The sequence below is a fragment of the Hyla sarda genome, chromosome 4 (assembly GCF_029499605.1).
Source record: "Hyla sarda isolate aHylSar1 chromosome 4, aHylSar1.hap1, whole genome shotgun sequence".
NCBI classification, from domain to species: domain Eukaryota; kingdom Metazoa; phylum Chordata; class Amphibia; order Anura; family Hylidae; genus Hyla; species Hyla sarda.
Window position 1 is genome coordinate 269,157,286 of NC_079192.1, and position 123,234 is coordinate 269,280,519.

The following is a 123,234-nucleotide window of genomic DNA, read 5'->3' on the forward strand; positions in this document are numbered from 1 at the left end:
AAACCTTCTTTCCTCTAAACGTAGAGGATGCCCCCTTGTTATAGATACAGTCCTGGGTATAAACAGATCATGGGAGAGATCTCTGCAATGTCCCCTGATATATTTATATATAGTTTTTAGGTCACCCCTAAGCCTTCTTTTTTCTAAACTAAATAAACCCAATTCCGATAATCTTTCTGGGTACTGTAGTCCTCCCATTCCCCGTATTACCCTGGTTGCCCGTCTTTGAACCCTCTCCAGCTCCACTATATCTTTCTTTTACACTGGTGCCCATTACTGTACACAGTATTCTATGTGTGGTCTGACTTGTGATTTGTACAGCGGTAGAATTATTTCCATGTCATGGGCATCTATGCCCCTATTACGCTATAACATGACTGCAAATGTGTATGTAGTGATAGTGTGTAGGGAATGAATGTGTATGTAGTGATAGTGTGTGGGGGATGAATGTGTATGTAGTGATAGTGTGTAGGGGATGAATGTGTATGTAGTGATAGTGTGTGGGGGATGAATGTGTATGTAGTGATAGTGTGTAGGGGATGAATGTGTATGTAGTGATAGTGTGTGGGGGATGAATGTGTATGTAGTGATAGTGTGTAGGGGATGAATGTGTATGTAGTGATAGTGTGTGGGGGATGAATGTGTATGTAGTGATAGTGTGTAGGGAATGAATGTGTATGTAGTGATAGTGTGTGGGGGATGAATGTGTATGTAGTGATAGTGTGTGGGGGATGAATGTGTATGTAGTGATAGTGTGTGGGGGATGAATGTGTATGTAGTGATAGTGTGTATGTAGTGATAGTGTGTAGGGGATGAATGTGTATGTAGTGATAGTGTGTAGGGGATGAATGTGTATGTAGTGATAGTGTGTAGGGAATGAATGTGTATGTAGTGATAGTGTGTAGGGAATGAATGTGTATGTAGTGATAGTGTGTAGGGGATGAATGTGTATGTAGTGATAGTGTGTGGGGAATGAATGTGTATGTAGTGATAGTGTGTGGGGGATGAATGTGTATGTAGTGATAGTGTGTGGGGGATGAATGTGTATGTAGTGATAGTGTGTAGGGAATGAATGTGAATGTAGTGATAGTGTGTGGGGGATGAATGTGTATGTAGTGATAGTGTGTAGGGAATGAATGTGAATGTAGTGATAGTGTGTAGGGAATTAATGTGTATGTAGTGATAGTGTGTAGGGAATGAATGTGTATGTAGTGATAGTGTGTAGGGAATGAATGTGTATGTAGTGATAGTGTGTGGGGGATGAATGTGTATGTAGTGATAGTGTGTAGGGAATGAATGTGAATGTAGTGATAGTGTGTGGGGGATGAATGTGTATGTAGTGGCATGTAAGCAGAATATTTCACGCTGTGCAAGATCTGCAGCAGCAGTGGGAGATACGCTGCGTATCCCTCGCTCAACATACACACAAAGCTTTCGTGTCGCACACATAGGTGCAGTGAGTTTTGGAGGTGGGGCCCCGCCTCCAAAACTCACTGGGCACATAGGGCTGCCGCCGGAAAGCCTTGTGTGTATGGTGAGCGAGGGATACGCAGCGTATTTCCCGCTGCTTCTGCGGACTTTGCGCAGCGTGAAATACGCTACGTATACGCCAAGTGGGTACGCCATCTGGGGCGGCTTGGTCTTCATCCGTTCTGTTCTTCTTTCTTCGTCCTTCTTCGCTTGGTGTTCTCTTCCCCGGCACAAGGCTGCAGATCGGTGATACAGATGGAGCAGGCGGGAGGGATCCACCATGGGCCTCTTGGGATGTATTCTGCAGGATCCCTCCGGTACCAGCGTATGGCCCAGCCGTGATGTTCCTTCCGCTCTCTCTTCCATGCCCAGTACTCGGGGTCTTGTGCCATGATCTAGAATTAAATACAATATAAATTGTTATAATAAACAGACTTTCATTCCTAGTGTATAGTTTTTATTTTATGTCACTGACCCGATCACAGGTGTCCCTGGTCACCCAAGCGTGGAAACTCATCCGGAGGAGCAGCAGGTTCCGCAGGTGTAGCATCCAGGTCTTCATCGCCGTCCACATCGGTCCGAGGGCCCAGGGGTAGATCTCGCGTCGGAACATCTCATCCTCTTCAAACTGATTGGCAAGAAACCTAAAAGGAAGAAAAAATAAATAAATAAAAATTATACAACATTTCACAAGAGGAAGAGGAGAAGAACCATTGGTAGTAATATTACAATATAGAGTGCCTGGTACATATATATATATATATATATATATATATATATATTTATATTAATGTGTGTATATATATATATATATATGTATTTATATAGATGTGTGTATATATATATATATATATATATATATATATATATATATATATATATTGTGGGAAGTGTCAGGGATCGCCCTTTGCTGAGGGAAAGGGACACGTGTCTGTCTTTATCCAAATCAGGCAAACAGCAGCAAGTTCATGCAATCTGACTCTTGGTCAGGTTTATTAGAAAGGTTGCAAGCCAAATAAAAATAACAATACAGGAACAAAAGAAAAACCTTGCCTGTCCGGCACTAACTATACAAGTGATGACCCTCACTACCAGCTGGAGAGCTTCTCTCTGCCAGCTAACAAAAATACTTTCAGCAACCTTACTCACATGAGTCTCTCCACAGACAGGCGTTCTGTGTCCTCAGCCAGAGAGAGAGATCTGACCTCCTGGCTTCTCTTTTATATCCACCCTCTCATTCACCTTAATCAATCACCTGGCAGGTGAGAGGCTCTGGAGTTACCTCACATAGGAAAGGAACCTGGGAGAAATATACCTGCTTTCCACAACCAAACCTGCATGAGTGTCACAATATATATATATTTATGGTCAGGGCCTTTCAGTGCGTATGGAACGTACGCCTACCTGACCTAAAATACCATGATATAACTATAACACTACTTCCTATCCTGTAACAAGAATACCAGACATAACCTACCTTACCTAATCTGCGGCAGAGGTGTTCCCGGGCCGCCATCGGGGGTACACCTTAAGGGGGCATACCCTGAAAGAGGCTGAAGGAAGACCTGAAAAAAGAGGGAGGGCTGATGGGTGGGACAGCTTGACGTCCAACGTGCCCCTGAGCCTGCACGCACTGGTATTTATACCACCCAGGCCCCTCCCATAAACCCAGGTTGTCATTCAACCTTTAACTTATGGTCAGGGCCTTTCAGTGCGTATGGAACGTACGCCCACCTAACATACCATGATATAACTTTCACACTACTTCCTACCTGTAACAAGAATACCAGACATAAACTACCTTACCTAATCTGCGGCAGAGGTGTGCCCGGGCCGCCGTCGGCGGTACACCTTAAGGGGGCAAAAACAGCGTGCATAGGGAAGTAGTATATAATATGCCCTTAAGTGATACCAGAGCCTGAGCTGTCGACCCAGCCTTCAGGCCATGTTCCCAACCCCCTCAGCGAGTATCCAATGGTACTGCGGACATCCCTATAATGACACCTACTTAACCAAAAGCCATAGCTACCATCTAGACACCACGTGCATATTCGCCACCTGAACTTGCTGAATGGACTGACCAAACATTTCCCTATCCTACTGTACCTCATGACCCACTCTCAGTAAACCTAGTATGCAGTTTCCAGGATTATGGGCCAAACCTGACAAACTGTAGGGAACCCTAGAAAGAAACCCAAGTGTCATGAGATACAGAACATTACAGACGTATACTGCTAATACAACAAACTATTCCCTAAATCAACGACCATAACTATGGGAGAAAACAACTAACTGAACCATGTTACCATGTGTGAATATGTCACCTGTAAATGATCACTTTAATGCCAGTATGGCAGTCATATCCTGCAAACGTGTCAGAACATACGACTATGCAGTGCATCCCACCTGAGAACGTGACAGGCATGACGGGTATACAGCTGCCTATGTGTAGTGACGTTATTGCTCTGAAGACGTGTCAGCAACAATAACCAAGTAGTATATCCCACCTGAGAACGTGTCAGGCATGTCAGGTATATACTCCTCTATGTGTCCTGCTGCTATTGCTCAGGAAAACGTGTCCGAAACAATAGCCCAAACGATGTATTCCCCTGCAGACGTGGCAGGCAGTCTGAGAATATCCATAACCTGTATACATAACATAATCCAAAATGGTTGATGATGCGCCTATGTGCATGACGCGTATGACCATCACGTGTAAGATTCGTGCACTGTGAATAACTTGAAAATAAGCACTATGCCTAGCACGTAGTGTCAAACCCGCCACCATGACGTAAGCGTGTGACTACCGTATGCAAAGTAAGATAGCTTGAAGTAAAACCTATAACGGTATAGTAACGTAACCTGACCTATTCATAAACGTAGAATTAGTACTAAGGTAACCTGCTTAAAATAACATACATGTATGGAGACATTTACTGGGTACCCGAAATAAATGGGCAGATAAGCATCGCGTCATGCAAGTAATAACGTATACGTAGAATGCTCGAACTTACGTAGCGCATGTGCCGTAGTCTATTTTTGACAATAAGCGAAATGACGTAGGTATGCGTACCCATATTATGGCAACAGGACTCAGTTCACCTGTAAATTATTACTTTAATACCGGTATGGCAGTGGTGTCCTGCAAACGTGTCAGAACATACGATTATGCAGTGCATCCCACCTGAGAACGTGACAAGCATAACAGGTATACAGCTGCCTATGTGTAGTGATGTTATTGCTCTGAAAACGTGTCAGCAACAATAACCAAGCAGTATATCCCACCTGAGAACGTGTCAGGCATATCAGGTATATACTCCTATGTGTCCTGCTGCTATTGCTCAGGAAAACTTGTCCGAAACAATAGCCCAAATGATGTGTTCCCCTGCAGACGTGGCAGGCAGGCTCAGAACATCCACGACCTGTAAACGTGACATGATCCAAAATGGTTGATAATGCGACTCAGTGACACATGTCTAAACACAATTACCATAGACACCTATGCTTACCACAGTGTGAAAACATGATCCAGTCATACTATAGCCCGATAAGCGTGTAATACCGTATGGAAGCCTACGGGTGTGTGTAAGCTATATGGAATTTGATCGCATTATCACGTGGAACACCACGTGTTATGCCGCATAGACACATAAGAGTATAATGACGTGTGGAAACCTGAGCAGATACCACGCGTGGAACACAAGCGTGTTGTACCATATTGGGAACAATAGTATGACATGCCACATGGAAATATGAATGAAATATTGTAAGGAAACATCAACGTTTTGACCCATTTGGAAACTTAAGTGTGACACCATCATGAACATAATCGTGTTATCCTGTATGGAAACTGAGCGTGTAAACTGAATGGAACATACAATTATGTATACTGTTAATTCCCAGCATACCCACCGAATAGTAAAACACCAGCGTGCACCCCTTATGTCAACCACAGGCGGGCACACCGTACAGAAAATACAGGAATCCCCGCCGTACAGTAGACACCAGTGCGCGCACCCACAACAACCACCGGCATGCACACTGCATGGTAACCAGCAGCGTGCATACAGTATGGAAAATGCGATCGTGTACACTGTACGGAAATGCCATCGTGTATACCATACGGAAAATGCAATCATGCATACCGTACGGAAAATGCAATCATATACCGCACGGAGAACACAATCGTGCCCACCGTACAGCAGATACAATCACGTATACTCTGTGGAAAATGCAATCGTGTATACTGTACAGACAATACCATCGCGCATACCACACGGAAAAAACGATCGTGTATACTGTACAGAAAAGCAAGCGTGTATACTGTACTGGAAATACTAGCGTGTATACTGTATGAAAATATAAGCGTGCATACTGTACTGGAAATACAAGCATGTACACTGTACTGGAAATACGAGCATGTACACTGTACTGAAAGAGTAAGCATTTATGCTGTACGAAAATACGATGGTGTGTACCGTATGCAACACCGGCGTAAATATTGTATGAAAAAACACAAGCGTGTATATCGCAAGAAACCCAAGCGTGTAATTTATGGAAAATGCAAGCGTGCCTATCATGCGGAAAATACCAGCGTGTAAACTATGTGAAAAAATTACGAGCGCGTATACTGTGAGAATATACAGTCGCATATTTTGTATGCAAATACAATCACATTCTATATAAAACACAAGCATGTATACTGTATGCAAATACAAGTATATATACTGTATACAAGATAAGCGTGCATTCTACCTGGATGATACAAGCGCCTACACTTGTAGGAAAACACAGCGTATATACTGTATGGAAATCCAAGCGTGTTCTTGAAAAAACAAGCGTGTCAAACTGTATAAAAATACGAGCGTGTCCTACTGTATGAAAATCAAGCGTGTTCTATTGTATGAAAATACAAGCATGCTATACTGTGAGGACAATACGTGCGTGTATACTGTATGGACAATACAAGGATGTATACTGTATGGAAAATACAAGCGTGTATACTGTATGGGAAATACAAGCGTGGATACTGTGAGGACAATACGTGCGTGTATACTGTATGGGAAATACAAGCGTGTATACTGTATGGAAAATACAAGCGTGTATACTGTATGGGAAATACAAGCATGTATACTGTCTGGACAATACAAGCGTGTATATTGTATGGAAAATACAAGCGTGTATACTGTATGGGAAATACAAGCGTGTATACTGTATGGACAATACAAGCGTGTATACTGTATGGAAAATACAAGCGTGTATACTGTATGGGAAATACAAGCGTGTATACTGAATGGACAATACAAGCATGTATACTGTATGGAAAATACAAGCGTGTATACTGTATGGGAAATACAAGCGTGTATACTGTATGGACAATACAAGCGTGTATACTGTATGGAAAATACAAGCGTGTATACTGTATGGGAAATACAAGCGTGTGTACTGTATGGAAAATACAAGCGTGTATACTGTATGGGAAATACAAGCGTGTATACTGTATGGACAATACAAGCGTGTATACTGTATGGGAAATACAAGCGTGTATACTGTATGGACAATACAAGCGTGTATACTGTATGGGAAATACAAGCGTGTATACTGTATGGACAATACAAGCGTGTATACTGTATGGACAATACAAGCGTGTATACTGTATGGAAAATACAAGCGTGTATACTGTATGGGAAATACAAGCGTGTGTACTGTATGGAAAATACAAGCGTGTATACTGTATGGGAAATACAAGCGTGTATACTGTATGGGAAATACCAACGTATTCTACTGTATGGAGATGCAAGCTTGTAATGCTGTATGAATATACAAGCGAGTTCTACTGTATGAAAATACAAGTGTTCTACAGAATGGAACATACCAGCGTGTGATACTGTGTGGTAAATACTGGCGTGTATACTGCATGGTAAATACCAGCGTGAATATTGTCTAATAAAAGCCAGTGTGTATTCTGTATGGTAAATGCAAGCGTGTATGGTAAATGCAAGCGTGTATACTGAATGGTAAACACTAGTATGCGTACCACATGGTGAAACCAGCGCGTATACTGCATAGGAACACCAGCGTATACACTGTATGGTAAGAACCAGCGTGCATACTGTATGGCGGATACAAGCGTGTGTATTATAAAAGGGCACCGACGTGCATACTGTACGGCAAACACAAGCGTGCACACCGCACAGCAAACACAAGCGCACACACCGCACAGCAAACACGAGCGCGCACATCGTACCGTAAATACAAGCGTGCACACCGCCAGGAAAACACAAGCGTGCACACTGCACAGTAAATACAAGCGTGTACACCGTATGGTTAATACAAACATGTATACTGTATGGTAAATAGAAAAGTGAATACCGTATGGAAAATGCAAGTGTGTATACTATATGGTAAATGCAAGTGTGTATGCTGTCTGATAAATGCAAGTGTGTGTATACTGTATGGTAAATGCAAGTGTGTACCGTATGGAAAATACAAGTGTATACTGAAAGAAAATATATGCGTGTATACTGTATGGTAACATGTAGTGACTGCACGGTATGAAAGCTATGAGTGACTGCACGGTGTGAACGCTATGAGAGACCGGACAGCATGAACGCTGGCTGACCGCCAGGCATGAATGCCGAGTGACTGTATGAAATGAAATTTCTATGAGCGACTGTGCGTTATAAATGTTATGAGTGACTGTACGGCACAACGTTGTGAGCGGCTGCGTGACATAGCCGCTACGTGAACCGTCAGCCACCACAAAACGTGGTCCATGGTGACCCTGAGTCTGGCAGAGAAACCTGGGGTGTGAGAACTGGAGGAGGGGAATTGTACTGGAGACTCCCCCCTTGGCATACCCGCGGCCCGGTGGCCGCGGGGAGCCGAGCCCTTAGATGATATAGGGCTGCCGCCAGTCCCCCTTCTGGGAGGCCGGTGTGTTATCCCGGCCACCCGATTGTTTACAAGTTTTAGCTCCGCCCCCCGCACACCACCTGGCTCGGCGGCGCCGCCCCCGGCAACCGGGGAGGATGCCGATCCCGCCGCCCGGAACATATATATATATATATATATATATATATATATATGTGTATTTATATAGATGTGTATATATGCAATAACATTAATATAAACTCACAGCGCTGGAAAGAAGTAGGTGTTATATTCCTCCGTACGCAGGTTGGCTCTTCGGAAGTAGATGAGGACCATGGCCAGGAGATACTAGAGGGATGAGAAGAGTTAGAGGCTGGTAATACATTTCTTATCTAAATACATTCTATTATACAGTACCTGTATGTCTCCAGTATATCCCTGTATTTACTACTATCTGTACAACATCTATTCTTTCCCTTTATATACTACCTTGTCCGCGATCTTATAGCAGCTGTCCCTGCCTAGAAATAGCTGGATGTGTCCTTCGTCTACAAAAATAACAGAAATATCATTATTTTTATCTATTCAATCAATATCTTCTATACTATCTATAACAATTCTACATATAAATACATGTGTGTATACAGTCACTGACACATTATACACTATATTCCATACTATACATTGTACAGAAGCACCAGAGCAGGAGAGAGAAGGTTCTGTAGAGGGAACAGTATCTTTCCTGAAGAACATGGACCTCAGTATTAGGGCTATGATAATACTAATCTTTATTTACGATGTATATGTCTGTTTCATAGGGCCAAGATGGGGGGGTTGGCTGAGTAGGCACCTGCCTAGGGAACCACCATCTCCCTAGCCTTGCAGGGTGGCAGAACTGCTGGAGATTTCTAGAATTTTGGGTCTAGGGCACTTTCCCTGGTTGCAGGTTGGGAGAGGTGCAGGACCTCTGCCCACTGTCTCCGGCTCAGACACACACAGGGTAACATCACTCTGTGTGCACCAAGGGACGTCCATGTTGATATGCAGTAAAGAGAACGTAAACATGTATATATTTTTTTTTTTATTATATATGTATTTAATTTATTAAAAATTTTGGGTGACAGGGACATGTCTAAAATTGGGGCAACTATCTACCTCCTGGAGGGCACCTGTCTATACTGTGGGAAAAATGCCTACGTTTGGGAGAAACCTATCTGCACTGGGATCAACTACCTGCCTCCTGGAGGGTACCTGTCTACACTGGGAACAGCTATCTACCTCTGGGGGGGGGGGGGATCTATCTACACTGGAGACAACTACCTGCCTCCTGGAGGGCAGCTGTCTACACTGGGAACAGCTATCTACCTCTAGGGGGGAATCTATCTACACTGGAGACAACTACCTGCCTCCTGGAGGGCACCTGTCTACACTGGGAACAGCTATCTACCTCTGGGGGGGGGGGGGGGGGGATTTATCTACACTGGAGGCAACTATCTGCCTCCTGGAGGACATCTGTCTACACTGGGAACAGCTATCTACACTGGAGGCAACTTTCTACCTCCTGGAGGGCACCTGTCTACACTATGGGGCAACTGTGTACTAGTATTGAGAGCTAATATTCGAAATGCAAGCTTTTACCACGGATATCAGCACTTTGCGATTTTGCGAATATTTAGAATATAGTGATATATTTGTAATGTCAAATATTCGTTTTTTTATGCAAATGTATGTGAATATTTATGCAAATATTGCAAATATTTATGCAAATATCGGCACACTGGAGATATAATATGCAAATTTCATTACAAATTTTCGCATGAAAAAAACGAAAGAACGAACATAGTGAAATATTGTAAATTTGAATATGTCCCCTGCCGCTCATTACTACTGTCTACCTCTGGCGGAAACCTATCTACACTGGAAACTACTATCTACCTCCTGGAGGGCACCTGTCTACAATGGGAACCGCTATCTACCCCTTGGCAGAATCTATCTACACTGTGGGCAACTATCTACCTCCTGGGGGGGGGGGATAAGAACACTTTATTTTATCATGTGATAAAATATTATACTTTTTGTCACTGAAAGAAAAATGTATTGTTACCCAGGAGTCTGTAAAAAGCGGCCCGTTCCTCCGGCTGTAGGATGGCGTCATCAGTGGTCTCCCTCCGGTTGTCGTCTGTCTGCTCTCTCTTCTTCTTGGGCTCGCCGTCAGTCTCCTCCTCCTTTGGCTGGTCCTCCGGCTCCTCCTGGGTGGCAGATGCTGAACTGTGATAGAAGAGATAACATCTATAGTATTGGGCCTCATGCACCCGACCAAATAATGGGCCATCCCGGTTATAAGGAGCCATAATATGACACCATGGAAGTCTATGAGACCATACGGTACAACATTATATTTAGTGTTGAGCGGCATAGGCCATATTCGAATTCGCGAATATTCGCGAATATATGGACGAATATCCGTCATATATTCGCGAATATTCGCATATTCGTTATCTCCGTTTTATTTTCGCATATGCGAAAATTCGCGTATGCGAAAATTAACATATGTGAAAATTTACATATAGAAAATTGGCATACGCGAAAATTCGCATACACGAAAATTAGCATGTGCTAATTTTCGCATATGCGAATTTTTGCACGGCAGTCTCACACAGTAGTATTACAGCCTTCTTTACACCACACAAGCTGGAAGCAGAGAGGGATGATCACTGTGATGTGTATTGTGAAGAAAAAAAAAAAAAAAAAAAACGAATATTCGTAATTACGAATATATAGCGCTATATTCACGAAATTCGCGAATTCGCGAATATGCGATATTCGCGAATAATATTCGAATTGCGAATATTCGCGAGCAACACTAATTATATTCTCGTTACATCAAGCCACGCCCCCTCCATTCATGTCTAGGGGAGGGGGCGTGGCAGAATGCCATGTGTCTGCACAGATTAGCGGAGTACCCCTTTAAGAGTCCCTAGTCTTGCCCACCATATTTTCAGTGCTATCATAAGGCAATGCGGGTCTCCCGTGCAGGGATCAGTTTGATAGTCGGGCTCCTGCTGGAGCTACTAGGAGCAGAGGAACCTCTTCTAGTAGATTAACCCTTCATATACTTCAGTCAAATCATGACAGCTGCATGTGAGGAGTTTCCACACTGATCGCTTGTAGGGCTCTTAAAAATAAAATGTAAATAAAAAAAAACATCAACTCTTCTGAAAACAACATAAAAAAATGTAAAAAACATATTGAGTATCGCCACATCCATAATGACCCAAATAATAAAATAATTGAATTATTCATGCTGCACGTTGAGCGCTGTAAAAAAATTTAAAAAAAACAAAAAGAAAAAATGCCACATCCCCTCCATGCATGTCTATGGGAGCCGTCACACCCCCTCCCATAGACATCCATGGAGGGGGCGTGACGTCACTAGGGGGCATGGCGTGACATCACGACCACTGCCGCCAGAACTTGGCATTTGTTCAGAACACGGAGTACTGCGCGGAGGTCAGGGGTGTCCCAGCGATAGGGGATAGGGTGCCCATAGCAATCAATCAGCTTGTTTCTTTCATTTTTTACAAGGCCTCTGCAAAGTGAAAGAAGCGATCTGATTGGTTGCTGTGGGAAACTGGGAAACTTTTCCTCTGGACAGGTTTTGATAAATCTCCACCAAGATGCCTAGCGGTGGAGTACCCGTTTAAGTATTGCCGCATGCAGAAATGTCCAAACTATTAAAGTACAATGGTAACAAAACTGCCCGGTTAATGGCGTGGAAAAAAAATACCAGAATTACTGCATTTTGGTCACTGAAAAAAATGTATAAAAAGCGATCTAAAAGGCCTAAAAATAGTGGCATTATCAAAATAAAAATAGTGGCATTATCACATATAACACTGGGTGTCAGAAATCACAATTACCATTGAAGAGGCAGTTATCATATTTATTAAAGAGATTTTCCAGTGGTTTTCTGGGACATTTACATTTATGGTCTATCCACTACCGTCAAATCTTAGTTCCATTAAATTGAATGGGGGCTGTGCTGCAGTGTCCTGGCACCAGCATTTCACAATGACCCGAAATCTCTTCTCTATCTCCCGTCATTGGAGGAGATTTATCCAAACCTGTGCAGAGGAAGAGTGGTGCAGTTGCCCATAGCAACCAATCAGATTGCTTCTTTCATTTTTAAAAAGAAGCAATCTGATAGGTTGCTGTAGGCAACTGCCCTACTTTTCCTCTACACAGGTTTGGATAAATCTCCTCCAATGACGGGAGATAGAGAAGAGATTTCGGGTCATTTCCAGGTTTGGATACATCTCCTCCATTGTTTATATGTGAAAACCATCATGGGGGGAGATTTATCAAGACCTGTCCAGACAAAAAGTTGCTGTGTTGCCCATAGCAACCAATCAGATCGATTCTTTCATTTCTGAAAAGGCCTTTGCAAAATGAAAGAAGCAATCTGATTGGTTGCTATGGGCAACTCAGCAACTTTTTGTCTGGACAGGTTTTGAAAAATCTCCCCCCATGGCTCTGCCAAACAGCTGTAGGGCAGGGGTGAGGTGCCTGGTGTTGGTCCACCGCCAACAACACATTAATAGCCAGTCCTGAGGATGGACCATGAATGGAAAAGTCCCAGAAAACTTCTTAATCTAAATTCCTCTGGTGGTATGATACATATAGCTGCCGACTATAATAACATTGGGGGCAGTTATCACATATAACATTAGGGGGGCAGTTATCACATATAATATTAGGGGGGCAGTCATCACATATAACATTAGGGGGGCAGTCATCAAATATAACATTAGGGGGGCAGTTATCACATATAATATTAGGGGGGCAGTCATCACATATAACATTAGGGGGGCAGTTATCACATATAACATTAGAGGGCAGTTATCACATATAACATTAGGCGGGCAGTTATCACATATAACATTAGGGGGGCAGTTATCACATATAATATTAGGGGGGCAGTCATCACATATAACATTAGGGGGGCAGTCATCAAATATAACATTAGGGGGGCAGTTATCACATATAATATTAGGGGGGCAGTCATCACATATAACATTAGGGGGGCAGTTATCACATATAACATTAGGGGGGCAGTTATCACATATAATATTAGGGGGGCAGTCATCACATAATATTAGAGGGCAGTTATCACATATAACATTAGGGGGCAGTTATCACATATAACATTAGGGGGCAGTTATCACATATAACATTAGGGGCAGTTATCACATATAACATTAGGGGGGCAGTTATCACATATAACATTAGGGGGGCAGTTATCACATATAACATTAGAGGGCAGTTATCACATATAACATTAGGGGGGCAGTTATCACATATAACATTAGGGGGGCAGTTATCACATATAACATTAGGGGGGCAGTCATCACATATAACATTAGGGGGGCAGTTATCACATATAACATTAGGGGGGCAGTTATCACATATAACATTAGGGGGGCAGTCATCACATATAACATTAGGGGGGCAGTTATCACATATAACATTAGAGGGCAGTTATCACATATAACATTAGGGGGGCAGTTATCACATATAACATTAGGGGGGCAGTTATCACATATAATATTAGGGGGGCAGTCATCACATATAACATTAGGGGGGCAGTTATCACATATAACATTAGGGGGGCAGTTATCACATATAATATTAGAGGGCAGTTATCACATATAACATTAGGGGGCAGTTATCACATATAACATTAGGGGGCAGTTATCACATATAACATTAGGGGCAGTTATCACATATAACATTAGGGGGGCAGTTATCACATATAACATTAGGGGGGCAGTTATCACATATAACATTAGGGGGGCAGTTATCACATATAACATTAGAGGGCAGTTATCACATATAACATTAGGGGGGCAGTTATCACATATAACATTAGGGGGGCAGTTATCACATATAATATTAGGGGGGCAGTCATCACATATAACATTAGGGGGGCAGTTATCACATATAACATTAGGGGGGCAGTTATCACATATAATATTAGGGGGCAGTCATCACATATAACATTAGGGGGGCAGTCATCACATATAACATTAGGGGGGCAGTCATCACATAATATTAGAGGGCAGTTATCACATATAACATTAGGGGGCAGTTATCACATATAACATTAGGGGGGCAGTTATCACATATAACATTAGGGGGGCAGTTATCACATATAACATTAGGGGGGCAGTCATCACATATAACATTAGGGGGCAGTTATCACATATAACATTGGGGGGCAGTTATAACATATAGCATTTGGCGGGCAGTTATAACATATAGCATTTGGCGGGCAGTCATCACATATAACATTAGGGGGGCAGTTATCACATATAACATTGGGGGGCAGTTATAACATATAACATTAGGGGGGCAGTTATCACATATAACATTAGGGGGGCAGTTATCACATATAACATTAGGGGGGCAGTTATCACATATAACATTAGGTGGGGCAGTCATCACATATAACATTGGGGGGCAGTTATAACATATGACATTAGGGGGGCAGTTATCACATATAACATTAGGGCGGTATTCATCACATATAGCATTAGGACGGTAGTCATCACATATAACATTTGGGGGCAGTTATCACATATAACATTAGGGGGGCAGTTATCACATATAACATTAGGGGGGCAGTTATAACATATAACATTAGGGGGGCAGTTATCACATATAACATTAGGGGGGCAGTCATCACATATAACATTAGGGGGCAGTTATAACATATAACATTAGGGGGGCAGTTATCACATATAACATTAGGGGGGCAGTTATCACATATAACATTAGGTGGGGCAGTCATCACATATAACATTGGGGGGCAGTTATAACATATAACATTAGGGGGGCAGTTATCACATATAACATTAGGGCGGTATTCATCACATATAACATTAGGGCGGTAGTCATCACATATAACATTTGGGGGGCAGTTATCACATATAACATTGGGGGGCAGTTATAACATATAACATTAGGGGGGCAGTTATCACATATAACATTAGGGGGGCAATTATCACATATAACATTAGGGGGGCAGTTATCACATATAACATTGGGGGACAGTTATCACATATAACATTAGGGGGGCAGTTATCACATATAACATTAGGGGGGCAGTTATCACATATAACATTAGGGGGGCAGTTATCACATATAATATTAGGGGGGCAGTCATCACATATAACATTAGGGGGGCAGTTATCACATATAACATTAGGGGGGCAGTTATCACATATAATATTAGGGGGGCAGTCATCACATATAACATTAGGGGGGCAGTCATCACATATAACATTAGGGGGGCAGTCATCACATAATATTAGAGGGCAGTTATCACATATAACATTAGGGGGCAGTTATCACATATAACATTAGGGGGGCAGTTATCACATATAACATTAGGGGGGCAGTTATCACATATAACATTAGGGGGGCAGTTATCACATATAACATTAGGGGGGCAGTCATCACATATAACATTAGGGGGGCAGTTATCACATATAACATTGGGGGGCAGTTATAACATATAACATTTGGCGGGCAGTTATCACATATAACATTAGGGGCCCAGTCATCACATATAACATTAGGGGGGCAGTTATCACATATAATATTGGGGGGCAGTTATAACATATAACATTAGGGGGCAGTTATCACATATAACATTAGGGGGGCAGTTATCACATATAACATTAGGGGGGCAGTTATCACATATAACATTAGGTGGGGCAGTCATCACATATAACATTGGGGGGCAGTTATAACATATGACATTAGGGGGGCAGTTATCACATATAACATTAGGGCGGTATTCATCACATATAGCGTTAGGGCGGTAGTCATCACATATAACATTTGGGGGCAGTTATCACATATAACATTAGGGGGGCAGTTATCACATATAACATTAGGGGGGCAGTTATCACATATAACATTAGGGGGGCAGTTATAACATATAACATTAGGGGGGCAGTTATCACATATAACATTAGGGGGGCAGTTATCACATATAACATTAGGGGGGCAGTTATAACATATAACATTAGGGGGGCAGTTATCACATATAACATTAGGGGGGCAGTCATCACATATAACATTAGGGGGCAGTTATAACATATAACATTAGGGGGGCAGTTATCACATATAACATTAGGGGGCAGTTATCACATATAATATTAGGGGGGCAGTCATCACATATAACATTAGGGGGGCAGTTATCACATATAATATTAGAGGGCAGTTATCACATATAACATTAGGGGGCAGTTATCACATATAACATTAGGGGGGCAGTTATCACATATAACATTAGGGGGGCAGTTATCACATATAACATTAGGGGGGCAGTCATCACATATAACATTAGGGGGGCAGTTATCACATATAACATTGGGGGGCAGTTATAACATATAACATTAGGGGGGCAGTTATCACATAAAACATTAGGGGGGCAGTTATCACATATAACATTAGGTGGGGCAGTCATCACATATAACATTGGGGGGCAGTTATAACATATAACATTAGGGGGGCAGTTATCACATATAACATTAGGGCGGTATTCATCACATATAACATTAGGTGGGGCAGTTATCACATATAACATTGGGGGGCAGTTATAACATATAACATTAGGGGGGCAGTTATCACATATAACATTAGGGGGGCAATTATCAAATATAACATTAGGGGGGCAGTTATCACATATAACATTAGGGGGGCAGTCATCACATATAACATTAGGGGGGCAGTCATCACATATAACATTAGGGGAGCAGTTATCACATATAACATTAGGGGGCAGTTATCACATATAACATTAGGGGGGCAGTTATCACATATAACATTGGGGGGGGCAGTTATCACATATAATATTAGAGGGCAGTTATCACATATAATATTGGGGGGGCAGTTGTCACATACAACATTAGGGGGCAGTTGTCACATATAACATTAGGGGGGCAGTTATCACATACAACATTAGGGGGCAGTTATCACATACAACATTAGGGGGGCAGTTATCACATATAACATTAGGGGGGCAGTTATCATATATAACATTAGGGGGGCAGTTATCACATATAACATTAGGGGGGCAGTTATCACATATAACATTAGGGGGGCAGTTATCACATATAACATTAGGGGGGCAGTCATCACATATAACATTAGGGGGCAGTTATCACATATAACATTGGGGGGCAGTTATAACATATAACATTAGGGGGGCAGTTATCACATATAACATTAGGGGGGCAGTCATCACATATAACATTAGGGGGGCAGTTATCACATATAACATTGGGGGGCAGTTATAACATATAACATTAGGGGGCAGTTATCACATATAACATTAGGGGGGCAGTTATCACATATAACATTGGGGGGCAGTTATAACATATAACATTAGGGGGGCAGTTATAACATATAACATTAGGGGGGCAGTTATCACATATAACATTAGGGGGGCAGTCATCACATATAACATTAGGGGGGGCAGTTATCACATAAAACATTAGGGGGGCAGTTATCACATAAAACATTAGGGGGGCCGTTATCACATATAACATTAGGGGGGCCGTTATCACATATAACATTAGGGGGGCAGTTATCACATAACATTAGGGGGGCAGTTATCACATATAACATTAGGGGGGCAGTCATCACATATAACATTAGGGGGGCAGTTATCACATATAATATTAGAGGGCAGTAATCACATATAACATTAGGGGGGCAGTTATCACATATAACATTAGGGGGCAGTTATCACATATAACATTAGGGGGGCAGTTATCACATATAACATTAGGGGGGCAGTTATCACTTATAACATTAGGGGGCAGTCATCACATATAACAATAGGGGGCAGTCATCACATATAACATTAGGGCGGCAGTTATCACATAACATTGGGGGGCAGTTATCACATATAACATTAGGGGGGCAGTCATCACATATAACATTAGGGGCGCAGTCATCACATAGAACATTAGGGGCAGTTATCACATAAAACATTAGGTGGGGCAGTCATCACATATAACATTGGGGGGCAGTTATAACATATAACATTAGGGGGGCAGTTATCACATATAACATTAGGGCGGTATTCATCACATATAACATTAGGGCGGTAGTCATCACATATAACATTTGGGGGGCAGTTATCACATATAACATTGGGGGCAGTTATAACATATAACATTAGGGGCAGTTATCACATATAACATTAGGGGGGCAGTTATCACATATAACATTAGGGGGGGCAGTTATCACATATAACATTAGGGGGGCAGTCATCACATATAACATTAGGGGGGCAGTCATCACATATAACATTAGGGGAGCAGTTATCACATATAACATTAGGGGGGCAGTTATCACATATAACATTAGGGGGGCAGTTATCACATATAACATTGGGGGGGCAGTTATCACATATAATATTAGAGGGCAGTTATCACATATAATATTGGGGGGGCAGTTGTCACAAACAACATTAGGGGGCAGTTGTCACATATAACATTAGGGGGGCAGTTATCACATACAACATTAGGGGGCAGTTATCACATACAACATTAGGGGGCAGTTATCACATACAACATTAGGGGGGCAGTTATCACATATAACATTAGGGGGGCAGTTATCATATATAACATTAGGGGGGCAGTTATCACATATAACATTAGGGGGGCAGTTATCACATATAACATTAGGGGGGCAGTTATCACATATAACATTAGGGGGGCAGTCATCACATATAACATTAGGGGGCAGTTATCACATACAACATTGGGGGGCAGTTATAACATATAACATTTGGGGGGCAGTTATCACATATAACATTAGGGGGGCAGTCATCACATATAACATTAGGGGGGCAGTTATCACATATAACATTGGGGGGCAGTTATAACATATAACATTAGGGGGCAGTTATCACATATAACATTAGGGGGGCAGTTATCACATATAACATTGGGGGGCAGTTATAACATATAACATTAGGGGGGCAGTTATAACATATAACATTAGGGGGGCAGTTATCACATATAATATTAGGGGGGCAGTCATCACATATAACATTAGGGGGGGCAGTTATCACATAAAACATTAGGGGGGCAGTTATCACATAAAACATTAGGGGGGCCGTTATCACATATAACATTAGGGGGGCCGTTATCACATATAACATTAGGGGGGCAGTTATCACATATAACATTAGGGGGGCAGTTATCACATATAACATTAGGGGGGCAGTCATCACATATAACATTAGGGGGGCAGTCATCACATATAACATTAGGGGAGCAGTTATCACATATAACATTGGGGGGGCAGTTATCACATATAATATTAGAGGGCAGTTATCACATATAATATTGGGGGGGCAGTTGTCACAAACAACATTAGGGGGCAGTTGTCACATATAACATTAGGGGGGCAGTTATCACATACAACATTAGGGGGCAGTTATCACATACAACATTAGGGGGCAGTTATCACATATAACATTAGGGGGGCAGTTATCATATATAACATTAGGGGGGCAGTTATCACATATAACATTAGGGGGGCAGTTATCACATATAACATTAGGGGGGCAGTTATCACATATAACATTAGGGGGGCAGTCATCACATATAACATTGGGGGGCAGTTATAACATATAACATTAGGGGGGCAGTTATAACATATAACATTAGGGGGGCAGTTAACACATATAACATTAGGGGGGCAGTCATCACATATAACATTAGGGGGGCAGTTATCACATATAACATTGGGGGGCAGTTATAACATATAACATTAGGGGCAGTTATCACATATAACATTAGGGGGGCAGTTATCACATATAACATTGGGGGGCAGTTATAACATATAACATTAGGGGGGCAGTTATAACATATAACATTAGTGGGGCAGTTATCACATATAATATTAGGGGGGGCAGTCATCACATATAACATTAGGGGGGGCAGTTATCACATAAAACATTAGGGGGGCAGTTATCACATAAAACATTAGGGGGGCAGTTATCACATAAAACATTAGGGGGGCCGTTATCACATATAACATTAGGGGGCAGTTATCACATATAACATTAGGGGGGCAGTTATCACATATAACATTAGGGGGGCAGTTATCACATATAACATTAGGGGGCAGTCATCACATATAACAATAGGGGGCAGTCATCACATATAACATTAGGGCGGCAGTTATCACATAACATTGGGGGGCAGTTATCACATATAACATTAGGGGGGCAGTCATCACATATAACATTAGGGGCGCAGTCATCACATATAACATTAGGGGGCAGTTATCACATAAAACATTAGGGGGGCAGTTATCACATATAACATTAGGGGGGCAGTCATCACATATAACATTAGGGGGGCAGTTATTACATATAACATTAGGGGGGCAGTTATCACATATAACATTAGGGGGGCAGTTATCACACATAACATTAGGGGGGCAATTATCACATATAACATTAGGGGGGCAGTCATCACATATAACATTAGGGGGGCAGTCATCACATATAACATTAGGGGGCAGTTATCACATAAAACATTAGGGGGGCAGTTATCACATATAACATTAGGGGGGCAGTCATCACATATAACATTAGGGGGGGCAGTTATCACATAAAACATTGGGGGGGCAGTTATCACATAAAACATTAGGGGGGCCGTTATCACATATAACATTAGGGGGGCAGTTATCACATATAACATTAGGGGGGCAGTCATCACATATTACATTAGGGGGGCAGTCATGACATATAACATTAGGGGGCAGTTATCACATAAAACATTAGGCGGGCAGTTATCACATAAAACATTAGGGGGGCAGTTATCACATGTAACATTGGGGGGCAGTTATCACATATAACATTGGGGGCAGTTATCACATATAACATTAGGGGGGCAGTCATCACATATAACATTAGGGGGGCAGTCATCACATATAACATTAGGGGGCAGTTATCACATATAACATTAGGGGAGCAGTTATCACATATAACATTAGGGGGGCAGTTATCACATATAACATTAGGGGGCAGTCATCACATATAACAATAGGGGGCAGTCATCTCATATAACATTAGGGCGGCAGTTATCACATAACATTGGGGGGCAGTTATCACATATAACATTAGGGGGGCAGTCATCACATATAACATTAGGGGCGCAGTCATCACATAGAACATTAGGGGGCAGTTATCACATAAAACATTAGGGGGGGCAGTTATCACATAAAACATTAGGGGGGCAGTTATCACATATAACATTAGGGGGGCAGTTATCACATATAACATTGGGGGGCAGTTATAACATATAACATTAGGGGGCAGTTATCACATATAACATTAGGGGGGCAGTCATCACATATAACATTAGGGGGCAGTTATCACATATAACATTAGGGGGGCAGTTATCACATATAACATTAGGGGGCAATAATCACATATAACATTAGGGGGGCAGTTATCACATATAACATTAGGGGGGCAGTCATCACATATAACATTAGGGGGGCAGTTATCACATAAAACATTAGGGGGGCAGTTATCACATAAAACATTAGGGGGGCCGTTATCACATATAACATTAGGGGGGCAGTTATCACATATAACATTAGGGGGGCAGTTATCACATATAACATTAGGGGGGCAGTTATCACATATAACATTAGGGGGGCAGTTATCACACATAACATTAGGGGGGCAATTATCACATATAACATTAGGGGGGCAGTCATCACATATAACATTAGGGGGGCAGTCATCACATATAACATTAGGGGGCAGTTATCACATAAAACATTAGGGGGGCAGTTATCACATATAACATTAGGGGGGCAGTCATCACAAAGAACATTAGGGGGGCAGTTATCACATAAAACATTGGGGGGGCAGTTATCACATAAAACATTAGGGGGGCCGTTATCACATATAACATTAGGGGGGCAGTTATTACATATAACATTAGGGGGGCAGTTATCACATATAACATTAGGGGGGCAGTTATCACACATAACATTAGGGGGGCAATTATCACATATAACATTAGGGGGGCAGTCATCACATATAACATTAGGGGGGCAGTCATCACATATAACATTAGGGGGCAGTTATCACATAAAACATTAGGGGGGCAGTTATCACATATAACATTAGGGGGGCAGTCATCACATATAACATTAGGGGGGCAGTTATCACATAAAACATTGGGGGGGCAGTTATCACATAAAACATTAGGGGGGCCGTTATCACATATAACATTAGGGGGGCAGTTATCACATATAACATTAGGGGGGCAGTCATCACATATTACATTAGGGGGGCAGTCATGACATATAACATTAGGGGGCAGTTATCACATAAAACATTAGGCGGGCAGTTATCACATAAAACATTAGGGCGGCAGTTATCACATATAACATTAGGGGGGCAGTTATCACATATAACATTAGGGGGGAAGTCATCACATATAACATTAGGGGGGCAGTCATCACATATAAAATTAGGGGGCAGTTATCACATATAACATTAGGGGGGCAGTTATCACATATAACATTAGGGGGGCAGTTATCACATATAACATTAGGGGGCAGTCATCACATATAACATTAGGGGGCAGTCATCACATATAACAATAGGGGGCAGTCATCTCATATGACATTAGGGCGGCAGTTATCACATAACATTGGGGGGCAGTTATCACATATAACATTAGGGGGGCAGTCATCACATATAACATTAGGGGCGCAGTCATCACATAGAACATTAGGGGGGGCAGTTATCACATAAAACATTAGGGGGGCAGTTATCACATATAACATTAGCGGGGCAGTTATCACATATAACATTGGGGGGCAGTTATAACATATAACATTAGGGGGCAGTTATAACATATAACATTAGGGGGCAGTTATCACATATAACATTAGGGGGGCAGTCATCACATATAACATTATGGGGCAGTTATCACATATAACATTAGGGGGGCAGTTATCACATAACATTAGGGGGCAATAATCACATATAACATTAGGGGGGCAGTTATCACATATAACATTAGGGGGGCAGTCATCACATATAACATTAGGGGGGCAGTTATCACATAAAACATTAGGGGGGCAGTTATCACATAAAACATTAGGGGGGCCGTTATCACATATAACATTAGGGGGGCAGTTATCACATATAACATTAGGGGGGCAGTCATCACATATAACATTAGGGGGGCAGTTATCACATATAATATTAGAGGGCAGTTATCACATATAACGTTAGGGGGGCAGTTATCACATATAACATTAGGGGGGCAGTCATCACATATAACAATAAGGGGCAGTCATCACATATAACATTAGGGGGGCAGTTATCACATATAACATTGGGGGACAGTTATAACATATAACATTAGGGGGGCAGTTATCACACATAACATTAGGGGGGCAATTATCACATATAACATTAGGGGGGCAGTCATCACATATAACATTAGGGGGGCAGTCATCACATATAACATTAGGGGGGCAGTTATCACATATAACATTAGGGGGGCAGTTATCACACATAACATTAGGGGGGCAATTATCACATATAACATTAGGGGGGCAGTCATCACATATAACATTAGGGGGGCAGTCATCACATATAACATTAGGGGGGCAGTCATGACATATAACATTAGGGGGCAGTTATCACATAAAACATTAGGCGGGCAGTTATCACATAAAACATTAGGGGGGCAGTTATCACATATAACATTGGGGGGCAGTTATCACATATAACATTGGGGGCAGTTATCACATATAACATTAGGGGGGCAGTCATCACATATAACATTAGGGGGGCAGTCATCACATATAACATTAGGGGGCAGTTATCACATATAACATTAGGGGAGCAGTTATCACATATAACATTAGGGGGGCAGTTATCACATATAACATTAGGGGGCAGTCATCACATATAACAATAGGGGGCAGTCATCTCATATAACATTAGGGCGGCAGTTATCACATATAACATTAGGGGCAGTTATCACATATAACATTAGGGGGGCAGTTATCACATATAACATTAGGGGGGCAGTTATCACATATAACATTAGGGGGGCAGTTATCACATATAACATTAGAGGGCAGTTATCACATATAACATTAGGGGGGCAGTTATCACATATAACATTAGGGGGGCAGTTATCACATATAATATTAGGGGGGCAGTCATCACATATAACATTAGGGGGGCAGTTATCACATATAACATTAGGGGGGCAGTTATCACATATAATATTAGGGGGCAGTCATCACATATAACATTAGGGGGGCAGTCATCACATATAACATTAGGGGGGCAGTCATCACATAATATTAGAGGGCAGTTATCACATATAACATTAGGGGGCAGTTATCACATATAACATTAGGGGGGCAGTTATCACATATAACATTAGGGGGGCAGTTATCACATATAACATTAGGGGGGCAGTCATCACATATAACATTAGGGGGCAGTTATCACATATAACATTGGGGGGCAGTTATAACATATAGCATTTGGCGGGCAGTTATAACATATAGCATTTGGCGGGCAGTCATCACATATAACATTAGGGGGGCAGTTATCACATATAACATTGGGGGGCAGTTATAACATATAACATTAGGGGGGCAGTTATCACATATAACATTAGGGGGGCAGTTATCACATATAACATTAGGGGGGCAGTTATCACATATAACATTAGGTGGGGCAGTCATCACATATAACATTGGGGGGCAGTTATAACATATGACATTAGGGGGGCAGTTATCACATATAACATTAGGGCGGTATTCATCACATATAGCATTAGGACGGTAGTCATCACATATAACATTTGGGGGCAGTTATCACATATAACATTAGGGGGGCAGTTATCACATATAACATTAGGGGGGCAGTTATAACATATAACATTAGGGGGGCAGTTATCACATATAACATTAGGGGGGCAGTCATCACATATAACATTAGGGGGCAGTTATAACATATAACATTAGGGGGGCAGTTATCACATATAACATTAGGGGGGCAGTTATCACATATAACATTAGGTGGGGCAGTCATCACATATAACATTGGGGGGCAGTTATAACATATAACATTAGGGGGGCAGTTATCACATATAACATTAGGGCGGTATTCATCACATATAACATTAGGGCGGTAGTCATCACATATAACATTTGGGGGGCAGTTATCACATATAACATTGGGGGGCAGTTATAACATATAACATTAGGGGGGCAGTTATCACATATAACATTAGGGGGGCAATTATCACATATAACATTAGGGGGGCAGTTATCACATATAACATTGGGGGACAGTTATCACATATAACATTAGGGGGGCAGTTATCACATATAACATTAGGGGGGCAGTTATCACATATAACATTAGGGGGGCAGTTATCACATATAATATTAGGGGGGCAGTCATCACATATAACATTAGGGGGGCAGTTATCACATATAACATTAGGGGGGCAGTTATCACATATAATATTAGGGGGGCAGTCATCACATATAACATTAGGGGGGCAGTCATCACATATAACATTAGGGGGGCAGTCATCACATAATATTAGAGGGCAGTTATCACATATAACATTAGGGGGCAGTTATCACATATAACATTAGGGGGGCAGTTATCACATATAACATTAGGGGGGCAGTTATCACATATAACATTAGGGGGGCAGTTATCACATATAACATTAGGGGGGCAGTCATCACATATAACATTAGGGGGGCAGTTATCACATATAACATTGGGGGGCAGTTATAACATATAACATTTGGCGGGCAGTTATCACATATAACATTAGGGGCCCAGTCATCACATATAACATTAGGGGGGCAGTTATCACATATAATATTGGGGGGCAGTTATAACATATAACATTAGGGGGCAGTTATCACATATAACATTAGGGGGGCAGTTATCACATATAACATTAGGGGGGCAGTTATCACATATAACATTAGGTGGGGCAGTCATCACATATAACATTGGGGGGCAGTTATAACATATGACATTAGGGGGGCAGTTATCACATATAACATTAGGGCGGTATTCATCACATATAGCGTTAGGGCGGTAGTCATCACATATAACATTTGGGGGCAGTTATCACATATAACATTAGGGGGGCAGTTATCACATATAACATTAGGGGGGCAGTTATCACATATAACATTAGGGGGGCAGTTATAACATATAACATTAGGGGGGCAGTTATCACATATAACATTAGGGGGGCAGTCATCACATATAACATTAGGGGGCAGTTATAACATATAACATTAGGGGGGCAGTTATCACATATAACATTAGGGGGCAGTTATCACATATAACATTAGGGGGGCAGTCATCACATATAACATTAGGGGGGCAGTTATCACATATAATATTAGAGGGCAGTTATCACATATAACATTAGGGGGCAGTTATCACATATAACATTAGGGGGGCAGTTATCACATATAACATTAGGGGGGCAGTTATCACATATAACATTAGGGGGGCAGTCATCACATATAACATTAGGGGGGCAGTTATCACATATAACATTGGGGGGCAGTTATAACATATAACATTAGGGGGGCAGTTATCACATAAAACATTAGGGGGGCAGTTATCACATATAACATTAGGTGGGGCAGTCATCACATATAACATTGGGGGGCAGTTATAACATATAACATTAGGGGGGCAGTTATCACATATAACATTAGGGCGGTATTCATCACATATAACATTAGGTGGGGCAGTTATCACATATAACATTGGGGGGTAGTTATAACATATAACATTAGGGGGGCAGTTATCACATATAACATTAGGGGGGCAATTATCACATATAACATTAGGGGGGCAGTTATCACATATAACATTAGGGGGGCAGTCATCACATATAACATTAGGGGGGCAGTCATCACATATAACATTAGGGGAGCAGTTATCACATATAACATTAGGGGGCAGTTATCACATATAACATTAGGGGGGCAGTTATCACATATAACATTGGGGGGGGCAGTTATCACATATAATATTAGAGGGCAGTTATCACATATAATATTGGGGGGGCAGTTGTCACATACAACATTAGGGGGCAGTTGTCACATATAACATTAGGGGGGCAGTTATCACATACAACATTAGGGGGCAGTTATCACATACAACATTAGGGGGGCAGTTATCACATATAACATTAGGGGGGCAGTTATCATATATAACATTAGGGGGGCAGTTATCACATATAACATTAGGGGGGCAGTTATCACATATAACATTAGGGGGGCAGTTATCACATATAACATTAGGGGGGCAGTCATCACATATAACATTAGGGGGCAGTTATCACATATAACATTGGGGGGCAGTTATAACATATAACATTAGGGGGGCAGTTATCACATATAACATTAGGGGGGCAGTCATCACATATAACATTAGGGGGGCAGTTATCACATATAACATTGGGGGGCAGTTATAACATATAACATTAGGGGGCAGTTATCACATATAACATTAGGGGGGCAGTTATCACATATAACATTGGGGGGCAGTTATAACATATAACATTAGGGGGGCAGTTATAACATATAACATTAGGGGGGCAGTTATCACATATAACATTAGGGGGGCAGTCATCACATATAACATTAGGGGGGGCAGTTATCACATAAAACATTAGGGGGGCAGTTATCACATAAAACATTAGGGGGGCCGTTATCACATATAACATTAGGGGGGCCGTTATCACATATAACATTAGGGGGGCAGTTATCACATAACATTAGGGGGGCAGTTATCACATATAACATTAGGGGGGCAGTCATCACATATAACATTAGGGGGGCAGTTATCACATATAATATTAGAGGGCAGTAATCACATATAACATTAGGGGGGCAGTTATCACATATAACATTAGGGGGCAGTTATCACATATAACATTAGGGGGGCAGTTATCACATATAACATTAGGGGGGCAGTTATCACTTATAACATTAGGGGGCAGTCATCACATATAACAATAGGGGGCAGTCATCACATATAACATTAGGGCGGCAGTTATCACATAACATTGGGGGGCAGTTATCACATATAACATTAGGGGGGCAGTCATCACATATAACATTAGGGGCGCAGTCATCACATAGAACATTAGGGGGCAGTTATCACATAAAACATTAGGTGGGGCAGTCATCACATATAACATTGGGGGGCAGTTATAACATATAACATTAGGGGGGCAGTTATCACATATAACATTAGGGCGGTATTCATCACATATAACATTAGGGCGGTAGTCATCACATATAACATTTGGGGGGCAGTTATCACATATAACATTGGGGGCAGTTATAACATATAACATTAGGGGCAGTTATCACATATAACATTAGGGGGGCAGTTATCACATATAACATTAGGGGAGCAGTTATCACATATAACATTAGGGGGGCAGTTATCACATATAACATTAGGGGGGCAGTTATCACATATAACATTGGGGGGGCAGTTATCACATATAATATTAGAGGGCAGTTATCACATATAATATTGGGGGGGCAGTTGTCACAAACAACATTAGGGGGCAGTTGTCACATATAACATTAGGGGGGCAGTTATCACATACAACATTAGGGGGCAGTTATCACATACAACATTAGGGGGGCAGTTATCACATATAACATTAGGGGGGCAGTTATCATATATAACATTAGGGGGGCAGTTATCACATATAACATTAGGGGGGCAGTTATCACATATAACATTAGGGGGGCAGTTATCACATATAACATTAGGGGGGCAGTCATCACATATAACATTAGGGGGCAGTTATCACATACAACATTGGGGGGCAGTTATAACATATAACATTTGGGGGGCAGTTATCACATATAACATTAGGGGGGCAGTCATCACATATAACATTAGGGGGGCAGTTATCACATATAACATTGGGGGGCAGTTATAACATATAACATTAGGGGGCAGTTATCACATATAACATTAGGGGGGCAGTTATCACATATAACATTGGGGGGCAGTTATAACATATAACATTAGGGGGGCAGTTATAACATATAACATTAGGGGGGCAGTTATCACATATAATATTAGGGGGGCAGTCATCACATATAACATTAGGGGGGGCAGTTATCACATAAAACATTAGGGGGGCAGTTATCACATAAAACATTAGGGGGGCCGTTATCACATATAACATTAGGGGGGCCGTTATCACATATAACATTAGGGGGGCAGTTATCACATATAACATTAGGGGGGCAGTTATCACATATAACATTAGGGGGGCAGTCATCACATATAACATTAGGGGGGCAGTCATCACATATAACATTAGGGGAGCAGTTATCACATATAACATTAGGGGGGCAGTTATCACATATAACATTAGGGGGGCAGTTATCACATATAACATTGGGGGGGCAGTTATCACATATAATATTAGAGGGCAGTTATCACATATAATATTGGGGGGGCAGTTGTCACAAACAACATTAGGGGGCAGTTGTCACATATAACATTAGGGGGGCAGTTATCACATACAACATTAGGGGGCAGTTATCACATACAACATTAGGGGGCAGTTATCACATATAACATTAGGGGGGCAGTTATCATATATAACATTAGGGGGGCAGTTATCACATATAACATTAGGGGGGCAGTTATCACATATAACATTAGGGGGGCAGTTATCACATATAACATTAGGGGGGCAGTCATCACATATAACATTGGGGGGCAGTTATAACATATAACATTAGGGGGGCAGTTATAACATATAACATTAGGGGGGCAGTTAACACATATAACATTAGGGGGGCAGTCATCACATATAACATTAGGGGGGCAGTTATCACATATAACATTGGGGGGCAGTTATAACATATAACATTAGGGGGCAGTTATCACATATAACATTAGGGGGGCAGTTATCACATATAACATTGGGGGGCAGTTATAACATATAACATTAGGGGGGCAGTTATAACATATAACATTAGTGGGGCAGTTATCACATATAATATTGGGGGGGCAGTCATCACATATAACATTAGGGTGGGCAGTTATCACATAAAACATTAGGGGGGCAGTTATCACATAAAACATTAGGGGGGCAGTTATCACATAAAACATTAGGGGGGCCGTTATCACATATAACATTAGGGGGCAGTTATCACATATAACATTAGGGGGGCAGTTATCACATATAACATTAGGGGGGCAGTTATCACATATAACATTAGGGGGCAGTCATCACATATAACAATAGGGGGCAGTCATCACATATAACATTAGGGCGGCAGTTATCACATAACATTGGGGGGCAGTTATCACATATAACATTAGGGGGGCAGTCATCACATATAACATTAGGGGCGCAGTCATCACATATAACATTAGGGGGCAGTTATCACATAAAACATTAGGGGGGCAGTTATCACATATAACATTAGGGGGGCAGTCATCACATATAACATTAGGGGGGCAGTTATTACATATAACATTAGGGGGGCAGTTATCACATATAACATTAGGGGGGCAGTTATCACACATAACATTAGGGGGGCAATTATCACATATAACATTAGGGGGGCAGTCATCACATATAACATTAGGGGGGCAGTCATCACATATAACATTAGGGGGCAGTTATCACATAAAACATTAGGGGGGCAGTTATCACATATAACATTAGGGGGGCAGTCATCACATATAACATTAGGGGGGCAGTTATCACATAAAACATTGGGGGGGCAGTTATCACATAAAACATTAGGGGGGCCGTTATCACATATAACATTAGGGGGGCAGTTATCACATATAACATTAGGGGGGCAGTCATCACATATTACATTAGGGGGGCAGTCATGACATATAACATTAGGGGGCAGTTATCACATAAAACATTAGGCGGGCAGTTATCACATAAAACATTAGGGGGGCAGTTATCACATGTAACATTGGGGGGCAGTTATCACATATAACATTGGGGGCAGTTATCACATATAACATTAGGGGGGCAGTCATCACATATAACATTAGGGGGGCAGTCATCACATATAACATTAGGGGGCAGTTATCACATATAACATTAGGGGAGCAGTTATCACATATAACATTAGGGGGGCAGTTATCACATATAACATTAGGGGGCAGTCATCACATATAACAATAGGGGGCAGTCATCTCATATAACATTAGGGCGGCAGTTATCACATAACATTGGGGGGCAGTTATCACATATAACATTAGGGGGGCAGTCATCACATATAACATTAGGGGCGCAGTCATCACATAGAACATTAGGGGGCAGTTATCACATAAAACATTAGGGGGGGCAGTTATCACATAAAACATTAGGGGGGCAGTTATCACATATAACATTAGGGGGGCAGTTATCACATATAACATTGGGGGGCAGTTATAACATATAACATTAGGGGGCAGTTATCACATATAACATTAGGGGGGCAGTCATCACATATAACATTAGGGGGCAGTTATCACATATAACATTAGGGGGGCAGTTATCACATATAACATTAGGGGGCAATAATCACATATAACATTAGGGGGGCAGTTATCACATATAACATTAGGGGGGCAGTCATCACATATAACATTAGGGGGGCAGTTATCACATAAAACATTAGGGGGGCAGTTATCACATAAAACATTAGGGGGGCCGTTATCACATATAACATTAGGGGGGCAGTTATCACATATAACATTAGGGGGGCAGTTATCACATATAACATTAGGGGGGCAGTTATCACATATAACATTAGGGGGGCAGTTATCACACATAACATTAGGGGGGCAATTATCACATATAACATTAGGGGGGCAGTCATCACATATAACATTAGGGGGGCAGTCATCACATATAACATTAGGGGGCAGTTATCACATAAAACATTAGGGGGGCAGTTATCACATATAACATTAGGGGGGCAGTCATCACAAAGAACATTAGGGGGGCAGTTATCACATAAAACATTGGGGGGGCAGTTATCACATAAAACATTAGGGGGGCCGTTATCACATATAACATTAGGGGGGCAGTTATTACATATAACATTAGGGGGGCAGTTATCACATATAACATTAGGGGGGCAGTTATCACACATAACATTAGGGGGGCAATTATCACATATAACATTAGGGGGGCAGTCATCACATATAACATTAGGGGGGCAGTCATCACATATAACATTAGGGGGCAGTTATCACATAAAACATTAGGGGGGCAGTTATCACATATAACATTAGGGGGGCAGTCATCACAAAGAACATTAGGGGGGCAGTTATCACATAAAACATTGGGGGGGCAGTTATCACATAAAACATTAGGGGGGCCGTTATCACATATAACATTAGGGGGGCAGTTATTACATATAACATTAGGGGGGCAGTTATCACATATAACATTAGGGGGGCAGTTATCACACATAACATTAGGGGGGCAATTATCACATATAACATTAGGGGGGCAGTCATCACATATAACATTAGGGGGGCAGTCATCACATATAACATTAGGGGGCAGTTATCACATAAAACATTAGGGGGGCAGTTATCACATATAACATTAGGGGGGCAGTCATCACATATAACATTAGGGGGGCAGTTATCACATAAAACATTGGGGGGGCAGTTATCACATAAAACATTAGGGGGGCCGTTATCACATATAACATTAGGGGGGCAGTTATCACATATAACATTAGGGGGGCAGTCATCACATATTACATTAGGGGGGCAGTCATGACATATAACATTAGGGGGCAGTTATCACATAAAACATTAGGCGGGCAGTTATCACATAAAACATTAGGGCGGCAGTTATCACATATAACATTAGGGGGGCAGTTATCACATATAACATTAGGGGGGAAGTCATCACATATAACATTAGGGGGGCAGTCATCACATATAAAATTAGGGGGCAGTTATCACATATAACATTAGGGGGGCAGTTATCACATATAACATTAGGGGGGCAGTTATCACATATAACATTAGGGGGCAGTCATCACATATAACATTAGGGGGCAGTCATCACATATAACAATAGGGGGCAGTCATCTCATATGACATTAGGGCGGCAGTTATCACATAACATTGGGGGGCAGTTATCACATATAACATTAGGGGGGCAGTCATCACATATAACATTAGGGGCGCAGTCATCACATAGAACATTAGGAGGGGCAGTTATCACATAAAACATTAGGGGGGCAGTTATCACATATAACATTAGCGGGGCAGTTATCACATATAACATTGGGGGGCAGTTATAACATATAACATTAGGGGGCAGTTATAACATATAACATTAGGGGGCAGTTATCACATATAACATTAGGGGGGCAGTCATCACATATAACATTATGGGGCAGTTATCACATATAACATTAGGGGGGCAGTTATCACATAACATTAGGGGGCAATAATCACATATAACATTAGGGGGGCAGTTATCACATATAACATTAGGGGGGCAGTCATCACATATAACATTAGGGGGGCAGTTATCACATAAAACATTAGGGGGGCAGTTATCACATAAAACATTAGGGGGGCCGTTATCACATATAACATTAGGGGGGCAGTTATCACATATAACATTAGGGGGGCAGTCATCACATATAACATTAGGGGGGCAGTTATCACATATAATATTAGAGGGCAGTTATCACATATAACGTTAGGGGGGCAGTTATCACATATAACATTAGGGGGGCAGTCATCACATATAACAATAAGGGGCAGTCATCACATATAACATTAGGGGGGCAGTTATCACATATAACATTGGGGGACAGTTATAACATATAACATTAGGGGGGCAGTTATCACACATAACATTAGGGGGGCAATTATCACATATAACATTAGGGGGGCAGTCATCACATATAACATTAGGGGGGCAGTCATCACATATAACATTAGGGGGGCAGTTATCACATATAACATTAGGGGGGCAGTTATCACACATAACATTAGGGGGGCAATTATCACATATAACATTAGGGGGGCAGTCATCACATATAACATTAGGGGGGCAGTCATCACATATAACATTAGGGGGGCAGTCATGACATATAACATTAGGGGGCAGTTATCACATAAAACATTAGGCGGGCAGTTATCACATAAAACATTAGGGGGGCAGTTATCACATATAACATTGGGGGGCAGTTATCACATATAACATTGGGGGCAGTTATCACATATAACATTAGGGGGGCAGTCATCACATATAACATTAGGGGGGCAGTCATCACATATAACATTAGGGGGCAGTTATCACATATAACATTAGGGGAGCAGTTATCACATATAACATTAGGGGGGCAGTTATCACATATAACATTAGGGGGCAGTCATCACATATAACAATAGGGGGCAGTCATCTCATATAACATTAGGGCGGCAGTTATCACATATAACATTAGGGGCAGTTATCACATATAACATTAGGGGGGCAGTTATCACATATAACATTAGGGGGGCAGTTATCACATATAACATTAGGGGGGCAGTTATCACATATAACATTAGAGGGCAGTTATCACATATAACATTAGGGGGGCAGTTATCACATATAACATTAGGGGGGCAGTTATCACATATAATATTAGGGGGGCAGTCATCACATATAACATTAGGGGGGCAGTTATCACATATAACATTAGGGGGGCAGTTATCACATATAATATTAGGGGGCAGTCATCACATATAACATTAGGGGGGCAGTCATCACATATAACATTAGGGGGGCAGTCATCACATAATATTAGAGGGCAGTTATCACATATAACATTAGGGGGCAGTTATCACATATAACATTAGGGGGGCAGTTATCACATATAACATTAGGGGGGCAGTTATCACATATAACATTAGGGGGGCAGTCATCACATATAACATTAGGGGGCAGTTATCACATATAACATTGGGGGGCAGTTATAACATATAGCATTTGGCGGGCAGTTATAACATATAGCATTTGGCGGGCAGTCATCACATATAACATTAGGGGGGCAGTTATCACATATAACATTGGGGGGCAGTTATAACATATAACATTAGGGGGGCAGTTATCACATATAACATTAGGGGGGCAGTTATCACATATAACATTAGGGGGGCAGTTATCACATATAACATTAGGTGGGGCAGTCATCACATATAACATTGGGGGGCAGTTATAACATATGACATTAGGGGGGCAGTTATCACATATAACATTAGGGCGGTATTCATCACATATAGCATTAGGACGGTAGTCATCACATATAACATTTGGGGGCAGTTATCACATATAACATTAGGGGGGCAGTTATCACATATAACATTAGGGGGGCAGTTATAACATATAACATTAGGGGGGCAGTTATCACATATAACATTAGGGGGGCAGTCATCACATATAACATTAGGGGGCAGTTATAACATATAACATTAGGGGGGCAGTTATCACATATAACATTAGGGGGGCAGTTATCACATATAACATTAGGTGGGGCAGTCATCACATATAACATTGGGGGGCAGTTATAACATATAACATTAGGGGGGCAGTTATCACATATAACATTAGGGCGGTATTCATCACATATAACATTAGGGCGGTAGTCATCACATATAACATTTGGGGGGCAGTTATCACATATAACATTGGGGGGCAGTTATAACATATAACATTAGGGGGGCAGTTATCACATATAACATTAGGGGGGCAATTATCACATATAACATTAGGGGGGCAGTTATCACATATAACATTGGGGGACAGTTATCACATATAACATTAGGGGGGCAGTTATCACATAAAACATTAGGGGGGCAGTCATCACATATAACATTAGGGGCGCAGTCATCACATATAACATTAGGGGGCAGTTATCACATAAAACATTAGGGGGGCAGTTATCACATATAACATTAGGGGGGCAGTCATCACATATAACATTAGGGGCGCAGTCATCACATATAACATTAGGGGGCAGTTATCACATAAAACATTAGGGGGGCAGTTATCACATATAACATTAGGGGGGCAGTCATCACATATAACATTAGGGGGGCAGTTATTACATATAACATTAGGGGGGCAGTTATCACATATAACATTAGGGGGGCAGTTATCACACATAACATTAGGGGGGCAATTATCACATATAACATTAGGGGGGCAGTCATCACATATAACATTAGGGGGGCAGTCATCACATATAACATTAGGGGGCAGTTATCACATAAAACATTAGGGGGGCAGTTATCACATATAACATTAGGGGGGCAGTCATCACATATAACATTAGGGGGGCAGTTATCACATAAAACATTGGGGGGGCAGTTATCACATAAAACATTAGGGGGGCCGTTATCACATATAACATTAGGGGGGCAGTTATCACATATAACATTAGGGGGGCAGTCATCACATATTACATTAGGGGGGCAGTCATGACATATAACATTAGGGGGCAGTTATCACATAAAACATTAGGCGGGCAGTTATCACATAAAACATTAGGGGGGCAGTTATCACATGTAACATTGGGGGGCAGTTATCACATATAACATTGGGGGCAGTTATCACATATAACATTAGGGGGGCAGTCATCACATATAACATTAGGGGGGCAGTCATCACATATAACATTAGGGGGCAGTTATCACATATAACATTAGGGGAGCAGTTATCACATATAACATTAGGGGGGCAGTTATCACATATAACATTAGGGGGCAGTCATCACATATAACAATAGGGGGCAGTCATCTCATATAACATTAGGGCGGCAGTTATCACATAACATTGGGGGGCAGTTATCACATATAACATTAGGGGGGCAGTCATCACATATAACATTAGGGGCGCAGTCATCACATAGAACATTAGGGGGCAGTTATCACATAAAACATTAGGGGGGGCAGTTATCACATAAAACATTAGGGGGGCAGTTATCACATATAACATTAGGGGGGCAGTTATCACATATAACATTGGGGGGCAGTTATAACATATAACATTAGGGGGCAGTTATCACATATAACATTAGGGGGGCAGTCATCACATATAACATTAGGGGGCAGTTATCACATATAACATTAGGGGGGCAGTTATCACATATAACATTAGGGGGCAATAATCACATATAACATTAGGGGGGCAGTTATCACATATAACATTAGGGGGGCAGTCATCACATATAACATTAGGGGGGCAGTTATCACATAAAACATTAGGGGGGCAGTTATCACATAAAACATTAGGGGGGCCGTTATCACATATAACATTAGGGGGGCAGTTATCACATATAACATTAGGGGGGCAGTTATCACATATAACATTAGGGGGGCAGTTATCACATATAACATTAGGGGGGCAGTTATCACACATAACATTAGGGGGGCAATTATCACATATAACATTAGGGGGGCAGTCATCACATATAACATTAGGGGGGCAGTCATCACATATAACATTAGGGGGCAGTTATCACATAAAACATTAGGGGGGCAGTTATCACATATAACATTAGGGGGGCAGTCATCACAAAGAACATTAGGGGGGCAGTTATCACATAAAACATTGGGGGGGCAGTTATCACATAAAACATTAGGGGGGCCGTTATCACATATAACATTAGGGGGGCAGTTATTACATATAACATTAGGGGGGCAGTTATCACATATAACATTAGGGGGGCAGTTATCACACATAACATTAGGGGGGCAATTATCACATATAACATTAGGGGGGCAGTCATCACATATAACATTAGGGGGGCAGTCATCACATATAACATTAGGGGGCAGTTATCACATAAAACATTAGGGGGGCAGTTATCACATATAACATTAGGGGGGCAGTCATCACATATAACATTAGGGGGGCAGTTATCACATAAAACATTGGGGGGGCAGTTATCACATAAAACATTAGGGGGGCCGTTATCACATATAACATTAGGGGGGCAGTTATCACATATAACATTAGGGGGGCAGTCATCACATATTACATTAGGGGGGCAGTCATGACATATAACATTAGGGGGCAGTTATCACATAAAACATTAGGCGGGCAGTTATCACATAAAACATTAGGGCGGCAGTTATCACATATAACATTAGGGGGGCAGTTATCACATATAACATTAGGGGGGAAGTCATCACATATAACATTAGGGGGGCAGTCATCACATATAAAATTAGGGGGCAGTTATCACATATAACATTAGGGGGGCAGTTATCACATATAACATTAGGGGGGCAGTTATCACATATAACATTAGGGGGCAGTCATCACATATAACATTAGGGGGCAGTCATCACATATAACAATAGGGGGCAGTCATCTCATATGACATTAGGGCGGCAGTTATCACATAACATTGGGGGGCAGTTATCACATATAACATTAGGGGGGCAGTCATCACATATAACATTAGGGGCGCAGTCATCACATAGAACATTAGGGGGGGCAGTTATCACATAAAACATTAGGGGGGCAGTTATCACATATAACATTAGCGGGGCAGTTATCACATATAACATTGGGGGGCAGTTATAACATATAACATTAGGGGGCAGTTATAACATATAACATTAGGGGGCAGTTATCACATATAACATTAGGGGGGCAGTCATCACATATAACATTATGGGGCAGTTATCACATATAACATTAGGGGGGCAGTTATCACATAACATTAGGGGGCAATAATCACATATAACATTAGGGGGGCAGTTATCACATATAACATTAGGGGGGCAGTCATCACATATAACATTAGGGGGGCAGTTATCACATAAAACATTAGGGGGGCAGTTATCACATAAAACATTAGGGGGGCCGTTATCACATATAACATTAGGGGGGCAGTTATCACATATAACATTAGGGGGGCAGTCATCACATATAACATTAGGGGGGCAGTTATCACATATAATATTAGAGGGCAGTTATCACATATAACGTTAGGGGGGCAGTTATCACATATAACATTAGGGGGGCAGTCATCACATATAACAATAAGGGGCAGTCATCACATATAACATTAGGGGGGCAGTTATCACATATAACATTGGGGGACAGTTATAACATATAACATTAGGGGGGCAGTTATCACACATAACATTAGGGGGGCAATTATCACATATAACATTAGGGGGGCAGTCATCACATATAACATTAGGGGGGCAGTCATCACATATAACATTAGGGGGGCAGTTATCACATATAACATTAGGGGGGCAGTTATCACACATAACATTAGGGGGGCAATTATCACATATAACATTAGGGGGGCAGTCATCACATATAACATTAGGGGGGCAGTCATCACATATAACATTAGGGGGGCAGTCATCACATATAACATTAGGGGGGCAGTCATGACATATAACATTAGGGGGCAGTTATCACATAAAACATTAGGCGGGCAGTTATCACATAAAACATTAGGGGGGCAGTTATCACATATAACATTGGGGGGCAGTTATCACATATAACATTGGGGGCAGTTATCACATATAACATTAGGGGGGCAGTCATCACATATAACATTAGGGGGGCAGTCATCACATATAACATTAGGGGGCAGTTATCACATATAACATTAGGGGAGCAGTTATCACATATAACATTAGGGGGGCAGTTATCACATATAACATTAGGGGGCAGTCATCACATATAACAATAGGGGGCAGTCATCTCATATAACATTAGGGCGGCAGTTATCACATAACATTGGGGGGCAGTTATCACATATAACATTAGGGGGGCAGTCATCACATATAACATTAGGGGCGCAGTCATCACATAGAACATTAGGGGGCAGTTATCACATAAAACATTAGGGGGGGCAGTTATCACATAAAACATTAGGGGGGCAGTTATCACATATAACATTAGGGGGGCAGTTATCACATATAACATTGGGGGGCAGTTATAACATATAACATTAGGGGGCAGTTATCACATATAACATTAGGGGGGCAGTCATCACATATAACATTAGGGGGCAGTTATCACATATAACATTAGGGGGGCAGTTATCACATATAACATTAGGGGGCAATAATCACATATAACATTAGGGGGGCAGTTATCACATATAACATTAGGGGGGCAGTCATCACATATAACATTAGGGGGGCAGTTATCACATAAAACATTAGGGGGGCCGTTATCACATAAAACATTAGGCGGGCAGTTATCACATAAAACATTAGGGCGGCAGTTATCACATATAACATTAGGGGGGCAGTTATCACATATAACATTAGGGGGGAAGTCATCACATATAACATTAGGGGGGCAGTCATCACATATAAAATTAGGGGGCAGTTATCACATATAACATTAGGGGGGCAGTTATCACATATAACATTAGGGGGGCAGTTATCACATATAACATTAGGGGGCAGTCATCACATATAACATTAGGGGGCAGTCATCACATATAACAATAGGGGGCAGTCATCTCATATGACATTAGGGCGGCAGTTATCACATAACATTGGGGGGCAGTTATCACATATAACATTAGGGGGGCAGTCATCACATATAACATTAGGGGCGCAGTCATCACATAGAACATTAGGGGGGGCAGTTATCACATAAAACATTAGGGGGGCAGTTATCACATATAACATTAGCGGGGCAGTTATCACATATAACATTGGGGGGCAGTTATAACATATAACATTAGGGGGCAGTTATAACATATAACATTAGGGGGCAGTTATCACATATAACATTAGGGGGGCAGTCATCACATATAACATTATGGGGCAGTTATCACATATAACATTAGGGGGGCAGTTATCACATAACATTAGGGGGCAATAATCACATATAACATTAGGGGGGCAGTTATCACATATAACATTAGGGGGGCAGTCATCACATATAACATTAGGGGGGCAGTTATCACATAAAACATTAGGGGGCAGTTATCACATAAAACATTAGGGGGGCCGTTATCACATATAACATTAGGGGGGCAGTTATCACATATAACATTAGGGGGGCAGTCATCACATATAACATTAGGGGGGCAGTTATCACATATAATATTAGAGGGCAGTTATCACATATAACGTTAGGGGGGCAGTTATCACATATAACATTAGGGGGGCAGTCATCACATATAACAATAAGGGGCAGTCATCACATATAACATTAGGGGGGCAGTTATCACATATAACATTGGGGGACAGTTATAACATATAACATTAGGGGGGCAGTTATCACACATAACATTAGGGGGGCAATTATCACATATAACATTAGGGGGGCAGTCATCACATATAACATTAGGGGGGCAGTCATCACATATAACATTAGGGGGGCAGTTATCACATATAACATTAGGGGGGCAGTTATCACACATAACATTAGGGGGGCAATTATCACATATAACATTAGGGGGGCAGTCATCACATATAACATTAGGGGGGCAGTCATCACATATAACATTAGGGGGGCAGTCATGACATATAACATTAGGGGGCAGTTATCACATAAAACATTAGGCGGGCAGTTATCACATAAAACATTAGGGGGGCAGTTATCACATATAACATTGGGGGGCAGTTATCACATATAACATTGGGGGCAGTTATCACATATAACATTAGGGGGGCAGTCATCACATATAACATTAGGGGGGCAGTCATCACATATAACATTAGGGGGCAGTTATCACATATAACATTAGGGGAGCAGTTATCACATATAACATTAGGGGGGCAGTTATCACATATAACATTAGGGGGCAGTCATCACATATAACAATAGGGGGCAGTCATCTCATATAACATTAGGGCGGCAGTTATCACATAACATTGGGGGGCAGTTATCACATATAACATTAGGGGGGCAGTCATCACATATAACATTAGGGGCGCAGTCATCACATAGAACATTAGGGGGCAGTTATCACATAAAACATTAGGGGGGGCAGTTATCACATAAAACATTAGGGGGGCAGTTATCACATATAACATTAGGGGGGCAGTTATCACATATAACATTGGGGGGCAGTTATAACATATAACATTAGGGGGCAGTTATCACATATAACATTAGGGGGGCAGTCATCACATATAACATTAGGGGGCAGTTATCACATATAACATTAGGGGGGCAGTTATCACATATAACATTAGGGGGCAATAATCACATATAACATTAGGGGGGCAGTTATCACATATAACATTAGGGGGGCAGTCATCACATATAACATTAGGGGGGCAGTTATCACATAAAACATTAGGGGGGCCGTTATCACATAAAACATTAGGGGGGCCGTTATCACATATAACATTAGGGGGGCAGTTATCACATATAACATTAGGGGGGCAGTTATCACATATAACATTAGGGGGGCAGTTATCACATATAACATTAGGGGGGCAGTTATCACACATAACATTAGGGGGGCAATTATCACATATAACATTAGGGGGGCAGTCATCACATATAACATTAGGGGGGCAGTCATCACATATAACATTAGGGGGCAGTTATCACATAAAACATTAGGGGGGCAGTTATCACATATAACATTAGGGGGGCAGTCATCACATATAACATTAGGGGGGCAGTTATCACATAAAACATTAGGGGGGGCAGTTATCACATAAAACATTAGGGGGGCCGTTATCACATATAACATTAGGGGGGCAGTTATTACATATAACATTAGGGGGGCAGTTATCACATATAACATTAGGGGGGCAGTTATCACACATAACATTAGGGGGGCAATTATCACATATAACATTAGGGGGGCAGTCATCACATATAACATTAGGGGGGCAGTCATCACATATAACATTAGGGGGCAGTTATCACATAAAACATTAGGGGGGCAGTTATCACATATAACATTAGGGGGGCAGTCATCACATATAACATTAGGGGGGCAGTTATCACATAAAACATTGGGGGGGCAGTTATCACATAAAACATTAGGGGGGCCGTTATCACATATAACATTAGGGGGGCAGTTATCACATATAACATTAGGGGGGCAGTCATCACATATTACATTAGGGGGGCAGTCATGACATATAACATTAGGGGGCAGTTATCACATAAAACATTAGGCGGGCAGTTATCACATAAAACATTAGGGCGGCAGTTATCACATATAACATTAGGGGGGCAGTTATCACATATAACATTAGGGGGGAAGTCATCACATATAACATTAGGGGGGCAGTCATCACATATAAAATTAGGGGGCAGTTATCACATATAACATTAGGGGGGCAGTTATCACATATAACATTAGGGGGGCAGTTATCACATATAACATTAGGGGGCAGTCATCACATATAACATTAGGGGGCAGTCATCACATATAACAATAGGGGGCAGTCATCTCATATAACATTAGGGCGGCAGTTATCACATAACATTGGGGGGCAGTTATCACATATAACATTAGGGGGGCAGTCATCACATATAACATTAGGGGCGCAGTCATCACATAGAACATTAGGGGGGGCAGTTATCACATAAAACATTAGGGGGGCAGTTATCACATATAACATTAGGGGGGCAGTTATCACATATAACATTGGGGGGCAGTTATAACATATAACATTAGGGGGCAGTTATAACATATAACATTAGGGGGCAGTTATCACATATAACATTAGGGGGCAGTTATCACATATAACATTAGGGGGGCAGTCATCACATATAACATTAGGGGGCAGTTATCACATATAACATTAGGGGGGCAGTTATCACATAACATTAGGGGGCAATAATCACATATAACATTAGGGGGGCAGTTATCACACATAACATTAGGGGGGCAGTCATCACATATAACATTAGGGGGGCAGTTATCACATAAAACATTAGGGGGGCAGTTATCACATAAAACATTAGGGGGGCCGTTATCACATATAACATTAGGGGGGCAGTTATCACATATAACATTAGGGGGCAGTCATCACATATAACATTAGGGGGGCAGTTATCACATATAATATTAGAGGGCAGTTATCACATATAACGTTAGGGGGGCAGTTATCACATATAACATTAGGGGGGCAGTCATCACATATAACAATAAGGGGCAGTCATCACATATAACATTAGGGGGGCAGTTATCACATATAACATTGGGGGACAGTTATAACATATAACATTAGGGGGGCAGTTATCACACATAACATTAGGGGGGCAATTATCACATATAACATTAGGGGGGCAGTCATCACATATAACATTAGGGGGGCAGTCATCACATATAACATTAGGGGGGCAGTTATCACATATAACATTAGGGGGGCAGTTATCACACATAACATTAGGGGGGCAATTATCACATATAACATTAGGGGGGCAGTCATCACATATAACATTAGGGGGGCAGTCATCACATATAACATTAGGGGGCAGTTATCACATAAAACATTAGGGGGGCAGTTATCACATATAACATTAGGGGGGCAGTCATCACATATAACATTAGGGGGGCAGTTATCACATAAAACATTGGGGGGGCAGTTATCACATAAAACATTAGGGGGGCCGTTATCACATATAACATTAGGGGGGCAGTTATCACATATAACATTAGGGGGGCAGTTATCGCATATAACATTAGGGGGGCAGTTATCACACATAACATTAGGGGGGCAATTATCACATATAACATTAGGGGGGCAGTCATCACATATAACATTAGGGGGGCAGTCATCACATATAACATTAGGGGGCAGTTATCACATAAAACATTAGGGGGGCAGTTATCACATATAACATTAGGGGGGCAGTCATCACATATAACATTAGGGGGGCAGTTATCACATAAAACATTGGGGGGGCAGTTATCACATAAAACATTAGGGGGGCCGTTATCACATATAACATTAGGGGGGCAGTTATCACATATAACATTAGGGGGGCAGTCATCACATATTACATTAGGGGGGCAGTCATGACATATAACATTAGGGGGCAGTTATCACATAAAACATTAGGCGGGCAGTTATCACATAAAACATTAGGGGGGCAGTTATCACATATAACATTAGGGGGGCAGTTATCACATATAACATTAGGGGGGAAGTCATCACATATAACATTAGGGGAGCAGTTATCACATATAACATTAGGGGGCAGTTATCACATATAACATTAGGGGGGCAGTTATCACATAAAACATTAGGGAGGCAGTTATCACATATAACATTAGGGGGGCAGTTATCACATATAACATTGGGGGGCAGTTATAACATATAACATTAGGGGGCAGTTATCACATATAACATTGGGGGCAGTTATCACATATAACATTAGGGGGGCAGTTATCACATATAACATTAGGGGGGCAGTTATCACATAAAACATTAGGGGGGCCGTTATCACATATAACATTAGGGGGGCAGTTATCACATATAACATTAGGGGGGCAGTCATCACATATAACATTAGGGGGCAGTTATCACATAAAACATTAGGCGGGCAGTTATCACATAAAACATTAGGGGGGCAGTTATCACATATAACATTAGGGGGGCAGTTATCACATATAACATTAGGGGGGCAGTCATCACATATAACATTAGGGGAGCAGTTATCACATATAACATTAGGGGGCAGTTATCACATATAACATTAGGGGGGAAGTTATCACATATAACATTGGGGGGGCAGTTATCACATATAATATTGGGGGGGCAGTGGTCACATACAACATTAGGGGGGCAGTTATCACATATAACATTAGGGGGCAGTTATCACATACAACATTAGGGGGGCAGTTATCACATACAACATTAGGGGGGCAGTTATCACATACAACATTAGGGGGGCAGTTATCACATATAACATTAGGGGGGCAGTTATCACATATAACATTAGGGGGCAGTTATCACATACAACATTAGGGGGGCAGTTATCACATACAACATTAGGGGGGCAGTTATCACATACAACATTAGGGGGGCAGTTATCACATATAACATTAGGGGGGCAGTTATCACATATAACATTAGGGGGGCAGTTATCACATATAATATTAGGGGGGCAGTTATCACATATAACATTAGGGGGGCAGTTATCACATACAGCATTAGGGGCAATTAGCATATACACTGGTAGCAGTTATACATGGAGGCTCAGTAGTGTGGTTGCACTGCACATGACAGTTTATGGGACATGCTCAGTACAAACGTTAGAAAGGGAAAAAAAAACATCATAGACAGTACTGGGGGAGATTTATCAAAATGTTTGGCTGAGAATAGTGTTGCAGTTGCCCATAGCAACCAATCAGATTGCTTTAAAAAAAATGTTTTAAAGGCCTCTGAAAAAGGGAGAAAGCTGATTGGTTGCTATGGCAACTGGTTAACATTTTCTCTACATTTTTGCTAAATCTTCCCTTAGTGGATGGCAGAAAAACAACTCTTAGTTTTTGAAGACTGTCTGTGAATGTACCCCTATAAAATGGTGTAGTGATGTGTCCTCTATACTTACCACTCCTCCTCATACAGGGCTGTCAGTTCTCTCTTCCTCTTCCTCATGGTGTCGCCTCTTCTTTTCTTCTCTTCCTTGCCGCCTCCTCCTCCTCGCCTCTCCTCCTCCTCGCCTCTCCTTCTCTCCTCCGCCACCTCCTCCTCTCCTCCGCCTCGCCTCCTCCTCGCCTCTCCTCCTCTCCTCTGCCGCCTCCTCCTCTCCTCCGCCTCCTACTCGTCTCCTCCTCCTCGCCTCTCCTCAAAATCTGTAGAAATTGATGGGGGTCGCTGTCCAAAAAAAAGTCACTTCTCGCTGAGAAATAAGGAGCCGGTCTCAACTCTAGAAGAGCAATCGCAGACTGGCACCAACTGTCATTTTCTGTTGCTGTTTGTTTGCAAAACCCTGCGATCCTATTGGTCGATGGGTCTGGCTATTGGATGACAGTTGGAAATTTAAAGAGACAGTACACTCTAATAATATGATAGTGCAGTACAATATGTTACATGAGCTTGCGCTATGATTACATCGTCCCAATGAACTGACGTTTGAAAAACAGCAACATTGGAAGCCAAAGTTAAAAAAGACATAAAAACCTCAACATAAAAGTCATGATAGAAATTTGATTTGTGATATGTTGTCCTGAGCATTCACTGTATCTGTTATAAAGGACACGAGATGAATGAGATTCATTATTTCATAGTAAAATAAACTAGAAGTAGCAAATCTATATAGTTTTACCCATTCCCGCTATAGGTCATATGGGGATGTCCTGGGAAGGAGTAACCAGCATCGGATCTGGATTGTGATGACATCCCACTCCATACCATGGGGGGAATCTTCAGCCTTGGGCCAGATAATATCCCTATTACGCCTATGAACCCTTTAGATCCTGAAATCAAAGTTGACCGTGGGACCTAAAACCGTTCACAGGATTGAACTTTGTTAGCGATCCAGTGATTGCATGTTATAGTCCTCTATTGGAACAAAAAAAAGTATAAAAAAATAATTAAAAAAATTAAATTATAAATGTGAATAAGCCCCTCCCCTAATAAAAGTGTGAATCAGAATCAGGGCAGAGGGCCGGCAGGCGGATATGATGTCGAGTCGCGAGATCGGAACCTGGATCTGACATCAGATCATATTATGTGGGAAAAAGAAATGTGTCAATTTCTAAAATCTCTAGGAAAGGGCACTTACCTTTCTTGAGAAGGGCCTGGGAAGCTTCAACTGCTTCCTTCAAACCTAATGTGGAGGCCTCATGGGTATCTAGGTTCATGTTACTATGGATTGATCAATTGTCCATGGACATACAGAATAAAGTTCTCCATGAACAGTTGTTATCCTCTAGACCTTTGATTAAAAAAAATATGTGGCTTTCTTGACAGACGCTTCCTCAGATTCCTTGAGGCTTTCTGCCAGGTTGGCTGCATTATCAAATTCTGCCTGCAGAGCCCTATGGCTAAAAAGTTGACCCGATGATGTAACTTCTAAAAATAAACTGTGTGCCCTTCCATGTGAGGGAAATTTACTTTCTGGTCCGGTCTTATTTGAAATTTTGGAGAAGGCAGGAGACAAAAAGAAGAGGTTCCCCACCCTACCGCCCTTTAAACAAAATTCACCCTATTTTCCAAATAAAAAATTCAGAGGTCAGGGCCGTAAAACGGGAGAATTCTCTATGGTGTTTTCCCAAGGGTTCAAAAAGTTATCTCTTCAATCAATCCAAAAAAACAGGTCAGCAGTGATGTTTTGGATCGAGTCGGCGGCAGATTGAGAATTTTTTTTACTCATTGTGAACAAATTTCTATTTGTTCCTAGGTGTTAAATACCCTAAAATTGGGTTAACCTTCAAATTTCTCAGTCTCCCCCTGACTCGTCTAAAAATGACAGTGAGTCATTCATGTCATCTAGGGCAGCTAGCTCTAGAAAAAGAAGTTCTCTCCTTAAAGGGGTACTCTGGCCCTAAGACATCTTATCCCCTATCCAAAGGATAGGGGATAAGATGCCTGATCGCGGGGGTTCCATTGCTGGGGACCCCCACAATCTTTCATGCAGCACCCCGCTATCATCAGCCTCAGGAGCAAACATTGCTCCGGGTCTGACGAATCACAATCACAGAGCTGGAGTATCGTGATAAAAGGAAAAATTAAAATAAAAAACTCCAATAGAAGGCGCTATCCCATATAAGTCCAAAGTGACTACTGTATTAACATAACCGTACTTTATTAGGTTAAAAGACAGTCAGTCAATACATCCATAGCAAAACGCGTTTCGGGTATAATATTACCCATTTTCAATTGCAGATGTGAAGTATAGACAGTACATAGCTTCTATATATATATATAAAAAAAAAAAAAAAAACGCCAAAGGCAAGAGAAAGCAGGCGGCGTGGTAAACCCGATATGTTCCGTAAAGGCCGTTACATTGTGCAAAAAGGAAGAACACAGTATATCTTCACAGTAATATAGAAATAAAATGGTAACTGTACACATTAATTAATAAAATATACAATTGGTGACAAACTTTATATAAGTAAAATACAACGTTACATAAGTAGCACCGGATGTAATTGGGCAGAAGTTCTTCCGGACCATCAGAAGGAGAAATATTTCTTTAAAATCTTAATTATGTTTAGAGATGCAGTGCAATAGTTAGGATAAAACTATAGAGAGAGGCAGTGAAACTCCTTTTAAAGAGAAAACGCAGATTGAAAAATATAGTCTAAGTCCACACATCTCCTTGGACTATATATTTCAATCTGCGTTTTCTCTTTAAAAGGATACCCGATATGAGTTTTGCTATGGATGTATTGACTGACTGTCTTTTAACCTAAAAAAAGTACGGTTATGTTTTTTTCATTAAAATTTTTCCTTTTATACGTATATTACTGGAAACCGCTGCCACGGCTCCCGGTCAAAGCTCCTACGGCCTGCAATCCCAGGAATACCCCTAATATAGGGGTGATATGCTTATTTGTCTCGACCTACCAGGTGAGAGTCCCTGATTCAGAAGCCCACCATTTATTCATTGTATCCACAGGATTACACAAGGCGCTGCCCTCCATTCTCTTTTTTATCTCTCTCTCTACAGAGTATCGTGATGTCATGGCTCCCACGATACTCCAGCCAGGTGATCGTGATTCATCAGACCAGGAGCGATGTTCGCACTGGAGGCTGATGATAGCGGGGTGCTGCATGAAGGATTGCAGGGGTCCCCCAGTGGCGGGACCCCCACGATCAAGCATCTTATCCCCTATCCTTTGGATAGGGGATAAGATGTCTTAGGGCTGGAGTACCCCTTTAATAGAAAAATAGGTCTGCTCACAAGGGACTGTTTCATGGTTTCAATAGACCTGAAAGACGTGTACCTACATGTACCTATCCATCCGGACTATCAAAAATACATAAGACTGGCTATTTACCTAGACTCAAATCTGGTGCACCTTCAGTTCAGGGCTCTGCCCTTCGGCATCTCAATAGCACCAAGAGTGTTCATGAAAATGTCAGACATATTGGGCTAAGTCCAACATGTGAGACTCCATTTTGCCTCCGACAAGCCATCTTTATATGAAGTGTAAACTGCTTCATTCAAAGATTAGCTTTAAAATACATTAAATGGAGTTATTTGAAATATACTGACATCTATTATAGCATGTTCCAATTCTACAATAACAAAAGGCCGATAATGAGAAAGTTCCAAAACAATCTAAAGGTTACAGGAAGATCTCACTGTAAATGAGACCAGGTGGCCACTATCATCTAACAAAGCCAAAATATATGACTGTTGTTGACATACTGGTAGAAGTCACACATATTAAATCTGTGTGGTCACTGGTAATTTTCCCGTAGATTGGTACTGCATAGCGCCATCTGCAGGGGTCTTCCTCTGTCCTGGGGAGACCATTTATTCCCATTGGTTAAGAAGTTTGTACCACGGGGTCTACTTGATTGACAGCAAGAGATCATAAAAGCTTTGGGACAGGAAGTAATGGCGGTTGATGGGAACAGAGGACACCAGAAGATGTCATGAGGTAGTAAGCCGTCTCCACCCGCCCCAGGAGACCATCCCAGGTGCTGCTGTATGTCCTGGAAAGATACCCGGTAACAATATTATAGTTACGGATTTTGTCTTTCCCCCTTTTCTTTGTTTCTATATACAATAGCTAAAGTCCTCGACAAGTGCAAGAGCCCCAGACTCGATCACAGTCCATAGTCCATATATACTTATATAGGTTTGATTTTGTCGTACTTCTGGAAAAAATCATAACTACATGCAGGAAAATTTATACGTTTAAAAATGTCATCTTCTGACCCCTATAACTTTTTTATTTTTCCACGTACAGGGCGGTATGAGGACTCATTTTTTGCGCCATGATCTGAAGTTTTTATCAGTATGATTTTTGTTTTGATCGTACTTTTTGATCACTTTTTATTCATTTTTTAATGAATGACCGCCGCTTCTAAAGGGTTAATAACGCACATTGCCGCGATCGGCGATTTGTGGTATTAGCCGTGGGTCCCGGCCATTGATGAGCGCCGGGACCGACGCGATGTGATGCGGGGTCGCAGCGTGACCCTGCTTCATATCGCTGGAGCCGGCGCAGGACGTAAATATATATGTGTCATATTAATAATGATTCATATATGTATAATCTCTTTATATATTCATTTTGTTTATAAATCATAACCAATAAATCTGCATAGTTAATAATACCTGTGTGTTATTTCATGATATTGCAAAACATACTGCCATAGCGTAAATTAATGAGCTTTTAAAATATTCTGAGTAAATAGTCAGGCCCAGAGATATGAATTGCATTATAGATATTTAAGCAGTTTATAAGATCACAGGTCATGCTGTCACATTGACGTAATGACCACCTGCCATAGCGGGATAGACACAACATTCATATGGGGGTCATCCTGTGGGGGGGGGGGGGACTAATCCTATATTCAGGGATTAGCCCACAGGGATGATTTTCACATAAATAGTGGTCTCACCATGCATAATCTCCCACAAATTTAACAAGTTCCACTCGTGGGTCACTATCATGTATGATCAATAAAAATGACATATATGGTAGGTCCTACCGAGATCAGATAATACTGACATTATTTGGTAGGTCCCACCGTAGATCAGATCAATAATACTTACAAAAAAATGTTCAGAAATGGCGGCTCATATAAGGGAAGGAAGGGGTACCTTTGTCCCTTACTTGGAAGATTTCCTTTTAATAGGACAAACAGAGGAAGAAGTAAAAAAAACTTTTTAGTTCATACCTTATCTATTCTAAAAAAGATTAGGATGGATCGTAAATTGGACAAAGTCATCCCCAGTACCAGCAAAGAAAAAACTTTTCTTCTGAGTTTTCTTAGGACTCAGAGGTACTAAAGACCTATTTGCCGCATGAAAAAAATGTAAAAATCCAAAATGTAGTAAAAGAAGTGCTCCTCCTCCACTCTGTGTCATTAAGAAAAGGTATGTCCTTCCTAGGACTTTTTACAGCAGCAATTCAAGCAGTTCCTTGGGCTCACTTTCATGCAAGGTCTCTACAATTAAATCTGTTGGCCTGCTGGGACGGTTTTGTTCAGAATCCAGACAGGAAAATTTGTCTGTCTCCAGAGATTCTAGAATCCTTGCTGTGGTGGCTAAGAGAAGAACATTTTCAAAACGGTCTAGACTGAATTCCAGTAGATCCCAAGACTCTCACCACAGATGCCAGACCCTGGGGCTGAGGGGCTTACATAGAAAATCTAAACCTTCAAGGCCCATGCAATATCTTGGAAAAACCTTTTTCCTCAAACGGAAGAGAACTCTTGGCAGTACACCATAGTTTAATTCAATCACAAAATCTAAACAGTATCTGTACTAAACAGACAGGGTACCACAAAGAGCGAGGCCTTAACGAATATCTGCTGTCAAATATTTTCCTTTGCAGAATCAAATCTCCTTTCTTTATCTGCATTTAAAAGGTTCCTTAACCCGATAACGACCACGGAGGAGTATAGACGTCCAGGTTGGCGGCCGTTCCGGCACCTGGACGTCTATACTCGTCCATGCTTCTCCTGGGTGCTGCCCAGTGCACCCATGAGATTGCGGCAGGGACTCGGCTGTAACACACAGCCGGGACCCTGCTGCACTGCCGGGACTGAAGTAAACTTCTTTGCTGGCAGTTTAACCCTTACAGCCGCGGTCGGAAGTGACCGCGGGCTGTAAGTGTTATGACAGAGGGAGCTCCCTTTGTCACCCCTGCAGCAGCCCACAGCGCGATCGTGGGGTGCTGTGTGTGATCTCCGGCGGGTGGGGACCTGCCGCACTGCCGGGACCGAAGTAAACTTCTGTCCCGGCAGTTTAACCCTTACAGCCACGGTCGGAAGCGACCACGAGCTGTAAGGAGTTTTGACAGAGGGAGGGTGCTCCCTCTGTCTCTCTCCTGTAGCACCCCGCAAGGATCGCGGGGTGCTGCTGGTTACCTGGGAAGCCCGGGGGTCTTTACAAGGACCCTCAGGTCTGCCCCGGTTATTGCCTGTCGGGACGTGCCAGAGGCAAAACTAGCAGGCAGATCTGCCATGCTTTGGAATACTAAGTATTCCAAAGCATTAAAAAAAAGTGAAAAAAAATATAATATAAATAAAAGTATAAAAAAAAAGTGTAAAAATAAAGTGTAAAAAAATAAAATAAAAATACATTTATTAAATAAATATAATGAAAAATAAAAATGTATAATGTGTAGGATCACACGCCGCACATCCACAGCATATTACATGCTGCGGATGCCCGCCAACAGTCACAATAATGAGCTCCCTGCTGCGGCTGGGTAGCTTTGTGTGTCCACTCATAGCGGCGGATTTCCCGCCAGCAGTCATGAGCGGACACACTGAGCTACCCAGCCACAGCAGTGATCTCGCCCTTGTGACTGCTGGGGGGCATCCACAGTGTGAAATATTCTGCGGATGCGCTCTATGTGACTCTACACTGAGTCCCGTTCATACTGCGTTTCCGCAGTGTTAGAGGTATCCGTCAGCATCACGTCAAAAAGAGTGATTTTGACGTATACTGTAGCATCTCCATTTATTTCTGAATGAGACTGCTACAGTATACATTGGCATCCCTTTTGTGACATGACAACGGACACCTATACTGCAGAAATACAGTATGAATGGGGACTATTGATACAATGATGCCCTGAAAGCTAAAGGGGGCTCCTCTCCTTCTTGGTCCTACCAAGCGGTCAGGCAACCAGATATGGCCTAAGTAGGGGTACTGCCCAGCCCGGGACGTACACAGTGATAAAATATGGGTGCATTTCCTCCATTTCAAAAGCGACTTACCAAAATGATGTCCCACAAATTTGTGGAAAAAAAAGCTAATTGCTATTTTTTCCACTGACTTTGAAATAATTTTAGCCACACAATAAGGGCTCAACGTACTCACTTTTGCTCTAGGTGAATATTTTAGGGGGTGTAGTTTTGAAAATGGGGTCACATCTGGGTGTGTGGTATTGTTCTGACAGCTAGAATGCTTTACAAGATGAAGTGCGGCCTATAATTTGTATAATGATATCCTGAAAGCCAAATGGTGCTCCTCTCCATTTGGGTCCCACCATGTGGCCATGCAACCAAATATGGTCTAAGCGGGGGTATTACCGAACACTGGACGAACAGCGTAATAAAATATGGGGTGCATTTTCTACTTTTCAGATGCAATGTACAAAAAATATGTCCCACAAATGATGCATTTGTGGGGGGAAAAGAAAATTGAAAATTTTCCGCTGACTTTGTATCCATTCCAGCCACACAAAAAGGACTCAAAGTACTCACTTTTGATCTAGATGAATACTTTAGGGGGTGTAGTTTCCAAAATGTGGGTTCTGAATGGTTCTGGCAGCTGAAACCCTTTGCAGGCATGAGGTGCGGCCTATAATCCATTCCGCCTAAAATGATGCCCTGAAAGCCAAATGACACTACTCTCCTTCTGGGTCCTACCATGCGACCAAGGCACCAAATATGGCCTAAGTGGGGGTATTTCCAAACACGGGCCGAGTAGCTTAATAAAATATAGGGTGCATTTCTTGCAATATCAGAAGCGATGTACAAAAAATATGCCCCACAAATGATGCATTTGTGAAAAAATGCTAATTTCGCATTTTTAACACTGATTTTGTAATAATTCCTGCCCAAAAATATGGTGTTAAAATACTAACTGTACCCCTTATTGAATACCTTGAGGGGTCTAGTTTTTAAAATGGGGTAATTGGGGGGGGGGGTGTTCCTATGTTCTACCACCTTCAAATTTCTGCAAACCTTGCAGAGCACATAAAAAAAGATGTACTTTTAAAATTTTCTAAATTTTCAAGTTAAATTGTTAGGCTTCTAACTAATTTAAAATGTTAATTAAAAACAAAAAAAATGCTGTCAAAATAAAGTAGACATCTGAAAGTATAAGTTTCATATACTATTTGGTCAGTAAGTATAAATATATGCAACCTATTAGTGTTAAAATAGCAAAAATCTTATTTTTTTTTTTAAATCATGTTTTTTGCATTGTAAAAAAAAAAACTACAAATAATATCGGCTTACTTTTACTATGTACATGCAGGACAACTTGTGACAAAAAAACTATGTCAGAATTATCATGATTGGCAAAACTTTACCAGAGTTATTCTCTAATAAAGACAGACATCCCCGATTTGGTCTTTCAGGGGCGTACAGTTTTTTTTGTATTGGTCCTTAAGGGGTTAAATACTAGAGCAGATTTTCTAAGCCATCACGAACTACTTCAGGGGGAGTGGAGTCTGGATCCTCAGATTTTCAAGAAAATTTGCCGTCTCTGGGAGACTCCACAGATAGACCTTTTTGCAACAAAGGAACATCGACAGGTACAGAAATGTTGTTCCCTGAATCCAGCAGAGAACCCCTGGGCTGTGGACGCTCTGACCTAAACCTGGGATTGGGACCTAGCATACACCTTTCCCCCTCTCCAACTAATTCCGAGGGTTATAAAAAAAGATCTGAATGGACAGAGCTCGAGTGATTTTGATAGCCCCGTTCTGGTCTTGGAGGGCTTGGTTTTCCTCACTAAGGGAACGGTCGGTCTTCCAGATTCCAAGAATCTTCTAATGCAGTGCCCAGTCTTCCATCCATCTGTAAAGAATCTCCATCTGATGGCATGGCCTTTGAGAGGATGATTCTTAAAAGTAAGGGAGTCTCTGCTTCGGTTATCTCTACCTTACTGGCCAGTAGAAAGCTATGTGCTTACAAAATTTACTTCAGGATCTGGAAAGTTTTTCTATCTTTTCTTAATGAACCATTCTTTGCTTAATCCACTCCGGATATTCCGAAAATATTAGATTTCCTTAAAGCAGGTTTTAAAATTAGCCACCTTAAAAGTCCAGGTCTCAGCATTAGGTGCCCGGTATAACGCCAAAATAGCAGATCATCCCTGGGTAATCAAATTTCTTAGAGTCCCAGTTTGGAATTTATCTTTGGTCCTGAAGACTTTCTTATCTCAGTCCTTTGAACCAATTGATACTATTCCTCTTAAAAATCTTGTCCTAAAAACAGTTCTGTTAGTGGCAATAACTTCAGTAAGGAGGGTAGGGGATTTATCTAGCGTAGCGCTGTATACTAAAAAATAGTATAATTTTCTTCCCAGATCCTGCTTACTTACCTAAGGTAGTCTCTTCCTTCCACGCTTCTCAAAATATTGTACTGCTCTCTTTTTGTAACAACCCCTCTAATGACAAAGAAAAGGCTTTTCATTCACTAGATGTTAGAAGGTATGTCCTGCAGTACTTAGAACTAAAGACTTCAGATAATCCCCTGCTTTATTTATTCAGTTTACAGGTAAAAACAAGGGATCTAAAGCTAGCAGTAACATGTTAGCTAGGTGGATCAGACAGGCTATAGCCTTAGCTTATACAGCTTTGGGCCTTGATCCTCCAGTCGGACTGAGGGTCCATTCTACTAGATCCATAGCCTCCTCTTGGGCTGAAAGACATGGAGCTTCTCTAGATCAAAAATGCAAAGCTGCTTCTTGGTCTTCTCTACATACTTTTTTTCGTCACTACAGGGTAGATGTGGGTAGCTCTTCTTCTCTTGCCTTTGGTTGTAAAGTCTTACAATCCGTCATGCTACCCTAGGTTGTATCTCTGATATTCTCTCAGGTGGTGCTGTCGTGGCGATGGGGAAAGCCGGTAATTACTCACCGGTAATAATATTTCCCGAGCCATGACAGCACCAGGGTATTCCCACCCTTTATTCTATAGTGTTATTTTCTCTCACTGGGTTTGGGTTCACAAGCTTGGTGAAATTCTCTCCTTTTGTATATTTTTTCATGTAAATACTAACTTAAGAAGGCTCTTCTGGTCTCGGAAATACACTGAGGCTGGAGAGGAGGGTTCTTTTTATTCTCAGGTTTCCTGTCCCTATGGGCAGAGTCCCTCTCTCAGGTGGTGCTGTCATGGCTCGGGGAAACAACATTACCGGTTGTCCTTTCTTTATATGTCCTATTCCTTTTGAATACATTTCTGGCTTTGGCTCAGAAACTGCAGTGGCAGTATTCCAAAAACTGCCAGAAAAAAAACCAAGTGGAAACTTAACCTTAAAGGTATCTAGAAGTCAGGCGAGTGCCTTCCATCTTCTATTTTTATTTAGCTCTTGCAACTGGTTGAAAATATTTTTTTCTTTTCCCTTCCCACAAAAGAAACCCCTAAGATTTATGGCAAACTCAGCTCTGCTCCTGATTCCTATAAGCCCAAGTGTTTGCTGAGTTGGGAAGCTAAATTGGGAACCATCAAGAATGACCAGGCACTTTTTTATTTCTCAACACTCCCATGGGTTCTTGACGTGTGTAAAAATCCAGGGGAGCTCCTATAAACTATGGTCCAGATGGTATTGCACCCTAGCTTTTTTGTTTAATAAGTCACTGATAAGCATCAACCTACGTTGGAGATGTCACTCCCATAGAGGCAGTCTTTCGCATATATGGTGGTTCTGTCCACTTATCAGTAGCTTTTAGTCTGCTATCTCTGCTAAAATCAAGCATAATACTGGCAGAGGTTTGGACGGTTTTACTCTTACTTCTCGCTTTATTCCCACCTGCTGACGACAGCCAAGCTATTTGATTTAGGGTAGCATACTACCCAAGCTCCCACTTTTATCCAATGAATTGATAGAGTCAACCACTTATATAGGACAGAAGAAATTGTGAGCTGGCAATCAGCCTCACAGGTTGAATTCCAGAAATTGTGGGACCCGTGGAAAGCATTCCGATCTTACTAATCTGCATATGTTAGTTGCCTTTTTAGTTTTCTGGCCTGACTAGGTTTGGATGCCAACTGCCAGCATTACATTCCTTTGCCCAAATCTAAGTGGTTGGGCTGCAGGGTCTTTATAGATGCCATTTAGAAATATCCTGAAATTCCTCATAGTTTCCATTTTGTCCAGCTCTAACTAGTCTTATTTGATGATGTCAAAGGATTTTTGTGCATCTAAGGCCAGACGTGAGGCAGAAAAAGGGCCATCTCAGTCACCTTATTAGTTTTGATGGTATTTAGGTTGTCAATGGGTTGTCTTGACAGCTGGAGGCCAAATGAAGACTTTAAGGCCTGTCATGATTGTTCTGCTATTACATACTGCCAGAAACTAAATGGCAATACACTGCAATACATTGGCAGTACAATGCACTTTACATGTGATAGAGAAAACCCATGTAAAAATGTGGAAAAACAAATGTAAAGTTCGTAGTATAAGAAAAGGCATGATGAAACTGCTGTCAGACATCTATAACGACTTATCCCCCTGAGATAAGGTGTATCAATCATGGTGAAATCTAGCTGTGATGGATCTATTTTAACACATCAAAGTACTGTAGATGGTTACTGGATCCCATTTACCTCCAGGGAATCAATCAGGTTTCTTGGCTCAGCCAATTGACCCATTCTATCTGCTAAAAACAATGCAGGAATGCAATTAGAAGAAAGAGTTTTTTTGTAGGTGACTCACAGATCAGTGGTGATAAAGAAGCTGAATGTCAAAAACAATGTATAGCTGATGCCAACTGATCACAAAAAAGATATTATTGTCAACATTTCAGTTAATATTTATTTAAAAGAGAACAGAAAAGGGCATTTGCATATGTAAAGGCTTATTGTGTAAATAACTTTCCTATTATTTTGCATTTATGATGTAATTCAGCTTTGTCATAGATCAGTTAGTGTCTTGTCTTCATACAAATTAGGAAGGTGCGAGTGATGTGTATAGGCCTACGTGTAGACTTATAGTACAATAGGAATAACACTTGGGTCATAAAAACATATTTTTATTGGTATACAATTAAAATATAGGCATACATGAATTAAACGATATCAGGGTATACAAAATGATATAGTATTTTACAAACACAGCTGATCCTAGATTCAGTTAACTAACTGGTTTGTAAAAACCTCCACAGGGTATTCGGTGAGTATAGAATTAGTAAGCACTTTTATATACTCTGTACAGTGATTACATACATTGCTAGTCACAGATCAAGCAACAAAAATCCAACGCGTTTCGTTGTGGCGCCTTTCAAAGCGGCACAACTCAGGGACAAGTGCAGAGGAGGCAGGAGTAGGATAAATAGATTCTCCTGTCACTTATCTCACTGAATAAATAATTAGTCGTGATGTGACGTAAGGAGGTGTAGATAATTGACTGGTATGCTCAGATGAAAAGGACCCAGGTAGGTTTTGTTTTACATGTAGGTGGTGGTCCAGATGAGTGTTTTACCACTCGTAGGTAGGTAGATGTTAGGTATATATAGTCCTGTAGGTAAGTAGATAGCAAGAAGGGCTGCAGCACACCAACATGAACGGTGAAAGAACAAGGTGTTTATTCCATCACAACAAATGTGACGTTTCGGTCGCCCAATGCGGCCATTTTCAAGCATCAAGATGCTTGAAAATGGCCGCATTAAACGACCAAAATGTCGCATTTGTTGTGATGGAATAAGCACCTTGTTCTTTCACCGTTCATCTTGGTGTGCTGCAGCCTTCCTTGCTATCTAGTTATCCGGTGCCTGGGACCCAGCCACATTACTGCGTGCACCCACTGCAACTTCTTCTAAGGCGTGCTGCCCTATGTCTGCTGTCTAGTCCTGTAGGTAGATAGAGACAATACATGTAGATGGGTGTATGGCCGGGTGAGGATTCATTCTTATGGATAGCTCCCAGATACCTACCTCTGAATGAAGGGTTCAGAGCGACAGGTATACGTGTACATAACATCAATAGCTTGATAGAGAATGATATAGACGAGCCTAACAGATGTATTTAAATTAGTTCATCCATATTAATCATGCAGAGTGAAGGTAGATATGGAGGATTAAGTATATTTACCTTTACATCAGGGTATTAAAGATAAACACCACAGATATGAGGATCCTACCAAGGACTTAGGGCAATACCTACAGGCAGAATGATAATGTGCGTTTGCATAAAATGGAGGCAGCAGAATCATGTATGTAGATATATATGATGAAAGAGGTGCCTACCAGGTGGCGTCCAAGTGAGGATATTGGAGCCTTAGGAATGCCGGGTCGCCTGCTTACAATGTGAGGTATGTGTTACCAAGAGGTATATTAGAAACAACCAATATAGTGGGATGGTATAAGCAAGGATAAAGAGATTGTTACACTTACAGTTTCGTGGATCGATGACCAGGACCTGCAGTGGCGAGATGGCACGGCATCTGCATAACGCCGGCCTCTATGTGTTATATAACCCTGGCGCTCGTGTCCAGGGTGTGCGGGGAACGGAAGTTACGTCACTTCCTCCCTTTGCTGTCTAGTGTTAGAGCGCATGCGTGGGTCAGCTGGGTACGGCTTGTGCTTCATACTGGAGTGCAAACAAAGGGGCGTATCTGAATGACAGGCATTCTGGCGGTATCTGTCTATTGTGCTGCTGATTAATAACAGTTGGTGAACAAGTTCTGGGATGAGGACTAAGGCGGGTGACTAAATCCCTGATGAAACAAAAATAGATGATAATTTACAAATATGGAATTAGGCGGGTGACTGTATCGCTGATGTATAGGAAGTGGAAATATATATGACAAATCACAGATATTAATTTTTAGGTAGAGGCGGGTGGCTAATTCCCTGATGTCTAGGGTACAGAATTTTATATGATTAATCACAGATATGGATTTATTTAGGACCAGGATAAAGTATTCATCTTTTATTTTGCAGAGGCCTTGTTAAAAATGAAAGAAGCGAGCTGATTGGTTGCTATGGGCAACTGGGCAACTTTTCTTCTGGACAGGTTTTGATAAATCTCCCCCTAAGAGAGAATACAGTGGATTTTTGGAGTGGGGGGGGGGGGGTCTCTTCTTGGGAAACCAACGGTTTTTGTTGGTTTGTGAAGCAGAATTATAGTGCTCAATCCCAGTGCCAAATTTTTTCATATCGTTTGCTAGAAACCCTTCAGTTTGTATTCTGAAACCAACAAAGTGGGTATGTCAATGGTTTGGGGCCCCAATCCATAATATTTATTAACTTTAACCAAAATTTTCACCTGGGAAATATAGGAATTACCTGAACAGAATAATAAATGTGGTTGAAACAATCCAGTTTTATAGATCCAGTTTTCCCACTGATGTATTTCTTAGCTGCTATAAGGCCAAGTGTCAACCAGCCAGCTTATTGTAATCTCTAGTCATCAATGTTAGAGATGTTATATTTATGACATATTTCACCAAAATAGTTGTAAAAAAATATATTTGACCAATAGCATATGATACATATTTTTTCCATGATTCCCTTTTGTATTTTCTAGGTTCAGGAATCTTGACACTGCGCACCACAATGCCTGGGATGTTATAAAGGTTTCAAGTCCAATATATTGGGGATTCAGTTGTGTCCATGAAACAAAACTCTTAAGTATGTGTAAACATGTAGGTTACTGGAATGCCTAAATAGGCCAGTGTCATATGACCTTGCTCCTGCATGTGTGACATCCCGTACAGTGAACATATGGTTATTTACACTGCCAGGAAATTGCACATTTTTTATCTTCACTGTCCCTTAATACACCCCCACCCCCTTTGTCTCAGGAGTGATCCTGTGTTCTATGCTGGGCAGCAGCTAGTGCGCAATAGAATAGTTGTTTCTGGTAGCAGAACTGTGCAAACCGTGAAGACAGTGAGTAATTACCGCGCTGTCTTACACCGTATAATAAAAGGGGATGGGCAGGTATAAATGAAGTGTGATTTTCCCACAGCAACCAATCACAGCTCAGGTTTCACTTTACCAGAGCTTGTTAGCTGAGCTGTGATTGGTTGCTATGGGAAAATCACTCAATTTTTTTTCCTCCCACAGTTTATAAATCTGGGCCATTGTGTGTGAGACCTGGCTGGGGTCATAGAAACTGTAGTTCTTTACAGGGTAATTCTGTCCTCATCGAGCCCTGGCAGCATAAAAACTAATGTTTTATGCAGAATTGGGAAAGATAATGAGCAGTCACACACATATAGGTTCTTTTCTATATTATTTATTAACTCGGAAAACCCCTTTAACCCTTTTGTTTATGTCGTGTTCTTATGCTATGGTTACCAAGAAGTTCAACCATGGATTTGAAGGATAATGTGAAGATAAAACTTAGATTTTTTCCAGGGGTTGGCATGTAAAACTACACACAATTTCACTCCAATGAAGTTCAATATAACTTATCTATGGTTCTTCGTTGTGGATTCTGCATCAATAATAATCATGCTGATGATTAGATAAACTGTGCAGTGTAGTCATTATTCCATGTGAATATTTTCTGGATCACGTGAAAGGGCCATGAAGTACTCTAATCACATGTATCGCAGGTGGAATAGAATCTGATAGAATCCATGATGTGTGAAAATGGCCTTGAAGGGGTACTCTGGCCCTAATACATCTTATCCCCTATCCAAAGGATAGGGGATAAGGTGTATGATTGCGGGGGTCCCGTGTCATTCCGCACCCACCTTTGTGAGCTCTCCATAGTGCTGGAGGCTCCGAGTGTGAAGTGTGATGACCACGGGGCTGGAGTATCGTGATGTCACGATCCCGCCCCCATGTGACATCATGCCCTGCCCTCTCAATTTGAATAGGGAAGAAGATGTATTAGGGCCGGAGTACCCCTTTAATACAGTTCTTTATGGTTTTGTAGATTTAAATGGGATGAAAATTACAAAATTACAAATGCCCATTAACCCCATCAGGAATCAGCTATTTTGGCCATTGGAGATACAGCAATCATTTAGTTTTTTTCATTACTGGAGCCACAGTTTATTTTTTTTTTTTCATTTCTTTAATGAAGGTACATGAGAGTTTTATTTAGTAATTTACATGATAAAATAAGGTGTAAGCTTTTTTTTTGTTTTTTTACATTTCATTAATCTTTTATTTTCAAATTTTATTTTATTTACACTATAAACCTTGACCATACAATTGTTTGATCATTGGTATATATTAAGCTTTTTTTAAGCTTTTTTCTGCAGCCTCCCCTTCAAATAAAGGATACCTCCGGTATATACAAATTATCCCCTATACTAAGGATAGGGGATAAGTGTTAAATCTCGGGGGGGGGGGGGGGCAGTCTCTGACAGCTGGGGCCCCCGCGATCTCCCGAACGGAGCCCTGACACCGTGCATGATACGAGAGTTTTCGACCACAGCACAAAGCTGCAGCCAACACGCCCCCTCCATGCTTCTGGCGGTGGTCGAAAATGCTCCTTCCATGCAGGGAGATCGCGGGGGGCCCCAGCGGTTGGACCCCCACGATAGGGGATAGGGGATAATTTGTACAACGCTCAAAAAAATAAAGGGAACACTTAAACAACACAATGTAACTCCAATCACAGTTCTGTGAAATCACACTGTCCACTCAGGAAGCAACAGTGATTGACAATTTCACATGCTGTTGTGAATATGGAACAGACAACAGGTGGAAATTATAGGCAATTAGCAAGATACCCCCATAAAGGAGTGGTTCTGCAGGTGGTGACCACAGACCACTTCTCAGTTCCTATGCTTCCTGGCTGATGTTTTGGTCACTTTTGAATGCTGGCGGTGCTTTCACTCTAGTGGTAGCATGAGACGGAGTCTACAACCCATACAAGTGGCTCAGGTTGTACAGCTCATACAGGATAGCACATCAATGGGAGCTGTGGCAAGAAGGTTTCCTGTGTCCGTCAGTGTAGTGTCCAGAGCATGGAGGCGCTGCCAGAAGACAGCCCAGTACATCAGGAGACGTGGAGGAGGCCGTAGGAGGGCAACAACCCAGCAGCCTCTGCCTTTGTGCAAAGAGGAGCAGGAGAAGTACTGCCAGAGCCCTGCAAAATGACCTCCAGCAGGCCACAAATGTGCATGTGTCCACTCAAATGGTCAGAAACAGACTCCATGAGGGTGGTATGAGGGCCCAACGTCCACAGGTGGGGGTTGTGCTTGCAGCCCAACACCATGCAGGATGTTTGGCATTTGCCAGAGAACACAAAGATTGGCAAATTTGCCACTGGTGCCCTGTGCTCTTCACAGATGAAAGCAGGTTCACACTGAGCACATGTGTCTGGAGACGCCATGGAGAACATTCTGCTGCCTGCAACATCCTCCAGGATGACCGGTTTGGCGGTGGGTCAGTAATGGTGTGGGGTGGAATTTCTTTTGGGGGCCGCACAGCCCTCCATGTGCTTGCCAGAGGTAGCCTGACTGCCATTAGGTACCGAAGTGAGATCTTCAGACCCCTTGTGACACCATATGCTGTTGTGGTTGGCCATGGGTTCCTCCTAATGCAAGACAAAGCTAGACCTAGATGTGGCTGGAGTGTGTCAGCAGTTCCTGCAAGAGGAAGGCATTGATGCTATGGACTGGCCTGTCCATTCCTCAGACCTGAATCCAATTGAGCACATCTGGGACATCATGTCTTGCTCCATCCACTAACGCCACATTGCACCACAGACTGTCCAGGAGTTGGCGGATGCTTTAGTCCAGGTCTGGGAATACATCCCTCAGGAGACCATCTGCCACCTCATTAGGAGCATGCCCAGGCATTGTAGGGAGGTCATACAGGCACGTGGAGGCCACACAAACTACTGAGCCTCATTTTGACTTGTTTTAAGGACATTACATCAAAGTTGGATCAGCCTGTAGTGTGGTTTTCCACTTTGATTTTGAGTGTGACTCCATATCCAGACCTCCATGGATTGATAAATTTGATTTCCATTGATAATGTTTGAGTGATTTTGTTGTCAGAACATTCAACTATGTAAAGACGAAAGTATTTCATATGATTAGTTCATTCATTCAGATCTAGGATGTGTTATCTTTATTATTTTTTTGAGCAGTGTACATCTCGGAGGTATCCTTTAAGATTAAGAGCCCACCCCAATTCAAATTTACAGCGAGAAACACACTGAGTTCACTATCAAATCTGCCCATGTGTACGAGCCCTTACAGACATTTGTTAAATTATGAGTGGTGCCCTTTCTTGTTTACTTGCCCTGCCCTCCAAAATGTCTGTGCACGTCCCTGTTAAGCTGCACTACTTCTGTATTGCAGTGTATTATGCCGGCAGCATAATGCAGGCAGTTGTGGCAAATCTATATATATAATGATCTATTTAGGCTAGGAATACTGTGACTGTGACTGTGAATACACTGTGACTTTTTGTAAAAATTGATTTAACTATTGAGTGACAACTGAAATCCACAAGATTACCTGCAACTCAATGTATTGGTTTATACCAATAGCTCCAGAGTTAAAATTAGTTTGTAGCTTTACAAAAAGTCACAGTGTTTCCCTAGACTAAGAGGGCAAGGTTTATGTCTGAACAATAATCACTTTGTACATAGACCATTAGGAAGGATCAGGCTGCATCTTTGTCTCAAATATCAATTTAACACATTTTCTTTTAGGAATCTTTCTGACACAAAACATTTACATTTAAATATTCTAAAAATAGTGAATTATTTTGGAGTATTTGTTTATTCCAGTTATCACTTTCTCTTCTTCATTTGTGGTCTGTTACCTAGGGGCAGACAGTAGATCCGCAGTGGAATATTTCTAAAATAACTTGACACCCAGGGCCTAGGAGAAAACAAAAACATAGCCTTGAAGCCCACAATACGTAACTCTAATATACATTTTGTAACTCTACTGTATAATGAAAATGTCTTTCATGTGCATATTAACTGCAGAGTAAGGAAACATCTGAGGTAATGTACCTGTCCGCGCTGCTAGTAGCTGTCAATCAATTCAGTGAAGGCACTTTAGGAGGGACAGGGTCATTACTATGCAGTGAAGGGGCCAAACTTGCTGGACAGGCACAGGAAGGCACTAAGCACTGAAAGGGGTTGGCGTTTCACATGCGCTGCTTTCCTCTTCCTGCTTTCTTAAGAGGCCATGCTGCTTAACAAATCAGGCAGGGAAGCTGGCCGTGTGTTCCACTTCTAAAATCTGTGCTATAATTGTTTTAGCTACAGTTTATGTAATCCCTTTAGCGTAAATTGTGATGAATCCGGCAATGCCTCTTTTTATGCCCATTTTTAACCAAGCTGTGCAAGATTGGTAAGTGGGTTGTAATGTTCAAAACGTAAAATAAATGATGTGCCAAACAGTGGCTCACACACAAATTTAGCACCTATTTACAGTCTGTGCCTACTATAGACAATGACTGGGAAACTGTCAGCAGGGTCACTGGTACTAATCTGAATATATACAGGTGGAGAGTGCAGGTGGCACTGGCTATTTCTTTTATATGAATTCTAATTTCTGTACATGATTATGGGGGAAGCCATCACTGTCGATCCCTCCTTACACTTGTACACTCAGTTGAGAGACGTAAGCCACTGCCAGACTCCTCTCTGACAACAACAGGATTAGGTGGTTGAAATGCTACATTACCAACCGCGTTTTACTCAAATATCATCTGACATGGAGAGTCAGGAGGTCCCCATTCACATTAGTCAGTCCTCCACTCCCACCAAACTCAGCAGCCAGGTTGGGTGTATGTGTGTTCCTCTAGTGGTCAGACTGAAAACTGCATAATTTAAGAATTAAAGGACAACTGCAGCGGCATTACACTTATCCCCTATCCACAGGATAGGGGATAAGTGTTTGATCGCGGGGGGTCCGACCGCTGGGACCCCCCATTTCCCTAACGGGGCGCCGCCATAAGCGCTCATGGTGAGGTAGCGTCGACCTAGAGGTCGACGGTGACACCCCGTCTCCTCCCCTACCCGATACAGTTCTATGGGGGATGCGGGGAGGCACGAATGGAGGAGGCGTGCCGGCCGCAACGTCATGCTGCGGCTGGCACGCCCCCTGCACAGGACAGCCGCGGCCCCGTACAGGAGATCACCGGGGTCCCAGCGTTCCGACCCCCCGCGATCAAACACTTATCCCCTATCTTGAGGATAGGGGATAAGTGTTTGTAATGCTGCCAATGTCCTTTAAGAGCACATTGTTGTCTGATTTTATCAACCCTTCAAAAGGTCAAACTTGTGGATATGTGTGTTTTCTCAGCACGTACCTGTTATAGATATACTGTCTGCCATATTCAGTATACCAAATATATCCTTTATACTAAATTATATAGTTACCACTGTATAATTCAATGTTTTTATATTCTATGTTTTATTTCATCAGTGTTCACTCATCACTTACTTGCTTAGACATTGGTTGATAGTTAATAAATGCAGATTCCTCCATCTTTCTCTATTTTGTTCTTGCTGAAGGTATTCTTGTTCCAACTCTTTTATCTCCTTCTCCTTTCTCTGTTCTTCAAAGATAGCAAGCTTCATAGAATAGAGACATGTCAGGAAGATAAATTATACGTATCTGTACATTTATTGGATAACAGGCATAGGCCATTTCTATTGTTCTCTGGTACTGAACTGGTGTTCCTGGTAATAAGCCATTGTCAGTAGATATCTCCATTGCAAGTAGATGTTAAAAAAATCTCTCTGGGGAGATTTATTAAACCTTGTGCAAAAGAACAATGGAGTAGTTCTTAAATAAACCCTCCCCCCCCCCCCCCCCCAATGTGCTCTTTTCATATCTGCCTAAAATTACAATTCTTGGGGATCAGTTTTGGGCCATAATCTTTTTAATGTATTTAATAATGTCCTTGTAGAGGGATTGTATAGTAAAGTATCAATCTTTGCAGATGAAACTCAGCTCTGCAAAGTGGTTAACACATTAGAGGACAGTGTACTGTTACAAATTAATCTGGATAGGTTGGAGATTTGGGCTTAGAAGTGGCAGATGAGGTTCAACACTGATAAATGTAACGTTATGCATATAGGGAGGAAAAATCCGGGCTGGCATTATGTATTAAATGGGAGCACACTTGGGACGACTGACATGAATAAGGATTTAGGAGTTTTAGTCAACAGTAAGGCATGCAGACAGCTGCTGCAGAGGCAAATAAAATCATGGGATGCATCAAAAGGGTCATGGAGGCCCACGACAAGGAAATAATTCTATCACTATGCAAATCACTAGTCAGACCACAGATAGGATATTGTGTACAGTACTGGGCACCAGCGTACAGAAAAGATATAGTGGAGCTGATGAGGGTTCAAAGATGGGCAACCAGGGTAATAAGATAAGATCCGTTATAAACGTCCGTTACAAAATTCCATTCAAGTCTATGGGATTTTTAGATTATCCGTTATGACCCGTTATAGCCCGTCATGAATAACGGACATTATTTGTGACGGAAGAAAAAAACGGCACATGCACTAATTTTTCTTCCGTCACAAGAAACGGGTAAATTAATTATTTTGAACACTGAAGTCTATGGCAAACGGATGAGCCTTTATGTCATCCGTTTGCACCTGGTTTATAATATCCGTTATTCCTTCTGAGCATGCTTAGAAGAGATGACATCAGCAGACTCCTGCAGTGCTGAGGGACTACTACTACTCCCATCATGGAACAGACTTGTTTCCATGATGGGAGTAGTAATTCTCTGGCTGTGGGAGTCTGCAGACAGCTGGGGAGGCTACATTAGTGTTTGTACTACTAACCCCATCATGGGACAGACTCTGTTCCATGATGGGGGTTGTAGTACAGGGGCTAAGAGATTGATCGTATCGGGTTTCACTTCTGAGACCCAATGCGATCAGAAGTTATTAAGCAGGGGATCGGGCGGCATGGTCCGCAACCCTGCGATGTATTTTAACTTTCATTTTTACTGAGGAGCCATTCAGGGCTCTCTGCTGGGTTTTTAAAATGAACATTGTGAGTGGCAGTGGGGGCCATATGTATATTAAAAGCGCTGTGGGGGGCAAGATATATAGCGCTGCAGGGGGGGCAGACATATAGCCTATATATCTAGCCCCCCCAGCGCATTTATAATATGCCCCTGCAGCGTATTAATAAACATATGACCCCACCAGTGCATTTATATATATACCCCCGCCAGTGCATTTACATATACCCCCCGCAGCGCATTAATAAACATATGACCCCCCGCTGGCGCATATATATATATATATATATATATATATACCCCGCAGCGCATTTGTCAAAATATGCCACCGCAGCGCTATGAATGAAAATCATTTCTATCAGCAGCGCATAGTGCCAGCAGCCTGCCAGCCGATGATGTTGATAGAAATACTTTTCATACATAGTGCTGTGGCGGCATATGAATTTAGAAGCGCTGTGGGGTGCAGATAATGCTATATGTCTTCCCCCCAGCACATCTATATACATATCGCTATGAATGAAAGGTATATCTATTAGCAGAGCATAGTGCCAGCAGCCATCTTCTACACCAGCCCAAACAGGGTTCTTTACTGTAAGAGCAGTGAGACTGTGGAACTCTCTGCCAGAGGAAGTGGTCAAGGTGACCTAAAAAAAAGTTAAAAAGTGTCCTGCATACATTTCTGGAGAGTAAAAACATTACAGTTTATACTAGATTCTGCAGGTGGCATGTTGATCAAGGGATTTATTCCAGTTTCCAGACTTGGAGTCGTGAAGGTATTTGTACTAAAATGAGGAAAATTAGCTTCTACCTAATGTTTTCTACCTAAGTCAATACTTACCACTAGACTGACCACTAGAGGGTCATATGCTGATCTGGATGGGTGTATGTCTTTTTACAGCCTTTACAAACTACTAAACTATATACAAAGTCTGTAGTACTGAAAAATCCTATGATTTGTTACTTTGTTATTGCAGATCAGGTATACGGTTGTCATTATGAATTTGTGTAGATCCAATAACTATTCTCATCAGTTTTGTGTCTGGACAGTCGCAAGACTAAGAATTGATAAAAACTGCTTAAAGATGATGACCTTTTAATACATGGAAACAAAAAAACGTATATAAACAGTGGAAAAGCACCATTACAGAACCACATCTAGGATTTAGGGATCCAGCAGCTGTCAGGAGAACTTCAAAACCGCATTCTCTCATATCGCTGCCGGATCCATGCTGTACGCCATTGATTTCAGTGAGCTACCTGGAGTCAGGAAGTGTCTTTGTTTGGCTCATTTTCAGACCATATCAGTTTTATTAACCAGACTGAAAATCACAACAGACCACGGTCTCTATCCAGGCGTCTCATTCAAGTCAATAGGGTACAGCATGGATCCAGCAGCGATATGGCAGGAGGTGATTTAGAAATTTGCCTGTTAAATTATCTATATGGATGCACCCTTGCCAAGAGACTCTGTGTAAATTATGAGACGAATGCACAAGAGCTAAGCCTCTTTTAAGCGCAAATGCAATATCAGGGTACATAAAGAGCTTAGGGGGCTAACAGAGGGATTTATGTTATCAATGCAAAGAGTTCTTCCAAATATTCATCTTCTCAAAAGAAATGACTGTAATAACCAGCCATTGCCACATGCTCACTGAAGGAAGTTGATCTGCTGTGCTTCTCAATATGATGGGGGGGGGGGGGGAATTGATAAATGTTGTGTGGTTAAACAGTTTTTCCACCTTTTTTGTGTTGTGGTAATGTTTACATGCACCAAATGTATTAAATGGTTGCATGACATGTGATGAATATGGTGCTAGTACACATTTTTATTTTAATAACACCACTTTATATGATCCCTCTGCTGCAACAAATTTTTCAACTTTCTAACCCACTGCAACAAAATGTGCAACTTTTCACCGATAGCCAGACGTGATAAATATGTGACTACTGCAGAAAATCAACTCTATTGTGACATACACAAGCATGAGAAAAAAGTCTACTTGAAAAGTCTCAAAAATGGAACCAACAAATTTGGAGAAAAATATAGTCTACACGCAAAGATAAATTCCCCCCAATCGCCGGCATTTATCATTGTAGGTGTAAGTGAAGCATTTATCATTGTAGGTGTAAGTGAAGCATTTATCATTGTAGGTGTAAGTGAAGCATTTATCATTGTAGGTGTAAGTGAAGCATTTATCATTGTAGGTGTAAGTGAAGCATTTATCATTGTAGGTGTAAGTGAAGCATTTATCATTGTAGGTGTAAGTGAAGCATTTATCATTGTAGGTGTAAGTGAAGCATTTATCATTGTAGGTGTAAGTGAAGCATTTATCATTGTAGGTGTAAGTGAAGCATTTGTCTACATCTTTTTTTGTGTGCTGGTAATGTGTAGGAGCACCACATTTATTAAATGGTCACAGAGCATTTGATAGATTTTGTGCAGGTACACATTTTCTGAAATTTCTCTTCTCACCTACACCAAAAACCTAAGTCTGGGCTGGTGTAGTTTTAGAGACTTTTCAGTGGCTTTGCGCCTTTTTTGCACCTTTTCACAAAAAGGCGCAGTTCATAAAACCCTTCCATATCATGTGTATTGCCAAAATCAGTGAATTGCAACTCAAAATCAGCAGAAATATGTAAACCAAAAGGCGTAAAAAAGGCGCAAATAAACCCTTTTGTGCCTTTTGTAGACACAAAAAAACAGTCTAAATACAATGATAAATATTGGCCAATATCTTTCTGTGTAAAAAAAAGGGCATTTCATGCAGGGAAATGCATAATGTTGCCAGAGTTCCTTATCCAAGGAGCCAAAGAGACAAACCTCTATGCTCAATGGTGCAGGAACACCAAGCAAGGAGAAGAGATAGGACATCACGGACATAGGTCTGAATAAGAGGAACATGCCCAAATCAAGCATTGAATCTGTGTTAGGTGTTCTACACCCAAGACACACAGAGGAAGGTAATTTTAGCGCACAATTTTGATATAGAGTAAAGTAATAGGTGGTGTAAATATAGACTTGGTAGTAAAAAGATGCTCTTTATTTATCAAAAAGCATCAGCCACTGTGATAAGTTTGGTGCATTTGAAATCATTTCTTTTCTACTTAGTTTTCATATTCCCTTCATGAGGCATTCAGCCAAAAGAGGATTAGCATGGAGTAAGTGACTACAACTAACCTTTTTTGTTATTATAGCAATTCAAATACAGCCAAAACATTTTTTTTTTAATTAAAGGGGTATTCCAGGCAAAACCTTTTTTTTATATATATCAACTGGCTCTGGAAAGTTAAACAGATTTGTAAATTACTTCTATTAAAAAATCTTAATCCTTCCAATAGTTATTAGCTTCTGAAGTTTTCTGTCTAACTGCTCAATGATAATGTCACGTCCCGGGAGCTGTGCATGATGGGAGAATATCCCCATAGGAACTGCACAGCTCCAGGGACGTGAGTCATCAGAGAGCAGTTAGACAGAAAACAACAACTCAACTTCAGAAGCTAATAACTATTGGAAGGATTAAGATTTTTTAATAGAAGTAATTTACAAATCTGTTTAACTTTCCGGAGCCAGTTGATATATTAAAAAAAGTTTTGGCCTGGAATACCCCTTTAAGATAAAATACATCACATATGACTATAGACATGTCTATCGATTAAGAGACTCCTGTTCTTTCTGTTACATGCAATTTTGTATTTAGACCGTAGGTTACTGATGAGAGTGCTCCTTGTACAAATCTCCATGAGACTGCCTGACACCCACGTAAGTATTCTTGAGAGACCACTGTATGTTGAACATTTCAGAATTACTTCCCACTATGAAATTATAGGATGCAGCGTGTCCCTATGGGTCCATTAACCAGGTTATACTTACCTCTTCTAAATAACTAAATGATCCTGCAATGTCTTTAGTCTGTATTAACTTATTTGATGCTTTGATGTTTTCTGACCTAGAAAAAAATAGAGCAGGTAAATAATGACAAGAAATTACCAAGAAAAAAAGAGCAATGTTCTGCCATATTACCTTATCGTGATTTCCAACTACTTTGTTTGACACAGAGACAGCAGTATTGTCAGCATAGCTCTTTCCATAACAACTCCTATAGTATATATTGGGGACGGACATACGCACACTGAACTGTATGGACGTCTGTTCTCAGGATAGTTTAGGGTCCCAGAGGTGCAATGGAAATATCCCTTTAACATTTCCTTTTCTGATGTAATGTTTATACCAGCGGTCAGAGCTGGGACCCATAAACCTGTATTTAAAAGTGAATCTGTCAGCTCAGACATGGGCTAACAGATAATGGTGCAGTAACACAAACGTTACCTTTTCTTAAGCTGAAATGCAGCTTCAGCAGCTCAGCTCCGCCTTCTTGACACTTAAAAAAATTGTGCTTAACACAATACACTGGTTATAGTGCGGGTGAACAGGAGTAAGAAGAAGTATCACTTACCAAAATTGGTCCAGCTGTTTAGAATACAACCAGAGGTCCTCCAAATACCAGCAGAGTAATGGAAGCGCTGAGACCAGGATAAAAGTAAGGATTCTTTATTCCCACAATGCAACGCGTTTCGCGAAACGAATCCTTACTTTCATCCTGGTCTCAGCGCTTCCATTACTCTGCTGGTATTTGGAGGACCTCTGGATTTATTGTGATTGTTTGGTGCGGAGAAGCTGCAGAGACCTTCCTCATTTTATCTATACGCTCATATCCATGGTTGTACTTGGACAGGAGCTGAACCTCATCTGGTAAGCGCAATTCACATTGTTGCGTTTGTCCCGCTAACCCTAAGATCTCACACTACGGAGCGCATCCCTCTCTTTTTTACATTTGTACAGCTGTTTAGAAGACATAGCCCACACATTGCTATAATGCTACATTTCTTTAGTTCGCAATGGAGGCGGGGAGCATGCGTGCCAAGCTTCCTTCCCTAGCTCCATTCTCTATGCCGCTCTATACCCGCCCATCATATGCGCATTCTTTTTCTTCACTCTCCCATCCTTACAGTTGCTAGTAAGCCATAAATAGTACAATGAATACTACAGAGGTATAGAAGCTGTATGATGGTACGGTAGGTTAACTAAACATGTCTTCAGGAAAGAAAATGTGTAAATAAATCATCTTATCCAATTCAGTATAGTGTTCAGGGCCCCTTTTGTCACTGCCATCCAGAAAACACATTTTGATAAATAATGTATGGATCTCTGTCACAGTCGAGATGATACAATAATAATACAATTACTTTGGCCTTGTTGGTGCAGACTTTTTTTCCTTTATCTCTCTCATGTCTTGGTGCAGATTGCTTGAATTGCTGTACGGTTTATTCCTCTGGTCCTGTGAGCGACAGCACTAGAAAACAAAGTAGATGTAAAAGTCAGGCAGCTGTGGGAACACATCAGTAAACATACTTCCCTGCAAAGAAAGTGCATGTAGAAGCATTTGCCTAGCATATACTATATTAAAGGGGAACTCCGGTGGAAACAAGTGGAAAACTGGTTCCAGAAAGGTAAACAGATTTGTAAATTACTTCTATTTCAAAATCGTAATCCTTCCAGTACATATCAGCTGCTGCATACTACAGAGAAATTGGTGAAGTTCTTTCCAGTCTGACCACAGTGCTCTCTGCTGACACCTCTGTCCTTGTCAGGAACTGTCCAGAGTACAAGAAAATCCCTATAGCAAACCTCTCCTGCTCTGGACAGTTCCTGACACGGACAGAGGTGTCAGCAGAGAGCACTGTGGTCAGACTGGAAAGAACTTCACCAATTTCTCCGTAGTATATCTGTAGTATACAGCGCTGATAAGTACTGGAAGGATTAAGATTTAAAAAAAAGTCATTTACAAATCTGTTTAACTTTCTGGCACCAGTTGATTTAAAAACATTTTTTTTTCCCACTGGAGTTCCCCTTTCATTTTTAAAAGATAAATAGTAACAATAGTAACACATTGCATTTTTAATGTTTTTGCCTTGATTTTCTTAAAATTGCTGCTAAAATTGTGCTGGCATAATTGTGCCAACATATATATTTTTTTACTGTGATTTTGGAAAATCACTGCAAAAACAGCCCAAATGTAGGAAAAATTTGAAACATTTAGTAAGGATTAAACATGCAAATGCAGCCTAAAGACTTCGTATTGTTACTATAGGTGAAATCACTTTCGCCTCATGGCAATATTTCTCTAAAAGCTAAACTTTGAATAAGAAAAGGCATTATAATGTGAACTGGCCCCAGCCCACTTATTGTAAGTCTAATTTACCTGGGTAAACACCCCTGAGGAAGTCACCATAGAGTGACAGAACGCGTTGGGTCCGGCTGTCCTGTCCTGCTATACCTTATCCAGCTTCTCCTCCATCTGTGGTTTGCTACCCTCTAATATTTATGGTTTGTTATTCATTATCTTATGTATTTGGGTATTATTGCACTCTTGTCTTATGTTAGCACTGTGCACTTTGGAGTAGCAGCTCTGTTGTATTTACCATTTCTGCAGGACAGGACTTGGGGGTAGGGGGGTTCATGGCCCCTTCCCCATGTTGTGCTTTTGCCAGCTTATGAGCGATTTTAATTGATTTTAGATGTCCTTTGTTGACCTTAATGGTATGTCTGTATATACAATTTTTCTACAGTAAATATTATTTGATTATTGAATTTAGTTTGGGTGGGCACTTTTTGCAGTGATCCTTTCTCTTTATTATGTATATGATATGTATTTTCTGCCAGTAGCACCCCAATTAGTACATTGGATAGGTTGAGCCCCCCCCTGGCTCTCTCTTGTGCCAATTTACCTGGGTGAGCTTAAGCAACAGCAGTTTAATGGGATGACCAGGTGCAATGATCAAACACAACACCCAGTCTCTCGGAGGAGCCAGAGGATTCATGGGAAATGTAGGAAGCATAAGCAAAAAATTTCAGTGATCTAGTCACCTCCAACATGGAGCAAGACTATACCTAATATCTATTCTACCTGAGTGTCTCAAATTCATCAAGACTGTCCAGAGTACCAGAACTCGTCCTGCTGTGTGGACTCCTCTCATCCAATCCTGCTTCAGAACGGTACCATAAACTAGACACTCTTTAGGACTCCAGAGACTGTAATAATGATATCTCTTCTGTTTAAGATGGGGCAATAATATGCCAGATCTATGCAGTTTAGTGCAAACTGCTCTGGTTTCTTGGCTAATTCAGGCAAAGCAGATAAAACCCATGTACTTTACCTGTTCTTGCCATGAGGGTGCTCTTACACGTTCAAATTTTGTTTAGGCTTTTCTTTGGATTTTTATTTTATTTTTATCAGTTCTGAAGCCAGTTTTTTTTAAGCCAAAACCAGGTGTGTATTTTTGGGAAAAAATATAAAAGACTAAGATACTACTCTGACATACTATTTATGCTCTTTATTGTTAATCCATTCCTGGTTTTAGCTTAAAACTGCATCGTAAAACCTGAACATGCAAGACCATCCTGAATCCACAGCAATTTTTGATAACCGGCTCATGATTTTTCTATGCAGACGTTTTCTAAACTTGAACATGTAAGAGCACCCTCATGGTAAGAACAGGTAAAGCACATGGGTTTTATCTGCTTTGCCTGAATTTGCCAAGAAACCAGAGCAGTTTGCACTAAACTGCATAGATCTGGCATATTATTGTCCCATGGAAATATCATTATTACAGTCTCTGGAGTCCTAACGAGTGTCTAGTATATGGTACCTTTCTGAAGAAGGATTGGATGAGAGGAGTCCACACAGCAGGACGCCTTTATACACTGCTGGCTTGCATCTGCAATGTGCGAACTCAACCTTAGAGGGGATTTAATACGCCAGCAGATGGCAGTGCACTTCAGTGTTGGGGTCACCTGCAGAGGAAAAGTCATGCAGATGGAGATTGGAGGCCCAATGTGGTGAGCTGGGAATTGCATGTATTTGGGGCATTTGGCTGGTAAAATTGACATGGTCTATTTATTTGCACCACTTAGGAGGCATTGATAAGGAAATTCATAAAGTAGCTAGTGGTACTACAGTATTTACGTCTGATCAAACATCGTGTACACTGGAGAAGGGATTTGACACACTCGTATAATTGTATAAGATCTTTGGATTAATGTTTAAATTAAAGACAAGTGCAATATGAAAAAAAAAAAACTTTTTTTTTTTAAATATGCACTGTAGTTCAGGGTCACTTTGCACTATTCAATAGTGCAGGTGACCTGTGACATTTATGTCATTTTTTTCTTTTATTAAAAAATGCATCATTTTAATAAACAAGATATGCATTACAGTAGGGGTCTCCCCTCCAGGCCAACATGACATCAACTGCTCATCGCTAAGGGTATTCTGTCTCTTGCAACCACTTGCTGAGACAGAATACTGCAAGTAAGGTAACAGGCCCTGCTGCATTAGAGGACACTCCTGCTCTGCTTTTAGTGACAGAGCTAGTGAGTAGTGAGTGGCTGTCAGTTTAGTAAGTCTTGCCAATTATCAGAAATAGCACTCAGACAACACAGCCAGGGACAAGCCTCCTTTCCATAAAGGTAAAAGCCTGTCATTTGTGCATCAGTGGCTTTGAGGATGAAGGTGGGGGAAAGCCGGGAGTTGCAGTGGCAGGATTTATCAATGGCTCTGTGGTGGTAGTTGTGGGAAAGGTGACTACTACCTCTCCTCAGCACCAGTCTTTCCCTTTTATATTTCATATAAAAGACTAGCATAACATACAGGAGGGACCAAAGAGTGAGGCTCCTGAGGATTGGAAGCAGTGCTCCCAATATCTCCTGCTTGTGGGCATGTGTAGGAATGTAAGTTCCCTCTAAATTGCAAGCAAGTGTACTTACATATACATACCCACCATGCAGGAGAAGACTGAAAAAAGCAATGAAGAGCAAATGGAGCCTCTGCAAGTGGCAACACAGGAATACGTCTAGAATATGACAACCAGCAAGTCCTTTTGTTTTGGATTGCGTATGTGACAGGTACACTTTAAATGATCATTTCATCTATTGAAGAGAGGGGAAAAAAAGACACAACTTGCCCTGCATTAAAAATTGGGGCATTCCAAACTTAAAGCGTACCTGTCAGATCCAACAAAAAATACATCGCTCAGTACCTAATCCTTACCATGTACATCAAATTGTTATGTGTCTAGCACCTTTATTTATTTTTTATTACACTTTTAATTTAGCTCACTAGTCTGAATTCCTCTCAAAGGGTGGGGGCGTGGCCTCACTGTGCAGGTCTCCGCCTCCTCCCTCAGTATGCTGTCTGCTCACATCTCCCCTTGCATTAGGAAAACTACAACTCCCAGCTTGTCCTCACTGACAGTAGCGGGACACAAGCTGACAGTGGGAGGATTTTTCCTCCATTGTGAGCCCTGCGCTCACAGTTGTCAATCAGGGAAGTGTGTCCATGACATAGGTGATGACGCATGGACACAGCAGGACTAGTATGTGTCCAAGCAGGCAGGGGGCAGTTGTTTGACTGGCTTTTTCAGTATGAAATACTGAAAATTTATTTTCTAATGAAAGCAAATGCAAAACCTATTGGTTTTGTATGTTTTACAACATATCAAAAGTTTTTGTATCTGACAGTGCCCATTTAATGACCATTTTGTTCCATTTTAGTTGCTAGTACTAGAACCAAATGCTTTCCATAATTGGACATCTCTCTTTTTTTTTTACTTCTTTGTAAAATTGATTAAAAGGGGTTGTTGGGTGAAAGATCATGACCGTTATCTTCAAAAAAACTGTGCAACATCTGTCCATAGGTTGAGTATGGTTATAAAAGGTTGTTTTTTATATGATGGTCAAATATTGCTATAAGCTCAACAGAATTTAATAAATAAAATGAGGCTCAACTGCAGTTACAGATGAGTAGTTATTCCATGATGAAATGGGGAGCCTTTTATATATTATCCACTAATGTATGCCCATCTTGTTTATTGACAACCAAAAGGGTTATGAGCACAGAGCACCTTCCACAGTTCATGGTCCCAGCTTGATGCACCATGCCCTATTATTTTATAGTAACTATGGGTGGGGTGACATGCTTCAACAACTGCCAGCTAATGAGCCATTCACAAGAGCCATATACTGCAACATATGCATGATCTGCAACCGCAGATTGCATACCTCTTTGCACACCACTACGGACATGTGACATTGCAGTAAGCTATCATTTCTATGTTTGTCTTCTGAGAAATAGATTTTGTGCATTTTTGGACTTTTTACCCTTGTGTATTCCTGATACTATAATTAGCTAACATTGCTGCATTTTATGTTTCCTACTCCTTACCCCCTGAGGAATCCATAAATGTGGAAGAAACGTATAGGGTTATTACTGTAGGAAGTTTCATAGACAAAACAAAGGATAGATTGGGCAGGGATCGCCCTTTTCTTCCAAGGCAAGCAGGGGTAGCTTTTCTACACTTTGCGGATTACCAGGGCAAGTCACAGTATCCCTATTATGAGACACGGACCACCGCAAACCTTTATCTGACATGGAACTAGAACATTTACAACAGTTCACCACTCATATTGAAAAAGAACTCCTGGATTGGGTGAGATCTTATAATCTAATATATTGCTTTTACCTAATTATTCTGGTTATCTTGGGGTCTGGTGTTGAGGGCTTTTACAGTAAATGTATTTATGTTCACCTGTCCAGTTGTGGTTTTTTAGCCCTTGGTGCATACTTAATTACTTGTTGTGGTGGCTATTATATTAATTGCAGTGAATGTTATATTCAACATAAACCACCCTGTGATTTTTTTTTGTTTTATATTGCTGTAGGTGAACAATATTTGTTAATTTAAGATGTGTAGATTCATACATTATGTGCAGTCTACATTAGGAGTATTTCCCAGTTAATACCTCTAATGGTCGCTACTGTATAGCTATACAGTGTCATTCATCATTCATAGGTTCCCTTGTTAAAAAAAACTATAACATGTGGCAAACACATTTAATGTACACAACAAGTACAGTGTGAATCTACCCTTACTAGTCCACTTTAAAAAGATCACTGACACACATTTAGGAACTGCATCTTTTGAGGAATATTAGTCTTTTAGCCAATTGCTATATTTGTCTATGTTGTTAGCGTATAGCCTATTTGTTTTTATGTCACTGGGGTTGGGAGACAGGTGACTCCTCACTTGACTTTATTATGTTTGAAAAATACCTAAAATTTATTACATTTGGAAAAGTTGCAAAATAAAGAGTAAATCACTTTTGTTAACAAGTAAATTATAATGACAAAGACAACAGTACAATGAAAAAAACACTAAATATTATGCAAGGAATAGACAATGGATCCGAGTCTCCATTAGTAAAGTCTAAATAAAATCTTCTTGCATATGGGAAATGGCTAATTATTTGTAACATTCCTGACAACAAAAGACAAGGCAAACTGGATGAAAATAAACCTTTTACTACAACCTCTCTACCCGCAAGTCAGAAGGATGAAATATTTGTTAATTAGGTGCCTGTAAACCCCAATCCATGCACCCCAAGTAAAGCCCCCTATAAACTCTACACACCCCTAAAAGCAACCACTGTTACCTGCTAGTCATCTGCTGTCTAGACGCTGAGAGGATCTAATGTCCTACAAAAAAATAACATGTAACCATGCTGCGCAACCCCTCCTTTGCACAGTTCAGGGAAGATGATACTAAACCATAGTTTCTGAAAAGAGGCTGTTAAAAGACTGTTGGTGAGCTGTCTGGCCCTATTCCAATGTCACAGGATGGACAATAGTCTATCTACAGTTTCTCACATAAGTGAGAACACCCCTCACATTTTTGTAAATATTTTATTATATCTTTTCACGTGACAACACTGAAGAAATGACACTCTGCTACACTGGTCACTGGAAGTTTAACATGGCACCTCATGATAGAGAACTCTCTGAGTAACTGAAAAAAAAAGAATTGTTGTTTTACATGAAAATGGCCAATGCTCTGAAACTGAGCTGCAGCATGGTTGGCAAGACCATACAGCAGTTTCACAGGACAGGTACCACTCAGGCCTTCAATGGTCGACCAAAGAAGTTGAGTACACGTTCTCAGCATCATATCCAGGAGGTTTTCTTTAGGAAATAGACATATGCATACTGTCAGCATTGCTGTAGAGATTGATGGAATGGGGGGTCAGCCATATACTGCACACTGCTTAAATTTGGTCTGCATGGCTGTCCTCCCAGAAGGAGCCCTCTTCTAAAGATGATGCAAAAAAAAAATAAAAAAATACAGCAAACAGGTTGCTAAAGGCAAGCAGACGAAGGACAAAGAACATGGATAACTATAACCATGTTGTCACGATTCGGCTGGCAGGAGGTGGATCCTCTGTGCCAGAGAGGGATTGGCGTGGACCGTGCTAGTGGACCGGTTCTAAGTTACTACTGGTATTCACCAGAGCCCGCCGCAAAGCGGGATGGTCTTGCAGCGGCGGTAGTAACCAGGTCGTATCCACTAGCAACGGCTCAACCTCTCTGACTGCTGAAGATAGGCGCGGTACAAGGGAGTAGACAAGAGCAGGGTCGGACGTAGCAGAAGGTCGGGGCAGGCAGCAAGGATCGTAGTCAGGGGCAACGGCAGGAGGTCTGGAACACAGGCTAGGAACATACAAGGAAACGCTTTCACTGGCACAATGGCAACAAGATCCGGCGAGGGAGTGCAGGGGAAGTGAGGTATACATAGGGAGTGCACAGGTGAACACACTAATTAGACCAACTGCGCCAATCAGTGGCGCAGTGGCCCTTTAAATCGCAGAGACCCGGCGCGCGCGCGCCCTAGGGAGCGGGGCCGCGCGCGCCGGGACAGGACCGACGGAGAGCGAGTCAGGTACGGGAGCCGGGGTGCGCATCGCGAGCGGGCGCCACCCGCATCGCGAATCGCATCCCGGCTGGGGGCGGTATCGCAGCGCACCCGGTCAGTAGATCTGACCGGGGCGCTGCAGTAGCGAGGATGTTGCGAGCGCTCCGGGGAGGAGCGGGGACCCGCAGCGCTCGGCGTAACAGTACCCCCCCCCTTGGGTCTCCCCCTCTTCTTGGAGCCTGAGAACCTGAGGACCAGACTTTTGTCTAGGATGTTGTCCTCAGGTTCCCAGGATCTCTCTTCAGGACCACAGCCCTCCCAATCAACCCAAAAATTTTTTTTCCCTCTGACCGTCTTGGAGGCCAGTATCTCCTTCACGGAGAAGATGTCAGAAGAACCGGAAACAGGAGTGGGAGAAACAAGTTTGGGAGAGAAACGGTTGATGATGAGTGATTTAAGGAGAGAGACATGAAAGGCATTGGGAATACGAAGAGAAGGAGGAAGAAGAAGTTTGTAAGAGACAGGATTAATTTGGCACAAGATTTTGAAAGGACCCAGATAGCGTGGTCCCAGTTTGTAACTGGGGACACGGAAGCGGACATATTTAGCGGAGAGCCATACCTTGTCTCCGGGAGCAAAAATGGGGGAAGCTCTTCTTTTCTTATCGGCAAACTTTTTCATGCGAGATGAAGCCTGTAAAAGAGAATTTTGGGTCTCTTTCCATATGGTGGAAAGATCACGAGTCACTTCATCCACAGCGGGCAAACCAGAGGGCAAGGGAGTAGGGAGGGGGGGAAGAGGGTGATGGCCGTACACCACGAAAAATGGGGATTTAGCAGAAGATTCAGAGACTCTGAAGTTGTACGAGAATTCGGCCCATGGTAGAAGATCTGCCCAGTCATCCTGGCGGGAGGAAACAAAATGCCGTAAATAGTCACCCAGGACCTGGTTAATTCTTTCTACTTGCCCATTGGATTGAGGATGATAAGCAGAAGAAAAGTTTAATTTAATCTTGAGTTGTTTACAGAGAGCCCTCCAGAATTTTGACACGAATTGGACGCCTCTATCCGAGACGATCTGCGTGGGCAAACCGTGAAGACGAAAAATGTGTACAAAAAATTGTTTTGCCAACTGAGGCGCTGAAGGAAGACCAGGAAGAGGAATAAAATGTGCCATCTTGGAAAATCGATCAACGACCACCCAAACAACAGTGTTGCCACGGGATGGGGGTAAGTCTGTAATAAAGTCCATACCAATCAGAGACCAAGGCTGTTCGGGGACAGGCAGAGGATGAAGGAGACCAGCAGGCTTCTGGCGAGGAGTCTTATCCCGGGCACAGACAGTACAGGCCCGCACAAAATCAACAACATCCGTCTCCAGAGTCGGCCACCAATAGAAACGAGAGATGAGTTGCAAGGACTTTTTGATGCCCGCATGGCCTGCGAGGTGGGAGGAGTGACCCCATTTGAGAATCCCGAGACGTTGGCGTGGAGAAACGAAGGTCTTCCCTGGAGGAGTTTGCCTGATGGAGACTGGAGAAGTGGAGATCAGACAGTCAGGAGGAATGATGTGTTGCGGAGAGACCTCTACTTCCGAGGCATCCGAGGAACGAGAGAGAGCATCGGCCCTAATGTTCTTGTCGGCAGGGCGAAAATGAATTTCAAAGTTAAAACGGGCAAAGAACAACGACCACCTGGCCTGGCGGGGATTCAGCCGTTGGGCAGACTGGAGATAGGAGAGATTCTTGTGATCGGTGTAAATGATAACTGGAAATTTTGATCCCTCCAGCAGATGCCTCCATTCCTCAAGTGCCAATTTAATGGCCAGTAGTTCTCGATCCCCGATGGAGTAGTTCCTCTCCGCCGGAGAGAAGGTCCTAGAAAAAAAACCACAAGTAACAGCATGCCCGGAAGAATTTTTTTTGTAGAAGGACCGCTCCAGCTCCCACTGAGGAGGCATCAACCTCCAATAGGAAGGGTTTAGATGGGTCAGGTCTGGAGAGCACGGGAGCAGAAGAAAAGGCAGACTTGAGCCGTTTAAATGCGTCTTCCGCTTGGGGAGACCAGGACTTAGGATTGGCATTCTTCTTGGTTAAAGCCACGATAGGAGCCACAATAGTGGAAAAATGTGGAATAATTTGTCTGTAATAATTGGCGAACCCCAAAAAACGTTGGATGGCACGGAATCCGGAGGGGCATGGCCAATCTAAGACGGCAGAGAGTTTATCTGGGTCCATTTGTAGTCCCTGGCCAGAGACCAAGTATCCTAGGAAAGGAAGAGATTGACATTCAAACAGACATTTCTCCATTTTGGCATAAAGTTGATTGTCTCGAAGTCTCTGAAGAACCATGCGGACATGCTGGCGATGTTCTTCTAAGTTGGCAGAAAAAATCAGAATATCGTCCAGATACACAACAACACAGGAATATAAGAGATCACGAAAAATTTCATTAACAAAGTCTTGGAAGACGGCAGGGGCGTTGCACAGGCCAAAGGGCATGACTAGATACTCAAAGTGTCCATCTCTGGTGTTAAATGCAATTTTCCATTCGTCCCCCTCCCTGATGCGGATGAGATTATAAGCACCTCTTAAGTCCAGTTTGGTAAAGATGTGGGCACCTAGAAGGCGATCAAAGAGTTCTGAGATAAGAGGTAGGGGGTAGCGGTTCTTTACCGTGATTTTATTAAGTCCGCGGTAATCAATGCAAGGACAGAGGGAGCCATCTTTTTTGGACACAAAGAAAAATCCAGCTCTGGCAGGAGAGGAGGATTTGCGGATAAACCCCTTTTTTAAATTTTCCTGGATGTATTCAGACATAGCAAGAGTCTCTGGGGCGGACAGAGGATAAATTCTGCCCCGGGGTGGAGTAGTGCCCGGGAGGAGGTCAATAGGACAGTCATAAGGCCTGTGAGGAGGTAAAGTCTCAGCTTGTTTTTTGCAAAATACGTCAGCATAGTCCATATAAGCCTTAGGGAGACCGGTTACAGGGGGACCCACAGGGTCACGGCAGGGAGTACTGGGAACCGGTTTAAGGCAGTCCTTGAAACAAGAAGTACCCCAGCTCTTGATCTCTCCTGTGGACCAATCAAGGGTTGGGGAATGGCGTTGAAGCCACGGTAGTCCAAGGAGAATTTCGGAAGTGCAATTGGAGAGGACCAAAAACTCAATTTTTTCGTGATGGGGTCCGATGCACATTAGGAGGGGCTCCGTGCGGTAACGCACGGTACAGTCCAATCTTTCATTGTTAACACAATTGATGTAGAGGGGTCTGGCGAGACTGGTCACCGGGATGTTGAACCTGTTGATGAGAGAGGCCAAAATAAAATTTCCTGCAGATCCGGAATCCAAGAAGGCCATAGTAGAGAACGAGAAGGTAGAGGCAGATATCCGCACAGGCACAGTAAGGCGTGGAGAAGCAGAGTTGACATCAAGAACTGTCTCACCTTTGTGCGGAGTCAGCGTACGTCTTTCCAGGCGGGGAGGACGGATAGGACAATCCTTCAGGAAGTGTTCGGTATCGGCACAGTACAGGCAAAGATTCTCCATGCGGCGTCGTGTCCTCTCTTGAGGTGTCAAGCGAGACCGGTCAACTTGCATAGCCTCCACGGCGGGAGGCACAGGAACGGATTGCAGAGGACCAGAGGAGAGAGGAGCCGGGGAGAAAAAACGCCTCGTGCGAACAAAGTCCATATCCTGGCGGAGCTCCTGACGCCTTTCGAAAAAACGCATGTCAATGCGAGTGGCTAGATGAATGAGTTCATGCAGGTTAGCAGGAATTTCTCGTGCGGCCAGAACATCTTTAATGTTGCTGGATAGGCCTTTTTTAAAGGTCGTGCAGAGGGCCTCATTATTCCAGGATAATTCGGAAGCAAGAGTATGGAATTGGATGGCGTACTCGCCAACGGAAGAATTACCCTGGACCAGGTTCAGCAGGGCAGTCTCAGCAGAAGAGGCTCGGGCAGGTTCCTCAAAGACACTTCGAATTTCCGAGAAGAAGGAGTGTACAGAGGCAGTGACGGGGTCATTGCGGTCCCAGAGCGGTGTGGCCCATGACAGAGCTTTCCCAGACAGAAGGCTGACTACGAAAGCCACCTTAGACCTTTCAGTAGGAAACTGGTCCGACATCATCTCCAAGTGCAGGGAACATTGCGAAAGAAAGCCACGGCAAAACTTAGAGTCCCCATCAAATTTATCCGGCAAGGATAGTCGTAGGCCGGAAGCGGCCACTCGCTGCGGAGGAGGTGCAGGAGCTGGCGGAGGAGATGATTGCTGAAGCTGTGGTAGTAGCTGCTGTAGCATCACGGTCAGTTGAGACAGCTGGTGGCCTTGTTGCGCTATCTGTTGCGACTGCTGGGCGACCACCGTGGTGAGGTCGGCGACAACTGGCAGTGGAACTTCAGCGGGATCCATGGCCGGATCTACTGTCACGATTCGGCTGGCAGGAGGTGGATCCTCTGTGCCAGAGAGGGATTGGCGTGGACCGTGCTAGTGGACCGGTTCTAAGTTACTACTGGTATTCACCAGAGCCCGCCGCAAAGCGGGATGGTCTTGCAGCGGCGGTAGTAACCAGGTCGTATCCACTAGCAACGGCTCAACCTCTCTGACTGCTGAAGATAGGCGCGGTACAAGGGAGTAGACAAGAGTAGGGTCGGACGTAGCAGAAGGTCGGGGCAGGCAGCAACGGCAGGAGGTCTGGAACACAGGCTAGGAACATACAAGGAAACGCTTTCACTGGCACAATGGCAACAAGATCCGGCGAGGGAGTGCAGGGGAAGTGAGGTATACATAGGGAGTGCACAGGTGAACACACTAATTAGACCAACTGCGCCAATCAGTGGCGCAGTGGCCCTTTAAATCGCAGAGACCCGGCGCGCGCGCGCCCTAGGGAGCGGGGCCGCGCGCGCCGGGACAGGACCGACGGAGAGCGAGTCAGGTACGGGAGCCGGGGTGCGCATCGCGAGCGGGCGCCACCCGCATCGCGAATCGCATCCCGGCTGGGGGCGGTATCGCAGCGCACCCGGTCAGTAGATCTGACCGGGGCGCTGCAGTAGCGAGGATGTTGCGAGCGCTCCGGGGAGGAGCGGGGACCCGGAGCGCTCGGCGTGACACATGTCCTGTGGTCTGATGAGACCAATATAAACTTATTTGGTCCTGATGGTGTCAAGTGCGCATGGCGGCAACCAGGTGAGGAGTACATAGATAAGTGTGTCTTGCCTACATTCAAGCATGGTAGTCCGAGTGTCATGGTCTTGGGAGCTATAGTTCAATGAGGGAACCATAAATACCAACATGTACTATGACATACTGAAGCAGAGCATGATCCCCTCCATTCAGAGACTGGGCCGCAGGGCAGTACTCCAACATGATAACCCCAAACACACCTTCAAGATGATCACTGCTAAAGAAGCTAAGGGTAAAGGTGATGGACTGGCCAAGCATGTCTCCAGACCAAAAACCCTATTGAGCATTTGTGGGATTGTACAAAGACTCTTAACATCCAACAGCTCTGAAATGTCATCATGGAGGAGTGGAAGAGGACTCCAGTGGCAACCTGTGAAGCTCTGGTGAACCAAATGCTGAAGAGGCTTAAGGCAGGGCTGGAAAATAATGATGTCACCACAAAATATTGACAATTTAGGCCTAATTTGGCCAGGTTTAGACATTAATGGCTGTGTGAGTTAATTTGAGGGTACTCAACTTTTAACATTGTTATACAGGCTATGTCCTCAGTACTTTACATTGTCGCAGAGAGTCATTTCTTCAGCATTGTCACAAAAATATGTAATAAAATATTTACACAAATTTAAGGGGTGTAGTCACTTATGTGAGATAGTGTATATGTATGTATCTGAGGTATGACTGTTTGAAAATGAAAAAAAAATGTGTGTTTCTGACAGTAGCTATTAAAGAGGACCTATGGCCCACCCCCAAATAATTTCCAACACCATTTTAGTTTCTGAGATATGAGGAAATATATTTTGACTGACAATTCAGGGAATTAATCAGATGGACGTGAACTTAATTTTAATAATGGGAATGAATATCAGGTAATGGGGTGATTATAAAGTTAAGGGGTGAAGATACCTGACATTGAGGGGCATGTATGGCTAATACAAACTCCCATATTGTGTAATCCCAGCCACCACCTTATATTCACTTACTATTAGAATTAAGTTCATGCCCATATGACTTATACTCACGTATTTCAGGAATGGAAGGGCGTATCAGGAAACTGTGAAAAAGTGTGTGTGATCAGGGCATCCTAGGCTATTTAATGATAATGATAATGCAATATCATTTTTGAGGGAGTTGGTCACAGGTCCTCTTTAAAGTGTCCCTTTAAAGTTTTTGTTGTATATAGTGCGGATAACAATTGTTTGCCCCACTGTACATTTATTGTCTAATAACTTTGAATTTTAGTGGATTTAACTAACTATGATGACAAAGATACATCCAAATTCCCTTCACTCAGCACTCAATCTGGCTGATTGCTGGGGACAGGCTCCATAGATTTATAATGAAGTCCATCTACTGCAATCAGATAGACTGAGTGCTAAGCCAGGGAGTGAAACGCGCTGCTACCTGGCTGTGTCTAACATTAGGTGAGGATCTCAGCACTAAGACCTAAACTGATCAAAAGTTTTGACATGTTATAGAGAGGGGTTGTTCCATCTGTTAGTCACAATTGAAAGTGTACCTGTTATGTAAAAAATAAAAAACTTTTGATATTTCACAATGACATGCAATAAGTTTTGATCAGTCAGAATCTCAGTGCTGAGACCACTATGATCATCAGAACAAATGAGAAGCAGCAGCAGCACGGTTTACTCCCCTCTTCATCACAATCTCTATTAAGCTTCACTAGATGGCCCCATAGGCTTCTAATGTGGTTGTCAAGTGAAGCCAGATAGAGATCTCTATTGGCTACAGGGTGCTGCCTTATTCCACTGATGATCAGCACCGGAACCCCGACCAATAAAATGTTTTGACATGTCAAAAGTTTTTAAAAATAACAGTAATGCTTTAAGAGATCAGACCACAAACCTTACTTCGCTGAAGCAACATAAAAGAAGAGTTGATCAAAATTCCTGCAAAACATTGTCAGAGACTGACAACGTTTTACAGAAAATAATTACTTCAAGTTAAAGGGGTTCTTAAAGGGGATCTACAAGCTATTGATTCATGGGGTGTATTTAGTTTTTCACACATGGCATTTCCATTTTGGCTTCATTTTTGTTGAATAACGAATGACATGGTGGAATTTGTTGTATGTTGTTGTTCATCTGAGGTTGAATTTAACTAATTTTAGGACCTTTTAAAGGGTACCTCTCATCAAAAAAAAACTTTGGATATATTATAGATTAATGTATGCAGAATAACTTTACAAATGTATGTTATTAAAAAATATGCTTCTTTCTATTTAATTTTCCACTTTGAAGAAATGACCACTGGGGGTCTCCCTACCAGTCCTGGCAGCAAGCATTTCAGACTCATGCTGGAGTCCTAAACACTACGAGCTGCCAGTCTGCTTTGTTCACAAAGGAGAACACTCAGAGCTGCCAGCCTGCTTTGTTCACAGCCTGTTTGGCTGTGAACAAAGCAGGCTGGCAGCTCTGAGTGTTTAGGACTACAGCATGAGTCAGAAATGCTTGCTAACAGGACTGATCGGGAAAAATACAATAGAAAGAAGAAAATTTTTCATTAACATGCTATTGGAAAGTTATTCAACATTCATTAATCTTAAATATATCAAACGTTTATTTGATGAGAGGTACCCTTTAAAGACTAGATGTTTTTTTTTTTCGTTATGTCCTGATACATCAAACGATAGAATTCTTCAAAGATGCTGTGCTTTCTTTTACTTATGACCTCATGTGATCAACTTAGTCAAAAGGTAAGCCCTTGGTAATTTAAGCCTATGTATAATGAAGTCCCATAATATTCTTGCACCTGTGTAAATGTTAATGTGTTTATTTAATGACAGATTCTTTTACTGAATATAATGGCTTGTTGCTGTATTTAGGGTTGTTATCTAATACTCGTGGCACTGCTACATTTTCAGTTATCTTTGAAGAATAGAAAATTGCAGCATTTTACCGAAAATATATTTTTGCCGCTCTGGACATTTGTGCAGTACAGGACAAAAACCATTATGAATATCATGTCATGTACTCTGAAGTCCATTAATGGGAATGGAGAAGGTGATAAAATTCCTGACTTGTCAGCTTTTGTCTCCCAGAGGAGAGGAAAATAAAGAATTTGTGATACCTAATGCCCTTTGAATAATTGCTTAATTGTGAGTGTAAAGTTTTTTTTTAAGCAGTGAATACATTATACATGGACATCACTAAGAAGCATCAGTTCATGTTGCCTTGTCTGCCGTCATACAATCCGTCCTCATTTAATATTCTCTGTTATGTAATAGAATCTCTTATTTTCTGTGTATTGCTCTAGTTACTTACACCAGTGATGTCGGTGAAGTGAGGCACCTAATACACCATACTCACAGAAACACACCAGGAGTGAAACATTACACAGTTTTACAGAATACATTATCACACATACAGTATCCTTAATGGTCCATACATTACTATTTCATGTTACACTTTTTTATGTTTAATATATATTAACATAGAATCAAAGGGGACTCAACAAGGTGACAGCTTTTTCTACTTAAGAAGACACCTACTATACAAAATGAATGGCCAATCCTTAGGCCACCAATGGATATTTAGCGGCCTGTAAGTAATCTTCTATTCTTCCTCTACCTAGTAACATTATCATGCTATTGTCTTCCAGCTAACATCTTCCCACATTATTATTGCACTAAAAAGAAATCGCCATTTGTGAAATCCCCCATAAGCTTTAAGCTAGCATGGTACAAACTACACAAAACCATGTGACTAGCAACTTACAGAATCCTTATCTGTTTGCAACTTTAATACTAAGCACTCAGCCCCTCCTCAGTGCTAGGTGTGTGTGTGGCTGTTTATTCTGTGTTCCTCCCCTACATAGGACTATGGAGTGTCTCCATCCTGTAGGGAACTGGTATTTAAGGTATTAAAATGCTATATCCATCTGGTGAGTTGGTGTCTGGGATGCTAGAAACAGGCAAGCTCACTATTCAGCTGTAACTATAACTTTTTAAGAGTTACAAAAACAGCATAGCTTACTATGCTACTGTGGTGGCCCAGCGCAGAAGTACCAACTGCAAAACTGAACCTAATTTAGATGGCAGTAGTCTTACAAGGTTTGCTGGTCAAAAGTCTGGTCTAAAATGATAAGGCCTATATCTGTTTTTATTACATAATAAATGTGTTTCTGTGTATTACATGCATGCACTGAGTCTTATACAGAGTGTTAGGGGTTAACTGTTTCTACTCATAAGTCAATTTTACTATGTAAGAACAGTGGTACTCTGTAAAATGTCCAACTCCTTAGCTTAGCTAAGGACTGTCCTACTCCACTCCTATTCCCATGATAGAGAGTGCAAAAACTTTAGATTCTAGTAATTCTAGTGTTGGCCCTGGTACATTCAGGAGCCCAGCTTTGCTAATCTGAGGAGACTAAAGCTAGTTAGCTCTGGCTAGACCAGAGAAGAGAGCACATGCTCTGCATCACTCTCACCTTAAGAGAGAGTTGGCCAACATTCACAGCACTGTATCATCAAATTTTTCTGGCCTAGTTTGTCCCGCTATAGAGGTACAATCACATTCGAGAAAAGTTGTGTAGGGATCAATGACTATGAAGAGCTAGGTTTGTTATTCCTACAGACTTTGTTAGTGACTAGTTAGTGACAGGCAAACATTTAGGGATTACCTTCTCGATATGCTCAGGAAATCGTGTTCCAGCATTGCCCATAAAGTAAGTGGAGAGGAATCCTTGCTAACATTTACCATAGACCACCCCCATTTGTTAGCTTGCTCAGTTAAATTGGACCTAGGCTAGTTCCAATCCCAAGTAAAAGTGCAGCAAGTTAGTTAGAACCAGAAAGGCAACATTACCAAAGTAAAGTAGAACTATAAGTACAAGCACAACCCAAGTAAATATCTACAAAAATGTTATGTACAATGACTAAGAAAAACTGCTAATTGCTTCGTAACTAAAACTGTATTTCAAAGAACTGTACTATATCTCTGAAGTGTATTGTTTTTGTATTCATCTTCACCTGGAGTAAAGTATAACACCAAGTTGTTTTCCATAAACCCTGGCTTTTAATGTTTTATTTCCCGGGACCACTTGTATGGATTACAGCTTTATTGAAATAGTGGTTTATGGGAATCTTCATTGTGATACAGGGTTGCACCATTCCAGTCATGCGATACTATGGGGGAGATTCTTCAAGACTTGTGCTTTATCAGCGATCTTTTTAAAAAAATGAAAGAAACAATCTGACTGGTTGCTATGGATAACTGGTCAAATTTTCCCCTTAACAAGTTTTGATGAATCTCTACCTATAAGCCTCATCATACCTCATACACACAACCCTATTTCTGGCATGATAACCTTGACAACTTCTACACCCCGGTCCTGCACTACAACTTTAGTGCCAACTATATGACCAACCCAACTCACCACACTATACTGTTTTCCCGTTGATTTCTTTGAAAGTTACACTAACAGCAGTTTCTGTAATCATGGCAACCTCTGTGTTCAGTTTCCACATAGATGCAGCAGGACACGAGTCAGGGTACCTTAATTCTAAAAAGATGCAGGTCTCGCATCTATCATACATACACTGCCATTCATGTCTAAAATGGGAACTTTTTACTTTTTCAGTCTTTTAGATATAGTAAGATGGGAACTTTTATCCTTTTTCAGTCAATTAGATATAGCTATTTTAAAATACACATTCTTGTAACTTTTAAGTAAATGACAACGTTTTATTATTTCATTATGTAGAAACACTAACTTTTTGGACAAATGTTGAATTGAATACCAATAAATTCTGTCCTCCAGGTAGAATAACAGCTAATTAAAAAGAGTTGTCTGCAATAGAAATGGTTGTCATTTCACTGTAATTGTATCACCCTGCTTCTGTATAAGCAATTCCAGATAAAATGTGTTTAGTATAATTATTATACAGTACCTAAATAAAGCTTACACTGATGCAAAGTCCACATAATGCTGGATGTTTCATAAAGTCTTTTCAATGCCATCCTTTCCCAATGTATTCATGAATTTAAAATAAAGACATTGACATATTTAGTTTTAATAGTTCCATCTAAGACTTTTTAGGTGAGATTATAGTCACTTCTTCAAGTTCTTGGTGTGCGCCGTAAAAATGACAAATGCAAATACAAAGCTTTAACAATAATTCCATTTAAAACATCAATAACGCATATGTAAGAAAACTGAAATAAATAAAGTGTGAGTGTCAAAGTAAATCGATTTCCTTTCATCGTCTGTAAGAATTCATCCAGTTAAAAGCACTAGTAAAAAGAAAATATGAGCCTCATTTAAACAATTACATTTTTCCTTGTCTTTTTTTTTTTTTTAGATCATATTAGGAAAATAACCGGGGGGGGGGGGGGGGGGCGGGGGTTACGTGTATATCTATTCATGCAACAAATACTTTGTGTGTCTCTTATGTAGACAGATACAAAACAGATTTTTATTTCTGCATATTGTACAATCGTTTTCATTATGCATTTCCTAGAGAGAGAAAAATGTGCCTTGGAATTTTTCATGTTTATTGTGTAACAACATTGAATCACTGTGGATTTAATTAACTGTGAAGACTAAAGTAAATTTCGAGCAGGAACAAGGTCATTGAAGAATACAAGTCAGGGAATTTAGAATAAGGGATCCAGTTTACTAAATAAACTTCATAGTGTTCTTAGGGCACATCTAATGATAAACAGACAAGTCATAGCAGTAAACCTGCCTAGAGCAGGCCATGGACAATGACCATGTAAGGACAATGGTGAAGCACTTACAGTCTTCTGTGGCTTAGTTGGTAGTGACTGGAACAGCTGCCTGGGTGCTTCAACAATTGGTGTTTTATGGGAAAGTGACAAAAGGAAATTTACTTTTGGAAAGGTAAACACAATTTTTATGACTACATTTCCACAGACGTATTATTAATAAGAGGCAACACTAAATGGTCGTTGAGGGAAATGACCAATCCTGTCTACTTTGTATGCAATCCAGAAACTAGCTTGCTGTACATTTGGTTTATTTGTTTAGGTATCTACATATAATACATTTAAATACCGGCACACTGAAAAGTGGCCAATACACATATTGCAATACTATATTACAATTTTAGCTCAGGACAAAACTCAGGAGTTCGATCAATAATTATCTATTAACTGTCTGATTGGGTCTTAAAGGGGGTACTCAGCCCCTAAACATCTTATCCCCTATGCAAAGTATAGGGGATAAGATGTCTGATCATGGGTCCCGCCGCTGGGGGCCCCGCGATTTTTGTGCAGCACCCGGCATTCTAAACAGTCTGTTTAGAATGCTGGGTTCCCGAGGCGGGAGTCATGACATCATGCCACGCCTCCCTCATGACATCACACCCTCTCCCATAGACATGAATGGAGGGGGCATGGCGCGGCATGGCGTCTCCTGACACAGGAACCCAGCGTTCTAAACAGACTTTGGATAGGGGATAAGATGTCTAGGGACGAAGTACCCCTTTAATGTATCTGGATAGTTTTTTGCTTGAAACTTTTGTGCCAAACTGTACAAACCACGTCACTAATGTAAATACAGACCAATGTAAAGTTGGTCAGAAAAGTGCAAACATCATGCACCACAATCTGTAAGGAAACCTAAAATAAATGTATCTGAGATTCAGAAAATACCAAAACCACACCATCTCTTCAGAATCGTCTAGGTAGGTTCCAAATTAAGCAAAAACTGACAGAAAGTCATGATAAATCTGTTGGGAAAGCATGTTTTTTTTATGTTAAAATCCCAACAAGAAACTTCTTTATTGTAAACCTTAGATCCAGACATTGTAAGGACACTTTCCCTTCAGCCAGCCTAAACATTTTGTTAAAAATCCTTTTTACACCCCTTGGCCTGAAACAGCCGTACCATGAACAAGAGGTTCTGCAGACAATCACTGGCCTCTGTAGCCTCTTCCTGCATGTGATCGGTGAAGCCAGTGATTGGCTGCCTCATCACATTCACGTTCTATGGGATGGCTTTGCAGCACTCCCAGCAGATGACATTGGAAAGACAGCAAGGTGAAAGGTGAGATCAAGGTTTTTTTTTTTTGTTCTCTCACTCTGTTCTCTACCTGTAGGCAACTGTCAAAAAAAAGATTAAAAAAATAAACCATTCTAATATAACCAAGAACTATTAGCCTTACTGTTAAAATTCATTGATTGTTGCAATGTATATTGGTGTTCCTCTTACCAAAATGGGTCTATTTGTATCCACAAAGCCGATTTCACACTCATTGCTTTTCTAATGTTGGATCAGTTAAAACTAAAATAGTGGCTACCGATCTCTTCTAGAATTTATTGCAGAGGTGTAATCCACAACAATGTAAAGAGAATCTGTTATCTGTAATAGCCTACTTGCGGCTAAAAGCTGTAGACATCATTGAATAGCTGTTAGGGTATAAAAACTGTATCTTTCCTGGAGCTGATGGGGTTGCCAAACTTATAAAAGCACCTTTTTATTTCTCAGACAGAAGTTAAGGAGGCAGAGCCATAATGCTAAAGTGACACAGCCTGGCAGGCTTCTTTCCATACCCCCACCTCCCAGCCCCTGCTTGGCTGGCATACAGGGCTCTGTACATAAATCAAGGAGGGTCTTGGAGATGAGGGTGAGTAAGGAAGCATGCCAGCTCCTTGACACTTGGTTCAGAAATAAAAAAGTAATTTTATAAGTATTGGCAAGCACAATCAGCTCCAGTAAAGGTACTGTCACGGTTCGGCTGGCAGGAGGTGGATCCTCTGTGCCAGAGAGGGATTGGCGTGGACCGTGCTAGTGGACCGGTTCTAAGCTGCTACTGGTTTTCACCAGAGCCCGCCGCAAAGCGGGATGGTCTTGCAGCGGCGGTAGCAACCAGGTCGTATCCACTAGCAACGGCTCAACCTCTCTGACTGCTGAAGATAGGCGCGGTACAAGGGAGTAGACAAGAGCAAGGTCGGACGTAGCAGAAGGTCGGGGCAGGCAGCAAGGATCGTAGTCAGGGGCAACGGCAGGAGGTCTGGAACACAGGCTAGGAACACACTGGGAAACGCTTTCACTGGCACGATGGCAACAAGATCCGGCAAGGAAGGGAAGGGGAAGTGAGGTTAAATAGGGAAGTGCACAGGTGAATGAACTGATTAAGCCAACTGCGCCAATCAGCGGCGCAGTGGCCCTTTAAATCGTAGAGACCCGGCGCGCGCGCGCCCTAAGGAGCGGGGCCGCGCGCGCCGGGACAGGACCGACGGGGAGCGAGTCAGGTACGGGAGCCGGGGTGCGCATCGCGAGCGGGCGCCACCCGCATCGCGAATCGCATCCCGGCTGGGAGAGGTATCGCAGCGCACCCGGTCAGCAGGTCTGACCGGGGCGCTGCGATTGCGAGGATGTTGCGAGCGCTCCGGGGAGGAGCGGGGACCCGGAGCGCTCGGCGTAACAGTACCCCCCCCCTTGGGTCTCCCCCCCTTCTTGGAGCCTGAGAACCTGAGGACCAGACTTTTGTCTAGGATGTTGTCCTCAGGTTCCCAGGATCTCTCTTCAGGACCACAGCCCTCCCAATCAACCAAAAAAAATCTTTTTCCTCTGACCGTCTTGGAGGCCAGTATCTCCTTTACGGAGAAGATGTCCGAAGAACCAGAAACAGGAGTGGGAAAAACAAGTTTGGGAGAGAAACGGTTGATGATGAGTGGTTTAAGGAGAGAGACATGGAAGGCATTGGGAATACGAAGAGAAGGAGGAAGAAGGAGTTTGTAAGAGACAGGATTAATCTGGCACAAGACTTTGAAAGGACCAAGATAGCGTGGTCCCAGTTTGTAACTGGGGACACGAAAGCGGACATATTTAGCGGAGAGCCATACCTTGTCTCCGGGAGCAAAGATGGGGGGAGCTCTTCTTTTCTTATCGGCAAACTTTTTCATGCGAGATGAAGCCTGTAAAAGAGAATTTTGGGTCTCTTTCCATATGGTGGAAAGATCACGAGTCACTTCATCTACAGCGGGCAAACCAGAGGACAAGGGAATAGGGAGGGGGGGGAAGAGGGTGACGGCCGTACACCACGAAAAATGGGGATTTAGCAGAAGATTCAGAGACTCTAAAGTTGTACGAGAATTCGGCCCAAGGTAGAAGATCTGCCCAGTCATCCTGGCGGGAGGAAACAAAATGCCGTAAATAGTCACCCAGGACCTGGTTAATTCTTTCTACTTGCCCATTGGATTGAGGATGATAAGCAGAAGAGAAGTTTAATTTAATCTTGAGTTGTTTACAGAGAGCCCTCCAGAATTTTGACACGAATTGGACACCTCTATCCGAGACAATCTGCGTGGGCAAACCGTGAAGACGAAAAATGTGTACAAAAAATTGTTTTGCCAACTGAGGCGCTGAAGGAAGACCAGGAAGAGGAATAAAATGTGCCATCTTGGAAAATCGATCAACGACCACCCAAACAACAGTGTTGCCACGGGATGGGGGTAGGTCTGTAATAAAGTCCATACCAATCAGAGACCACGGCTGTTCGGGGATAGGCAGAGGGTGAAGGAGACCAGCAGGCTTCTGGCGAGGAGTCTTATCCCGGGCACAGACAGTACAGGCCCGCACAAAATCAACAACATCTGTTTCCAGAGTCGGCCACCAATAGAAACGAGAGATGAGTTGCAAGGACTTTTTGATGCCCGCATGGACTGCGAGGTGGGAGGAGTGACCCCATTTGAGAATCCCGAGACGCTGGCGTGGAGAAACGAAGGTCTTCCCTGGAGGAGTTTGCCTGATGGAGGCTGGAGAAGAGGAGATCAGACAGTCAGGAGGAATGATGTGTTGCGGAGAGACCTCTACTTCCGAGGCATCCGAGGAACGAGAGAGAGCATCGGCCCTAATGTTCTTGTCGGCAGGGCGAAAATGAATTTCAAAGTTAAAACGGGCAAAGAACAACGACCACCTGGCCTGGCGAGGATTCAGCCGTTGGGCAGACTGGAGATAGGAGAGATTCTTGTGATCGGTGAAAATGATAACTGGAAATTTTGATCCCTCCAGCAGATGCCTCCATTCCTCAAGTGCCAATTTAATGGCCAGTAGTTCTCGATCCCCGATGGAGTAGTTCCTCTCCGCCGGAGAGAAGGTCCTAGAAAAAAAACCACAAGTAACAGCATGCCCGGAAGAATTTTTTTGTAGAAGAACCGCTCCAGCTCCCACTGAGGAGGCATCAACCTCCAATAGGAAGGGTTTAGATGGGTCAGGTCTGGAGAGCACGGGAGCAGAAGAAAAGGCAGACTTGAGCCGTTTAAATGCGTCTTCCGCTTGGGGAGACCAGGACTTAGGATTGGCATTCTTCTTGGTTAAAGCCACGATAGGAGCCACAATAGTGGAAAAATGTGGAATAAATTGTCTGTAATAATTGGCGAACCCCAAAAAACGTTGGATAGCACGGAGTCCGGAGGGGCGTGGCCAATCCAAGACGGCAGAGAGTTTATCTGGGTCCATTTGTAGTCCCTGGCCAGAGACCAAGTATCCTAGGAAAGGAAGAGATTGACATTCAAACAGACATTTCTCCATTTTGGCATAAAGTTGATTGTCTCGAAGTCTCTGAAGAACCATGCGGACATGCTGGCGATGTTCTTCTAAGTTGGCAGAAAAAATCAGAATATCGTCCAGATACACAACAACACAGGAATATAAGAGATCACGAAAAATTTAATTAACAAAGTCTTGGAAGACGGCAGGGGCGTTGCACAGGCCAAAGGGCATGACCAGATACTCAAAGTGTCCATCTCTGGTGTTAAATGCAGTTTTCCATTCGTCCCCCTCCCTGATGCGGATGAGATTATATGCACCTCTTAAGTCCAGTTTGGTAAAGATGTGGGCACCTTGAAGGCGATCAAAGAGTTCAGAGATAAGAGGTAGGGGGTAGCGGTTCTTTACCGTGATTTTATTAAGTCCGCGGTAATCAATGCAAGGACGTAGGGAGCCATCTTTTTTGGACACAAAGAAAAATCCAGCTCCGGCAGGAGAGGAGGATTTGCGGATAAACCCCTTTTTTAAATTTTCCTGGATGTATTCAGACATAGCAAGAGTCTCTGGGGCGGACAGAGGATAAATTCTGCCCCGGGGTGGAGTAGTGCCCGGGAGGAGGTCAATAGGACAGTCAAAAGGCCTGTGAGGGGGTAAAGTCTCAGCTTGCTTTTTGCAAAATACGTCAGCATAGTCCATATAAGCCTTAGGGAGACCGGTTACAGGGGGAACCACAGGGTCACGGCAGGGAGTACTGGGAACCGGTTTAAGACAGTCCTTGAAACAAGAAGTACCCCAGCTCTTGATCTCTCCTGTGGACCAATCAAGGGTTGGGGAATGGCGTTGAAGCCACGGTAGTCCAAGGAGAATTTCGGAAGTGCAATTGGAGAGGACCAAAAACTCAATTTTTTCGTGATGAGGTCCGATGCACATTAGGAGGGGCTCCGTGCGGTAACGTATGGTACAGTCCAATCTTTCATTGTTAACACAATTGATGTAGAGGGGCCTGGCGAGACTGGTCACCGGGATGTTGAACCTGTTGATGAGAGAGGCCAAGATAAAATTTCCTGCAGATCCGGAATCCAAGAAGGCCTTAGTAGAGAAGGAGAAGGTAGAGGCAGATATCCGCACAGGCACAGTAAGGCGTGGAGAAGCAGAGTTGACATCAAGAACTGTCTCACCTTTGTGCGGAGTCAGCGTACGTCTTTCCAGGCGGGGAGGACGGATAGGACAATCCTTCAGGAAGTGTTCGGTACCGGCACAGTACAGGCAAAGATTCTCCATGCGGCGTCGTGTCCTCTCTTGAGGTGTCAAGCGAGACCGGTCAACTTGCATAGCCTCCACGGCGGGAGGCACAGGAACGGATTGCAGAGGACCAGAGGAGAGAGGAGCCGGGGAGAAAAAACGCCTCGTGCGAACAAAGTCCATATCCTGGCGGAGCTCCTGACGCCTTTCGGAAAAACGCATGTCAATGCGAGTGGCAAGATGAATGAGTTCATGCAGGTTAGCAGGAATTTCTCGTGCAGCCAGAACATCTTTAATGTTGCTGGATAGGCCTTTTTTAAAGGTCGCGCAGAGGGCCTCATTATTCCAGGATAGTTCGGAAGCAAGAGTACGGAATTGGATGGCGTACTCGCCAACGGAAGAATTACCCTGGACCAGGTTCAGCAGGGCAGTCTCAGCAGAAGAGGCTCGGGCAGGTTCCTCAAAGACACTTCGAATTTCCGAGAAGAAGGAGTGTACAGAGGCAGTGACGGGGTCATTGCGGTCCCAGAGCGGTGTGGCCCATGACAGAGCTTTCCCAGACAGAAGGCTGACTACGAAAACCACCTTAGACCTTTCAGTAGGAAACTGGTCCGACATCATCTCCAAGTGCAGGGAACATTGTGAAAGAAAGCCACGGCAAAACTTAGAGTCCCCATCAAATTTATCCGGCAAGGAAAGTCGTAGGCCGGAAGCGGCCACTCGCTGCGGAGGAGGTGCAGGAGCTGGCGGAGGAGATGATTGCTGAAGCTGTGGTAGTAGCTGCTGTAGCATCACGGTCAGTTGAGACAGCTGGTGGCCTTGTTGCGCTATCTGTTGCGACTGCTGGGCGACCACCGTGGTGAGGTCGGCGACAACTGGCAGTGGAACTTCAGCGGGATCCATGGCCGGATCTACTGTCACGGTTCGGCTGGCAGGAGGTGGATCCTCTGTGCCAGAGAGGGATTGGCGTGGACCGTGCTAGTGGACCGGTTCTAAGCTGCTACTGGTTTTCACCAGAGCCTGCCGCAAAGCGGGATGGTCTTGCAGCGGCGGTAGCAACCAGGTCGTATCCACTAGCAATGGCTCAACCTCTCTGACTGCTGAAGATAGGCGCGGTACAAGGGAGTAGACAAGAGCAAGGTCGGACGTAGCAGAAGGTCGGGGCAGGCAGCAAGGATCGTAGTCAGGGGCAACGGCAGGAGGTCTGGAACACAGGCTAGGAACACACTGGGAAACGCTTTCACTGGCACGATGGCAACAAGATCCGGCAAGGAAGGGAAGGGGAAGTGAGGTTAAATAGGGAAGTGCACAGGTGAATGAACTGATTAAGCCAACTGCGCCAATCAGCGGCGCAGTGGCCCTTTAAATCGTAGAGACCCGGCACGCGCGCGCCCTAAGGAGCGGGGCCGCGCACGCCGGGACAGGACCGACGGGGAGCGAGTCAGGTACGGGAGCCGGGGTGCGCATCGCGAGCGGGCGCCACCCGCATCGCGAATCGCATCCCGGCTGGGAGAGGTATCGCAGCGCACCCGGTCAGCAGGTCTGACCAGGGCGCTGCGATTGCGAGGATGTTGCGAGCGCTCCGGGGAGGAGCGGGGACCCGGAGCGCTCGGCGTAACAGGTACAGCTTACATTTACACCGGACAGCTATCCAATGGTGTCTACAGGTCTCTCCCATTAAAACCAACTCTTTATGTGCACAGCTAACCACCGTTCTACAAATGATCAACTACTGTTATTCTTATTGTCACCAGCTTCTCCCAGATCCAGGATTTTCTATGCAGCTTCTCAATTCCCTCTGTCACCATGCAGTGAATGAGCTCGATCAGTTTTAGAAAGAAAAATAAGGATATTTGCATATAGAAAGCTAATAGAGACATATTCACACTTGTTTAAGGATCTAGTTGTTGTGAAAAATGCCACTACTGAAAACTTGCTTGAAAATGAATATTCTATTAATATAATTTGTAATGGATGTAGAATAGTTGGTAGACATTTTCTTTACTTTGATAACTATGGTGTAGAATAAAACATAAAAACACCAAAAAATCATTGCATGTGCTATATATAAAAATAAAGGCTTGAAAACTTCCCTTTACATATTAGCTACTTGAAGTCACAGTAATTATCTAACATATCTATTAGAGGAATAGCTGCCTTTGCAAGCATTAGTGATTCGTGTAGGAAATAAATGACCAATGGAAATTTGTTATCAAAATATGCATATTCTATTAAGCTTAAAGGAGTTATACAGTATCAAAAACACAATCCACAGAATAGGAGAAAAGTCTGATCGCCGGGGGAGGATTTAAGGGGGTCTGGCCGCTGGGACCCCCTGCAATCTCCCGTACGGTGCCCCGTTCTCCTCCTCAATGGAGGTGTGTCGATAACTGCGCACAAAGCGGTGGCAAACACGCCCCCCTCTATGCATCTCTATGGGAGAGCTAGAGATCCAGCTTTCTTTATCTCCAGTTTTCCTATAGAGATGCAGGGAATTAGCACACTGCATTCATGCGCCTGCAGATAGGGAATGAGTTTTATGATACCGGACTACCTCTTTAAGGCTGCACATAGCCAAAGCACATATAAGAAGCACTGTCATGAACATATAGGGATAAATGTGGCTGTAGTTGTGCCCTATTACACAAATATTTCTGTGCACTTTCATGGCCTACAGTATTCTGGAACTCTCAGTACTGAAAAATATGTGTCATGTACAGCAAGGTAACTTGTTTATCATTATGACTTAACAGTATATACTACAACCAGACTTCTATTCAGACTTCAAACTATGATTAATTTTATAGGGATATAAGATTTTGCAGATCATTACCTCACAAATAAAAGAATATATGGAACGCTTAATCTCAAAGTTGTCCCAAATTTTATAGAAGTCTCATCATTCCTTTTCTCACTATGAGGACGATACTAAACTTTATTCAACCACCAGTTGATACAGGTATATCAGAGAATAGGTATTATGTTATTTATTAGGATAGTGCACATACTGAAAGACAAAGTATAGTATTCCAGATTGTAGAATCATATTATGATCTGAATATCATGGTCCTTTACATCAGTATTTTTGACAAATTTACTTAACTTTAAAAGAAAACAGTGATCCTGTTCACCCACACTTAACTCAATCCACTGGGTTATAGTGTGGGTGAAAAGGAGACTGATGAAGGGTCACTGACTTCTATATGTACCTGCACTTCGGAGATCTGTCCCTCTGAAGATCGGCTTCCATCTTCCATTAAATGGGCACTGGAGGCGGTCTCACCAGCTCAATTTGAATATTTATTGTTGGGGGTCATGTGAGCGCTCAGTCTGCGCAGCGCTCACATGACCCACGACAATGAATATTCATACTGAGCCGGTGGGACCGCTTCCAGCGTTCAAATTCACGAAACATGGAAGCCAATCTTTGGAGGGACAGCTCTCCAGAGTGCAGGTACTTACAGCAGCCAGTGACCCCTCATCAGTCTCCTTTTCCCCCACACTATAACCCAGTGGATTGAGTTAAGTGTGGGTGAACAGAATGACTGTTTTAAGTTAACTGCAAACTCTGCTATAGACACACTGCAGGCCAGAAAGCTGCCATAATGGCATATCTTATTCTTTATTAGAAACTAGCTGAATACCCGGCATTGCCCGGTTTTTCCTTCCTAATCCTTGTTGGGGAGGAAAATAAACAAAGGAGGAAGCTTTTGACTTCATATGCCGTCCTCATATATTGTTGTCATATCCCAACGACATATCCCGACCTCCCATATCCCGACCTCCCATCCCAACCTCCCATCCCAACCTCCCATCCCGACCTCCCATCCTGACCTCCCATCCCGTCCATCTAACCCAACCTCCCATCCCGTCCATCTAACCCAACCTCCCATCCCGTCCATCTAACCCAACCTCCCATCCCGTCCATCTAACACGTCCTACTATCCCATCCTCCTATCCCGACCTCCTATCCCGACCTCCTATCCCGTCCTCCTATCCCGTCCTCCTATCCTGACCTCCTATCCCGACCTCCTATCCAGTCCATCTAACCCAACCTCCTATCCCGTCCTCCTATCACGACCTCCTATCCCATCCTCATATCCCGTCCTCCTATCCCGACCCGTAATATGTTTACCAGGTATTGAAATATCTCCAGCCGTACGGAAGTTATGTGGGAACATACATTTCCCATTGATTTGCATGGGACTTTAAACAAAAACCCAGACCCTCACAAATGGGGGTAGTTAAGGGTTAATTTAACTATTGTATATTTTAAGTGGACATATAAGTAACATGTGACCAAGTATTATCGAAATATCTCCAGCCGTTTGGAAGTTATGCAGTAACATATATTTCCCATTGACTTGTATGGGATTTTAAACATAAACCCCACCCCTGGCAAATGGGGGTGAGTAAGGGTTAAATCACCTATCCTATGTTTGTTGTAGACATATAAGTAACATGTGACCAAGTATTATCGAAATATCTCCAGCCGTTTGGAAGTTATGCAATAACATATATTTCCCATAGAGTTGTATGGGACTTTAAACATAAACCCCGCCCCTGGCAAATGGGGGTGAGTAAGGGTTAAATTACCTATCCTATGTTTTTGTTAACATATGAGTAACATGTGTGCCACGTTTCATGTTAATATCTTTAGCCGTTTGAAAGTTTTTGTGGAACATACACACATACATATATACATACATACACACACACACATACACACACGTTGAGTTTTATATATATAGATTTGCCTAGAGACAAGAGACTGTCACCCCTTCAGTAATGTCTGTTGAAGTCTGCTAGGCATACTTCCTTTTTCTGGTGTTCTTATGCCACTTAACAGAAATTCATTTTTGGGCTGCTGAAAGTTAACTCCTAAGACATGACTGATTTGTATGTATTTTAATACTAAGAGTTTCAAACATGTACAAAGATCCCCTCCCCAATAAAACAAGCCATTTAAAGAAGGAGAACATTTTGTCTGATGGTGAACAGGATAGAACAATGTCACACCAATAACCAATACTACACCTTTCCTGTAGTCATGATTTTCTCTTTTCTATCCATACTGAGCTTGGTATGTCTTTCATCTGGCTCCTTTGGAAGATCTAACTCTTCTCTACATTGCTGCATCTTATGTGCTGGGAATCAATCAATAATACATAGGTGCAGATTCTACGGTTTCCTTTCTCAGCCAGTTCTTACCTATAAAAGATCTTCCTGGTTATAGCATCTATTTCCAGTGCATAGATGAGTTATCCATGGACAGAAAAGAAAAGCATGCATGCTCTTCTGTGTGGGATTGTATATTGTATGTAATGTGTACTAAAGGTGACACTTCCAAATTCTACATGGTGCAAGCTTAGGAGGCCAATACCAGTATGGGAAAAGAGAAATTCTGATTAGACAATGGGGCAAAATGGAACTATAGTGGGCTTATACATGTATCTACACAGAAATATTATTCCAGCAGGAGCATTCTATTTAGTGTCCAGCATGGATTGGATCCCTTGGATCTTATAATCACCATATATGAACTTGTAACTTGTTTTGTGTGTTAATTTGAAACACCTTCTCTAGAATAATTGTCCAATTGTTCAAGGATAACTTTGTAGTCAATTTGGGGTTGAGGTTTGCACTTGCATGATATATTTAATGAACCTTTGTGGCAAAGCCAGAGGCTATAATGTGCACATACTGCAGGAGATTTATCCTAACCTGTCCAGAGGTAAGGCTGCTGAGTTGCCCATAGCAACCAATCAAATCGCTTCTTTCATTTTTGAAAAGGCCTCTGAAAATGAAAGACGCGATACGATTGGTTGCTCTAGGCTACTCAGCAACTTTTCCTCTGGACAGGTTTTGATAAATCTCCCCTACTGTGACTAAATTGGATTTCGAAATGAACCAGATATATAGAACAAAAAACATTTTAAATATAAGGTATTATTTAGAGCATAAAAACAAAAGTATCATGAATTAAAAAAATAATGAAAGCTGTTATTGACTTTAAACTATGGTCGATGAATTGTGATTGCAGTTCTGAAGTAGAATACATGCTACTCAAGATATCTACAAAATATGTAATTTCAATGCAGCATATCTCAGAGAAATAGTAAAGCTATTATAAGGAATGGGAAGGGGTGCACACTCCCCTGTCCCAGCCTACTTACGTACCTGCCCTAAACGACAGGTCCGTAACCACAAAACAGTCCCTTCCTATATATGAGGGGCATATTTGTCAAAATAATAAACTACAATAACACAGACTAAAGTCAGGGAACAGTACATACAGACAGACTAACAAAGAAAGACTAAACACTCACACAATAAGTCCAATGTCAACTATCCACATCTGAAGCCAGGAGATGTCACAGTACAAAATTGCTAATACCAGAGAAAATAGTCAGAGAGAGGAGCCAAAAAGCCCAATATAACAAAAACACAAGAAAGCTAGCTAGAGTACAAACTGAGCTCTATAGCAAGCACTGACTGCGAGTAGACTGCCAGCTTATAAGGAGCCAGAACAGCTGCTCCAATCAAGGTCAGCTGACCAGTCAGACTGCGGGGTATAGCCCCGCAACAAAAAACAGCAAAGAACCTGTCAGAACCTTTTAAACCTATAGGTTCTGACAGTATCCCCCTTTTTAGGAGGGGCCACCAGACCCTTCACAACCTGAGAGTAAAGAGGTCTTGACTTGGATACAGATGGACCATCAATGTCCTCGTCTGTAACCTCATCCTCCAAATCACACCACTCATTGGTGTCCTCACCAGATCCTCATTACTACCCTCTGACCGCAAATCAAATGGAGCGCTCTTCAGACTCTTATTGCCAATGATGTTTATCAAATATAAATTAATAAAGTTAAGTATTAAAAAAAAAAATTTGGCAGTGAGGGCTTACAAGTTGCTTGTAAATTAATTATTGCCAATGATGTCACAAGATGCCAATTTAACCAGAGGCTGATGCAAAACAGGCTTCATAATACTCTTAGAAGTAAAATCAGATTGTACATTAGTAGGAACAATGCCCCCCAGAAGAACTCTGCCAGGCGTAGCTCTCTGGGAGGCATGACATACCTGTGTGCCCAAGTGGCCACCACGATTGACACTTGCACGCGGACGCTTGACATAGGAGGTGATGAAATGAGTGTCCTCTCCACAGTAAAAACACAGGCCATAGAGTTGAGGAAACCTCTTGCATTCTTCCGAGGTACGAATGGACCCTATCTGCATAGGTTCATCCTCAGGGATAGATTTGGAAACAGTAGAGGAATCAAGCAGGACAGGAGAGACAGAGGATGAAGAACACTCCTGTTTGCATTCTCGCAAACGTCTATCCAAATGTACAGCTAGAGTCATGGCTTAGTCAAGGGTGTCAGGAGAAGCATATGTAACAAGCATGTCCATTAAGGTGTCAGATAACCCTAGTCTGAACTGACAAATCAAGGCTGGAGCATTCCATTTGGAGGCCAAACACCACTTTCTAAAATCTTCACAGTACTCCTCAACTGGTCTGCGACCTTGCTTTAATGAATGCAATTGACTCTCAGCGTATGCAGCGCGGTCCGGCTCAGCGTACAAAAGACCCAGTCCCGCAAATAAGGCGTCAACTGAGGACAACTCCGGAGCATCAGGACCAAGGGAAAATACCCACTCCTGGGGACCCCCTTGCAAAAGAGACATAATGATACCCACTCTTTGGGCCTCAGTACCAAATGTGCAAGGCCTTAACCGGAAGTACAATTTGCAGCTCTCACAAAAGGTTTTGAACATTTTGCGGTTACCCGAAAATCGGTCAGGAAGACTAACATGTTGCTCCACAGGAGCGGAAGCAGGAACAGATGACACCTGAGTTCGGGCAGAGTCCAGCTTCTGAATTCTGGCTAGCAAGCTCTAAACTAAGTGCTCCTGATCTTGCAGTCTCTGAGTCATGGTCTGAACTAATACTGAGAAGACTGAGAAGACTCTTGCTGCTGTACCTTCTCAGTTAAATCCTGGACCAACTGAGTCCAGCCCTGCATTTGCTCCGCCAAAGCAGACAGTGCTTCAATAATGCAGGAACAGAACAATTGCAGGTATATGGGCTTGCTATAATGTCAGGAATGGGCAGGGAAGGGGTGCACACTACACTCGCCCACTCCCCTGTCCCTGCCTACTTACGTACCTGCCCTAAACGTCAGGTCCGTAACCACAAAGACAGTCCCTTCATATATATGTGAGGGGCGTATTTGTCAAAATAATAAACTACAATAACACAGACTTAAGTCAGGGAACAGTAGATGCAGACAGACTAACAAAGAAAGACTAAACACTCACACAATAAGTCCAATGTCAACTATCCGCATCTGAAGCCAGAAGATGTCACAGTACAAAATCGCTAATACCGGAGAAAATAGTCAAAGAGCGGAGCTAAAGGTTCAAAAAGCCAGATATAACAAATACAGAAGAAAGCTAGCTAGACTAGACTGATAGTAAGCACTGACTGGGAGTAGACTGCCAGCTTATATGGAGCCAGAAAAGGTTCCAATCAAGGTCAGCTGACAAGTCAGACAGCCGGGAATAACCCAGCAATATAAAACAACAAAGAACCCGTCAGAACCTTTTAACCCTATAGGTTCTGACAGCTATGACATCCATAGCTCTTCAAGGAGCAACACTGTTTTTTTTGTACATTGTTAGCTCTACCAGTTGGGTCCAAGGTTGTATTTGGCACATGGCACTGGAAGCCAGTGCCTAGGGTGGCACCATGTGGGGAGTGGCTGAAATGGAAAAGAGCCTACAACACTGAGTTGTTATTTTTTTAATTCTCTCACCTACTTCCCACTGTACTTTTGCCTACGTAGTAGGTAAAATTGACATCTTCCTAGTGTGTGTGTGTGTGTGTGTGTGTGTGTATGTGTATGTGTGAGGGAGGGTAACCAGTTGACCAAGACATGGGGTCAACATGGACCAAGGCACTGCAAGTGCTGACCAAAAGCACCAATGAGAAAGTTCTGCTTCTCTGTAAGACTCATATCAGATGTGTAGCAGTGTATGTTGTACAATAGTGGGATGTTCTTTTTAGCTACTGATTTTCTGTCAGGGAAACTAGGAATTAAAATAGGGGGAAGGGGAGTTTGGGGGGGTACGTGATCAGCAGGCCTCAGTTACTGCATCCTGGGAGGTTTTCATAGGCTGCCCAAGCAGAGAGTCCTTCACTCCAGACTTGCTACATAATTGATTAGAGTGACCTTTTAATTATCTGGGGCAACAAAGAAGCTTTACATTACAAATGTATTAGATCTAATGCATATATAATGTAAAGCTCATTTGTGGTCCCAGATAATTAAAAGGTCACTCTAATCTATTATGCAGTAAGTCTGGAGTGAACAACTCTCTACCAGTGGAGCCCATGTCTGTCCCCCTGAGCATTGTGCGGTGTAGCCCAGTGTGTGCTTGTGCCTTCCCACCCTACTGAGTATCCCAGCTGTTTAACCCCTCAGATGCAACCGTTTATAGTAACCACTGTATATCAGTAGTTAGGTACAGGGATCGCAGGTTGCCAATGGGTTTCCAAGAAAGCATGTGGCCAAACGAAGGCCAACAGGTCTGCACTTTATCCTTATTGCAGCCCAGGGATTAACCCAAATGCAGTTTGAATGGCCTGAACTAAAAGCATCAAACACCTCTTATCCTACAGTCAAAAAGGAACCTGCAGCCATAACATAGAAGCAAAAATGCATCTATGTTATACTGTGCATTATTATGTGTAACTGTGTATATACAGCTTAACTCACCAAAAGGGGTTGTGACCAGTAAATGTGTCTAGGACAGCGTAAACCCTTATTACAGAAGATAAAAATTTGAAGGAGATTCATCATTCTTTTCAAATGTATGGTTTTTTGATATACACTATACACAAAATGAGGTGGGCTCAGCCTATAAATCATCACTAGGGTGCTATCACATGTATCATAGCCAAACACTACACACAAAAGAAAAAAGAGATACAATAATGGATGCAAACCTACTTATTCTACAAAGTATAATATCTTTATTACATACATAAGTTGATACAAGACAACTCAAAAAAAGGACATTTAAAAACACCCAAAAAGGCTCCAAGGCCTCCACAAACAGGGGGGGGACCCACAAAAATGAGCCCCTCCCAGGACACCCGCAAATGTAGTAATTGCACTAAACCACATAGCCTATTGGATGACAATAAATCTTAAGTATATATACAATCTGATATTACAGCCATACTCCTGGACAACGAAAAATACAACCTGCACCAAACGTCTGTAAATGCTAAACACAGGAGAAAACAAGGCAATATGGAACGATGGATGAAGGTGACCATGCGGGTGTCCCCCTAAACCCCACACGTTCCATTGTCCGCCGACAACTTCCTCAGGGGTGCTTCCTCTTTTGTGTGTAGTGGTTTTTGATATGACAATTTTTTTTAAACTTATTTTGCAAATAGTGATACGACCTTGATAAATAAATTGCACGTAAGCAAAAACCGGGAAAACCGTTTACAAAAGCATTTTTTAAAGCAGAAACGTTTTCCCTTAATAGCCGAAGTTCTTTATCAACACTTTATTACCAGTAGCAATCACATCACCGCAGCTCGCACAGTGCCCGAACAGTAAGCTGTTTGTTGGGCTAGTTAATTTTTATTTTTGTAAGATCCTGCAGTAGAGTGTGAGTGTGTGTGAGTGAGTGAGTGTTTGTGTGAATGTGTGTGTCTGAATGTGTGTGTGTGTGTGAGTGTAGGGTTGCCACCCACCCATTTTCAACCTGCTGCCAGTAATTTCTCATTACAAATACCGGCCATGCCAACGGCCTGTATTTTACACTGAGGGCCGCCCTGCGCCCACCCATGGCCGTCCGCTAGCAATAATGATTTTCCCCCTGCCATTTCCATCCGCTGCGAAGAAGTCGCCACTCACTGTCTGTGCTAAGTGGCCGTGGCTTGACATTACCTCTGTAGGAAGTGCGCACCGTGGCCACTTCAAATAAGTGAGCTGCGGTGGTGACGAGTGAAGTCCTCTTGCAGCGAGGGGCCACGTAGGAGGACGTCACACGTCACTGAAGGAGCCCCCCCACTCCAGAAAGCCCGCCGACTCTAACACATTGCTGTGAGAAGCTGCCTGCAGTGAAGAGGTACAGGCAGCTCTCTGTGGTCGGCACCAGCAGGTAAATGAAGGAGGGGGGATCTCTAAATGGTATTATAGTATGGTGGGGTGGGGAGTGGGACTGGGGACATCTGCAGCGTTATAACATGTATCCCCTATCCACAGGATAGGGGATAAGTGTTTGATCGCGGGTGGTCCGACCGCTGGGACCCCCCGTGATCTCCTGAACGGGGCCCCCGCATTAGCGCTCAGTGAGAGCGCTAATGCGCGTATGCCCCCCTCCCCATACAGTTCTATATAACAGGAGGGGAGGCATGAACGCTGCCTCCCCACCTCTCCCATAGAACTACATGGAGGAGGCATGTTGGCCGCAACATCATACTGCAGCCGGCACGTGTTTTCCCCCGGTTTATACTATCCGTTATTACTTCTGCGCATGCTCAGAAAAGGTGGATTCAGCAGACTCCTGCAGTGTTGTGGGACTACTACTACTCCCATCATGGAACCGACTTGTTTCCATGATGGGAGTAGTAGTTCCCTCAGCTGCAGGTGGCTGGGGAGACTACATTAGTCCTTGTACTACTACTCCCATCATGGAACAGAGTCTGTTGGGGGTAGTAGTACAGGGGCTGAGGGATTGATCACATCGGGTCTCACTTCTGAGACCCGATGCGATCAGAAGTTATTAACCAGGGTGGCGGACGGCATGCTCTGCTCATCTGCGATGTAGATTGTGCGTGTTTTACTTTAATTTTCAAATACCCTGCCAGAGGCCCTTCAGGGCTCCCGGCGGGGTTTTTAAAGTCATTAGTGAGGATTGTAATGTTGAAATACACTGGCGGCCAGGGAAGTATTGCGCTGCATTGCCCAACCGTATGTATATAAGCGCTGCAGGGGGGCAAGATCTATAGGTAGCGTAGTGGGGGGCAATATACATAGCTAGCACAGTGGGGGGGCAGACATAGAGTGTTATATGTCTGGCCCCCCAGATGCTAGCTATGTATATTGCCCCCCACTACGCTACGTTAGCTATATATATTGCCCCCGCTGCACTACCTATATATATATTGCCCCCCCCCCTGCGCTAGCTATATATATATTGCCACTCACAGTGCTTACATATGTCCCCCCCACCAGCGAGCTTATACATATGTCCCTTCCCCGGCCAGCAGGATGATGCACTGCTGATAGTATACTTTACAGATAGCGCTGCGAGGGACATATGTATGCGCTCGCTGAGGGGGACATATGTAAGCGCTGCGGGGGGGGGGGGGCAATATATACAGTCATGACTGTAAATGTTGGCACCCCTGAAATTTTTCAAGAAAATGAAGTATTTCTCACAGAAAAGGATTGCAGTAACACATGTTTTTCTATACACGTTTATTCCCTTTGTGTATTGGAACTAAACCAAAAAAGTAGGAAAAAAAGCAAATTGGACATAATGTCACACCAAACTACAAAAAGGGGCTGGACAAAATTATTGGCATCCTTAACTTAATATTTGGTTACACACCCTTTGGAAAAAATAACTGAAATCAGTCACTTCCTATAACCATCAATAAGCTTCTTACGCCTCTCAGACGGAATGTTGGACCACTCTTCCTTTGCAAACTGCTCCAGGTCTCTCTTATTGTAAGGGCGCCTTTTCCAAACAGCAATTTTAAGATCTCTACACAGGTGTTCAATGGGATTTAGATCTGGACTCATTGCTGCCACTTCAGAACTCTCCAGTGCTTTGTTGCCATCCATTTCTTGGTGCTTTTTGACGTATGTTTGGGGTCATTGTCCTGCTAGAAGACCCAAGATCTCAGATGCAAACCCAGCTTTCTGACACTGAGCTGTACAGTGCGACCCAAAATACATTGGTAATCCTAAGATTTCATGATGCCTTGCACACATACAAGGCACCCAGTGCCAGAGGCAGCAGAACAACCCCAAAACATCATTAAACCTCCACCATATTTCACTGTAGGTACTGTGTTCTTTTCTTTGTAGGCCTCATTCTGTTTTTGGTGAACAGTAGAATGACGTGCTTTACCAAAAAGCTCTATATTGGTCTCATCTGTCCACAAGACGTTTTCCCAGAAGGATTACTCAAGTTCATTTTGGCAAAATGTAGTGTTGTTTTTTTATGCCTCTGTGTCAGCAGTGGTGTCCTCCTGGGTCTCCTGCCATAGCGTTTCATTTCATTTAAATGGCGACGGATAGTTTGCACTGACACTGATGCTCCCTGAGCCTGCAGGACAGCTCTAATATCTTTGTAACTTGTTTGGGGCTGTTTATCCACCATCCGGACTATCCTGTGTTGAAACCTTTCATAAATTTTTCTCTTCCCTCCCCGCCCAGGGAGATTAGCTACAGTGCCATGGGTTGCAAACTTCTTGATAATGTTGTGCTCTGTGGACAAAGGCAAATCTAGATCTCTGGAGATAGACTTGTAACCTTGAGATTGTTGATAATTTTTCCACAATTTTGGTTCTCAAGTCCTCTTCCCCTCTTTCTGTTGTCCATGCTTAGTGTGGCACACACAGACACACAATGCAAAGACTAAGTGAACTTCTCTCCATTTTATCTGCTTTCAGGTGTGATTTTTATATTGCCCACATCTGTTACTTGCCCCAGGTGAATTTAAAGGAGCATCATATGCTTGAAACAATCTTATTTTTCCACAATTTTAAAAGGGTGCCAATAATTTTGTCCAGCCCATTTTTGGAGTTTGGTGTGACATTATGTCCAATTTGCTTTTTTTCCTCCCTTTTTTGGTTTAATTCCAATACACACAAAATAGGAATAAACATGTGTATAGCAAAACTAGTGTTACTGCAATCCTTTTCTGTGAGAAATACTTAATTTTCTAGAAAAATGTCAGGGGTGCCAACATTTACGGCCATGACTGTATATATAGGTAATGCAGCAGGGGTGTTAATTAAAGTGGGTGTTAATGTCCTTTTCTTCAGACGTATGCATTTTCTGTAAGCCAGGTTGGACCTGGAATACATATGCGACCTTTAAATGGAGATGCAACATTTTTTTCTTCATAAATAGCGACTATCGCATTTGATAAATACATGACCACTGCAAAGTAAAAAAAAAAAAATTGCTACTTGAGCATATTTCAGAAATGTGTGTTGGAATAAGCGAAAATCTACTTGAGATTTGCACGTGCTCAAGTACATGCGACTTTTTTTATGCAAAAAAAATCTACGGAGCTTGATAAATGTCCTATGTGTTTAATGGTACAATTTTTTTCTGAAGGATCCCCTCTCTGCAACGCCTTTATCATGACTACTAGTTATAATGTTTTTATCATGTAAAGATGTTATGGGTAGCATGTCTGCAGCTTACACTATATACTACAATGCAGCATCACCTGCAGCAGGCAGATATACAGTGAATGCCTGTGATACACTGCTCACCACAGTTTTATTCTGCACTCACAATATCAGGGGTTAAAGTAGTTATAGATATTGCTCCTTAACACCATTACTTGTACTCAATGCAGTCTAGCCCAAAGAATTTTTTTCTTTTTATAATTAATCTTTTATAAAATAGTCTAGCAACTGTAAAATATTCCCATAGTAGCTGCCAAAATGTGAATGTATCCATCATGTTTATTGTGAGAATTAAAACTCAATTTTCCATACCTGGCATTCTAACTGCACACGACTCTTTAAACACTGGAACATTAATTCTCATCCAAGTTGTATCTAATATCTTAAATCAAATGCAAAAAAATATGTTGACATATTTTATAAGCTAATGATAACATTGGGACACATGCATAAAAAGTGTCATTTCTGAAATATATTAATATGTTAAACCATAAGTAGCTACAGATACCAATAATAGTTTGTGTGGAATTACTAGGTACTAAATCCTCCTGAATAGCACAATAATACAAAGCTGCAGAACTTTTGATGTGCACAAAGATTAAGCTCCTTTACATAAAACTGGTAAGTATCTTTAGTGTCACGCACAGCATTTTTGGGGGGTAAACTGTCACTGCAGAATTTAATGCCATTTTTTGAGCCAAAGCCAGAAGTAGATCCAGCAGGTAGTAGCAGTCCTTTCTTTATATCTCTCATTCCTTTTGAATCCAATCCTGGGTTTTTAAAGTAAAAAAAAGGTTTAAAAAAAATAAAAAAAATAAATAGTGTTTGAAACCACCCAAAAAAGCTAAAGTCTTTAGATAATGGACATTTTAGTATTGTCATCTTTGATAATACAAGCAAAAATAATTAACTAACTGGCGTCTACTTACTTGAGGCCCATTAGCAGCTGCTGCGGACCAATAACAATGAATTATTAAAGAATTACACAAATGTGTTAAAAATTAATTTGTTAATATCTGAAGACCCTTGTGGTTTGTGCCAAATATATTTTTTTCATTTCGTCATAAGGTGTTTACTTTGTAATACAGAGATTCTTATTGCCTTTCACTTGATCATCAACCCATCTTAATTGCTTGATGAGTTAGCTCACGGATCCCTATTTGTCCTTTGTGAACATACTTCCCACCCAACCTTTTTAGAAACCTTAGACAGCAGAGTCTGTTCTGCATAAATCGCTGTGGTGACACACAGCTGACACTGGGTGGTATAGTTGCCGAGGCAGCTGTACGATGTCCAGCTTGTTCCATGCATTAGTTCTTTTCTCTTTAACGTGACTTGTGCACAGAACTTGCTGGGAGTTGTACGGTTACCTCAGCAACTGTACTGCCCACCAGGAACTGCATCTCTCCACACTGATCTGTGCAGAATGGGTTTGAGGGCAGCTCTGCACCCTCAAGGGTACACAAATACACGTACACAAATTTGATGTGCAGGATTTTCTGCTGCTGATTTCAATGTAAACTAAATGACTGAGCACAGATTGTAATCTGCAGTTACAAATCCTGCGCATCAAATCTGCGCAGGATACTGTGCGTCTGAATGTACCCTAAACAGGACCCTGTTTCTCAAATTATTATACTTTTTGGGTTCTCTCATTTCTCCTTCTTATACTGTTGAATTTTACATTGCTGGGTGATCACATCTGTTTGAAACCACTCAATTCTGACACTCTCTTTGGACACAAGTCTAGAGGAGGACTGGGAGTACCAAATCTACCTAAATTTTACCAAGTGGCAAAAGTTTTACAGTTGACCTTACTGTGCAATGCTTGCAGGATGTCCCTGATAGCCTCTGAATGAAACTCTTTGACAATGGACAATCTTTGATAGACTAAACCTTTCAATAGGTGCCATATTTAACCCCTTAAGGACCGAGGGTTTTTCCGTTTTTGCATTTTCGTTTTTTTCTCCTTGCCTTTAAAAAATCATAACTCTTTCAATTTTGCACCTAAAAATCCATATGATGGCTTATTTTTTGCGCCACCAATTTTACTTTGTAATGACGTCAGTCATTTTGCCCAAAAATCTACAGCGAAACGGAAAAAAAATCATTGTGAGACCAAATTGAAAAAAAAAAATACGCCATTTTGTAACTTTTGGGGGCTTCCGTTTCTACGCAGTGCATATTTCGGTAAAAATGACACCTGATATTTATTCTGTAGGTCCATACAGTTAAAATGATACCCTACTTATATAGGTTTGATTTTGTCGTACTTCTGGAAAAAATCATAACTACATGCAGGAAAATTAATATGTTTAAAATTGTCATCTTCTGACCCCTATAACTTTTTTATTTTTCCGCGTATGGGACGGTATGAGGGCTCATTTTATTGCGCCGTGATCTGAAGTTTTTAGCTGTACCATTTTTGTATTGATAGGACTTATTAATCGCTTTTTATTCATTTTTTCATGATATAAAAAGTGACCAAAAATATACTATTTTGGACTTTGGAATTTTTTTGCGCGTACGCCATTGAACGTGCAATGTAATTAATTATCTATTTTTATAATACGGACATTTCCGCACGTGGCGATAACATATATGTTAATTTTTATTTTTATTTACACTGTGTTTTTTTTTTTATGGGAAAAGGGGGGGGGATTCAAACTTTTAATAGGGAAGGGGTTAAATGATCTTTATTCACTTTTTTTTTTTTTTTTTGCAGTGTTATAGCTCCCATAGGGACCTATAACACTGCACACACTGATCTTTTACATTGATCAGTGGTTTCTCATAGGAAACCAGTGATCAATTATTCTGCCGCTTGACTGCTCATGCCTGGATCTCAGGCACTGAGCAGTCATTCGGCGATCGGACAGCGAGGAGGCAGGTAGGGACCCTCCGGCTGTCCTGTCAGCTGCTCGGGATGCCGCGATTTCGCCGCGGCTATCCCGAACAGCTCCCTGAGCTAACCGGCATGCTTTCACTTTCACTTTAGACGCGGCATTCAACTTTGAATGCCGCGTCTAAAGGGTTAATAGCGCGCGGCACCGCGATCAATGCCTCACGCTATTAGCCACGGGTCCCGACCGTTGTTAGAGGCCGGGCCCGACCCGCTATGACGCGGGCCACGCCGTGGCCTCGCGTTATAGGTCGGGAGCGGACACATGACGTACCGGTACGTCATGTGTCCTTAAGGGGTTAAAACCTTATTTTTTGCTACTCCTTAAGCCCGGTTTCACCTAGGCGTATTATGACCACATTTTTGTGTACGTATCACAGCTGCAAGTCTTGGCCTGACCGCGGCTCTGATGATGACAGCTGTCAGTTCAGGTCATTAGGAATGCAGTATACAAAAATATTTAATATTTATGACAAAAAATAAATACACACACTCAATAATGCAAGATCAGAGTGTAACCCTGGACAGAGTGAAAAATTGGAATAACAGTATTCAGCATAAATATCCAATGGGTCTCCCTGGTCAACAATGCTTGCATCCAGCCCTATAAGGTTACCACCCATCTAGACAAAATGATTGAAGCCAAGTGCTTCCAAGTACTAGGTAATAAGGAACTTGCTAAAGTGAGAGACTGACCTTGATTATTCTGAACTATTCTCCAGTCTCTGTCCAATGACCAGTATACCCTCTAGCCTACAAGTGATGGCCTACATGATCTTCTTCTATAACATAAAGTTCCATATCTGATCATATTCTGACACAGGTCAGCTCAATTATAGGTAAATACTAGATAGCAAATGTTTGCGCACATAATAGTATTCTGTTACTTTTGTCTTTGTGTTTGTGCAGTTACTGTGTTTTTCTCACCACTAATCTGATAGTTTTAAATCCAGAAACAGCATTTTATTTGTATCTCACAAGTAAAACATGAATTTGCTGTGTTATTATATATATATATATATATATATATATATATATATATATATATATATATATAATCAATAAAGCACTGCACAGTCTGTAGTGCACAGTATGTTGTGATTAGCATTAGAGATGAGCGAACTTACAGTAAATTCGATTCGTCACGAACTTCTCGGCTCGGCAGTTGATGACTTTTCCTGCATAAATTAGTTCAGCTTTCAGGTGCTCCGGTGGGCTGGAAAAGGTGGATATAGTCCTAGGAGACTCTTTCCTAGGAATGTATCCACCTTTTCCAGCCCACCGGAGCACCTGAAGGCTGAACTAATTTACGCAGGATAAGTCATCAACTGCCGAGCCGAGAAGTTTGTGAAGAATCGAATTTACTTTAAGTTCGCTCATCTCTAATTAGCATGTAGTGATCAGATAATGCTATGTCTTGCAAGAGTTAGGGTGGGTTCACTCTACGATTGCACTGTACCGCTGCCGAATCCGGTTGGGGGGAGCCAAAACCAGGGGCTCCCGTATCCAAGCCGGACCCGGCCCGTATCTAATGCATTTCAATGAGCTGACCGGAGAAAAATGGTGACTCCGGTCGGCACATTTTTGCTCCGTATCCAGTTTTCTGACCGGACCTAAAACCATGGTGTGCTCCGGGGCAAAAATGTGCCGACCAGAGTCACTGTTTGTCTCTGGTCGGCTCATTGAAATGCATTAGATATGGGCGAGGTCTGGCTGGGATACGGGAGCCACTGGTTTTTGCTCCCCCCCCCCCCCCCCCAACTGGATCCGGCAACTGTACAGTGCAATCGTAGTGTGAACCCACCCTTAGTGAAGATCATGGCAGTGCCGAACTGAAACACATCATTCGACTTTCATGATTCTGTATCCTAAGGGTATGTTCACTCTTGTATTTTTCTGTGTATTTCTGCTGCTAATTTTCCTATCTATTGGAGTCAATGGGTAGCAAAATACAGCATGTGAACATACACCAATTAAGCATTTTGCTACAAGAATAAAAACAAAAGATTCTCTTTACCTATGTGAGATAATGCATACATTACAAATGCATCCTCCTACAGCAAGTGCATATCACTGCATTTGGTATGGATGGGTGCAGTAGTCTTACAACATATACTGAACATATACTAAAATATGCTATTCAAAAAGATGTAGCTTTCTTTTTTTTTTTTTTTGTTAGAACAGTGAATATTGAATCACTCTTAAAAGATACAATGAAGTAGATTTCCTCATCCAAAAGCAATGTAATTCTGTCCCAAAATTGTAAAACATTTTGGGAAGATTTATCAAAACCTGTGTAGAAGAAAAGTGTTGCAGTAGCCCATAACAACCAATTAGATTGCTTCTTTTTTTTTTTTTTTTTTTTAAGGCCTCTGAAAAATAAAAGGATCAATCTGATTCATTACTATGGACAACTACACCACTTTTCCTCTGATATTTGATGTGTAAGTTTGATAGATGTGTGTATTATATACACATCTGTCATACATACGTACACACATCTATTGCATACACATCTATCATACATACATACACAAATCTATCATACACACATCTATTATACATGCACACACATCTAACATTAGATTGCTTCTTTTTTTTTTTTTTTTTTTTAAAGGCCTCTGAAAAATAAAAGGAACAATCTGATTCATTACTATGGGCAACTACACCACTTTTCCTCTACACAGGTTTTGATAAATCCCCCCTTTGTTCTTCAGTAGAAACTCGAAAGCATCTATAAAAAAGGAGTATGACTGTGTATAATGCTTGAATAGTCCAGACTAGACCAAAAAAAAGCTGTTGCACATCATTGATAAAGTATGCCTAGATTCACACAGTGGTTTGTATGCATACTTTGGAGTAGAATACAGGTGTATGTACATGATGGTGTGCAGGGCCGGACTGGGACCAAAAATAGGCCCGGGCATTTTAGAATAAGCAGCCAATTGTTTTGTGGGAGTCCAAATGCTTGGACCCCCACCGATTACCTAATTTCAAGTGACTCTACAGCTGTTGCAAAGCTAGCATTCCCATCATGCCTGGAGAGCCTCAGGTATTATGGGAGTTGTAGTTTTGCAACAGCTGAAGAGCCACAGATTGGGGTAATAGCATCACCCATCATCACTGCAGAACTAACAAGTGACTACAGCTCTGATGGGACAGTCAGGAGAATACACAATGATATCAGTGACCTGAGTGACGTCTTCTCTGTTGGTCCAGGCACCAAGTCTTCTTCCAGCAACATCTTCTTCTGCAGAGTCTGACGCTTGGACATCATTGGCTCCTCACTTTGTCAGCAGGTCCTCATCCTCTATATGAAAAAATAAATCATTATAATGCAGCCAGACTCTGTGCAACCAGAATATATTCCTGACACACATTGTTCCCTTAATAATAATACTGCCACACATTGTGGCTTCTCAGTTTGGCTAAATTCTATCCCTGCACTGTCCTCCTTCATCTCCCTCCTTCAGACCCCTCTTGCCTCGTTCATCCTCCTCCTCCTCCAGACCCTCTTTCCCCTTCTCCACTAGACCCCTTTGTCCTCCTCCATCATCTTCCTTCAGACCCCTCTGTCCTCCTCCAGACCCCACTGTCCTCCTCCAGACCCCTCTGTCCACCTCCATCTTCCTCCACCTCCAGACCCCTCAGTCCTCCTCCAGACCCCTCTGTCCTCCTCCTTCTCCTCCAGACCCCTTTGTCCCCCTCCTCCATCCTCCTCCTCCAGACCCCTCTTTCCCCTTTTCACCCAGACCCCTCAGTCCTCCTCCATCTTCCTCCTCCTCCAGACCCCTCTGTCCTCCTCCATCCTCCTCCTCCAGACCCCTCTGTCCTCCATCCTCCAGACCCCTCTTTCCTCCTCCTCCAGACCCCTCTGTCCTACTCTATCCTCCTCCAGACCCCTCTGTCCTCCTCTATCCTCCTCCAGACTCCTTTGTCCTCCTCCATCCTCCTCCAGACCCCTCTGTCCTTCTCCCACTTCCTCCACGTCTAGACCCCTCTGTCCACCTCCATCTTCCTCCTCCTCCAGACCCCTCTGTCCTCCTCCAGACCCCTCAGTCCTCCTCCAATCTCCTCCAGACCCCTCTCTCCTCCTCTTCCAGACCCTCAGTCCTCCTCCATTCTCCTCCAGACCCCTCTCTCCTCCTCCTCCAGACCCCTCTGTCCTCCTCCTGCAGACCACTCTTTCCTTCTCCATCCTCCTCCTCCAGACCCCTCTGTCCTCCTCTATCCACCTCCTCCAGACCCCTCTGTCCTCCTCTATCCTCCTGCTCCAGACCCCTCTGTCTTCCTCCATCCTCTTCCTCCAGACCCCTCTGTCCTCCTTCATCCTCCTCCAGACCCATCTGTCCTCCTCCAACCCCTCCAGACCCCTCTGTCCTCCTCCAAACCGCTCTGTCCTCCTCCATCTTTCTCCTCCTCCAGACCCCTCTGTTCTCCTCTATCCTCCTTCAGACCCATCTGTCCTCCTCCTCCAGACTCTTCTGTCCTGCTCCATCCTCCTCTTTCAGACCCCTCGGTTCTCCTCCTCCAGACCCCTCTGTCCCCCTCCATCTTCCTCCTCCTATATACTCCTCTGTCCCCCTCCATCTTCCTTCTCCAGAGCCCTCTGTCTTCTTCCATCCTCCTCCTCAAGACCTCTCTGTCCTTCTTGATCCTCTCCTCTAGACCCCTTTCTCCACCTCTTCTAGACCGCTCTTTTCCCTACTCCTCCAGACTCCTCCATCCTCCTCCTCTAGAGCCCTCTGCCCCCCCCCCCCATTGACTCCTGAGGCCATGTAATTTGTGTGGAATGTCAGCAAATTCCGCACATTTGAATAATCTGGCAGGCACTAGGACTGCTCAAAAATGCACCCGTAGATGGCAATGCATTTCCAAGCAATATCCGCAAAAGAATAGGGATTTCTGCAGCAGAAACATCTGCCGAGTAGATTCCACAGTGTGCACAGTGCAGCAGAATCCCATTGAGAGCAACGAAACTCTGCTGCAGCGGAATGTCCGTGCGGAATACTCCTGCAGAATTCCACATGGACATTCTGCCATGTGAACATACCCAGCTCCTCTGTTACACTCCCCACCCACAACCCAAATCACTGCCAGACTTCTCTGTACCCCCCTCTCCCCACACCTAACTAAGTCCTCTCCAGGCTCCTCTGTCACCTTTCCCCAGACCCCTGATTAAAATAGATTTGTATATGATCGGTGTATGTATGATATTTGATGTGTAAGTTTGATAGATGTGTGTATTATATACACATCTGTCATACATACGTACACACATCTACTGTATACACATCTATCATGCATACATACATCTATTTTATATACACACATCATACACTCATCTATCATACATACACACACAAATCTATCATACACACATCTATTATACATACACACACACACATTTAACATGCATACACACAACATACATACACACATATCTATCACATATACATCTTTTACACATATAATACATGCACACATCATACATACATACACACATCATACATAATACATACATAACACAAACATAATACATAAAAAAGAGAAAAAAAAAGTGTAATTTCAGCTACCAGGTTGGATGCTAGGTCGGTGCTGTAGTAGTTTTGAGTATATTTGCTGGTAGAAGAGCAAGGACTGTGGAGAGCGGGTCATGTCCCGTGTATCAGAACAAAGGAAAAAAGAAGGTTGCCTCCAGCTCTTCGAAGGAAAACAGTGCTTGTAGTATTAAAACATCAAACATTTAATCTGTATGCATTAAAAATAAAAAAAAGGTGGATATCAATCATAAAAGAGAAGCTAAATGCCAACACGTTGCGAGCTACATTTAGCTCTTAATCATGGCTAGATGTAGCTTGAAATGTTCTGGAGTTACGTTTCTCTTTTATGATTGATGTCCACCCTTTTTATTTTTAATGTATAC

At 42.4% G+C, this 123,234-nt stretch overlaps 1 protein-coding gene across 1 annotated transcript; it reads right to left on the minus strand.

Annotated features, from left to right (window-relative positions):
- Positions 1 to 1,567: 1,567 nt before the first annotated feature.
- Positions 1,568 to 47,205, minus strand: LOC130369210 (speedy protein 1-B-like). The gene is made up of 6 exons (XM_056574134.1): positions 47,046 to 47,205; positions 10,448 to 10,611; positions 8,833 to 8,891; positions 8,609 to 8,691; positions 1,946 to 2,114; positions 1,568 to 1,865 (listed from the first exon to the last, which is right to left on the minus strand). Exons 1-6 carry the CDS (start codon positions 47,090 to 47,092, stop codon positions 1,644 to 1,646), a joined length of 744 nt encoding a protein of 247 aa, XP_056430109.1. The 5' UTR covers positions 47,093 to 47,205; the 3' UTR covers positions 1,568 to 1,643.
- Positions 47,206 to 123,234: the final 76,029 nt, after the last annotated feature.

Bases quoted from the DNA above. Each gene is read 5' to 3' on its own strand.
- LOC130369210 (XM_056574134.1), bottom strand. From the start codon at position 47,092: ATGAGGAAGAGGAAGAGAGAACTGACAGCCCTGTATGAGGAGGAGTG. The intron at 8,892-10,447 runs GTAACAATACAT...TTATTTTTGTAG, and splicing joins CGCTTTTTACAGACTCCTGG to ACGAAGGACACATCCAGCTA. The intron at 1,866-1,945 runs GTCAGTGACATA...ATTTAATTCTAG, and splicing joins CCAGGGACACCTGTGATCGG to ATCATGGCACAAGACCCCGA.